Raw genomic sequence first — 144,179 nt, forward strand, 5'->3', positions numbered from 1 at the left:
GCTAATAGCTAGGTAGCTTTCTCATCCTCTTTCAGGCAAATATGGAAGGCTGGGCACCCAAAGGACTCTTACTATTTTGCACTTTTTGCTTGAATCCAAGCTGAAGTGTTTTGCTAGCTAGCACAATTATTTTAAAACCTTATGGGTTTTCTATGAATCTTATTGTGGCCCAGAAGCCACATCCAAGATCCTCTCTGACACAGCTTCTCCCTACTTTGGGCTTGTTGAGCTGATATGGGCCAGCAAGATTCTTGGATGCCCTTATTGTCTAGCTGTGAATATCTATCAGCACTACCTTAAATTTTTTCAGAGGTCTTAGAGTTCTTACAGCCCTGATTCAAGGGGAGAACATGCTCTCACTTTTACTGGGAGCAGTGCTAGCTGCACATGGATTGGGGGTATTTTGGATGGCTATCTTTGGGAATAATACACCACAGAGCTGAAAGGGGTCTTAGAGATCATCTGATCCTACCCATTTGGGATCAAAATCAACCCACATTGAGATTAAGAAACTAAGGCCAAAAGAGAAGGACTTGGTCACAATCATAAACTAAATGGTTAACAAAGCAAGAAAGAGAAATTTCATCTCTCATATTAAAGTTCAGAGTGCTTTCTGCTACATTTCTCCCCTAAGTGGAGTCGGAAAGAAACACAGCTTTAAAATGCAGTATTAGGAATATCAAAGATAAATGATCTTTGAAGTATCTTTTTTATTATTATTCATACCATTGTTAGCTTCCTTTAGTATACACAGCAGAGTGGACTGTATTAGAAAGATCTAAAGTCGGAGAAAAACAGCCAGTGCAAAGTTGGAAACCAAGCTCCAGTTCCTGTGTTTCTGGAACATCTAGAGGAAAAGGAAAATGCCATTTGTTTTGGTGTTTTAAGGATCTTTTGCTTTCCATTAATTTTTCACCAAGTCATACAACAAATGCCTTTTAAACACCTTCTACATGTCAGATTCTAGTCTCCGCATCCAAGGTTGGCCTTGGAGATGCTCACTAGGTAGGAGTGTGGACAGCTGATGGTGGGAAATGTAAGCATGTAATAGAGAAGAGAAGACAGCTCTACTTGGAGCCGCTGAACAGCACCTTGAAAAAGAAGGAGCAGAAATTCACTAGGAACTGGTAACTGGAAGGAGACCTGAAAGAACAGAGAAGGTCTACAGTTGGATGGGGTAAGGATTCAGCGTGCGTGATGGGCAGTGGTGGGAAGGGAGGCTCTGGGGAGATTGGAGACTCATGCAACACTTTGAGTTAGACAAGGAAGCTGCAGAAAGAATTGCAGTGGTGTTCTGGGCCAAGCTCAAATCAGAGGCCATTCACCCTGGATTAGAATTAGGGTTTCCAGGGGCACCTGGGTGGTTTAGTTGGTGAAGCATCCGACTCTTGATCTCAGCTCAGGTCTCAATCTCAAGGTTGTGAGTTCAAGCCCTGTACTGGACTCCACGCTGGGCATGGAGCCTACTTAAAAACAAATAAATAAAATAAAACAAAAAGAATTAGAATTTCCAATCTATCGGTCAAGATAATGTTGACTCAACCAAATTTCCTTTTGCCTTTCTGTTGTCACTGTTGTTGCTCTATATGGTAGCAAAATCCGGTGGTGAGAGCATGGCTCCCTCAGGGAGGCAACGCATGGAAAAGACATGTGGTCATAAAATCAGGAAATGTTCCCAAAGACACAGGAGTGCTGAGGAAGTGACTATACCGAATGCACCTACATTTTCTGTTTCGGGTCATGCCTTGTACTCTGAAAGGCATTGCAAATTTGCTTGCAAATCATGTACCCGTGCTTCAGGACCATCGCCATGAGGCAGTCAGAACAGAAGTTACAGAACAGGCTTTGGGCAAAGTGAGTATACATTATTTGAAAACAACATTCATTTTTAGAGCCCGCAGCATTTCACCAAAATGAGCATTAAAGATCATATAGCCGAAAATCTGCTACTAGTTAAAAAAGAGAGAGGGGGAGAGAGAGCCTAATTCTTCTGTGCCCAGATACATCTGGGAAGGGTGGCTATTCAGATTTGTGTCCAACCTCCGAAGGCTGGCTACCTGTTTAACCTCAACTGTGGCTCAAACACAAGGCTAAGGACCAGACCAGTCATCCCTCAAAGAAGCAGTCAAATTGCCTAGCAAAGAAAACAGAGTCAGCAAGAAGGCGTGATGCCACGAAATAAAATAGAACGAACATCCCATTTTTATCTCCATGGCAGGCAGCCCATTCCATTCTTTGCATGCTATTTTCATATGTTCCCAGCAGTTTGAGAGCTGAATAGGAAGAAAGGAGGAATGGTTTAGAGGAATGAGAGGGGAAAGCGAGAGAGAAAAATACTCGCCATTAATCCTGACCCAGTAAAACCCAGTCTCGTCCACTATAACCAAACAGAACCGAAGTCCATTCAAGGGCTTGGCATTGATTTCAGTGGGTGAAGGCACTGCCCTCACCCAGCCTGGACCTCTCTGCCTCTCTCCCTAACCTTGTTTCCACTGCCTTTGCAAGCCTTGATTGAAGACAGTGACATTTCCCTGATTCTTCCCCAGTGGCCTATCCAGCTGGGTCTATGGAACCTGAACTGGGGCTTGGAACACTCCCTGATGGAGAGAGGAGTAGTCTCTCCAAGCTCAGCAGTGCTCCTGCGCACACATCCAGCCCGTTTCACGAGCTGGCCCAGCACCGTGGAAGGCATGATGCTGCATGATGGGCTGGGTGCCAAGCACTGAGATCGTGCTAGAAAATGGCCAGTTTCAATGGCAGATTTTATCCATTAAAACCTATTACTAGTTCCCTCCCAGAGCCCAGCTGGTTCCATTATAGAAAATTGGAGTGAAATGATGTCAGGTTTGTGCCATAAAAATGAATAGGAATCTTGCTTTCCATTATTTTAAATTGCAGATTGTTGCACTGATATGTATTTATTTTTGTCATTTCTCTCTGGCCCTGGTTGAGGGTCTGACCCTTGAATAATGAATAAACAGAAAGACACATGTTGGCACTTGAGCCTTGCCTGTGTCACCCTGGTTTTTCCTTCCATTTGTGACAAATTCAAAAAATGCAATGCTCTTAAATGGGTTTATAATCTGTACTCTTTTAAGCTGTCACTCAATCTCTGTCTCAGAAAATAGGCTATTGAAACTAAGGAGGAAATATTTCATAGAGACCTCAACATTGCAAACTTATTTCCAGTTTTAGAGGCAGCCCTTTGGTAGCTTTAGAATTAAAATAAGAACTTGGAGTAATTGTTGCTTATTGAGATAAAGGAGGTTCATTTGGAAATGCCAAGTACACTTTAGCAGCCTTAAAAATGATGGCTTCTTTTGTTTGGGCATAATCGAGTTTTCTAGATGTTTCTTTCAGACCCAGAATTTTTATAGGATGGATCTCAAGAGTGGGCAAAAAAGGGCAAAGCAACAGTGAGTACAATGGTAATGACCATGGGTTCATTTTAAAGTGTTTTATTGTTAAAGAAGGTTTTATATCTTGTTGCTCTAGTGCTTAAGTGGCTACTGGGGTATAAAGACCAAAGATATAACAAGTCCTAGAGTTACTAGAGATATGAGAAGCAGTTGAAGTACTGTAGAGATAAGAGAATTTATACTTCAGGGTATCCTTGAGTTTCGGGAAAATGTATAACTCACAATGGCCTTTAGGATCACAGGACCATACAAATAAAAAAGCCAGCAAACAAATAATAATTGCTTGAATTTTTAAAAATGTAAATGCTATTGTTTTCAGAGATGCATAAAATATCCCGGCACATATTTCCTTGCCAGTTCATTAATTACAAAGTGTGACAAGTGGATTTCAGAGAAGATGGTGGTATGAGAGTCAACCACACAAATGGTCTCCACTAAGTTCCATTCTTCTAGCAGAGTCCAAGTCCATGCCTGCCTTCAGAGACACAGGCCACAATAAACACAGGGTCTGGCCTGCCTGAAATGTGATCATCTTGACTTTCAGCCCTATGGCCAGCTCTTAAGAGCCTGGGCTTCAAGGTGAGAGAGAACAACATGAGGACCACAATTTTCCCACTGCCACATTGGAATGTGAGAAATGGAGAAATGTCAGTGCCTTTTTTCCCCCAAAATCAATCTTACCCTGAGCTCTTGGCAGGCAAGATGTTGAGAAATTCGATCTCAGTCATTGTCAGAACTCTCTACCTCTAAATTCATGACTGCATAAGAGAAATTTGGGGTTTCACAAAGTCTAGAACATTTGGAAAAGTTTCTAGAATGTAGGTCTGTGTCGGTCGTCCATGATGTGGAACTTTTTAAGCAGAGAGACCCTGCCCGAGTGCATGTCCACCACTGTGTGTTATACCTGCAGCAGGCTCCTTGATGAGTCTAGGAGCCCCCATGCCTGGGTCTCATGACCTACACGTGATTCTGTGTCGTTCATCTCTGACATACTCCAACTAGCCAGGCAGGAGCATAGCAGTTCTCCTCCCAATCTTGGAGAAGTTACTCTTGACTCAGTTTGGCCAATTGTGTCTTCCTTTTCATGCTCTTCCCTCCAGCCTTGTTTTCCCTTCTGGGAAGGTCTCCTGCCACTGGTCTTTAGAAATACAGCGTTGACTCCCCACCCCCACCCCCCGCTCCTTATTGGAAGGAGAAGCTGAAACCTGACAGCTCTTTTAACTTACTAAAGCATGACTTAAATCTAGATTCAAGTTCTGACTCTATCACTTTAGAAAAGCTAATTAAGCTCTCTGTGCCTTGGTTTTTATAAAAGTGGCATAATAACAGTGCCAATTTCATAAAGTTATTGTGAAGATTACACACACACACACAAAAGCATGTATATTCCCTAGCTCAATGCACATGAGAAACACTGATAAAGTAATATTCATAAAGATTGTGGCTTATCCATTCATTAGATCCTGTGCTTTGGTTCTTGATAGGAATAGTTTGCTTGGACCAGCGCCATTTCTTTCTTTCTTTTTTTTTTTTTTTAAGATTTTATTTATTTATTTGACAGAGAGAGAGACAGAGACAGAGAGAGAGGGAACACAAGCAGGGGGAGTGTGAGAGGGAGAAGCAGGCTTCCCACTGAGCAGAGAGCCTGATGTGAAGCTCGATTCCAGGACCCTGGGATCATGACCTGAGCTGAAGGCAGACACTTAATGAGCCACCCAGGCGCCCCAAATCAATGCCATTTCTGAAACCAGTTGATCTCCATTAGAAGGTGCCAAGGCCAAGATGCAGGCTCCTGAGAAAGAAACAAGGGAGGGCTCCTCTCTGTGCCTTTTTCTCCCACCAGAACTCAAGCAGGACAAGTAACAGGGTTGATTCATGGTCCCTTAGAAGCTCCAGACACAAGTATTTCTCTTTAGGTTCAGCTATACCATGCTTATGGGCTCAGCAACCTTCACCTACCCCCAGACTGCCTTCTGGCCTCAGCTCAACTAAAATTCCCCAACACAACTCAAGAAGTATTGCTCTTCAAACAAAGCTAGCATGACAAAGGATCCAGATATTTCAGGGATGAAATAGTCAGCCAGAACTGGGTATAGGTCTTGGCAGAGTGGTTCTTCATAGGTATGTCACACAGAACAATCATCAACCATGGATATCAGCTATTGGGTCCCAATCCCTAGAACCTGCAAATGTTGCCTGGTTTGGAAAAAGGGTTGTTTGTTTTTTCCCCTTTGTGACTAAGTTAAAATTGTGAGATGAAGCCTGGATTACCCCATGGGTTCTAAAGGCCAACACAAGCATCCTTATAAGAAAGAGGCAGAGGGAGATTTAACACACAAACGGAGGAGAAGACCATGTGAAGACAGAGCAGAGAGGTTTGAAGATGTTAGCCTTGAAGGCTGGAGAGATGTGACCACAGGCCAAGGAAGGCTGAGCCACCAAAACCTGGAAGAGGACAGGAACAGGTTCCCCCCACCTCCCCCTAAGTCTCCACAAGGAGAGTGACCTGGCCAACACCATGATTTCGGCCCAGTGATATTACTTTTGGATTTTTGGCCTCCAGACCTGCAAGAGAATCGATTTCCATTGTTTTAAGCCACCAGGTTTTGAATTTGTTATGGTAGCCCCAGGAAATTGATACAGCAGGGGGAAAAAAAACAAAAAACAAACCAGAAAAATGTGAATAGCAATGCTCCATCCCTTGTAACATTCATGCTTCACCCCCTTATGAAATGAAACAGGGTTTTGCAGCCGAATCTGTGGGATTTTCAGAATAAACAGGCATGTTATTGAAACTACCACGAAATAGGTAGAGACAGGGAGTAAATCACTCCATAAGCATAAGAAAGTCTGGCATAGCTGTTTATAAGCCAAAATAAAAGGACATCCATCACAGTGAACTATCTTCAGTGTGGCATCAATGAGCAAAGCCAAGGACATAGTGACATGGAGAGTAGAATAGGTTCTTTCAGCTCCCTGTACAGCCACTGAAATAATGTCAAGTTTTGTGTTTTGCCAAGGCAACAATAGGACTATAGAGTAGCTCCTGCAAGATCTGTTCATGGTATATGACTGCCACTTGCTTTATTGTAATAGGAAAACACAGACCAAACAAAGTTGAATATTCATAAAGTTTTTCAATTGGGTCCTTTGGGTCAACAATGGAAGGTGGGCAGATGATACATCAGTGAACTAGGATTATTATAAAAGTCTGCACACACACGAAAAGAAGACCATAGATGTCACATTTTCTCCCCCAAATTAGAACTTAATTCACCTATGAGAACAAAATTTGAAATTAGAGATTTTCTATGCCATTAGAGAAAAAAGGAGGCACTATCTTCTTAAGCAGAGCCTAGGTATTTTGAAAATAAATGAAGCAGATAAAAACCAAGTAAACAGTTTGCAGAATCAGCTGTCAGGCAGATTCTCAGATTTATATTTGAGAGTTACCTCCAGAATATAGAAGACAACTTTAAAAATAATCAAAAAGAATGTGCAGAAAGAGATATCAAAGTATTGTAAGAATTCGATACTTTCCCCAAAAGTAATCACCATTCCTCTAAAAATAAAGCAATCAATTCAAAATTTTATCTTTAAAACTAACATGGAAGAGAAAAATCCCAAACTTACAAAAGATCCAAAGATTAGAAATCAAGAGGACAAAGTAAGTTCAAATAAACAAGACAAATCCCTTGCAAAGATTTTAAATTCGAGGGATAAAAAGACAATCCCGTGAGCTTCAGAAGGCAACAATTTGCTTTCAGAAGAGTTAAAGCCAAGTTAGTTTCAGATTTTCTTTCTGGCACAATCAATACCTAAATATCAAGTTGTTGAGCATATGTCAAATCTCAGGCCTAGGAAGGCATTCTGAGGTCTTCAGAGTGACAGATACATGTTGCCCAAAATGCCTTTTGGAAATAAATAATAAATAAATAAAACTGGAAAATATTTTGAAAGATGCAGAGATTATAATTTTTGAAGAATAGGAGATGGTCATTGAAATATAGTTCTTATACGGAATGGGGAGTTAAGAAAATAACCCCATTTATGGTAGCATCAAAAAAAGGATTTAGGAATACACTTAACAAAGGAGGCAAAAGGCTTTTACAATGACAACTACAAACATTGCTGAAAGAATTAAACAAAACGCAAATGAATGGAAAGTTGTCCTGTGTTCATGGATTGGAAAACTTAATAGTCTTAAATGTCTGGACTACCCAAAGAAATCTACAGATTCAGTGCAATCCCTATCAAAATCCAATGACATTTTCTCAGAAATTGAAAATAAATATGCTAAAATGCGTATGGAGTCTCAAAGGACCCTTGAATGGCCAAAATAATCTTGAATCAAAGGCCTAAATGTCAAACCTGAAACTATAAAATCCTTAGAAGAAAACATAGGGTAAAAGCTTCAGGACATGAGATTTGGCAATGATCTCTTGTATGTGACACCAAAGTCACACGCACCAAAAGAAAAAACAGACATATGGAACTACATCAAATTTTAAAACTTTTGTGCAGCAGAGCAATCCATCAATCCAGTGAAATTGCAACTCAAGCAATGGGAAAAATATCGGCAAGCCACACATTTGATAAGGAGTTAATATCCAGAATACAACTCATCAACAAAAAACAACGAACCCAATGAAAAAACAGACAAATGACTTGAGTAGATATTTCTCCAAAGAAGATACACAAATGGACAACAAGTATATGAAAAGATGATCAGGTGTTACTGATCATCAAGGAAATGCAAGTCAAAATCAGAATGGGCTATCACCTCATGCTTGCTAGGAAGGCCACTACCAAAGAAAATGAAATCATAAATGTTTGCACGGATGTGGAGAAATTGGAACACTTGTGCATTGTTGGTAGGAATGTAAATGGTAAAACTGCAATGAAAAACAGAGAACAGAGGTACCTCAAAAGACTAACAATAGAATTACAGTATGATCCAGCAATCCCACTTTTGGGTATAAATCCAAAATGATCGATAACAGGATCTTGAAGAGATTTGCACACCCATGTTCATTGCAGCATTACTCAGAGTAACCAAGAAGTGGAAGCAACTTAAATCTCTATCAATGGATGGATACAGAAAATGTGGTATATGCATGTAATGGAATAGGATTCAGCTTTAATAAGGAAGGAAATCCTATAAAATGTGACAACATGGGTGAACCTTGAGGACAGACAATATCCTAAATGAAATAAGCCAGTCACAAAAGGACAGATACTGCATATTCCATTAATGAAATATGTAAAGTAGTTAAACTCTTAGAAAATACAAGAGTCTTTGCCAGGGGCTGGTGGGGAGGAAGGAAAGGGGGAGTTGTTCACTTGTCACAGAATTTCAGTTTTGCAAGAGGAAAAAATTCTAGGGATCTGTTACACAACAATGTGTATATAATTAACACTACTTATACTATACACTTAAAAATGGTTAAGAGAAAATTTTATGTTTTTTACCATAATAAAAAATTGGTTTTGATTTGTCTGATATGATTGTGATTATGTAAATACCAATTGTGAGAACATGACGTGTTGAGAGATTATTGCTGGTAGAATTGTAAATAATTTATTTTTCACATCTTCATAACGTTTTATGGCAAGTAGTCATGTATACAGCAAGGGCTCAGTAAATGCCTCTTGAATAAATGAATAACATGGTTCATTCATCAGAAGACAAAATAGATATAATAAAGGAACATAAAATATGATTAAAGATTTCATAGCAAGAACAAAAGTTATAATCAAGAAGTGAAAAGTACAGAACAGGGAATGTAGTCAATAATATTGTAATAATATTGTATGGTGACAGGTGGTGACTATACTTATCATGGTAAGCACTGAGTAATGTATGGAATTGTTGAATCACTAAGTAGTACACCTGAAATAACATAATATCATGTGTAAACTATACTTCAATAAAAGACAAAAATTAAAAAATGTAAACAACATAAATTCTCATTTTAAAAGGGCAATAAATCTCAGATTGAGGTTTTTTTTTTTTCTTTTCCTTCATGTATTTGCTACTTTTGAGAGAAATACTAAAACAAAACGGGATGAGAAAACTGAAATTGCAATGTTTGGTCTAGTACATAAGTGAAAATGAGAAGATCAAGGCTAGCAGTATTAAAATCAAACCAGAGATTAAATTTAATATGTTCTATCAAATTTAAACAGAGTATTCAAGATAAAGTGTAGCAAAGGATTTAATAAAGTGAAAAATGTTGGAAATAAAAAAAAGTGCAAGAAGCACAACGTGGTACCTGCTCTCAGCTTGTTCTTACCAGCTTGTGACTAAAAGTGAGAAGCGGTGGGTGAAAGTTAATGAATGACATCATGGAAAAGAGCCTGTAAGTATAGTCATCACTTAAGCCCCCTACAAACTAAGCATTTCTTTTTTTAAAATATTTATTTATTTATTTTTGAGAGAGTGTGAGCAGGGGGAGGAGTAGAGGGAGAGGGAGAAGCAGATTCCACGCTGCGCACGGAGCCCATCATGGGGCTTGATCTCACCATCCTGAGATCATGACCTGAGCCGAAATCACCAGTTGGTCACTCACCCAACTAAGCCACCCAGGCACCCCACAAACTAAACATTTCTGATGAATTTTGTTCACGGTTGTATATTTGTTTTTCCTCATGACAAAAGGTAATAAATGCTTAAAATTTTTTCAGAAAATGTGGAATAAAAGGATCAGGTATTTATTGACAGGGAGGAAATCCAAAACATAATTAATGAAAAGTAAGTTGCAGAGGAATTGTTACAGTATACCGCCATTTATATGAAGAAATGTGAGACAATGATATATGGAATATATAATTATTATATATACTATATATTTAATATACATTATTGTATTATTATATACCAATTATAATATATAATAACTAATACTTATATTATCAATTACTATATTATGATGTTATAATATATTTTATTATTGTTATATATTATATCATTCCTCTATATAATTATATATAAATTATACTATATTATATATGTATAAATCAATCAATAAATATGCACGTGCACGCACACACACATGCACGTGCACACACACACACTATAAGGAAAAGCACAGGCATGAGGAATACCCCATTCAGGACATCATTAAGTGTAATAGTGGAACAGGGTCATGATCAGAAAGAGAAGAGACAGAGCTTCCACTGTTTTCCACATGGCAGCCAATTTCCCTTATAGGATATAGAGCCATAGAACTCACTTCCTTTGCCTCCCTTGCTGGTCTCACTTCCTGTCACCTGCTCCCTTGTACTGCACGCTCAGCTAGAGTTGACTTCAGTTACTGGATGGTGCCATGATTTCTCCTGCTTCTGAGGCTCTGGACATGCCCCGTGCCCTTCCCTGATCCAGATCTCATTTGGCAGGTGTCAGTTTAAATGTCAGGTCCCCAGTCCTCCCTCCTGAAGATGGTATAGACACCCTTACTCTCTTTACCCATGGCTCCCTGTTCTTTCCATCTCTCATTTTATTGTAACTGTTTATATAGTTGTCTATTCCCCCGTTAACACTCTACATTTTGGAAGGTCTTGTCTCTCTAATCTGCAGCTGTATCCTGGGGAATAGTGAGCAGGGAGACAGTAAGTGTTTATAGAATGAATGGACAGTGAATGAAGCAACAGAAAAATGGATGAATGCACGTGAAAAGCTCCATGTCTCACCCTTAGGATAGCAATCTCTCATCTCCACTGACGATTGGGACCTCCACATTACTGTTTGATCTTCCTGCAGGAATACTCATTTCACTGCAATTAGGGTTTCGCCCTGGTACTTCCTACAGCCCATTGCATCCACTGAGGTACTAGAGGTGGATCAATATTCTACTGAACTGAACAGCAGCCCAAGCCAACCAGCCCATAATCCTGCTAAAGGCCAAGGCCAGGTCTAAAATATAAGCCCTGTGAAAGGAAGTACATTGGGGAAATATTGAGTTGCTCGTGTGACTGCTGAGCAGAAGGGGCTTAAAGATGCATTGAGTTTCCAAGGAGACACTGGGTTTTTAACACAAGAGTTCTGACTCCCACGTGTATCCCATGAGGCCCCGGGAGAAAGAAAACAGTACTTTATTTCCTATCTCTATGTCTGTGTCTATCTCTATCATCTCTGTCTCAAGATTCCATTAAATTCAAGCTTTCTAGTAAAGAGAAGAACCACAAGCTCAGACGATTAAACAGGATCAGCAGATCCCAAGGGACAGATAAGAAGGATGATATGCTCTCATAAGTCAAGGTCAACACATACAGTTTAATGGGTCAATTTGATGACATTTTGATGGAGTAATGGGTCAGTTTAATGACATTATCTTCTTTTGACCTGTAAGAAGGTGATGAGATATACCAGAGAAAGCTGTGGACCAGGGGGCAAGAGAACCTGGTTCTGTTTCCCACTTGCCCTTTTTATCAGCCGATTTACTTTAGACAAGTCAACCTACCCCTCCAGGCCACAGTTTCAATGATCTGTGAATACCCTAGATGGTTATTACCCAAATATTGTTTCATATAGCAGTGGATGCACCACGATCCATCCCCCATAGATTCTGTTTGACCCCTTCTGTAGTCTTATGTGAAGATACCACAACTGATTCATCTTCTCTGTTATTGATGGAGTTTGTTTCCCAATATTTGCTATTATGAGCACTGCTACTGTGAGCATTCCTTCCTGTGCACACGTGCACCTGTGCAAGAGACTCTGTAGGGTAAATCCCTAACAGAGAAATCACTGGATTATAGTGTGCATCTTCACATTTTCTATTACGAAATTGTTCCCCCAAAGTGGTCGCACCAACCTACGTTCCCACTAGCAGTTTTTCTCGCTCCGTATCCATGCTTACACTCGATGTTGTCTGACTTTTTGTTCTAAAAATTTTCAGAAAGGCTTTGAATAAAATTCTTCAAGGATGAACATCCCCCAAGGATGTCCTTAATGTCTGGTATTCCTCTGCCAATGCCCTTCCTATGTGGTTTGTCTGCCTATTGGGTAAGTTTGTAGAGAAAGATCTGCCTTACTATTCCGTGTGCCCTCTACATATAAGATTTAAGCTGTGGGGCACCTGGGTGGCTCAGTTGGTTAAGTGTCCAACTCTTTATTTTAGCTCAGGTCATGGTCTCAGGGTGGTGGTATTGAGCCCCACATTGGGCTCTGCACTTAGTGCGAGTCTGCTTGAGATTCTCTCTCTCTCTCCCTCTACCCCTCTCTGCTGCTCGTGTGCACATGCTCTCTCTCTCTCTCAAATAAATAAATAAATAAAAATTTTTTTTAAAAGATTGAAGCTGAATTTGAGAAGGAGGACTCCTATTCTGGTATCTCTTGCTCAGATTCCAGTTTATGGAAAGGTGTCAGATCTGCAGTGGTCCGTGTTGATGTGTATTACAGCTTACTATGAAATTAATTGAAATTGATAACAGTTACATTAGTGAGGTTTAGATCAATTTTAATTGCATAGGTAAGTGTAATAGTGATTTAGAAATTGACTTTATGTTACTATATCAATGAAAAGGGGAACTCCTCTAAATGGGTGAATGGAATGTGCATGGAGAAGTTACCAGAGAACATGGATGGCCAAAGAATTCTTGTACCTGGACATATGTCTCTGTAATCCCCTAATGAATTCCTTCAATGAAAAAATTCCTTGAAAATTGTTTCCTTCACTTTTGGAGACCTTGAGATGTCTTAGGCAAAATTAGGCGAGAAATAGATAATGAACAGGCAGTGATACTTGGCTATGCGGAGTTAGACCTACTGAGAGCTTCTAGAATGAGAAATTGCCCTGAAACTAATAGGTTAAAGGTCATTAAAATGGGAAAATGTGCATCTCGTGGAGCTATAAGATTCTTCCTGTCCCCTTCAATCATGGACTATTGAAGGAATTACAGTGGAGACAGCCGGATGTTGAGAATGTGTCACTACACCACCCCCATGACAAATCAAAAGGGCCCTGGTTCTTAGTGTGGGACACCAGTCTGCCTCTGTATTAGGAGCAGAGTTATCCGGCAGTTTGCCCCTCAGGGAGCAATGAGAGATGACAGGTGAGTTCCGAGGAGAGTGTTCTGACGGTCTAGGAGCTAGGTTGTGTTGCCTTTTCCTTTTCACTGCAGCTTGCCAACCTAGGAGCAGTGGCGGTAATGGAGGAGGGTGACTCCCTCTGGGGCTTCAGAGTCCGTGCCACACTGCAGTGAAGGCACATTCAGGGGGAAGGTCAAGTGGCAAAGTGGTTGGAGATACAGAAAAGAACTTTAGTTTGACTGAATGTTCTGAGAGAGACTCTGATTTTTATAGCCATATTGGATTGCAGAAATCGTTGGACTGGACTCAAATATAAGTAGGAAAGAGATGGAAAATGTGATGTTTGTTCTAGTGGTTCAGGTTTCAGAACAAACTAGTTCTGGGTCTAGCTATGGCTGAGATGAGATTCTTTGCACAGGCTGATGATTATTATGGTTTTCTAATCATAAAAGTATCACATATTTCCTGCAGGAAATACACTTCGTCATTACACTTGATTTTTCTCTATTTTCAGTTGTTAGCTTCAGTTTATCTGGGGATTTATCTAGAGAAGTTGGGGTCTAGGTCACCTAGGGTAAGACTTTCGCTGCCAGATTGAACCATTGTGCACAATTAATGTTCCTTGACTTTTGGTGATGAAGAGAATCAAGAGGTTGTTTTGGGGGGTATTTTTTTGTTTTTTGTTTTTGTTTTGTTTTTAGGAGATTCATTAGGGCAAAATATCCATGTGGAAAAGTAGAGAAGGAACAGGAAATCACAGTCTACCATTGGAAGGCAGAGCTACATTCCTTTAGAATTTCCTTTAGAATTGCCCCACGGAGCCCTTCTGAACTCCCTGTTGGGAGAAGACACAGCAGCTTTTCTTGTCTGAATTCACATATTTTGAGCTTTATAACTAGTGATGATGAAGACTGTTTAGGAATATTTGAACTAATTCGTCTAACTCAACTGAGTCACATCAGTGGATCATGTCATCTAAGAAATGATAGTTCAGAAGCCCCACAAAGTCACTGAAAGATTGTTGGTAATATCCTGGAGCCCAAAGGTATTGAATTGCCTGATAGGCATAGCTGTGCATTCTGTGATGTTTCAAGCCCATACTGTATTCAAGGAAAACACATTGACCTAAAATATCTCATTTAATTCTCGCCATGACCCTAGTGGTCTCATTTTATAGATGAGTTTATCAAGGCTTCAAGATATTTAATATCTTCCTTAAGGTCTCCAAACAAGTGAGTTAGCAAATCAAGCCCAAAGCCTTGCTTTTAAGGAGTTTTTCAGTATTTGGTTGTGGTATATATAGGCTAGAATTTTTTTTTTTTAAAGATAATTTATTTATTTATTTGACAGAGAGAGAGACAGCGAGAGAGGGAATACAAGCAGGGGGAGTGGGAGAGGGAGAAGCAGGCTTCCCGCTGAGCAGGGGGCCTGATGCGGGGCTCGATCCCAGGACCCTGGGACCATGACCTGAGCCAAAGGCAGACGCTTAATGACTGAGCCACCCAGGTGCCCCTAGAATATGGTTTTGCTGCCAGACTGTATCTTAATCTAGAAGCACAGTTATACTCCCCAGAGATCCAGAACATTATACATGAAGACTTAATAAATCCAGTCTCAAGAGGGGAGGTTCCTATCGCAAACTTTGGTGTAAAGCACAGAAAAGATAGAGTTTCCTTTTTTCCACATATCTACCTATTGATGATGAGGACCAGCTGGAATGTTAATGTGCTGGCTTAAGATATTCCACTAAAGTATCTAGCCTTCTATGTCTAGCTTCTTCAATTTAGCACAAAGCTTTTGAGATCTATCCATGTGACTGTGGTTTCAGTTAGTCTGTTTCTATTTGTCACATGTCTCAGATGGATAGACCACAATTTGTTTCTCCATTTACCAGGTCATGGACATGTGGGTTGACTCTAATTTTCTGCTATTATAAATAACTCATCTATGAACACTCATGTACCAGTCTTTATGTGAAACTATGTTTTCACTTCTCTTAGATAATATCTAAGAGTGGAATTTCTGGGTCATATGAGGTGTAAATTTAACTTTGTAAGAAACTCTTAAATTGCTTTTCAAAGTGGCTGTAGCATTTCGAGTTTCCTACAGCAATGTGTGAGAGCTACAGTTGTTCTACAATCTCACCAGCATTTGGTACTGTCAGCCTTTTTGAATTTAAGCCATTGTAATAGGTATATGGTGGTATCTCATTGTGACTTTAACTCAGATTTCTCAAATGACTAATGATGCTGGGCATTATTCATTTCCCTATTGTCTATTTGTATATCTTCTTTGGTGAGGTGGCTGTTCAACTATTTTGTACATTTTTTTTTGAAAAAAGGATATCCTTTGGGGCACCTGGGTGGCACAGTCAGTTAAGTGTCTGACTCTTGGTTTCGGCTTAGGTAGTGATCTCAGGGTTGTGGGATTGAGCCCCGTGTCGGGGTTCCACGCTCAGTACAGAGTCTGCTTGAGTTTCTCTTTCCCTCTCTCTCTGCCCCTTCCAGCCCCCTCTTTCTCTTTCAAATTAATAAATAACTTAAAAAAAAGATTGTCTTTTTACTATTGAATTGTGGGTGTTCTTTATATATTTTGGATACAAGTCTTCCGTAAGATACGTATTTTTAAAAAATATTTGTTCTAGTTTATGGCTCACCTTTAATTTTTGCTATTTTTATCTTAACTTTCTGTTTTAAAACCATTCGACTTACACAAAAATTACAAAAATTGTACTGAGAGTTTGGTATGCCCTTCACCACGCTTCTTCTGGGGTTAAACGCTTAAATACCTATAGAAGAGTATCTTGAAAAGCAAGCACTTAATCTTGATGAAATCTAATTTATCATGTTTTCTCTTTAATAGTTCATGCATTTTGTCTCCTATAAAGAAGTCTTCAACTAATTTAAGGTCATTAAGATTTTCTACATGTTTTCTTTTAGCTTTTCTTTTAGGTCTATAATTGATTTTGAGTTCATTTCTCTATGTGGTGTGAGGTAGTGGTTGAGATTCAATTTTTGTGTGTGTGCATGTCTATGTAATGGTTTCAGAAACATGAGTCAAATTGTCTTGACACCTTTGTCGGAAATAAATTAGTCATATATGTGAGCACTGTACTCTGGCCCATTAATCCTTATGTCTCTCTATATGCTAATAACAGTCTTAATTACTCTGCCTTCATGACAAGTGTCAAAATCAAGTATGAGATTCTTCAATGTTGTTCTTCTATTGCAAAAGTTTTTGGGCCAGGCTAGGTCCTTTGCCCTTACATATACATTTTAGAATCAGTTTCTAACATCCTGCTGGGAATTTGATTGACATTAAATCCCTAGATCCATTTGGGGAGCACTGACATTTTTTTTAAATTTTTTATTGTTATGTTCATCACCATACATCATTAGTTTTTGATGTAGTGTTCCATGATTCATTGTGCACAACACCCAGTGCTCCATGCAGAATGGAGCACTGACATCTTAACGATGTTGGGCCATCCAATCCCTGAATAAGATCTATCTCTACATTTATTTAGGTTTTCTTTGATTTATTTCATTAGTGTTTCATAGTTTTCAGAAACCATGCACATTTGGTTAGAGGTTAACCCGAACATCTCTTTTTTTGCTGCTATTTTAAATTGTACTCCTTTAAAAAGGCATTTCCAATTGTTTGTTGCTAGTTACAGAAGTGTAATTGATTTTTGAGCATTGTACTTACTTCCTACAAATTTGCTAAACTCAGTTCTAGAACTTTTTTTTTTCGTATTCCCTGGGATTTTGTACTTAGATAATCAAGTAATTTGTAAATAGAGATGGTTTTGCTGCTTCCTTTCCAATTTATCTGTCTTTTTTGCACTGTCTTCCCTTGCTGGGGTAGGACTTATAGTTCAATGTTGTATGAGCAGTGAGAGTAGGATTCCCAGCTGTGTTGCCAGCCTCGGGATGAAAGCATTTAGTTTTTCCAGAAGCCCTTTATCAGGTTGAGAATGTTCTCTGCTAAGACTACTCAGCTGAAAGTTTTTATGAACATTAATGAATGCTGAATGATCAAATGATTTTTATAATTTAAAATAATCATATAGTTTTTCATTTTTCTGTTGTTATGTTGGGATACATTTATTGGCAGTTGAATATTGAATGGGACATCTCTTTAAATATTTTGTGCCTTGTTCTGGGACAAAATTAATACTTGGACTCATTTACAACTTTTGAGGAATACACCTTCTAAGACAAGTCTAGAATGACCTTTAGTCTAGGATACTTTGGCCCCATGTCTTAGTCTATTTGGGCTGCTATAACAAATGCCATACACTGGGAGGCTTAAATAACATATATTTATTTCCCACCATTATAGAGGCTGGGAAGTCTGAGATCAAGGTGCTGGCAGATTCAGGTCTGGTTCACAGAAGGCCATGTTTTCATTGTGTCTTCATGTTGTGGAAGGAGTAAGGAACTCTCTGGGGTTTCTTTTAAAGAGGCACTAATTCTATTCATTAGGTCACCCTCATGACCTAACCACCTCCCAAAGGCTCCACCTCCAAATACCATCGCACTGGGGATCAGATTTCCACTTAAGAATTCTGGAGAGACACATATATTTAGTCTAGCACAGTGTTCATGAGTTAACATCATCCTGAGGACTACACTCTATGTTTGCTGTGTTAGGAGATCTTTTCACTATGCATGATGGGGCTATGAATTACATCCAGCCCTGGTGATTTGGGGGAGTTTTTCTGCTTACTTTCCAGGGGTTCTTCCCTAGCTGGACTGGCTTCCTCACACACATGCACAGATCAGTAGTCAGCCAAAGACACAAGAACAGCCCTCTGTTGATCACTGAATCTCCCTGTCTTTGCTTTCTCCTCTCCCCTACCCTTCCATGCTAATCTTGGTCTCTGGTTCCAGCCCCGACTCCATGCACCATGTCCTCAGCTCCGTGAGGACACCTGGTTTTGTGCCGTTATCCCCCTGCACATGCTTACTTAGACAGTACGCCCCTCTGTAGGCAGCACTTTGGGGTACCTCTAAGGCTCACCTCATTTATTTTCCTTCTTGCAGAGGTCACTGTCCTGTGCTGTCTACTGTTCAATTTCTGAAAACTCCTGGGTCACTTTATCTGATTTGCTAGGCTGTTTCAGAACTGTCATCCTTGTTACTCCCTCACGGCTGGAAGTAGGAGTCTCTTTCTGGTTACTTTTAATACTTGATTCAGAGTTGCCTTTTTTTCCAGAAAAACTTCCCTAGCAGCTCCAGTTCTTGTTCTCGGACTCCTGACAGATGGACTATCAGCCCCTCACCCGTGAGCCTGTGGGCAATTGAAACAGCCTGGTTCCATGTGCACAAACTCACTTCAGATTCACAACCCAACTGTAAGATAAGTGTGATCATTTCGCTTTCCATGGACCAGTTAACCAAGACTCAAATTATTTTTTTTTAAGATGTATTTATTTATTTTGGATGCAGGGCTCAATCCCAGGACCCTGAGATCATGACGTGAGCTAAAATCAAGAGTCAGATGCTTAACTGACTGAGCCACCCAGGAGTCCTGAGAGAGATTAAATTATTTACCCAAAGTATCACATTTGGTGTTACGTAAAGACAGGATGTAGGTCCATATTCTCCGACTCCTCACATCCCATATTGCAATACATCCCATATAGAATAAAGGTTTAAATGGAAGAAATGGGAATACAAAAAAACTGGAAGAAAATTTACATGGCTCTTTATCTCTAGATGTAAAAAAAAAGTAATGGGCGGGAGACACAGGATATTTTGGTGTAAGATTACACTGGGACACTTGCAGATTTAAGAAGCTTTTAATTTGCTCACAATTTTACCTTCTCAAAGACAATACTGTGACGAACATCTTTTTGTATAAACTTTCCCGTCCTCTCCCATCTTGAATTATATCAAGATAGAGTTTTCAGAACTAGAATTAAGGAATAATATGTGTGTATTTTTAATATTTTTAATAGATATTTCTGAAAAGATGGAACCAATAGATATCCTCACTGGCAGAGGATACATGAGGATGTGCATTGCATTATACATTTAATAAAATTCGGATCATTGTTTTTACACCTTTGCTAATTTTCCTAATTTGCACCCAACAATGGCCTCTGACTTTGTTGTCATTTTTTTTCGATTTCTGGTGTGGCTTTACATTGTTGTAAAAATTTATTAGGAATTTCTTTATATTGTTTATTTTATGGGAAGAGGTAAGTGGTTTTTTTTTAATTATTGATCTGTTAATGAAGGTAATGAAATATTAAGGACATTAATCATTTGTCATATTTGTTATAAAAATTTTAATAACCATTTTATTTAACTGAAATTCTCATGCAAGAAATGGAGCTTGCCTTAGCAAAGCCCTGATACTTAAACAAGCAGATTAGAAGAAATCAAGTCGGGTACATTCACGAAATTAACATCTCTGCGGTCAGTTTACTACATCTGTTAATTCTCCAGATTTTATCTTGTGTGTAACTGGCTTCTTCCCCACCTGGTTCCCACCCTTCTTTTTGCGCCCTGACTCTTCTTTAAGTAGGATGTGAAGCATAAACAAATGGTAATTGTCTTTGATCTCATCTTCATTTCTCCTTCCTCCCCCACTAGACTCTTCTTACGCATTAAGTATCATAACATTCACAGGATGGGCCTGTGAACCATCTGCCATTAGACAGAGAGAGCATTTGAGAAGAAATCATGTATGAATTAGAGGCTGCCTCCTTCTGCCTCTTAAACAAGCACATCTTGGATTTTTACTGTAGCATAAATGAGAGAGGCAAGCTAAATGGCCGGGATATTTAAGTTACATGAAATTAGTACTGTGTGGTTGGACAAGTCCCCTGAAGGGATCAGGAGGAGCGTCTTTCCTTGGATAGCTCGGTGGAATCTGCTCTACAGAACGAGAGGAAGTGCAGATAATAGTAGTTAAGCCAGGCAGAAAGCTAGAGACAGGGACATAAAATATTTGTACAAAATCTATTTTATTTTTAAATTTTTTTAAAGATTGATTTATTTATTTGAGAGAGTGCACACATGTGTTCATGGGTGGGGGGAGGGGCAGAGAGAGGGAGAGAAGTGGATTCTGTGCCGAGCAGGGAGCCCAACTTGGGGCTCGATCTCACCACCCTGAGATCATGACCCGAACTGAAATCAAGAGTAGGATGCTTAACCGAATGAGCCACTCAGGCGCCCCCAAAATCTATTTTAGACGGCCACATGGCTGCCACGTGAAAAAGCCATTCATTCATTCACTCACTCACTCTCATTGAACACACACACATGCATGGAACGTTCTGCACATGGTGACGGGTGTGTGTGTGTGTGTGTGTGTGTGTGTGTGTGTATGCAAGTCATGGTTTCTACAGAATCCCGCAGTCTAGTGAAGGAACAGACAAGTAAATAAAGAGCAGAGCAGGATGACTGTTACCATGACCTTTGTAACTGACACATCTCAATTAGAATCAGCCTAGCAAACAAACTAACTGTGTGAACGTGGGCTTATATTTTCTGAGGCTTAAAGCCATCATTTGTAATACATGGATAACAACATCCATCACTAAGGAGTTTCTCGGGGTTAAACACATAATAGAAACCTCAGGCCTGTATTTAATAGGCATTTAATAGGTAGTTTAAAATAAATCTATGTCCGAAATACAATGGTAATTTGGAAGAAGAGATTTAACAAGAAGAGTCATCCCAGAGGGCAAAGGGAATATCTGAACTGCATTTTGAAGGAAATGTCAGAGGTCACCAGGTGGCTAAGGCAGACGAATTTCAGGCATACAGATAAGCATGCACAAAGTCTGAACAGAATGAAACTATCACCAATTTGGGGTGATGTTTGAAAGAAGGCATGTGATAAAGGTGGAAGGTCATCAAAGAAGTGTGACAGGTTAGGTGTGATGAGACTTCACATGGATTCATGGTCTATAAAAGGACCCTTTAGGCTGAGAAATTCAAGACACTCGATTTTTGTCAGTGTACTGTGAGGGGATTCAATCTTCAGAGAGACTCACATTAGCTCAACTCTTGATAGACTGATATATAACCAGAACCAGCTGAGGTTACCTCACCCTTGGCCTCTTTCTTCCATGCACCTCCTATGACATGGCAGATCTAGAATTTAGAAAGGATGGGTGGGGAAGGGGGGGATGCTGATGGGAGCCTTGGCGGTAGAAAGTTAGGGTATGCAGTTGGATCCAAAGAAAATCCAAAATAACTCAGAAACCTCAGGCCTATATTTAATAGGCATTTAATAGGTAATTTAAAATAAATCTATATCCGAAATACAATGGTAATTTGGAAGAAGATATTTAACAAGTTGGATCCAAAGAAAATCCAAAATAGCTCAGAAACCTCAGGCCTTGTATTTTAAGCCAAGGAAGAAAAATTGGAGGCTTGAACTTACTGTAGGTTCCTCTTCTTTCCGGAAGCAGTTACCTTTTAGTCTGTTAGGTGATTCCAGCTTCTGTCACAGATAAACCCTGACTTTCAGAGGTTGCACACTATGAAGTTAGTTTCTCATTCATGGTCCAGGGTGGGCGCTTGGTGGGTGTCTTCCAAGCAGTGATTTGGGGATCTGCACCCTGTCCATCGAGCACTCCGCTGCCCCCAACAGCAGCGGTTCTTGATGTGTGGTCCCTGGCCCAATAGCAGTCGCAGCATCTCCCTGGAACCTGTAAGAAATGCAGGTTTCCGGGCCCTACCCAGACCTAGAGACTCAGCAACTCCAGGGGTGGGCTTAACAAACCCTCCAGGTGGTTCTGATAAACACGAGCGATTTGGAACCACATTTCTAAGAGGGAGATGTAATTTTGGCGACTTCAGTCGGAATTCATTCCAAAAAAATAATATTGTGAGTGATTAGATGCAGTAGGAATGGTGATTGTACTGTTATTCAACACGTATTTGTTGAAATCCTTCTGTGTGCCAGACCCCAGGATAGCTAGACCCTGTGTACACTGATGACAAAGGGGGTGGTCCGTAACTACTCTATTGCAGGTAGTTTAGATTACATGGCTCTTGTCGGCTTAGCTGGGTACTTAGACTGATACCCAAGTAATAGCTATTTAGGCAATAAATAGATGTTTATTAAAAGAAAATGTGGGGGGCACCTGGGTGGCTCAGTTGGTTAAGCATCCAACACTTAATTTCGGCTCAGGTCATGATCTCAAGGTCCTGAGATGGAGCCCCACGTCAGGCTCTGCACTGGGCATGGAGTCTGCTTGGGATTCTCTCTCTCCCTCTCTCTCTCTGAGCCTAACCCCCATCGCATGCTCTCTCCCTCTCTCTCAAATAAATAAAAAGAAAAAGAAAACACAGGATGGACGACTCATTGTATTTTCCTAGGATTCAGATTGCTAACCTTGGAAAAGACAGAACTGGATTTCCAAAGTGAGCCACTTCCAGATACAGTCAAGCAAAATACACCTGTGATATCGAGGGAGGGGAGTCCCCTTGGCGGGTAACCATGCAAAGCCCCATCCACAGAAGGAGAGGTTCCTCATCATTAGATGAGGCTGATAAAGATAATGCCTTGCAAAGTTAACAATCCCTGAGAAGCAAACGTTTTCCACGTGTTATTTTGCAGAACCCTCACAACCTCTGACATAGCTACTGTTGTGTATTCCCATTTTAGAGATGAAGGTGGGAAAGACTGAGGAGTTCTTGCACACTTGGTGGCCAGACCAGGATTCAACTCACACTTCGTGTGGTTCTAAACCTCTGGGTTAACTTCTGGTTTAAACTGTGGAACCAACTTCAAGCTTATGAAAATAGAAGCAAACCCTTAATTTGATAGGAAGGAACTGGATCAGAAGGGGAAGAAGGGGCACCTGGGCGGCTCAGTTGTTAAGCATCTGCCTTCGGCTCGGGTCATGATCCCAGGGTCCTGGGATCGAGCCCCGCATAGGGCTCCCTGCTCCGCAGGAAGCCGGCTTCTCCCTCTCCCACTCCCCCTGCTTGTGTTCCCTTTCTCGCTGTGTCTCTCTCTAATAAAATCTAAATAAAATCTTTAAACTAATAACTAAATAAACTAAATAACTAAATAAAATCTTAAAAAAAAAAAAAGAAGGGGAAGAAGAGCCTTTAGGAAAGCTTCTGCAGCGTATTGATAGCAGGTGCATGGGGCTGGTGAAAGAGAGGCCCTTTGGAAAGATTTGCAAGACGAAGGAAACTTCTATATCAGATAGAGCAAGGCCCAGGGGTTTGTGTCCCTGGGTCCCGGTAGAGGCCCTGCCTTCAGCCTGCAAGGCTTTGGACAAATCAATTAACCTTTATGAGCCTTACAAGCATATGGCCTATAAAATGAGGGTGATACCTTTAATGACTGCCTCGCACGGCCATTATGAAGGTCCAATGAAAAAAATTATAGTCCACATAAAAATGGTACCCACGGAAGCCATCCTTAGAAAGTAGAGCAGTGTTGTAAGCCTTAAGACAAAGGTGGATAGGGAAAGGAGATCCTTGAGCTGGGCTTGAAAATGTGTACAAATTTCCCACAGACAGATGACAGAAGGACACTCACTGCAGAGACAGACCAGCCTGTGCAGAGACAGGGAGACAGGTGTGTCTGGAAAACAGTACTTGACATTTCTGAGTGTGAATTTGAGATGTGGCTAAGGGACGAGTAGCAGATGAGGACAGAGAGAGACAAAGTCTGGTGACCCTTCCCATATCTTCCATGATAATGAAGAATCGGCATATCAGTCCTGAAATGAAAACAAAAATATTGCTAGAGCAGAAATGAGAGGGACGCCTGGGTGGCTCAGTCAGTTAAGTGTCCAACTCTTGGTTTCAGCTCAGGTCATGATCTCAAGGTCCTGAGATCAAGCCCCACATTGGGCTCCGCACTCAGCGGGGAGTCTGCTTAAGATTCTTTCTCTCCTTCTCCCTCTGCCCCTCCCCGTTCATGCTCTCTCTCTCTCTAAAAATAAATAAATAAATAAGTACAAAAAAATTTAAAAAATAGAGCAGAAATTGAGAAGGTGCTTTGTGCAAACCCTCTGCAAGCTTACAAGATAGCACGTAATTGTAAATAGTCACAGGAAATGCTAAACAAACAAACAAACAAAACCCCAAGAAACAACACACACACACACACACACACACACACACACACACACACACACACACTGCTACCAACGGGTAGAGGGAAGTCAATCCAAATTGCGCCTGATTTATTACCACGCGTAATCAATAGTAGTAGGTCCACATCAATTTTATATCTAATTTAAAAATTTGAGGTCTCAATGTGCTCATTAAAGAATATAATGGATTTACATATTTTAATTATGTTTTATGGATTATGAACATAATGTAATTAAGAGACTTTTCAGGAGGCATGATGAATGAACAGGGGGGCCCAACATATGGCAGGAGACAGCACACGGCGTGGACGCGGCCGGAGCAGCCCAGCCCCACGGCTGACGGCCCAGGCCAGAGTGTCGGGATGAGGTTCATGGTGACGGCAGCCTACTGGCACCACCAGACAGGAATGACGAGGCTGAACGGCCGAGCAGGTGGTGGAGCGCTGGATCTGCGGGAGAGTGCGTGGCTGCCACGGCCGGCTGGCCAGTCCTTCTCTTCCGCCCCTCTTCACCTTCCTCTCCATTGCAGCCTTGGTTGAAAAGCAACCCCATCCGCTTTTCTATTTTATTTTTCACTATGGTAAAAAACAACACACACACACACACACACACACAATAGAAATACGCACCTATAATAGAAACACACGCACGCACAAGAGAATTGATCATCTTAACCATTTTTAAATGCATGGTCAGTCGTGTTAAGGAGATTCACATTGTTGTGCAACTGATCTCCAGAACTTTCTTCGTCTTGCAAAACTGAACTGCTAGGTCCAGTGAACAACAACTTTCTGCTCCCCCGCCCCCAGCCTCTGGCCGTCATGATTCTACTTTCTGGGTCTCTGGGTTTGGCTCTCATGTAAGTGGAATCACACAGTATTTGTCCTTTTGTGTCCGGCTTATTTCACCGAACATAATGTCCTCCAGCTTCAGCCATGTTGTAGCAGGGGACAGGATTTCCTTCCCTTTGAGACCGAAGCACATTCTGAACATACATGTGACATTTGCTTTACCCATTCATCCTTCGATGGCCATTTGACGGCACTCTGCACGGTTGTGATGGTCTGAATTCAGGATTCCTTAGACTCACCCCTGCCAACAGAAGGCTCTTTCTAAGAGGACCGGGGTCACTCCCCTGTTTTAAAATCTGTTGATCTTTGGCCCTTTGTCACTCCTTAGAGTACCCTCACCATCTGGCTGCTTTGCTTGCAGTTCTGTCCCTTCTTCCGCCATGGGGGTCACTTGTCCCAGGCAGGGCTACCGTAACCGACATTCGCCACTCCCAAACACATTTGTACACCGTGTTTTGGCACATCCGGTGGCTGTGCCCACCATTTGTGAGGCCCTATCCCCTAGGACATCTCGTAACCAAAGAGTCTAGGACAGAGATTGGCAAACTACAGACCAGGGGCCAAATTCAGCCTGTTTTTATAAATAAAGTTTTATCGGAACACGAGCGTGCCCATGGTTGATGTATTGTCTGTCACTATTTTCCCACTATAATTCAAAGCTCGTTAAAGGAGATAATTTGTTGACCCCTGCTCTAGGTAATTGCTTGTGTTCAAATCTCTCTCTGCTGTTTCCTAGCTATGACCTTGGGTAATTCAACATTCCAGAAAGGGGATAATAAGTAATACCCACTTCACAGCTTTATTGTGAAGGCTGAGATAATACATACAAATCCCCTGGCACATGGATGCCAAGTTGGCAGGTAAAGCAATAAGAGTGTCTATGTTGGATCATCAAACGGACACCACACAATGCTAAGCAGTGGCCGCATCCCAGACTTCTCTTCCTTCGAAGGCAGCATAACGAGTACACAGAGCATGGGCTTTTGGAGTTTAAAAATTTAAGGTCCAAATTCAAGATCAACCCTATTGTTGATATCAGCTTGGGACCTTGATTTTCTCCTCTGTGATGTGAAGAGAGTAACGAACACCTGGCCTTGAGGCTTATTGTGGGGGTTAAAAGCAGCCAGTGTTTAAATTAGGACTTAGGGGTCAAAAATGTACTTTACATAAGGGCCAGAAGCAGACACTCAGAAGAAGGTAGTTTCTTTTCTCCTTTCCACCGGTGTGTCCGAGGATGAAATCCACAATTCCCAGCTCTAGAGGCTTGCTTTGTTAGATATCTCTACGACAGAGTGAATTGTGAATGGGCCTCCAGGGCTGATGCCCCTGGGAGCCCTCCCATCACTTCTCAGGTGTCCTTGTACATCTCATCTCTCCTCCTCTCAGGGAATGATGTAAGAACTGTCCATATTGGCCTCTACAGTCTCACCGCTTTCCCTCCCTTGCTACTACTACTGGCCTCTAGGGGGAGCTCAAGACTTCATCATCTTTGGCCGGGGTCAAAGGGAGAGAGTATTGTCCCAGATTACTCAGTAACTATTTGCTGAATGAAGGGACACATGCAAGGAGGGATGGATGTCAGGGATAAGGTAAAGATTGACTTTAGAGGGCTTTTTCTCAATGACAGTTTTACATCTGGATTTTTTTTTCTTAGCTCCTTGTTGGGCTCTAGGGACCTCAAGACACCTTCAGTGGGGGGGAGGCAAATCTACCCTTCAACCCACCACCATTCCTCTTTAGAAAGCTAGGTGCAAAGAACAAAGGCAAAGCACAGCCTGATGTGGGTGCCTAGGCCAGCCACTCCAGACCCTGTGCAGAACCAGTCCCAACGTGGAAGCATTTCCTTTATTTGTCTTTTGCCTCAGCTCATGCTCAGCATGTGAGGCTTTGAAAGCCAGAATTGGGAGTTCTAGAAGCAGGCGACCATATAGGTCATTGAGCCTTGGGTCTTTGTTGGCTTTCGGCAAAAACATCCTGTGACACAGAACTTGTCTGATCTAGTTTATCTGGTGGCTTTGCTGGTGTTTGAAGCTTAAGCCATGCTTCATGGTTGGCCAAGTGTTTCAATTACTGATTCTCGGTTTACTAATTTTCTTTTTCTCTGTCTTTATCCTGGAAGTGAACAGAAGGATGGCTCCATGGAGGAAAGATTAACTCATGGTCACAAGGGCACCAACGAAACTTTCTTGTAGGTGGTAAAGTCAGAATTGAGTTTTGAGCATGAGTGAAGGGAGGAGTATGCCAAGTGGATTGTATGGGAAATACATCCCACCACGTGAGAATATCATGTATAAAAGTAGAGAGTTGTGTGGGGCTGGGTGGCTCAGTCGTTAAGCGTCTGCCTTCGGCTCAGGTCATGATCTCGGGGTCCTGGGATCGAGACCGGCATCGGGCTCCCTGCTCCGCGGGAAGTTTGCTTCTCCCTCTCCCACTCGCCCTGCTTGTGTTCCTTCTCTTGCTGTGTCTTTCTCTCTGGCAAATAAATAAATAAAATCTTAAAAAAAAAAAGTAGAGAGTTGTGACAAGGAACAGGACATGTTGCGTTGATGTTAGAGATGGTTGAAACTTGGGGTCTAAGGAAGGAGTGGTGGGAGATGAAGCAAGAATTAGATGGGGTTTCACAAAATGGCAGCAGACTTATTCCTTGCCTTCAGGGAATGTGAATTCTACTACACAATCCAGGGGGTGACTGCATCCATCCAAGGGTACTAGGGAGTCATCAGAGAAAATGATAAGCAAAATGGCCCACGTGATCAGAGCTGTGTTTCAGAAACATTATTGATGTCGGCATGGAGGGTGAACCGAGGATTGGAGACAGCAGAGGTGGGAGACCCTGCAGGAACAGAGGGAAGAGATTACCGAGGGCAGACTGGGAGGGATAAAACCAAGGGAAAGATTGGGAAGTTATTTCCGAGGTAGATTTCAGAAGTATATTTGGAAGAATTTGATACTATTTTATAATCCATTGAATGTTGGGCATGAGGGTTAAAGGAATAGTCAAGGAGACAGAAGTCCTGAGTTGTGAGGAATAGATATAGGGTATAGTACACTTGGCACAAAATACCAAGGTATATGGTATAATACACCAAAATAGGCAAGATAGCTGGTAAATAGGTTTTCTGGGAGAAGGAGGGTTTTGGACACAGTGGGTTTGCTGGGCATGAGTCCTTATAGAGATGTATCTGGTAGACAGCTAGATGTTGCCAAATGCTCAAGGACCCTCCAGGTGGGGAGTTAGAGACTCAGATTTGGGAGTCATGAGGGAATTGTTCCAAGTAGTTGTGAGGAAGAGGAGTAAGAAAAGGCAGTGTGGGAAATGACATGGAGAGAGGAAGGAAAGGACAGAGGGTCTATGGTGGGGGAAATGGGTGACTAAAGGTCACATATTCCATGGAAAGATTGTATCCAAAGGTAGGAAGGACACTGGTGGCTGAGGATGGACCCGCCATTGTTCTGGAGGGGGTAAACACCATATTAGCACAGCCTGAGGGAACAAGGAAGAGGAGAGGAAAACAGGAACTTGGGCGAACCGTATCTTCAAACAGTTGGGTGTTGAGGGACAGAAATTTGGGTTAGTGACTTGAATGACAGGAAGGGTTAGGGTAGGGAATTTTTTTTTTTTTCCAGTGGATAATAGCTTGTCTTCCTGAAGCCTTTCCGGTGCCACCAGGTGAGAATGTCGTCCCAAACATTTGTTTTCTTGAGTAGGTCTGCTCCAAGGTTGGCAGCAACAGGTGGAGTAAGATTCTCAATGGGCATCTTTCACTTCTGTCTGTCTCAAGTGTTATGTTACATGGCAGGAATATCTGTGAGCACTGACGTATCTGCAGTGTTGAGAACCTTCTGGAAAAAAATTAATTTTGCCGAGGGATGGCCTTTCTCACATGTGGAAATCAGCACAGATGGAAAGCCTGCTTCTTGACTTTTGTGGGCATCTGAGTGCTACTTACTAGCTAAGTGACAGGGGGCGAGCCACTTACTCCCTCTGCGTCTCAGTTTCCTTATTTATAAAACGGTGACAATATGTCATTACAAGAATGTTTTTGGAGACTTACATTCTGCACCATTAATTTCTTGGAGCCTAGCGTTGTTAGACTCTCAGTAAATGTTGGCCCTCTCTTCCCCACATCTTACCAGCATTTGATTACCATACATTTGATTACTTTGGCCTGAGCCAACTCCCTTAACAAATGTTTCCACCTTAGATTAAAATTAATTCAAAGACAGGGACCAGCAACACATCCTGTAAGAGACTAAGAAAATGGCATTAATTTTGTAAATTAATAAATATGCAAATGGACGCTTTGTATGGAATAGGCTCTATAAGCAGGAAGTAAATTGTGTTGTAAATTATGCATTGCCATATGGAGCAGATACCCTTGATTTAGCATGCAAGGCAGAGAAAGCCGGAGCAGACTTTGCCGTAATGGCTTCTGAGAATGAGTGGCATGCTCGTCCAAGGGCAACCCTGGGTGCTGAGTCATGCAGCTGGTCCCGGGGTGGCAGTGGGAGCCCCATGGTGAGTGGGCTGTTACCCAGCCACTGATGGGAATCATCTGGGGAAGACCATCCCACGGCTGCCAAGAGCATGGGCAAGCATGAGCTCATATGGGACAGCTTGTTTGCACTGAGCACGGTGCCGGGGATCGGGGGGGGGTTGGGGGGGGGGGGGGGGGTGTTTCACAGGATGGGAGAGCTGTCCTGGGCTTCCAGAGCCTTGCCAGGCAGTACCACAATCCCAACTTCAAGGCAGGTGTGACTGGCCTGGGGAAAGGTACATTAGTGCTGGATTGATCCATCAATCATTAGAAAACAAACAGTCTAAGAACAGTCCAGGTGTCCCTCATTGTGCTAAATAGATGCTGGAGGGCAGGGGTTCCCCCTGATGACTATTCAGCAGAATCACCCAGGGAGCTTTTTTTTTTTTTTTTTTTTTTTTTAGTTTTATTTATTTATTTGACAGAGACACAGCGAGAGAGGGAACACAAGCACGGGGAGTGGGAGAGGGAGAAGCAGGCTTTCCGCGGAGTGGGGAGCCCAATGCGGGGCTTGATCCCAGGACCCTGGGATCATGACCTGAGCTGAAGGCAGACGCTTAACGACTGAGCCACCCAGGCGCCCCCACCCAGGGAGCTTTTTTAAAAAAAAAATAGATTCCTGGCTCCTACCTCTGGGATTCTGATGTAGCAGGTCTGGGCTGGGAATGAGAATCTGTTTCCAAACTCCCGGCTAATTCCTCTGATCAGCTAGATTTAGGGGTCACGGCGGCAGAAAACGTTTCTCCTTGGTCCTGGGCTTTAAGGGTCTCAAAACATAATTGGGAAGACAAGCTTAGGCTTCTAGACCCAATCTGGGCTTGTGTTCTTACTGCCTACGAGCTTAGTGGTGGGGCAGGCAGTGAGCCCAAGGGAGAAAGTTCTCATAGTGGGGCAGATCAGGGAAGGCTTTTGGGGGGGCCATGAGCCATGGCTGGCTCTGAGTAGCAAGGACAAGAGAAGGCAGGGAGGCATTTGGAGATGAAGCCAGCCACCACAGGAGACGGGGGAATTTCCCTCTGGCGTGGGGATAGGGAACTTAGAGCTGGACCCTGGCTGGTCAGGAATGCCAATTGAGGGGCGCCTGGGTGGCTCAGTCGTTAAGCGTCTGCCTTCGGCTCAGGTCATGATCCCAGGGTCCTGGGATCGAGCCCCGCATTGGCTCCCTGCTCTGCGGGAAGCCTGCTTCTCCCTCTCCCACTCCCCCTGCTTGTGTTCCTTCTCTCGCTGTCTCTCTCTGTCAAATAAATAAATAAAATCTTAAAAAGAAAAAAAAAAAAAAGGAATGTCAGTTGAAGACGAGCTTCATGCCTTTTGGGGTTCTTTTAGGTGCTTTGTTTCTGGGTATGCTGAGCAGTGGTACCTGTCCAGGTGTGGCTCAAGGCCTGAGCACCCGGGACGCGAGGTACAAAGCCATGTCAGGGTGCTAAAGTGATCATCCACATCATTCGGACCCAGACAGCTCACACAACCAAGAATAATGTAGAAGAAACTCATGTCTCTTCCAAGACGATGAAGGACTGGAAAGACCTATGGTTCTAGCACGTTGCTTTTCTCTCTCTCTCTCTCTCCTCAGCCTTCTCGAAACTACACCTCAGTCACTCTTGCTCTCCCTCACGTCTTACTGCCTGACATTCTCCTGCTTTCCTCAGGACAAGAGTCAAAGGCTGGTCTGACAGGGGCAAGGAAGACGTGAGACTGGCCAAGCCACTGTCCTCTTTAAAGAGCAGGGGACCCTCAGAACTCAGTTACGGCTAGCCTGTCCCCCAAGATGGAAACGATCACCAGCATTGCACATTCAACCTTGGGTGGGCTCTAGGCATTGCCTTGCTGCTGTGGTCTCAGTGAGGTGCTGGTCAGTTTCAGAAATGCACACCCTCAGCTTCTCCCTGGATTGTGACTTTGGACAGAAGCCCCTAGGACTCAGTTTCCTCGTCTGTGAAAATGGGTATGATAAGAAAACTGATCTTGCAGGATGGTGGCAAAGGCTGAAAGTGCCAATACGTTCAAAGGCAGAGGGGTTTACAGAGTTATTAGGTGTCAGTAAGTGTTAACCCTGAGGCAATTCTGCCTCTGTAAGACTTGCACCAGCCCCAGGTACCCATTCTGTCCTCTGAGCCAACCCTGTTCCACTTGCAGGTCTTCAGATCCTCTCTGGAGCCTGCGACCCTGCCCCTCCACATCCTCTCTCCAAGCTAAATGTCCCTGAGGACCCGTGAGAGCCGGCTGTGTTTGCCATCCCTGGAGGTATCTCATTTTACAGCTGGGCAAACCCCAGCATGCCAAGTTCATGTCCTTGCAAAGTCATACAGTTACAGAAATGTCTGGGCAGCAGGTGGCAAAATGGTGTTGTTATCAGAACCACACAGATAATCACGCTTTGCTTCTAATCATTCTCCATCTAGCCCGTGTTTTATAATTTACAAGGGGCTGGCACATCCCTTACCTCATTCAGCCCTCCAACGCCCCTGTGTGTCTGGGGGATTTAGTATGGTAATCCTGATGCCCTGCCCTCGGGTAGCACACTGCCCTTTCTGAAAACATTTCTATGTCTCTTATTGCACTGGGTCTTTTCACAGCCTCAGGAAATAAAAAGGGCAGGAATTCTCAGATGAAGAAACCACGAAACAGACAGGACAAGGGCTGGTCCAGATCCCACAGAGCTATTGACACATTCAGGCATCGGACTGGGATTCAGGGTCCCTTCAAACACGTGTGCTGGTCCTTGGCCTTTCTTCTCCTTTTCTAAACAGGTGAGCTTCTCCCCTGCCTTCTGGGATGTTAGGATAAAACTAGCAAATAACGCCTGAAAATTGTGCTCTAGTCAATAAGAATTATACAGCTTCCAGAGCTCCTGCTTTTTTTTTTTTTTTTTTTTTACTGAGCTGAGTCATTACATCCTTCCCTCAAGGGCAAGGTCTAGTCACTAGCACCACACCTACGTGCACCTGCCAGCCAGCAGAAAGCCCTGGAACAAGCATTTCCAGGGCTTTCAGGGCCAACAGGATGGCGACCATGGCCAGGCAAGTCCAGGCTGAGTACTCCTCCACCAAGTGAGGGTCAAGAGACTTGACCCTCTGTGGGCTTTCTTCCTTTTGCCTTCTGCTCACTGGCAGACCCTGGGGTTGGAGCTGGTGGCTGTGAGTCTGTCAGCCTGCCCAATGGCTCCTGCTCAAGACTTGGCTGGCCAGCCGTTGCCTGAGGGAAAGAAGAGACACAAAATCTGCTCAGCCTCATGTGCCTCCCACATCACGGAGGGGATTGCTCAGGTTGGGGACAAGGCCAGCCATGTTGGGTATGGTCTGCTGGCTCAGGGGGTGAGACAGAGGGATGGGAAGCCAGGCTACATGGGGGGGTCAGCAGGGGGACATCCTCCCCCCCCCCACTCATGGTGGGAAGAAGGGGAGGTGAAAGCTTTTGAAAGCTATGTGAGAGCTAGCAGATTGGCTTCCTGAGATTGGAAGTGCTTTAGAAAATGTTCAGTCTCAGGCAATGTTGCAGGAGGGAAAATATCTGGATTTAGCAGAGCTGGATTCAAGTCTGGGTCCTACTTCTTTTTAAAAATTAATACACTTTATTTTTTATAGCAGTTTAGGTTCACAGCAAAATTGGACAGAAGGGACAGAGATCACCCATGTTCTCTCTGTGCATGAGTAACTTTCTCTGCTGTGGACATCCCCCATCAGGGTGGTACATTTGTTGGAACTGGTGCACCTACATTGACACATCATTATCACCCCAAGTCCATAATTGACCGGAGGGTTCACTCTTGGCGTTGGACATCGTATGGGTTTGGACAAATGGATAATGTCGTGTATCCATCGTTCGAAGACCATACAGGGTAGTTTCACTGCCCTAAAAATCCTCTACGTTCTACCTGTTCATCTGTAACTCCTCCCTACCCCTGGCAACCACTGATCTTATTATTGCCTTCCTAGTTTTGCCTTTTCCAGAATGTCGTATGTTTTGAATGGCCTTACTTCTTTATCATTAGGCTGAACCACGTGCAGTTGACATTTTCTATAGGTCAATATTGGCAATTTCGGACGCTGGCTGTGTCACTGGGCATCTCCAGTGCCCTCCTGCCTGTGTCCGTGAGTCCCCCTGTGGAGTCAAGCCCCTTCTGCCATCCCAGCACTCCTACTCTGTCCCTAAGTCCTGTAGTGTCTACTTCTGAAATCTCTAGAATCGTGTTTGTTTTCTCCATCTTCCTCAGATGGTCTCTGTCCAGACCTTCATCCTGTTAGGGCTGGGCTCTTGCAATAACCCCTGAGCGATTTCCATTCCTCCTACCATAAACAGAGGTAATGTTTAAAATCTAGCTCTAGATCAAGAGAGATGCCTGATGGATTATTCTGCGCTCGACAGCTTCCATTGCCTTGCCCCTGCCTAGGAGTCAAGGCCTGGATGTCACACACGGCCAACGGCAGCCCCTCCCGATCTGGACCCTCCTTCCACCTCCCGCTCTGCTCCCTGATGCCCCTCTGCGGACCTGGGCACTCAGACCTCACACCCTCCCTCTGTCCCCCAGGCTCAGTGCCTTTGTGTACATTCTGCTTTCCCCGTCTTACTGCCCTGCCCTCTCCCCTCAGCCTGAAACAATCCTATTCATCACCCAGGACCCAGCTCAACCCTCCTTGCCCTCAGCGTCCAGGTCTCTCAGCACTTTCTATCGTCTGTTTGTGTGACTCTATCCTGTGCTTGACTGTAAGCCAGGAGCGGGGCCTCTGCCTTATTCATCTCTGCACCCCCAGTGCCAGCATTCAGTAAATACTGGCTGAACGGATGAGCAAGTCAACAGGTGGATACGTGGAGCTCATGGGTATCTGAGGATAGGGGCCCACAAGCATTCCGTTCTGAAGCAGAATTACGATACTTTGATATCTTCTCTTCTTAAAGCCCCAAACGCTAAAGTTTCAGACAAAAGTCTTGAGGTTTGATTCCAGGCGTGATTCTGAATGACAGCCACAAAACACTCGCAAGGACAATGGGGGGTATCACGTTAGATCAGTTCTGGTCAGTGACCTGACTGCCTCAGCTTCCGGCGCGCCATTGCTCCCAGGAGCGGAAGTGCGTGTGTGCGCCCGCGCGTATGTGCGTGCGCGTGCATGTATGTGCGTGCGCGTGCGTGCGCGTACTGGGGGGCGTGGTTGCAGACAGGTAACCAGAGCGACTAGTGGGTCCTTAAGAAGCACTGTGTTTATACCCTGATCAATGTTCCATACAAACAGGTTAGTGCTGCCGTCAATCCACGGGGGACTCTAGTCAATCAGACCCAAAGCTGGCAGAGGAGTGAAGATGAGAAAGACATCAGCTGGTTTGATTCGTCTGGTGACAGCGGAGATTTTGAATGTCCTACCCTCTGTCTCCCTGACTACAATTTTTTCTATTCTTCCAAAACATTTGGGAACTGTCTCTAGAAACTCTTGATCTTGATGCCTACGTCCTCTTTTCCCTAGTCACTGGAACGTGAAGGACTACAGGTCACCCAATAGGCCAAAAGAGCCTCTCCGTACTTTTCCTCGGAGGTGAACACTGTAGACAAATGCTCTGAATTAACTAGCTTGTTCATGGCCTGGCATCTCCAGCCGCTACTGAGGACAGCACCCGTCTGCTGGTGCTCAGAGGGACTACAAGTTCTGCTGGGGTTGTAGCTTTCTTGCCCCTGCTGCTTGATCTGATGTAGGCCGGGGTGGGCTCTGACCGGGAAGGTTTCCCAGACGGCACAGAGTGGAGGGGATATCTGATGAAGATGGAATCTAGAATCTACCAGCTCACTGGGCTGTTTGCAGCGTGCCAGGCACAGAAGATGTGGGCAACTACCAGTTCCATGATCAGAACACATGGACCCTGTGATGTAATTCCAATTAGTCATTAACTCGGGGAACACAGAGATTGTTACTTTTCAGAATCTTCATCTTCAGATCTTTGTAGGCTGTGCACGAGCTTATTTTTGGAAGGCTTCACCCTATAATATATAAAAACGTACCCATCTCCTGCAGTAAACACACACACGTGCACACATCCTTACTCTTTCCTTCCCAACATGCACACTCAAAGTTTTGTTTTATAAAATGACGTATCTGATCTTGGATTTCATGTACATTTTTGTTAAAGCAACCTAAGCTGGTTCAAAGCAACATAGCCGACTTAGATTGATTCCTGCAAGGCATATGTACGTTTCCGTGTTGAAGCTCTAGCCCCCAGTGTGACTGTATTTGGAGATGGGGCCTTTAAGGAGGTTAATAGGGTTAAATGAGGTCATGAGGGTGAGGCCCTAATCCAACAGGACTATTGTCCTTACAAGAAGAGGAAGAGACACCGGTGTGCTTTCTCTCTGTGCACACACAAAGGAAAGGCCATGTGAGAAGGTGGCCACCTGCACGCCAAGGAGAGAGGCCTCAGGAGAAACCAAACCTGCCAGCACCTAGATCTTGGACTTCCAGCGTCCAGAACGGTGAGCCACAATGCCTATTGTGTAAACCCTGAGTCTACCAGTGTTTTGTTACGATAGCCCTGGCAGCCTGATACAATGAGTATTTAAGATCTTCTCTCTCTCTCTGTTGGTGGAATGTGCTCAATGAACATTTTCTTATGTGATCCTGGGAGAGGTGAATTGAAATGGCAAAACTTTTTCAAGGGACCCAATGAGAGACCTATTTCCCAAGGATGCTCAGGACTTGCTGACTCGGCTCAGCCTAGCAGACAGAACAGCTTGGAAGCAGCCTCCTCTGAGCTCTTGCCTCCCGGGGAGCAGCAGCCTGGAGTTTCGCAATCCGGAGGGCTCCCACATGTGCCTGATATACTCCTAAGTGTACTGTGTGCTGGGGGATCTGCCACCTTTGTATCTTTTGCTCTGATGGAGGGATTTCGGAGCTTCCCCAGCTACTTAATTCCCGCGTGTCATTGGTTTGTCATTTGAAAGTGAAATCACAGACCTGGATGGGGGCCAGGTCTTGTTCTCCCCCCACTTCTCCCTTTCAGTGTATGTACCTGTTTGCTGACTGATAAGGTGAAGCGCACCCTGCTGCATTTCGTAAATAATCCGGCAAGTCCTTGAGATTTATTTAAGTGATTGATTAGAAAAGTCAATGTTGTACACGAAGGATTAAAACAAGAAATATTTGGAATCTACTTAAGTATTTGTTATCTCAAGGCCAGGTCTTGATTCCTCCAAATGTATACTGCCAGAGGCAAAAAGGGGTGGAAAAGTCCTATGTGTATATTATATAGTCTATAACATGGGAAGAACGCTGGGCTGGCTCTCAAAAGACATGGATCCTGATCTGAATCTGTCTGCTCACTGATGGTGTTACCTCGAGTTATAGAACCTTCTCAGGACCCGTTTTGCTTTTTTTTTTTTTTTTTTAAATAACTTTTGGTGAAAAACACATAAAATAAATGTACCATCGTAACCATTTTAAAGTGTCTAGGGTGGTAGTGTTATCTATATGTATATTGTCGAGCAACAGATCTCTAGAACTTTTCCACTTTTCCATCTTGCAAAACTGAAGCTCTGTTCCTGTTGAACACAAATCCCTACCCCCATTCACCACCAGCCTCTGGTGCTACTGTTCTGCGGGTTTTTTGTTTTGTTTTGTTTTGTTTTTAAGAGAGAGAGAGAGGGAGAGAGAGAGAATCTCAAGCAGGCTCCACGCCCAGTGCAGAGCCTGACGCGGAGCTTTATCTCATGACCCTGAGACCATGACCTGAGCCCAAACCAGCCAAAACCAAGAGGTGGATGCTTAACAGACTGAGCCACCCAGGTGCCCCCTACTTTCTGTTTCTAAGATTTTGATGGTTTCTTTTTTCACTATTAACAATACCCACCCACAAAAAGGGAAACCTCATCCTTTTTCTTAAATTGGTGGATTTTTTTAAAAGATTTTATTTATTTATTTGAGAGGGAGAGCACAAGCAGGAGGAGGGGCAGGGGGAGAGGGAGAAGCAGACTCCCCACTGAGCAGGGAGCCCGATGTGGGGCTCGATCCCAGGACCCCGAGATCATGACCTGAGCCGAAGGCAGATGCTTAACCAAATGAGCCACCCAGGTGCCCCGGGAAACCTCATCCTAACCTTTTCCACCTCTAATCTCTGAGGCTGTGTTGTGTCAAGCCCTAAGAAACTGCTTTGGAAACTGGATCACCCTTTGAATGCCGGGTATTATTACAAACCAATAATCTTGATATAAATCTGGCATTTGGCTTAAAAAGTCAAACAGTCTGGTTATTTTCAGATGTCCAGAATTTTGATTGTATGCATCCCCTAACAATTTTGAGGAGAATTACAAAAACTCATTGAAAAGCTATATCGTCCAGAAACCTTTTGGTTTTAAATACAGATAAGTTAATGCTGAATGGATAGTTATTAACTGGTCTAGTCCCTTGTCTCAAAATATGCGAGCTCTGTCCTCAGGACAGTGTGGTTGAATCCTGCCATCCCTTCCCACGTCCAGCTGGTTCCCAGGGACAAATGAGATGTGCCTGTGTGGATGCAGGAAGAAAATGGGACAACTTTGATTTCCAGGCCTTTTTATAGTTCGTTCTTCAAAAGTCTTCTATTTTTGTGTTTTGTAAAATACGTAGTATATTGATACTTGGGTCCATGCAAGTAATTTATAAATAAATAAATATGCATGTATTGAAGTGGGTGTTCTTTTTGTTTGTTTGCTTGGTTAGTTTGGTTTAAACTAAGGGCAGGCAGATACAAAATGTTTCAATCAGTAACTTACCTCTAGTACCAATCATTCAGGGTTCTCCAGAACAATAGAAACAATAGGAGATATATTCATTTATATAGTTATAATAAATATGTAATTTATTGCATTTGTATATTGCAATATGTATTGCAAAAATATAATATATTGCAAATATAATGCAATTGTGAGGGCTGGCAAGTTTGCAATCTGTAGGACAGGTTGAGAACTCAGGCAGGATTTCTTTCTTTCTTTCTTTCTTTCTTTCTTTCTTTCTTTCTTTCTTTCTTTCTTTCTTTTTAGAGAGAGAGAGAGAGAGAGGGCGCAAGCCCAAGTGGGGGGGAGGGGCAGAAGGAGAGGGAGAGAGAAAGAATCTTAAGCAGGCTCCATACCCAGCATGGAGCCTGACGTGGGGTTCCATCTCACGACCCTGAGCCAAAATCAAGAGTTGACACTTACCCGACTGAGCCATCCAGGCGCCCCAACAGGTAGGATTTCTATGTTAACAGTCTTGAAGCAGAACTTTTTCTTCTCCGGGAAACCTCAGTTTTGCTCTAAGGCCTTCAACTGATTAGATGAGGCCCACCCATGATATCTAAGGTAATCCCCTTTACTTAAAGTCACCTTATTGTAGATGCTAACCACGTGGACCAGATACCCTTACAGCAACACCTAGACGAGTGTGTGATTACAGAACTGGATACTGCAGCCTAGTTGGCACATCACACTATCACACTATCCTATTGCCAAGTTTCCTTTTGATCTCCTGGCTCCAGCCCATCCCTGCTCTAAACCCCTCCATGCCATTTCCAGACTCAGCTCACTACAGGGCATCTCTCCTCTGCTTGATGTCCGTCACTGCCAGATGAAGGCCAAGGACTGGCAACGTTTGCTGTTCCGTGAGCTGTGGTGTGACCCATCCCTGCCCCCACTCCCAGCTTTCTGTTACCATGAACACCTCATTCACGTAACTCCTGCTCCCGAATACCTCTCATCCCACCCACCACCACACTTGGGTTTTGCTGACAATGTGCCCTCTCGAGCATGCCTAGGGGCATGTCTCCCCCTTCCAGATCAGCCTATCAAGATCCTCCCCCTCCTCAGTCAACGTGTCCATTAACCAACTCGTTATCTTACTTCGAATTATGTGTCTTCTATGCTATTTCTGGGGCTCAGTTAATGTATTCCTTCCCCTTGCATGGGCTAGGAATTTCAAATAAAAACTTAATAGATGGCAGACTGGGGGAAGATATTTCCAAAGCCTAAAACAGTCAAGGGAATAATTTCTAGAATATACAAAGAAATCCATCAAACCAACAAACAAAGATAAGGAAAGCCAATAGAAACATGGGCCAAAGCCATCCCAAGGCAATTCACAGAAGAGGAAGCCCTTGTAGGCAGCAAGTCTATGAAAAAATGCTCACCCAGCTCACCAGGAATCAAATAAACGAAAATTAGAACAACATTGTGATACCACTTTATAATCATCCAGACAGCAAAAGTCAGAAAGGTAGGTAATGCCTAATATTAGATAGAATATGGGCAATTTCGTGTCTTTCCTTGTCTCCTTCCATCCCTCTGTGGGTTTGGGACTCATTAGACAACTTAGCTGAGGCTTGTCTCTGAGCATATACCTGCAAATCCAACTCATTTCTAGACATTGCTTCTTCGTGTCCAAAGCAGGACTGGAGCTGTGCTTCTCCAAACATGATTCTCCTCCTCTATTTGCGAAGGGCCACCTGTCACCCGCTACTTTGCCTAAGTCATTCCAATTCCTAATCCCTTCGTCTCCGCATCTCGCCCCTCTTCTGTCGCAAAGTCCTTTATAGTTGACCACTTCAGTGTATTTGGCATCTGTCTCCCACGTCCCATCCTTTCCCAATGCCACCCTAGCCCAGACCGTTGTCACTTCTTGCCTGGATTACTGAAATTGTTTCTTGTTTATTCCCCTGCCTACAATCTTGCTAACTAATGTCATAATGAGTGCTTTCTAGTTGACAACTGCTTGGACAGAGGACTGAGTAAGATTGACTCTATGACCTCAAGGAACTCACCCTTCCCTGGTAGGAGGGAAGGACAAATATGCAAATCATTACAATCCCCTTCCCACCCCCTAAGAAGCTTGTGGAGACAGAAGGGGCGATATGTAGTTGCTATGGGAGCAAAGAGGAAGTGGGCCCAACACTGTGGAGACAGCCCATCCTTTACAAGCCAGGCACGTGATCTTCCTAAAAGGCAGGTCTGACCACACGCCCCTGGCATTAACACTCTCCCAGGGACAGAGGGAGAGGAAAAGAGAATCTTTTTATTTATTTTTTATTTTTATTTATTTTTTATTTATTTATTTGACAGAGAGAGACACAGCGAGAGAGGGAACACAAGCAGGGGGAGTGGGAGAGGGAGAAGCAGGCTTCCCGCGGAGCAGGGAGCCTGATGCGGGGCTTGATCCCAGGACCCTGGGATCATGACCTGAGCCGAAGGCAGACGCTTAACGACTGAGCCACCCAGGCGTCCCTCAAGATTTTTTGTTTATTTATTTTTGAGAGAGAGAGAAAAAACATGAGTGGGGGGAGGGGCAGAGGGAGAAGCAGACTACCTGCTGAGCAGGGAGCCCGACGTGGGGCTCGATCCCAGGACCCTGGGATCACGACCCGAGCCGAAGGCAGACGCTTAACGACTGAGCCACCCAGGCGCCCCCTGGAAAGAGAATCTTAAGCAGGCCCCACACCCAGCACAGAGCCCCCCCAACATGGAGCTCGATCTCATGACCCTGAGATAATGACCTGAGCCAAAATCAAGAGTCTAGTGCTTCACCGACTGAGCCACCCAGGTGCCCCTGATTATTTCTGATTTTTAAGCATTCCTGCAAGGTAATATAATTATGCCCATTTTTACAGATGAGGGAAATTAGGACACAGAAAGGAAAACTAGTGTGGCTAAGTGCTAACTCTTGGAGGACGGTCACACGTGTAGGCAAGTGATTTGGACACAGCCTGAGACCTGTCACAGTAGAGGGGTCTGTGCAGTGGCTGTTCCCTGATTTGAGCTAACAGCAGACGCACCTGGAGGGCTCATTCAACCACAGGATACTGGGCCCCCCCCCCAGGAGTTTCTGATTCAGTAGCCTAGGAATTTGCATTTCTAGCAAGTTCTCTGCCGTTGCAGGTGCTCTAGGGACCACACTTTGAGAACCACTGCTGTGAGACATGATGTGAGCCCAGAGGAGAGAGAAACTGCCACTGCTTTGGGGCAGTTCAGGGGAGGCCTCATAGGGAGCGTAGCACTTGGCTGGGCTGTGAAGGGCAGACCGGAGCCCTCCAACCCACCCGCACATCACCAAGCCCTACGGATGCAAGGCAAGTGCAGGTGCACTGAGTAGCCCAGCGGGCATGCGTAAGTGGGGCGGCTTTCCAGAGCTTGCCGTGGCACAGGCCAGCTTGGGGCCAGACAGGGAGCCACGCTAAGTTTGGACTTCCTCCTTTGGGTACCGGTTTTTATTTTTATTTTTTTATTTTTTTATTTTTTTAAAGATTTTATTTATTTATTTGAGAGAGAGAGAGTGAGAGACAGAGAGCATGAGAGGGAGGAGGGTCAGAGGGAGAAGCAGACTCCCTGCCAAGCAGGGAGCCCGATGTGGGACTCGATCCCAGGACTCCAGGATCATGACCTGAGCCGAAGGCAGTCGCTTAACCAACTGAGCCACCCAGGCGTCCCTGGGTACCGGTTTTTAATCAGAAGAGTAATGCAATTCTCTTTGCCTAATTGTGTTCTAATTGCTCATTCATTAAAGATAAAAAGGCATTAATCACTAAGTGTGCCAAGTAATGCTGAGGGCATAAAAATCTCACAGTCTGTGAAAGTCATAACCACACGTGGTACCTTCCCGGCCCTTTGCAACAGCGAGGCACGCGGGATCTCGCATGCACGATCTCACTTCCAACCAACAGTTCTTGCAACGGACGCTCCTGCTATCCCATTTTAGAGATGGGGAGATCGAGGTTGACCGAGGCAGAGGCACACTTCTTGAAGGTAGCTGAGTAGGGATGTAGGTTTAAGTTTAGAGGATCGTTTTTGCCGTTCCAAACCCAGTTTTCCGTATGGCATCCTTGAGTCCAAGGACTGTATCTCTATATTCCCTTTCACCCCCCAAAAACTTGTTGCATCTGATCTGGAGCTGCCCCCGCAACACTCAGGGAAAAGTAGCTCGAGTTGGCTGGGCAATTCCTCCCCCCGCCACCCCCCGCGGGTGCCCTGACCTCCTCACACAAAGGCACGAGGCAAGCAGGAGATGCAGATTGTTATCGGGAGGATCTGTGGTCTTCAGAGTGCGGGAATGTCATCCCGAAGGGACGGGCAGGATCTATCACTGTCAAACCCGAAGGCCTTTTTTTATTCTTGCAAACTCAGGGCTTTTCAGATCTCTGAGGCTGATCAGAGATAGAGCACTACAATAGCGGACTTAAATCTCAGCAAGCGGGGAGGCGAGGCAAAGAGAGGTACCACGCTTAAAATAAAGTACGCGGACTCTTTTTGGGAAGATAAAACATAACTCTTGGTGCACGCCGCACAATAAAAGCCCTTGGAGAACAGAGAAGATCTTTGTCAGGGATTGTATCTCATTTAGCACCATTGTTTCACTGTGTTACTTTCAGAGTGGAAGTGATTCATCTTGCTTTTGTTTCACGCTGCCTTTTATTTTTGCCTTTCACAGAAATTTCTCTTCCATTAGCCGGCGAGCACTTTCCCCGGCTCTCCACAAACAGGACTTTCATCCTCACCGTGTTTATGCTCTGCTCTCGCAGGCCGATGCAATGATTTTCCTCCCCCATTTTGTCAAGGAAAGACTCAGACAATACGGACAATTCCCGCTGTGAAGTGGGTTTGCAAAAATATTGCAATAATCCCGTTCTTTGGGGGGGGTGTGTGTGCGTGTGCGTGTGTGTGTGAGAGAGAGAGAGAGAGAGGCTATGGATGCCACCATCATTTACTTGCTCAGGAAACATTTGTAAGCATCCGCTTTGCATGCACGAGGACATCAAGTAGCTGCTACACAACATAGCGACCTCAGCAGGTATGCTGCAAGAGAAGAGGCAGTTAATTGGGGTGCAGGAGTTGAGGAGCAAAACAGCCAGATGAGAGGTGTCTCAGGGGCAAATGTCGATGCTCTGTTCTCTGCATGTGGAGACGGAAGGATAAAATTTGTAACAAACATTTATACTTCATTGTGCATTTTAGCAGAGGGCTTTGGGATACAAACAGACGGAAGTAACACGCACCTTGTCCCATTATCTCCTTTGTCTTCAAGTAGACTTTAGTCGGGTATGAGGCACCAAGGTTCACGGCCATTGAGGGATTTTCAAAAAGATGGACAGCTCAGAAGTGCCAGAGCTTGGTTTCAATCTCGGATCTCTTGACAACAAAGGAGAAGAGCTGGGATGTGGACCTAGGCTGGCAGGTCAGTCCCAGAGTATTTCAGCAATAAGTAACCGATGTTTCCCGTATTTGAACTCTTCTAGAAGTTTCTTCCTGGTCCTTGAACCCTTCCCAGCCAACTGCAGGGAATGCCTGGGCATCTGAGGGCTGCCTGGCCCAGACACTGTGTTAACATAATATAATATACATATATATTATATGTATATTACAATGTTATATACACACATTAGAAACACACATAAAATTATATTATACACACACATACACACATACACTATTCAAAGCCATGCATGTATATAGAAATATACATACATTATTTAAATCCATGCTTGACTACATACACATATATATATATAGAGAGAGAAAGAAGCATATATTATTCAAAGTCATGTAAGTATAAATGTATACTCAGCCCCACCCCACACACATCTTGCATTTTTTATTTGTACTCTGGACCTCTTCCTTGGATTCTTGGCTCATAAATCCAACTGCCTTCTCAAATTCTCCATAAGGAGATTTAATAAAGATCTCAATCTTAACTTGGCCCAAGGAGAACTGTTGCCTGTCCCCTCAAAAATACCAGTCCCCACCCCAAACTTTTTATTCCCCTACATGGCACCACCATCATCTACCTTGTTGCTCAGGCTACAGATCTTGGGATTCAATTTTTTTTTTTTTTGAGAGAGAGAATACCTGTGAGCAGGGGCGAGGGGAGGAGGGGCAGAGGGAGAGGGAGAGCGAGAACCCTAAGCAGGCTCCACAACCAGCGCGGAGTCCAACGCGGGGCTTAAACTCACAACCCTGAGATCATGACCTGAGCTGAAATCAAGAGTCGGACAATTAACCAACTGAGCCACCCAGGCCACCCCTAGGGATTCAATTTTTATTTCTTCCTTTCCCCCACACCATCTATCCAGCCCACGAGGCAGCCCCCAAACATACCCGGGATGCAGCCATGCTCACTGTCCAGGCAGACTGCTGGCTGGGCTCCCAGCTGCCATCCTCCTCCTGTGCACGCTACACACAGCAGGGTAAAAAGCTTTCTAGCATCATGAGTGACATCACAGCCTTCATTCCCCTGGTTAAGCCCTCCACTGGTTTCCCATGTTTGACAGTGAAATGCAGACTCCTCCCTCTGGCCCCTAAGACCCCCATCATCCGGTCCCCACTTCTGTCTCTAGCTTATTTCCCTCTTTCCCTATGTCCAGGTGCACCGACCATCTTTCCATTCCTCTAAATGTCAAGCCCCATTCTTTCTTAGAGCCTCCATGGCTTCTCTCTCTCCTGCCTAGAGCACCTGCCCCGATCGAGGTGGGCCTGGCTCATTTTGACCTTTCCCAGCGCACCTCTGTCATCCCCTGTCATCCCCCCAGCTCTGTCGCCCGAGGCAGCTTGCTGGCCCCAGCGCCGACCAGCCCGTCCAGCTCTGTCACGCGTCTCTATCCAATCTTCTCTGCCGCACCAGTGTGTACCCAACGCGCTCTCTCACTTCTGTACCCGGAAGATCTCATTCCCCTGTGTTTTTGTCTAAGAGCTTTATAGCTTTAGCTCTTACATTTAAGCCTTCGATCCAGTTTGAATGAAGTTTTATATATGATGTTAGGCGAGGGTTCAACATCCTTCTTTGGCTTGTGGACACTCAGTTTTCCCAGCACCATGAGTTATACACACGTTGTTTCCCCGTTGAATAGTCTTGGCACCCATGCTGAAAACCATTTGACCACCATGAGGGTTGATTTCTGGGCTTTCTGTTCTTTTCCATTGGTCTGTATGTCTGTCTTTATCACCCTTAGGTGTGTTTCACCACTAGAAGGCAAATCCCTTGAGGGCAGGTGTTGGGCCAGGCTCCCTGCAGCCCAGCCCCTGGCTTGGCGGGGCTCAGCGATTTTCCGATGATTGGCTGGCTGGGTCTGTGCTCCTTCTCCCACAGCCCACGTGCATTTCCTGCGTGGTTCCTACTCGGCCTGTACCAAGTCCGCCACCCTCCTGGGGCAGCCTCCTCTTCCTTCAACTTTGGGGTCGAGGGGCTCCCTCTTTCTGGTCTCTTCCAAAGCGACTCCCACATCTGCTGGGTTAATTTGACCTTGTCTTGTCCCATTCTGATTCTACTTATAATTGGTGGTTGTGCCTCCAGCATTTTCTTGGTCTGCTGCTTTCTTCCTCCGGGTGTCATCCCCAGCCAGTGTCCGTGGTGACCGACATACCACTGCGTGTGTGTTCCTGTCCTCCACAGAGCCACGTCCAGCAGACCCTCCTGGACCCTCATGGGGGCGGGGGGCACACTCACCTGCCTCCCGGGGCCGCCCTTCTTGACGTGAACCCCTGCATCTCGGATGCACGTGAAGACAAAGGACAGCTCAGCCGGGCTCCGCCCCGGCCTTGTCCTGTTTTCTGTTTTTGTTTTTGTTTCCAGTCTCATAAATAAGGCCTCGGTAATGGCAGGAAGGGAATCCAGAGGACAGGAACACAGCGTTACATCATCACATTACCTCCACTGATACATTTTCAAGGCCAACAAACTCAATTAGCTCGTCGGGACTCCCGCAGCAGTTTCTTGGGTTCTGAGGAAGGGCATGGAACACAAGTGGCAGTGCAGCTCACCCTTCAGAGCCCCCAGCATGCTGACCCAAAGCTCCGCCTCAATACCCAGTGCAGTTCGCTTTCAATCATTCCGCACCGCTACCTGCAGCTCAGTCTTCGGATACACTTATATCTCAAGAAATAGAAGGCAGGATGCCTGGGTGGCTCAGTCAGTTGAGCGTCTGCCTTCGGCTCGGGTCGTGATCCCGGGGTCCTGGGATCGAGTCCCGCATCGGGCTCCTTGCTCAGCGGGGAGCCTGCTTCTCCCCTGCCTGCCGTTCCCCCCCACTTGTGTTCTCTCTCTCTCTGTGTCAAATAAATAAAAAAATCTTTAAAAAAAAAAAGAAAGAAATAGAAGGTGGTTTGGTAACTGTGTCCTAATGATCTGTTACAGCCCCTATTCTTGTGCAGCTTTGCTTTTTTCCCGTAAATGACCAGCCCCGAGACCTGGAGAGATCCTGCAAGTCACTGTGGAAATTGATCAAGTGGCCTTACATGGATTCATCATCCTCGGACACATCGAAAACTTGGCCAAGCTAACGTCTTGGGCAAGTTAGAGAAGGCGGAGGCTTCTCGCTCAGGGTGAACAGGCAGGAGGGGCAGTCGGGATTACTGAGAAGTCAAAATAATGTACTATTTCCACCACAGCGTCCTGAGGATGAGAATGTTTCAGTGGAACAGTCCTGAGGACGTAACGTGTCCGGCCCTGTAAATTTACAGACGGGAAACCCAGGAGAAGAGGCTAAGGGACATCCCTTCGGCCACGTGGCTGGTTAGCAGCCACACAGAATTACTATAAAAAAAGCCACCAGCCATGTACTCCCAGAAGGGACCATCTTGCAGCTCTGTCGCCCCCAGATGAGCTGGATTTCAAAGCAGCACACAGTGGGTCTGCAGGAGCTCTCGACATAATGCTCATAGGGTGTTGGCTTTGGTCCACAAACTCAAAAAGCCCTTCAGTTGGTGAACCTTACACTTTTAACACTGAGCCTCTATGCAGGCTGCTAAGTTTCAGCGTGGCCATCCCACACCAAACTGGAGGCGTCAAACTCTGCTACCGGAAGGTGAAACCATACTTCTCTCAAAGCAGTCTGTATTCTCCAGGCCATCTTTTGTCCTAAGATTGGTTTTCCATCCCTCTTTTAGAAACAAGAAGAGCTGATTCGAGGCCCCACGTCTCGGCTTCCGACCACAGCCACTTTCGTGGAGAACTCATTTAGAACACACGGGGGCTCAGCGCTGTGTTCTAAATGCCTCATAAATCATGCATTTCCTTAAGAAGGATTTTAAAGGGGGGCGATCTGCTGGGTAGAGCTTTCTCCTTCTCCCCTCGGGCGGACTAGCAATTGCCGTGTGTCTTGCACATCTTTTATCTATTTACGGCTCCAAGAAGCCACCAGAATGGGGATGCTGATGATGTGTTGACTCCCAGGGAGAAATCAATCCAATCCATGAAGATTCCCCTCCTGCCCCCACGATGTAGGCGCATTGTAGGATGCACTTTGTAGGAGCTGTACAAAGATGTCGGTCAAGTCAGTGGACAAACAGAACAACAAAGGCAGTCACAATGTTTGTGTAGCCCCAGAACCCAGAATATTCCACTTGGATACAGCAGAGTTCACGTGTGCATTGTCATGTCCTCCCTCTGGCCTCCCTCCCTTCTTCCCTCTCTCTTCAACTTCATAACAAGGCCCCATGTGGTCCCCAGGGATACAGTAAATCAAGAGGCAGGTATGGGATGTCCACTTCTCTCTGGGATGTCCATCACTCACAAGTTGAGTGACCTCACATACATTAGAGGACTACTCCGCCTCTCTCAAGTGAAGGCTAACAATGGGGTGGAGAAAAAAATGGCATCAAATAATAGAGACAGAGTTCCCGGGGCAGTGCATAACAGACTGTAGATTTTCTTTCAGGCTTTACTCAATAACAGTCCTCTGGGCACCTCCTTGGACAGCCCCACTTCTAGATGGCGGGGACACAGTGCCAAATAAAACAGACATAACCCTGCTATCATAGGACTGATGTTCTAGCAGAACAACTAGTTGGTATGATCTGTAGAATATGCCACAGTGACAGTTGCCATGGAGAGCGGTACAGTGGGGAACGGGTCAGGGTGCAGGGTGGGGGTGGGGGGAGAGGTGTTTGACATTTGAAATGTGCCATCAGGGAAGGCCTCACGGAGAGGATGGTGTGGCAGATACTGGGGAAAGAGTGTCCCCAGCAGGGCGTGTGGTGCAATAGACGGTGATAATTTGTGCACAAAGAAAGAAGAGCTGTGCCCACCTCAGTGTCACACTCGGAATCACAAGGAACCCGAAACCACACAGATGCAGGTCGGGAGAACACGTAGGCGGGATGGATTTTGCCAGTTGGCACTAAGGGACTAGGAAGGCAGGCTGATGAGTCTCCGTCGATGAGTATATGGTACTAGGAGGTCGTACCTGTGTTCCTAGTACTTGGCACATTGTAAATGCTCATTAAATGCCTCCATGGATGGATGGGGGGTTGGACACAGCTTCTAAGACAGCCGCGATCAGCAAAGTCGAGGCAGGAAACTGAGTATCAATCTCAAAACCCTTCTGTGTAGGATTCGGGCAGGGAGACAGAATCTAGCAGAGTTGGGGGGTCAGGCAAGGCCTGATTTGGGACTTCTGGGGAAATGGATAAGGGAGCAAGAAGCAACGTCAGGTACAGGGAAAGACCTGCTATTGGAGCTGAGGTTCAAAGACAATCTGATACCAGTAGAAGGTGGATCGGATGCTTCATAGGAAATGCATCGAGCAGTCCTTCCCAGAGGAAGCCCTGTCCCCCAGGCTTTGAAGTGGACATCTGTCATTGTCTCAATCATATGGGAAGACTCTGTAAACTGAGCATCAACCACCTCATGCGGTACTCAGGCCTGATGCCCTCCTGTGTAGAAATTCTGGAACTTCTAACTCCAGTGAGACATGAGCTCTGTGCCTCCACGAGTTCTTCTCTTTCTCCAGCCAAGGAAGGGCTTCTGTGCTAAGATTGTGGCTGCCCTCACGGGCTGGATGCCTTTGGCATGTTGCTTCACTGCTACTTCTTCTGTGAACCGACTCTCAGGCCAGCCACACTCTTCCGCTCTGAGCTTCCCAGATTAAGAGCAAGGAAAATGTAACCAGGAGAAATGTGATGGGACAATTAAGCAAAATGGGAGACAAGTTTGGAAGGACCTGGAGATTGCCTCGTTTCGCCCATACCTGACTGCAGGCAGGCCCTCAGGTCCTCCTGGCCATCTTGAGCCCACACAGAACTTGGTACCCATTGGTCCTGAGATGCATCCACGGCCACTGATGCCAGGCCAATGTTCCATGACAAAGGAGACCAAGTTCCACCCAACTTCATCCCACCCCAGAGAGTCTCCCCAAGATGTGCACACAGGAGATACTGGGAATATTCTTCACAAGCCAAAGTATGGCTGAAGAAGGTTCTGGAAAGGAAACCAGTAAATGTCCAGATAGAGCAGTGGGCTGTAGAAGGAAAGACCAGCTAAATGGGGACTCTTCGGGGGAGAGAATAGACAACAGATGTAGATACGTTAAAAGGAACCAACTTCTCATGTGAGGATGGGATAAAAGATCTAGGGGTTTGTGTCATTTAGGTCAGCCCCTCTCTCCAGGATCCTGGAGAATGAAGAGGACAGATAAGCAGGTCTGGGTTGGAGATAAAGGAAATGAGGCATCGACGCTGCATGTCATGGCAGGAGATAGTCATGGATATCACCTTAGCAGGGGAAAGAAGAGGGAGAAGCGGGTTTCCACATGACTCTAGAGCAGGTGCCCCAGTCAGAGTACCCTTGTGGGAGGAGACCAAAGTGCTGGGGGAACCAAGGGCCTTTAGAGGCTGAGCCTCAGCTGAGCTCTGCAGAAGATAACCAGGAACTGGCGGCTCATCACAGACTCTTGATGGAGGGGAGGGCAGAAGCTTCTGGCTTATTCTTGTCCTTGTTGTTGAGACCCAGTGGACATATACTCTATCTCTTAAGGAGGACTTTGGGCCCATTGAAGCAGTGGTCTTGCTTCGCTTATAAGTCCAAGGTTTTCCCAGAGGAGATGGTCCTGCCTTGGTCCCCAAAGCTGAGGCATTGCCACTTCTGGAATCTACTGGCTGTAGCCAGAACTACCTAATGCTGATTGTCTGCCTTCTTGGACATCTTTCTGCATACTGCCTGCCCCTGGGGGGCCCATCACTCCACCTGCCTCTAGGTAACATTGTCTTCTCAGAGACCCCGAGGAAAGGGAAGGATCCTGCTCTGCCAATTACCACCAGTCAGATACAATTTCACTGGAGTGATTGCTTGGTAGGCAAGTTCAATGTAGACTCCAAGGTGTCACACTGGAATCAGGCATTCCAACAAATTTATATTTTATGTCTGCTAAGTATGGGCCCCGGTCTAGGCACTTGGCATATGTCAGTGAACAAAACTCAGCAAGAGCCCGCCCCTATCTTGCAAAGCTTACATTCTAATGTAACAATAAACAGTAAAGATATTATGTGATGTAGATAGTAAGCTGGGAGGGAATAAATGCTAGGAGGCAGGTAGACTAGAGGTAAGAGAGTTCTGGGGGGATTGCAATTTTAAATCAGGATAGCCCTAATGAGAAGGTGAAATCTGAGCGAAGACTTAAAGGCAGACAGGAAGTTAGCTATGCAAGTACCAGGGAAAGCCCTCTAGGCAGAGGGAATAGCCAGTGCCAAGGCCCTGTGGCTGGTGCATGTCTGGCATGTTGAGGGACAACAGGAAGGCAGTGCAGCTGGAGGAAGCATGGGGAGGGATGAAGAGATGAGGCAGAGAAGTTATAGGGCCCAGGGTCCGGCACACTCTGTAGGGTCTTGTAGACCACTGTACAAGTTTGCTTTTGCTGTAAGCAAAATGAGGGGTCATTACGGGATTGTGAGCAGAGTGATCTTTTATTTATTTTTTATTTTTATTTTTATTTTTTTATTTTTTACTATTTTATTTTATTTATTTATTTGACAGAGAGAAAGACAGCGAGAGAGGGAACACAAGCAGGGGGAGTGGGAAAGGGAGAAGCAGGCTTCCCGCTGAGCAGGGAGCCCGCTGCGGGGCTCGATCCCAGGACCCTGAGATCATGACCTGAGCCAAAGGCAGTCGCTTAACTGACTGAGCCACGCAGGCGCCCCCAGAGTGATCTTTTAAAGAGTCACTCTGGCTAATGTGAGGAGCAGAGCATTGCATTTATAGGGGTGAGCCAAAGACCGACACAGAGAAACAATCAGAGAGACTCCCAGGGGAGATGACCACAGAAGGATTGCAGAAAATCTTGCTGTAGTGCTTGCTTGCTCGTTTCTTGAGTGACTAGAAGTACAGATGGTCCACGGGCCAAGGCAATCAGAGCTGAGGGGCATGGTCCATCAGCGAGATCAGTGGTCCTGGTCACAGCTTGTCCCAGCCGAGAGATGCCATGTGAAGCCAGGAGCAGGGACATCAGAAGTGAATCAGGATGTGGAGTCCAAGGTGGGGCGGGTGCTCAGGATTCAAGACAGGTCTTGAGCAATGTCGGGGTGCCTGCGGGGCAGTCCCAGGTATGATGAAGTGGAGTCCATCTGTCTTAAAGGAGCAGGGCCAGGCCTTCTGCATGACCTTGGGGGAGTCATTTCGAAAGAGTGGAAATGGACAAGTCGTAGGTATTACATGTGATCGCACCTGCAGATAGGCTTCATAACATATAAGGTATAAAGCTGTGATCACGGGGAGCCACTTAAAGTACTGGTGCTGAGGCTCCCTCCCCAGAAGTTTTGGTTTAATTGGCCTGGGTGGGGCCTGGGCACATTCTGTAAAACTCCCCAGGGGTTCATCCACATTCTGCATCATCTCCACCCTTTAAACAATCCTTGTACCCCTTCCTAGACCCCTTGCCAGCAGGGCCCCTGTTCCCTTCTGAAGATGAGACGGGCACTCATCTTCAGCTGGGAAGGCAGGAGAGAAGGGAAGGGCTTACTCTAAGCAGCAGTTGCGGGCAGGTGCATGGGCATTAGAAAACAGCAGACCCAGGTTTTGCTAAGAATGTGTCTTCCCAAGAATCACCTAGTGTGGTTTTGCCAGCCGCCAAGATCATTGGCGACTGCTCGCCTGCTTGCAAATTTCCTGAAGCGGTCTTCTTCATCATACATGGATCCTGCAGCCCTTCCAGCGGTTAAGCCCCTAACTTCATTTTAGCAGGGACTTTACATAGAAACATAGGCAGTGGTTTCTCCTTTCCTAGCAGAACACTGGATGATGCCCCAAAGGATTCTGTCTTGCAGTCAGGCCTGAGCATCATTATTGCAAACCTTTGTAAACCTTTATGCCCAGGAGCTTTATTCTCCTGAGCCTAACCTGCCCCATCGCCTGTCACCTGTCGGAAGCCACCTGTGGTGGATTGTTTGGGGGCCACAGAGTCTTCCCCTTCACAAGGCGAGCTGCTGATGCTTCCACCCAAAGGGAAGGCACTTTCTCTGTCTCCTTGAATATGGCCTGGCGACTAGCATCGGCCCGTAAAACACGGTGGATGTGACTTTGTGTGAGCCCCAGAGCCTGAGGCTGCAGAGAGCTTGAAGCTCCAGCCTTTGCCTCTTGGGACGTCGAGTAGGAGACCCCCAGGTAGGAAGTCTAGCTTTCTGGCAAGAAACCTTATGGCCATGTATGAGCTTCCTATTGGTGCTGTCACAAACTACCACGAACTCTGTGGCTTAAAACAGCACAGATTAATTAATTTATAGTTATGGAAGCCAGAATCCCAAAATCAGTCTCTTTAGGCTAAAATCAAAGTGTTGACAGACCTGCAATCCTTCTGGAAGCTCTAGGGGAGAGCACTATCCTTGATTTTTCCAGGGTCTGGAGGCTGCCTCGTTCCTTGGCTCATGGCCCCACATCACTCCATCCTATGTGTCTATCATCATATGGCCTCTTCTGACCCTGACCTTCTTACCTCCCCCTTATAAGAACACTTATGATAAACCTGGGACTCTGGGCGCACCTGGATAACCCAGGATAATCTCCCTATCTCTTAATTACATCTGCAAGATCCTTTTTTTGCCATTTAAGATAACATATTCCCAGGTTCTAGGGATGAGGACATGGATGTCTTTAGGGGGTCATTGTTCTGTCAACCATGGATGGACATGAAAATTTGCATTTGGACTATAGGGAGCAAATGGACCACTGGCCCTATGTGTCATGCTCTGGAATCTACCGCCATGTTAGTACAGAGGTCACGCCCCCAGACAGTGATTGAGTGCAACAGGATGCTAAGGCAGGCCCATTCCTGGGACACGTGAGACTCCTCTGATGGGATTCCCCATGAGCTTCATGGAAGCTTCCCTAGACCCTTGCTCTAAGTCCTGGCCTGCCCTACCTGCCCTTTCTCCTTTCTCTCCCATAGGCATTGACCAGCATCATGGTCTGATGGTTCTCCAGGCTCTTGGCTTCCCTTCCCATTTTCCCCTCACAGAAGTTTTCTCTAATAAACCTCTTGTATGTCAAATCCTGACTTGGCATCTGCTTGGAGGACCTGGACAAGAGCAAGTCTCACGGAGGGGTTCAAAATGCCCAGCCATTAGCCAGCGCTATTGTCCGGCCTGTGAGTGAGGCCGGCATGGACCTTCTAGTCTTGCTGACCCTTCCATAAATCACAGCCCTGCTGACCTTCTAGTCTTGCTGACCCTTCCATAAATCACAGCCCCGCCAAGGCTTGAGGAGCCAGCGAATTAACCTCCCATCCAATGCATGGGGAGTGTAATTGTTCTAAGTCACTACCTTTTGGGGGTGTAGAAAGGCTATCACACCACAGAAGAAGATTTAGAGAAAATAAGAACAAAAAATTAAACTGTCGGAAAGCAGGATTTTGTGTGATCAAGAGTAGTGTGACGAGGCCAGCTCATGCCAAGGAATCCTGCCTGGGCTCTCAGCCAATGTTCCCGGGCCAAGCTGTCTTTCTGTGACCTGCTTCTGTCTCCTTGACCTTGCACTACAGATCCATCATATGGCCATGTTCACACTTTGATTCTGGCCTCCCTAAGTCCCACCTTTGGATTCTGGCCCTGCCTCTCACTGGGGTCTTTGGTGCCCATCCATTCCCGCCTAATCAATTACTCTCAGACTTGGGCGTTATAATGAAATTCTCACGTTCTTGTTCTATCCTTTGTGCTGCCTGCCTATCTCTTCAATCTCTCTGGTCTGGTGCTGGGCTTCATCCTCTGATTCCATCCCCCATCAGATGCCCAGGAAAATCTTTGCATCAAGGAGTTGGCATCATGGCTGAGCTTTGGGGCTGGAACCCGGCCCCCCAGACTGTGGTCCTTTCCTTGTCAACATCGTACTGTCTTCTGCAACCCGAAGCCCAGCTTCTGATGCCCTCCTGGGTACCACTCATCTTCCATGTGTTCTCTCCTGCTAACCTGTTTTCCAGCACATCAGGACAGCACTGACTGAGATTTTCAACTTCTGCCAGCCAGTAGCATGCCGCTGGACTCAGACGCCTCTCTCTGCCTGACCCCACAGCATCGCAGCCCTTCCCAAGTCAGCAGTTACTTCTTCCAAAGGATTACCATGGCCTTTCTCCGCCAGGGGGGGATTATACCCGCAGCAGAAGTTATTAACTCGAGAATCCTTTGAGTAGGGGGGTTGTGCCTGAAACGGTTTTCAGGTGGCAAGAATGCACTTGATGCGTGGGGAGGCATTTTCTATTTGAGAAGACAAATTTAAATCCTTTTTCTGCACTGCAGTAAATAAAAAAGCTGTAGTATTAAAAAGCACTAGGGAAAACTAGCTCTTAGGGGGAGAAATGAATACTTTTCAATCATGGGGAAACAAAGGCACAGAGAAGGCAATGTCACGAATATAAGATGCTCCTTTTTTGTTTGTTTGCTTTTGGGAAATAAGATGTCCTAGAGATGCCACGTGATGGGATATCTATTAGTACTTGTCTTGACACAAAGCATTTTTTTATCTTAAACTCCCTTTATACCTCTTTAGGGTATTTAAAGAGATGGTGTTAAACAGGTCAGGTACTAAAATGTCTACAGGACTCCTCTGTAAACTTTCTCAGTGCTCTTTAAGGAAGGTCTGTTATTGGCCAAGAGCCTCGTGCTGGGAGTGCTGCTTCCATGGTGAGGTTGGGGGGCGGGAAGCATTTGGACTCTTCATGAACAGCCACTGACATGGGATCTTTATTTCTTAATTTCTTAATCACAGTTTTTCTCCAGCGTCTTCCATATTGCCTGGCAGGATAGGATTAATTTAAATAAATGTTGAGGAAATTGAATGAAAGACCATTTTTCTCATAGTGACTTAACATGTGTTTCGAGTCTCCTGACATGACTGGCCAGTTATATTTAAATGACCCAAGGTGCCTTCAGAACAATAAGCAATACTATTGAGTCTATGGATTGACCACGTATTTATTGTGTGTCTATTATGTGCAAAAAGTCATCTAATACACAGCAGAGAGTGGTTTGAATGTGAATTTACTGCTTTGAACTCAGGCACTGTTTAACACTCTTAATTATGGGAATACATTCAAACACTTTTTCTATTTAAAGTTGAATTTAGGGATTAATGGGGTATTGAAGAGATTTCTACCAAGTAGTGAGCTTCCGAGAACTAGACACATCTGAGTAGATGGCCTATGACCACCTGGACAGACTACTATACGAGGGAGGTGAAAGCCAATTGGAGGAAAAATCTATTCCAAAACAAAGTTTCTGAGATTATAAGGAGTAAGGAGTGATCTTTTAGCTACCTTCTATAAGGCTTAAAGTTATCCTATCTTGTTTGATCTTTGGTAAAGACTTTGACCATCATCCTTGACTTGAAATATCAGGAGATGTTGATGGTATTAATGTGGAATCATGATGTGCCAGCTTCCTAGTCACTCATCATGATGACTTTATGAAGGAGATATACTCTCTGGGGACAAAGCAAAGGAAAGTGGTGGATATGATCTGGGCTTGGACACCGGACCCTGATACGGAGCTCTGGTGAGTTCCCCTGGATCACATGAAAAAGCATTTATCCTAAGTTCTTAGGCACAAACGTCTACAAATTAGAGCCCAGTGCCCTACACTGGTCAGTCCAAATGGAGAATCAATCCCAAGACATGGTCACTAAATGTACCAATGCCTTCCCTACCTGGCTGACACCTAGGGGAATAACAGGGCACAGAGGACTACCTGGGCTTGCTCTCAATTGGACCCTCTGGCATGGAAGAAGAACAGAGGCAGGCCTTTCTTTCTAGGCTTAAGATTTGCAGAGCAGAGATAGAAGAGAGTTGATAAAGGAGAAGGCCAGAGAGAGAAAGTCATAGCCATGTGAATAAATTTGCAAGGATCATCATGCAATGTGCCCAGTCAATGCCCTGGTTTACGATTCATCTAGATTCCCTCCTCCACCCTGGTTGGGGGACTGGAGGGGGCGGGGACGAGGCATGATTTAGGTTCAAATTACTGGCCACAACTAATGAGGTGGAATGAAGTAAGAATAAATGTAAACTTCTCCACTTAAGCTCTGAATACAGTTGCATACATATCAAATTGGGACCTTTGCCAAATTCAGAGTTTTTGACGGGCTCACAGGGCTATCGTTCTGATGCCTCCCTGGTGTATAGGCCATCTTCACTTGCCCTGGCGAGATGACATTAGTTTTGAATGATGTGTTGTACAAGGAACCCAGACAACCTATAGATTGTTTAGAGGCAATTAATAAACGGTATAGGAATCGAATTAGAAAGTGGCTATTTTTTTTTAATAGCTCACATTCTAGGATTTCAAGGTTCTGAAAATTTTATCTAAAGGGCATTGGGTTTGTTGAATTCCTATCATGTGCTCTGTGGTAGACAGACGCTGTGTATGCATTATTCATTTTGACCCTTGGGGCCATTGTCCCTATTTTACAGATGAGGACATCAGGCTTCGAGACACTAGTTCTAGGTGATTTCTTTGCAGTCCCACAGTGAATGCGCAGCAAAGCAGGATTTGCTTCTCCATTCTATCCAACTCAGAAGTGTATGCTGCTCTACTACATCAAGCATTTAACATTCTGTGATTTTAAGATTCTGTGCTTCGGTGATCCTAAAGAATGATTCTAAAGGTGCAGAGTTCCAAGATTCTGCAGACCGGCTGGAAAAGAGTGGCATGGGTGGGAGGACGGAGGGAACATGAGGTGGTAGGAAGAGCAGAGAAATTACAAAAGTGATCATTCACCGAACAAAGCATTCCTGTTTATTTCTCTGCATTTCTACCAGGCAGGCATGTGACCTGAGAACAACTCCCTTGTGAGCCAGGGTTTTTCTCATTTCCTGGCTCCTAATCTAATAGAAATGTCTAAACTAGTTGGCCGGCTCTGCCAGGGAGAGGGAAACAACAATCTAGGATCAATCATTGTATTTGAAACTGCATCTGCAGAAAAGATGTCAGGAAGGGGCAGGGCGGGGACGAAGCTCTGTTTATCCCAGTGCTTCTCCGGGCTACCACTGGCCCATCTCTTGGTCTCTTCGCTGCACCCGGAAGAAGGGGTCAGGCAAGAGCTTCCAGAGGGGAGTCTGGCTGGGGTGCTAAGCTTCTGCCAGTTGCCAGTTGAGTCTCTGCCTTTCTTAAATGAATATTTTTAAAGACTTATTTATTTATTAGAGAGAGGGGGGAGGGACAGAGAGAGAGGGAGAGAGAATCTTAAGCAGACTCTGTGCTGAGCATGGAGCCCGACATAGGGTTCGATCTCAAGACCCTGAGATCATGACCCTGAGATCATGACCTGAGCTGAAACCAAGAGTTGGATGCTTCACCGACTGCACCACCCAGGCGCCCCACCTTTCTTTAGAACTGGATTCAGTGCCTGTTTGTTTGTTGCCAACCCTAGGGCTAGACCTTCAGTGTCCAGGATGCAGTCTAAAAGACTCTTTAAGGCATTAAACAAAATAATATCTGAGTCAGAGCTCCCAGGAGTTTTCTGAAGCTCCAGTTATCCTTATTGGACAATCAGGGCAAGTCCTTCCCCAGTTGGAATCCATGTGGCAGAGTCCTTAAAACACCCATGCAAAATAGTTTTTTTCTATTTGTAATTTTTTTTATTAAGTTCAATTAGCCAACATATAGTACATCATTTATTTTTGATGTAGTGTTCAATGATTCATTATTTGTTATAGCACCCAGTGCTCATCATGTCCTGTGCCCTCCTTAATGTCCATCACCTGGTTCCATTTGTAATTTAAAGGATGGCTACTGGGAATCAACCAGCATGTGGGTGGAGCCTTACCCTGTCCCAGCTACAAATGAAAGCCACAGAATCTATCAGTGGCCAGTCACCTAAAGTGCTGACCCCCAGGAGGCAGATATGTCATATGTCCAATGAAAAGCCTGCCTTGTCCTTAGATGTTTAAGACTATCACATGCAATTCTTAACCAAACTATAAACTCTACTCAGATTTCACCAGATTTCTCACTAATGTCCTTTTTCTCAACTCAAGATTGCATTTAGCTAGTTTTATTAATTTAATTCTTCCTGCAGCTTTATTGAAGTATAATTGGTTATATAAGATGGTAACATTAGGGGAAGCTGGATGAAGGGTCTACAGAAACTCTCACCTAGGGCTGGGATTGGGGTGGGGATGGGAATGTTGACTGTAGAGGAGCATGAGGGAACATTCTGGGTCAATAGGAATGTTATACATTTTTATTATGGTGGTGGTTACTTAGATGTATACATTTGTCAAAACTCATCAAACGGCATATTTAAAATAAGCATATTTAATTGTATGCAAATTATACCTCAAGAAAGCTGATATTCAAAAATCTGATATTTTTTAAATCTTACATTTTTAAATGTAAGTTTACATCACCCCCATACATAAAATCCTCCAGTGACTTCCCATTACACATTAAATAAAATCCAAACTCGGAAAACAAACAAACTTAAAATAACATAAATCAAATGGCTCTGATAAAATGTTGGTTAAGATCCTTAAGATACAAAGGGCTCTTACTAACCAATAAAAAAATGGGCCTGGGTCATGAATGGGCAATTTAAAAGGAAATAAAAATGGTTTAATAACATTTGAAAAGAAGCTTAACCCTATTAATAATAAAATAAATTAATTGGTAACAAACAAAAGATTATCATGAAATGGTTTGTTGGATGCTTGAAGCAAATAGTAAGGCTTCCTCAACAACCCTGCATTTTAGGAGCTCGCCAAGTCCCTTTCTATTAGGATTTTCTTTTTCTTGCTTCCTAGTCAATATCTCCAGTGAAATGAAGTGTCAAAGAAAAATTATGTTTAACTAGATGTTACCGTGTTGCTCAGACTTTTTGGCAGAGACCACAAAGGCTGAGAACAGCATGAGAGGTGCCAAGTACATAAGGATCCTTAATTAAGGTCCCAGACCACGTGCAGGACATACTGAGAGATCATGAAACTGCTTCAGCTCACGGTGGTCCCACAACACAGACTATGTAGGAATCGATTCAAGACGATGTGAATGATTTCTTTGGAGAGAGTCATCATTGTGTCCTGCCTCTCCTCCCCATGGGGTCCTCAGGTCAGGAGAGAGGGGCTGGAAGAGAACCACCTGCAGCCATTCTTTATGGCTCTGGAGTTGGAGACACAGGAAACTAGATGCTTGATCCACTTGGGCTTGAGGGGCTATGGGGATGGGCTTAAACTCACACCGCCTTCCCCAAGGCAAAGATGGGACTGGACTGGAATGGTCTGTGTGTCCAGAGTGTGCAAGGCAAAGCCTGGGAAGGTCTCTGTGTGCCAGATGGAGATGTGCTAAGAGGACAGTAGAGACAAGTAACTCCAACAGAAGGTAGACTGCAAGAGTAGACAAGAGAGCTGTGAGTAGCCAGAGGGAGGAGGCATTGCCATTAAGGGACGTGCAGACAAGAGGGATTCCTGGTGATGGGGGAGGTCTCCAAAGAACTCTCAAGGGCCCCCCATGAATTAGAGGATTGCCACACCCAGAAGGCTCAATGACAATCACAATAGTATCCTTCAAACAAGAACTTCCCTGTCCCTTGTCTCACCTCCTTAATCCTTTGTAAACCTGGAGGGACCCAAAGTACAGTCAGAAAGTGGTGGGTTGAATAAGAGGGACAGAGGCGACCATCCACTGCACTCCTGTCAGGTAAGGGCTGATCTGGGGGAAGGAAGATGATAGGATTCTAGACTGAGTTTTTAAAAATACCTAGAAAATGACATTCTTTGTTATCATGGCTTTTTTGTTGTTGTTGTTTTTGTTTGTGTGTTTGTTTGGTCTGAAAATGATTCGGGGGGCGGGGCATCTGATTACCCTAGACTGACCTGAAAAACTGAAGGACCTAACTAAAATTCCATGTAGTGTGAATGGAGATGGAAAACAAGGGTCAGAGTTGAAACTTAAAGTTCATTGGCAGACAGAATAATGTTGCTTTCTGTCTACACAGAAGTCTAGTCTAATGATGAAACCTAATATGTAGGCGGCTTTAAAATGACAAATAAATAAGAAAATAAATAAGTGCACCATAAATCAAGAAGCTACATTAATCATATAATTGGGGCATAAGACATGCAGCTTTTATATACGAGAAGAACTATTAGCACAAGCTCATGCCCCCCTCCTGCTTCCTGAGTCGTTGTGTGGATGAAATATTCTAAATGAACATTTAGGCCACCTTAGGCAGAATCTCAAAATGTCCCTATTATACTCTCATAATGCCAAACACCACTGGAAATGTTCTGTTCATGGTGTTACATTCAATACCCTATCATTGATTTCTGTAAGGAGTATAATAAGGTTTTTCACAGAACACAGCTTATCAAAGCTTTGGTGTGTGCAAAAACACACCACAGCCATATTTTTTCTCCTTGTTGCCTAGAATTTCTAGAGAACCTTAGTCTTCCTATTTAATGAGAAATTCAGAATTCACCCCATTGGTCGAAAGAAGCCATTGTTTTCGTGTCAAGAGATTTTGTGTTTCCTGGGTGTCATTATACAAATGGCAGAGAGTTACTCCCATAGCTCACCTGCCAAACCCTGCCCTGCAGATGAGATCCATCTCACCTTTTCCTCTCTTGCATACAAAGTTGGCCAGTGACAGCTTATAATACCTGTATCTGGCATGTGTCTCCCCTACCTGGTCAGCCCCTCCCTCCTCTTTCCCTTGCTATATGTGGTACCTTTCAAAACTGTTTTTCACATGAGTTGACACTCTACCCATCAAGTTTAATGGCCTTCCCCTTGAATATGAGCTGGTCTTAGCGAGTCACTTTTCACAACAGAATATGACAGAAGTGATGCTATGTGATATCTAGGGCTAGGTCATAAAAGGCGATACAGCATCAGTCTAGACTGTCTCTTGGGACACTCGCTCTTGGAATCCAGCTACCATGCTGGATCTTAGCCCATACAGGAAAATCATATGGAGGTGTTCTGGCCAATAGCAGGGCGGAGGTCCCAGCTCAAAATCAGCATTGAGCACCAGGCATGTGAATGAAGAAGGCTTCCACGTGAGTTCAGCCCAGCCATGGTCTAACTGCAACCACATGAGAAACCTTGAGTGGGAACCACCCAGCTAAGCGCAGTTCCATGAGATATACCAATATGTGACTGCGGTTGTTTCATGCCACGAAACGTAGGGTGGTTTGCAACACAACTGTAGATAATCAGAACATGATCAAAGCACTAGTAGGGAACATTAAAAATGTGTGTTCTCTGTGAAACACTATTTCCATTCTGAGTTATGTATTTTTCCATCTCTTTATTTGTTTGTTTGTTTGTTTTGAGTTTTTATTTTAATTCCAGTTAGTTAACATATAGTGTTATATTAGTTTCAGATTATGCCCTGTGATTTAGAATCCAAATGGAAATAACTTTATGCAAAGAGTGATTTTTTTAATAGTAAAATATTGAGAAGAACCATTTCTCTATTACTGAGCACTTGGGCTACATTACTATCCCAAAGTCATACAATGAAATACTATGAAATGCAATGGAATACTAGGAAGCCATTAAAATGTCTAGGATTTCCAGTCTAGACAAATACCAAGCTTGTAGCTCCCTATGCTTCCCCACCAAATACAACAATAAGTTCTGGAGAAAATACAAGAGGCAACCAACCACAGGAAAACTCTGAAAGTTGGTAAGAGGAAGGCGTACTGGTTTGGGACCCCAGCACTGAAGGAAAAACACAGTAGCGGGGTGTCTTATGTGCCCCCCCCCACACCCAACAGAAGGTAACCTAGACCCACATTTCCCAATCCCCAGCCTAGCATCATCTTCCTTTGGATTGAATGGGAAGCCTACCTATCACATCAGGACACAGGGCGTAACTACAGTAGAATGAATAAGTGGCCAAGGAAAGCCCCCTCCCTTGCCTTTGGGCCAGAGACTCCCCTCCCTTGGGGCAGGGAGAAAGACCTGGCAAGAGGAATCCACTAGAACACACAGCCTAGTTCAGGAAGCTCCTTTGTCCCATAGACCTGAGACTCTGTTTCACCACCCAGAGAAAACAAGGCACCAGGAAGGGATTCTACCACAAATGCCTCTGGTCCAGGAAGCTCTCTTGGAACCCCCCAAGAAGGAGGGGATCCTGCCACAAATGCTGGGCCAGGGAAGCCTCTGCAGTAGATAATCTCAACAGCTTTATAATCATTAAAGAAATTGAACTGTTAATTTAAAAGCTCCCCCAAATTAAGCCACAACGAGATATTACTACCCATCTATCAGAATGACCAAAATAAAAACAATGACAGTGTTAAATGCTGGTAAGAATATGGAGAAACTGGGTCAGCCAGTCATTGTTGGTGGGAATGTAAAATGGTACAGCCACCTTTAGAAAACAATTTTTTGCTTTTTTTCTTTCTTTTTTTTTTTTTTTTTCAATTTTGTGCTTTCTTATAAAGTTAAATGCACAAGTATTGCATGATCCCACAATTGTGCTCTTGGGCATTTACTGCAGAGAAATGAAAACCTCAGTCCACAAAAAATCCTGTACATAGCAGGTTTATTAGTAATAGCCCCAAACAGGAAACAGCTCAGATGTTCTTCAATAGGTGCATAATTAAACAAACTGTGGTATATATATACCATGGGATACTGCTCAGCAACAAAAAAGAGCACATTTTTCCTTTATTCATTAGAGCTGAAAATTTTTACCCTTTTCACCAACCTCTTCCTATTTCCAACATGCACCCCAGCCCCTAGCAACCACTTTTCTACTCTCTGTTTCTATGAGTTTGATTTTTTTTTTTTTTAAGATTTCACATATAAGTGAGATCATGCAGTATTGTCTCTCTTTGTCTGGTTTATTTAACTTAGAATAATGCCCTCAAGGTCCATCCATGTTATTGCAAATGGCAGGATTGCCTTCTTTCTCAAGGCTGGATGATATTCCATATATATGTATTATATTATCCATTCATCCATTGATAGACACTTAGATCGTTTCCATACCTTGGTTGTGAATAATGCTCCTATGAACACGGGAATGCAGACATACTCTTCAATATACTATTCAATATACTTCAATATACTGGTTTCATTTCCTTTCAATAGATATCCAGCAGTAAAATTGCTGGGTCATATGGTAGTGCCATTTTTAATCTCTTGAGGAAACTCCATACTGTTTTCCATAGGAACAAATTACTGATACAGGCAAAAACTTAGATGAATCTCCAGGAATTATGCTGAATGAAAGTCAACGTCAAACATCAAAATGTTACGTATTATATGATTCCATTTGTATAGTGAACTTTGAAATGACAACAATGAGAACTGGAGAACCGATTAGAGGATCTCAGGAGTTAGGGATGGGGTGGGAGAAGGAGAGAGGTCAGGGTGGTTATCATAGGGCAACAAGGGATCCTTGTGGTGATGGAAATATTCAGTTATCAATTGTGATGGATACAGGAATCTACACACCCGATAAAATTGTATAAGACTAAATACGTGCACACACACGCACACACACACACACAGATGAGATATAATAAAACTGGGGAAATCTGAGTAAGATCAGTGCATTACGTCAAGGTCAGTATCCTGGTTGTAACATTGTACTATGGTTTTGCCAGCTCTAACCACTGGGGGAAACTGGGCTGAGTACTCCGTACTTTTTCTTACATCTGTATGTGAATCCATAATGATCTCAGTAACACTTTTAATTAAAAATTATGGTTATGAAGAGGCTGTGATAGTATGTAATAAATTGTTCATAACATAAACTACAGGCTAGACAAAATTAAAATATTCATAAAATTTATATACAGTATAGTTCTGGCAAGTGGATTCAAATAAAGCAAAATCAAAAGTGTAAAATTTGAAATTAAAGGAGAAATGGGAAATCCAAAGGAAAACAAAAAATACTGTATTAAAATTTTATTTTCCAAATTTTCTATAATGAGCACATGATACTTGTATAAAGAAGAAATAAACTTTCTTTTTTTTTTTTTTTTTAAAGATTTTATTTATTTTTTTGACAGAGAGAGACACAGCGAGAGCAGGAACACAAGCAGGGGGAGTGGGAGAGGGAGAAGCAGGCTTCCCGCCGAGCAGGGAGCCCGATGTGGGACTCGATCCCAGGACCCTGGGATCATGACCTGAGCCGAAGGCAGACGCTTAACGACTGAGCCACCCAGGCGCCCAGAAATAAACTTTCTTAAAAATAGACATTTTTATCCACTCTTAAATTTTTAGTATTTATCAATGCCATTAAAGACCTACATTTCTCAATAAATGCTGCTGGAAACCCAATCTGAATGGTACAGCTGTATTTTTTTGAGATTTTATTTATTTATTTGAGAGAGAGAGAGAGCGAGCAAAAGTTGGAGGCAGGGGCAGAGGCAGAGGGAGAGGGAGAAGCAGGCTCCCCACTGAGCAGGGAGCCCAATGCAGGGCTCAATCCCAGGACCCTGAGATCATGACCTGAGCCGAAAGGCAGATGCTTAACCGACCGAGCCACCCAGGTGCCCCAGTATATCTGTATTTTGACACAAGCAGCAGAAGTCTTTAAAAGCTGAGTTTTAATGAAAAAAAAAATTAGACATCAGTGAGTTCAGGAGAGGAACAAATGGAGATGGTGGGCATATTCCTACCCCTTTCTGGGTCCTTGGAACCCATATTGGGATCACCCACTCTGCTCTTGCTTAAGGCTGCTCACATACCTCCATGGTGGATTCCTCTCCTCTTGCATCGCTAATGGACTTCAGGCTTGGCTTGAAGTTATTCAACTGTGAAGACACAATTTCAAATTGGCCTGCCTGTTTCAGTATGCACAAATTCCTCCACAACAGGGAGATTTCTCTGGGGAAATTTTGAAAGCAAGGAGAGATGCTGAAAGAGTTTGGAGAAGATTGTTTTCTGCATGGGCAGTTCTGAGTGCAATTAAGTTGTACCCCAAATTTGCTAGGCTAGAAAATATTTGGGAAGAAATAGGATCTCCTCTGCAACACGAAGAATAGTGTTTCATTTCTAAATGAAGGAAAGCTATCACTGAATTACAAGAGCAGAAGGTACCTGAGAGACCCACCACCATGTTGAACAATATCAGGTGGCCCCATCTTCATTTAGCATTGTGGCCCCAAGTTGTGCAGTGTACAACTTGCATGACTGTATTTGTTAATTCTACTAAATTCAGTCATTACCACCACTGCCCCTCCACCCCCTCTCACTGAGATACAATCCCTTAGAGAGGAGGAAAGGAAGGCCCAGAGAAGGGAAGGAAGTTGTCCAAAGTCACACAACTCACCATGGAATCTGGATTCTTGAATTTTAGACCAATACTCTCTCCTCTCTACATTGCTTCCTGGAAGAAATGTTTTTACTCAAAAGAAGTTTTTTTTCTTAAAAGTATTTGTTTCAAATCTTCATGGCTGGAACCTAAACTGGGTTTTCATAATGTTAAAACAAGAGTCAAATTGAGTGCAGATTTTAAGTATAGTTTTCTCATATGAAATGGGGATACTAATAGTATCTGCCTTTTAGGGTTGTTTGGGTGATAAATGAGTTAATATATGTAGAACACTTAGAACACTGCCTGTCATATAGAAGGTACTATATAAGTATTAGATATTATTATTATTAGCAGCATGTACTTCTATATGCTAATAATAAATAAAATGTAGACCCTTCAGGGAACATGTACTTTTCATTTTTGCTTCTACAGGACCTGGCATGGCTTTGAGGAAGTGCTCTATTAATATTGTTTGATGATGGCTGGATGGGTGGATGGATGAATGGATGGAAGGATGGATGAATGGATGAATGGATGGAAGAATGGATGGATGGATGGAAAGATGGATGGATGGATGGAAAGATGGATGGATGGATGGAATAAATGAATAAAGAGATGAATAAATTCAAGTTCATATGATTAAGCAACCTGTTAACTCCATAGAATGAGTCTTTCTCACCAGATACTTTTTGCACGGATAATAAAGACATGAGATTGGTCACAGGTGATATGTTAAGAGTTTTGTTGTCATTGAATTCTAGAACTGTTAGGTCTTAGACAACTCTTTTTGCACTTTTTTGACCCAGTACAGGAAATCACATGAGCAGGCCCTGAACAGGCAGCTGTAGTTTGAAAGCTGTGGGGGAGAAAGAGCTCATTCCCTGGCAGGCTAACGGTCCTCTGACTATATCGTTATAATTGTCACCAAGTTCTTCCTAAGTCCACCTTGTTCCTTCTGTGCATCTGAACCTCATGGTGACACCAAGAACGAGGCTAATCTCCCCACCACAATTTTCTTTTCTTCACTTATATGACAAATATCGAGAGAGCATACAATGATTAAAAAGTAGATATAGTTGCTACTGTCTTGGAGATCACTTCATCACTGAAGACACAGAAGAGGAAATAATGAACTGAACATAGGACACACTATGGAAAGTGCTCTAGAGGAAGGGCACAGGGTGGCGCCCCTGAGTTTGCCCTGAGTTGCTTGAGAAGGAAACTTCTGGAAGGGACTGCTGCTCTTCAGTGCTTCAGAGTTGGCTAATAGTGTAGAAAGAACTGTCAGGGCCACACATAAATTCAATGATAGCTGAATTCTCACCTCAGGGAGATGAGAAAGACAGTATCAGCCAGCTTCTGCCTCCAGATGCTGAGATATTCTATAAAGAAGTATATCAAAATGAAGCAGGCTGATGGACCATGTCACAGATCATCCAAGTTGGAACAGAATTTTTTTTTTTTTTAATATATATATATTTTTTTAAGATTTTATTTATTTATTTGAGAGAGAGAGAATGAGAGACAGAGAGCATGAGAGGGAAGAGGATCAGAGGGAGAAGCAGACCCCCCGCTGAGCAGGGAGCCCGATGCGGGACTCGATCCTGGGACTCCAGGATCATGACCTGAGCCGAAGGCAGTCGCTTAACCAACTGAGCCACCCAGGCGCCCTGGAACAGAATTTATGGATCACCTAGACCATACTCCTTCCCCCTTAGCACACACTCACATCCACACCCCCAAACCAAGCCTCAACAAGAGAAAGGGTGTAAACGTTAGATGTCCTGACTCTCAGCTCTTGGATTCCAGGACATAACTCTCTCTCTCTTGGTTATCCTCCTACCAACCTGCCTCAGAGGCTGCTCCTTCTTTAGCCACTTTTGCTAGATCCTTCTCATTTTCCTGACTTCAGAACACTCCAGTACTTGGGGTTCAGTCCTCCCCTCCCTTCTCTTCTATCTTCATTCCCTAATATATATCATATATTATACCCTAAAGCTTTCAATGCCATATATGCATTGGTGGATTCTAAATTCATGACTTTAACCCAACCCCTCACCTAAACTCCATGTGCACACTCAACAGTACGACATACGTTAATAGGGGTCTTATGCCAAGAATCAGGTCTTGATTTTTGTTCCCGAACTTAGCTCCTGCCTCAGTCTACCCAATCTCAGGCAATGGCCCTCCAGCCCTACAGTTGTCCAGGTCAACAACCTTGGGATTGTCCTTGGTTCCTTTGTTTCACTCTGTATAACTAGTATATTAGCAAATCCTGCCTCTTCTGTGTGCAAAATATATTTAGAATTGCGATCTCCACCATCCTAGACCAAGCCATCAGCACCTCTCTTAACAGACTTCCCTGCTTTGACTCTTGTCTTCCTGTAGTCTATGCCTTTATAGAATGATCTAGCTACTGTTACTCTCCAACCTCATCTCTCACCACTCTCTGGCTTTCTAACTCTGATCACCCATACCAACCTCTTAACTCTTCCTGGGACCCATGGGTCATGGCTCCCATCCCGGGGCCTTGGCACTGACTCCTCTCTCTGTCTCTGGAATGCTGTCCCCACTTTCAGTAGATCTCTTTTGCTTTTCTGGATTCCATCTTGCACCTTTCCCTGCCTTCCTTCTTCTTGCGTGGTTGAGATAAAGAAACCAGTGGGTTAGGTAATGCCGGGACTCTCTCCCCTCTGGACATCAGGAGGTTGACCACGAAAGGGCAACCTGGTGGGAAATCTTCCATCATGAGAAAGATCTCTGCATTACTCTCAGTTCGTGTCCAGGGCCCGGAATATTCCATAAGACTGTTTTGTCACCAAGAGCTCTGAGATGCAGTCCCTAGGGGGTACATAAACTTTACTAGAAATTGTTATCTCCTGTGTTTTCATTATTCCTATCTTTTGAGCTCTGAAACCCAAGCTGGGGAGTCATTTCTAGTTTTTATGCTTCCTTATGGTTATTTGTGAACAAACTTCATTTCACATTTTGGACTCTGAGCATCTCAAAGCTGGGGCTTCACAGCTTTATAATCTCTCTGATTTCTATCACCGAACATGACACAGAAGAGGTTCAGGCTAAGAGTTAACATTTACAGGGCACTGATGATGGTGCTAATTGTACAGGTTGTTGGCCAAAATGGCTGGGATAATTTCCTTCCTGGATGCATTCCGCTTTGCAGTGTGAATCTGTAGCTCTTCCCTCAAGTGATAGAGCCACTTTCCCCACCCGTTGAATCTGAGCTGGCCTTGTGGCTTACTCTGACACACAGAAAGTGCCAGAAGTCCCGACATCGTGCCCATGGCATGCATGGGCCTCCAGAGGCCTTGCACATATCTACCGGGGCCCTTGGAGCTCTGCCCAATCTCCACTGGCACAAGCCCAGGCTGGCCGGCTGGAGGGGGAGAGACCTCATAGAGCAGCTGAGGCCATTCCAGACCAGCCAGCCCCAGCCGGCCTGGCAGCTGGCTGCAGATACATGAGGAAGCCTAGCCAAGGCCAGGAAAATGACACAGTAGATCCTCATCCAAATTGTCAACCCACAGAACTGTGAAGCAAATCATCTGCTGTTGTTTGAAGTCAGGGGTTGGCAAACTGGCCCGTCGGCCAAATCTGGCATCCTCCTGGTTTTGTAAATACAGTTTTATTGGAGCACAGCCTCACTCAACTGTTTATGTATTGTCTATAGCTATTGTCCCATTATGAAAGCAGAGGTGGGTAGGTACAACAGCGCTTGAAATATTTGCTATCTGTCCCTTTACAGAAAGTTTGCAAGCCCTAAGTCACTAAGTCTGGGGGTAGTTTGTTATATCCAGGAACTAAGCCATGCATTTCAAATGATTGTATGTTTTCATTGCAACCCAGGGAGGGTTTATCATGCCCATTTTACAGATGAGGAAATAGAGGCACAGTGAGAGAGTGTAATTTGTACATGGTGGAGTCAGGGAAAAAACACAGTCTGGCCTCACACACGTGTGACCTTGGCCTATGACCGAATAAGTATCGTTAAGTAGATGGATGAGTGTCTGAGGAAATATATAGCTGAGTAAACAGGTCAGGTCAGTTTCTTTGAGGAGGAAATGGAGATGATAATGACCTTGGTGTCAATGGTGTGCTATTTGTAGGCTAAACTGAACTCCTCACAGAAAGGGTTAGGGAAGTCCACATCAAGATCTTAAGAGTTCCTGACAAGTCTTGCACGTGTGCCCATAATGGATGTCACTGAAATACATACCAGGGGGTGGGGGAAAGAAAAGGGTGGAAGGATGGAAAGCTTAGGAAAGGAAGGGAAAGCCATCCAAATTCTATGGAGGAGAGAGTCTCTCATTATGTTTCTGGTATCCATCTGATGTCTGTTTTTGATATCTGATATCCATAAGCCAACCACTAATATCCCCGTTGAAGGTAGAATCAGTCTAGAATTAACCTATCAAGGAGATTTGGAGGTTCATCCGGGGTCATTTTGCAATAGGGCAAGGAGACCCCCAACCTGTCTTAGATCGAAGCTGTGGTCTTTCCTGGCCCAGCATCCCCTGGAGCAGGTGAGGAAGGTCATTGATTGGCACCTTCCCAGGACAGTGGAGCAGCCTTCCCAGCTCATGTATTTCTCAAGAGCAGAAGCATGTGTGCCACACAGCTCCCCATCCCAGACAGAACAGAGATCTCCCTTGACTTTCTCAGCATCCTCCCCCACCCCCAACCGTGCTGATACTATTCAATAACCCACATTGACTTTGGGAGGAGAAAAAAAAATGTAATTGCTAAAGCATAGACCCCTTTAAATGCTAAGATCAAAAGGAAGGTTTCCATCCAATGACACATAATTAAACATGCAGACGTGCCCAACTTTGATTCATGAATGCTTATGCACTTCTAAATTGTTGCCAGGGAGATCAGAGCCTGAGAAAATTAAAACCATTACGCCTCAAAAGGATACATGATTTTCACAGCTTTCTAACGTGATTTCCTGTTGTGCAGAACTTTGTGTTTTCCCATTTTCTCCTCCCTGCCTCTGTAGCGATGTTCAGGGCTGAACACAAGCAGCTTTGCAAACATCCTTTGCTTGAGAATTCCCGCAGACCCAGCATGATATGAGCACAGAGCCAGGCTACAAGGCCCGCCATTTTCCTATCACTTTATGTTTGACCAGAGGGCAAATTCCTGTCTTATAGTCCCTGAGGATGGTCTCAGATACTTGGATGATGGGGATAGCAACATGGTTACTTAAATTCCTCAGACATATGAGGTGTATTGGTCAGGGTTCTCTAGAGGAACAGAACCAACAGGATCCATATCTGTATCTGTATCATCTATCTATATAAAGAGAACTGTGGTAAGAATTGGCTCATGCCATCATGGAGAATGAGACATCCCAAGATCTGCCATCTGCAGGCTGGATACCCAGGACAGCCAATGGTGTAGTTCAGTCTGAGTCCAAAGGCCCCAGATCCGAGGAAGCAGATCATATAGATTCCAGTCTGGGTCGGAAAGCCTAAGAACCAGGAAAACTAAAGGCAGAGAATTTAATACCCAGCTTGACAACCAGGCAGGAAGAGCCAAATTCTTCCTTTCTCCACCTCTTTGTTCTATCCAAGACCTCAAAGGATGGGATGATGCCCATCCACACTGGGGTGGGCAAGCCACTTCCCTGAGTCTACCAATCCAATAGGCCAATTATATCCAGAAGCACCCTCACAGACACTCCCCAAAATAATGTTTACTCAACTATCTGGGCACCCAGTGATCCAGTCAAGTTGACACATAAAATTAACCACCACATGGAGTGTCTCAATTTACATCAGGGTGGTCTGGATAATGACATTCTCTCTGCTTCGATGCCTTCTTTGGGTTCCCCCAGAAGTAGACACTGAGACAAGTATTTGAGTGCAGAAAAGTACAGGAAACACCATGGGGGTCTGAGGAATTAAAACAGGGAAGGGCAAACAGCTGTAATGAAGGTGCATCGTCAAGCCCGAGAATGCCTCCTGGATGCTGCCATTATGTGTCTGTTTCAAGGAACAAGTAAAATGGTGGGAAGTTGCCAAGATTGAAAGAGCCCCAGGGGAGAAAGAACCAGGCAGCCTCAAAGCATTTTTTGCTTATTCAGTGACTTTCAAATGTCCTTCAAGCAGACAGCCACACACACTATTCAAGCCAAGCAAGGTGGGGAAGCAGAGAGAACCCACTGGCTCTTACAGGAGGCATGCTGGGACCCTGGTGGCTCAGGCTGGTGTAGTGGAAGGAAGGCAGGTCTAAGTGACCCCTTTATTGCTTGGCCCTTACACAGTCAGCAGGTAGCTGGTCCATGATCAATAAGGTCAACAGGGTGCAGCTCAGGGAAGCATCCATGAGCAGGAGGTAGATGATACTCAGAATCAGAAGGCAGCAGGATCATGATTGTCACAGGTGGGCTGGGAGCAGAAGAGGTCGGACTGTGTATTGAAAACCTCTCAGAGAAGGCTGTCATGCAGGCCGAGCGTACATTCCTGGTAGGTACCTGTGGGGCTGGGCAGGGAAGCTGAGCCGGAAGCTGAGGTGCATGCCTGGTCTGGTGAGAACCAGTGAGCATAGGATACCAGGGGCTCACTCCTGCCCCAAGCACCTGGCCACAGCAGCTTGGTGAACCCCCTCCTCCAGCTGCAGGGCTGAAGCAGTGGGTATTTTGCCTGCCTCACTCAGGATCATCATAGGGACCAATCAAGGCTGAGGCTCTAGGGAAAGAACCAGAGGCTCCAGGTGGGAGGTTGAGGACTATGAGTTTATACCATCCTTTTTATGGAATTGTAGAAAAAATTAGGTCATCCTCTGGCAGGGCACATCTCTGCCAAACACGGGCAACAAAGCCGGCGACACCAACCCAAAATGCTTTCTTAGAAAGGATGACTGTGGCTACTTTCCATCCTGGGCCTGCGGGATGAGATATTAAATAAACACGTTGCCAAATAATGATTTTGTTGTAGCATTTTATTGATAACTAGAAAAGACTAGCGCACGTACTCTCTGTTCGATCCAGCAGACCGCCCAACTCCCCACTTCCCACAGGTAATTACCCGCTCCTAATTGGGTCTGAAAGCAGCGGGTTTGTATTTAAAGGTAAGAGTACAGCACACTTTGTATTTTTCCAGCAACCACATGGATGAGATTTTAGTGCTCCGTGGAGCCATGGCTTAAAGACCCAGCTGACGACGTCTCCATGAGACCCAGGACCTTCGCTTAAGCTGCGTCCTTGGACAAAATACATCACTTCTCAGAGTCTGTGTCTCTTCATTTACAAACAGAAAGGAATGGCTTGATGTTTAAATGAGGATGGGGACACAAAAACAGCTATCCCAGTTCCTGACACACATGCTCAGGGGTTGCTCACTGAATTAGAATCTTTCAATGTGGAATGGCATGGTTCTAAATCTCTACCTCTCATAGCTTTGGCATGTGTTGCAAATAGTCTCATCATGATTACTACATCTGTGCATAACACTTAATAGTTTAGTTATTTCTATTTCTTGCATTTGATTTTGTATTTAAGTATAATTAACATACAGTATTATTTAGTTTCAGGTGTACAATACAGTGATTCAATGATTTTCTACATTATTCAGTGCACATCATAATAAGTGAACTCCCCTTTATCTATTTCACCCATCCCTCCCACCAGCTTGCTCTCCATATTTGAGTCTTTTTATTTGTTTGTTGGTCTCTTTCTTTCCTTGTTTGTTCGTGTATTTTGTTTCTCAAATTCTACTGTTGGTTGGGATTGCAAACTGGTGCCACCATTGTGGAAAACAGTATGGAGTTTACACAAAAAAATAAAAATAAAAATAGGGTTGCCTGGTTGGCTCAGTTGTTAAGCATCTGCCTTTGGCTCAGGTCATGATCCCAAGGTCCTAGGATTGAGCCCCGCGTCAGGCTCCCTGCTTAGCAGGGAGCCTGCTTCTCCCTCTCCCACTCCCCCAGCTGTGTTCCCTCTCTGTCTCTCTCTCTGTGTCAAATAAATAAATAAAATCTTAAAAAAAAAAAAAAATTACCATATGGTCTAGTGATTCTAGTACTGGGTATTTATCCAAAGAAAATGAAAACTCTAATTTGAAAAGATACATGCACCCCTACTTATTGCAGCATTCTTTATGATAGCCAAATTATGGAAGCAGCCCAAGCGTCCATCAGTGGATGAATGGATAAAGAAGATGTGGTATATAGACAATGGAATATTACTCAGCCATAAAAAAAGAATGAGATCATGCCATTTGCAGTAACATGGATGGGCCTAGAGGGTATAAGGCTAAGTAAAATTACACATTTGATTTTCAGTACAACTCTGGCTGGTCATCAGGACAAGTAAAATTATTCTGTTTACAGATGGGGAAATTGAGGTCAACAGAGGGGACGTGGCCTGTCAAAGGTCAGGTCCTTTAACTAAATAGCAGTGTTGGGGTTTGTTGCAACTGAGATCAAAAGGATATTGAGGCTGGGGGAAGGGAAAGTCAGGGAGAGTTGGCAAGGATGCAGAGGTGGACCGACGGAGATAGCTCTCAGCCATTCCTTGAACAGGTAAGGGGGAGCATGAGCAAATTCTGGCTCCCAGGAAGTGAGGTGAAAGGTACGGAGGTTGGCTGGGGTGCCACAGGGGGCTCCCCTTCCCAAGGGACTGGGATTCTGGGGAAACCCAGCAAAATGATAGCCCAGCTCCAAGGGGGGTGGGTACAGAGACCGGCCACCATCTAACTTCAGCGTGAGCACCCTGGACGTAGTAATTCCAAGAAGAGGCAGAATCGGTCAGCTGATTGCTGCAAGCTCATTGAGACAGCAGAGTTGGGACTAAAATGGAGCAAGGACTAACATGACCTCACACTGAGGTCGGCTCTGTTTGAGGATGTCTCATTCACCTGACACATCCATGAAAATTTGCTCAAGGACAGTGTAAGAAAGAGGCTTCTGCGGGTGCCTGCCTGGACTCAGGGCATTCTGCTGGGCTGTCTCCCTTCTTCCTGGCTTCCCTGCCCTCCTGGCCCACTTTGGTGCTGGATCTTAAATCCTGATCTCTTGGTGTGTTCTTACGTAATGCGGGGGAAAGATTTAGAATAAGCCTGGCTTTGGTCCCAACCACAAAATGGGTGTGTTTATTGACAATGCCGTACTTTCCTGCTGACATTTCAGCCTCCAGGACACTTTCTCATCTTTGGAACCCTGGTACCTGCCATTGCACCCTGAACATGGTAGCTTCTTGTTTGAATAAATGAATGAATGAATGAATGAGCAAGTGAATGGATGAATCTGGCATCTCACAAATCACTAGACTTTATTTATTTATTTTTATTTATTTATTTATTTTTTATTTATTTATTTATTTTTTTATTTTTAAAGATTTTATTTATTTATTTGAGAGAAAGAGAATGAGAGAGAGCACATGAGAGTGGGGAGGGTCAGAGGGAGAAGCAGACTCCCTGCCGAGCAGGGAGCCCGATGCGGGACTCGATCCAGGGACTCCAGGATCATGACCTGAGCCGAAGGCAGTCGCTTAACCAACTGAGCCACCCAGGCGCCCCTATTTATTTATTTTTTTTAAAGATTTTATTTATTTGACAGAGAGAGACACAGCGAGAGAGGGAACACAAGCAGGGGGAGCGGGAGAGGGAGAAGCGGGCTTCCCGCTGAGCAGGGAGCCCGATGCGGGGCTCGATCCCGGGACCCTGGGACCATGACCTGAGCTGAAGGCAGATGCTTAACGACTGAGCCACCCAGGCGCCCCACAAATCACTAGATTTTAAGCTTCACAAGGACCACAAGGAATGTGGTCCGTGTTCCTTATTGCTGAATTCCATGCCTGGTACCTGATGGGCATTCGATACATTTTCTGAGTGAATGAAAGATTCATCTCTGTCTTAGCAACATTGACCTTCTCCCTTTCTACCGATTCCCACAGTGTTTGACCTGGGAGAGACTTCAGAGATGAAGTGGCCCCAGGTCATTGTTTTAGGGACAGGAAAATGTGATCTGGTGAAGGCAATGACCACGCTCGTGCCCACACTGCTGAGTCGGGACCAGAACGCAGGGATTCTGGCTCCCAGTTCAGGCCTCTTGACTCACCACCTGCCCCGTCTTCTTGAAGCTGAACCTAGCAAGTGGATCAGACATCCGGAGTCACATGGGCTCAGAGCCCTGTCCGTGCCAGAGCAGAGAAACTCCCAGAGCACTAGACTCAGGCTAATCTGTTCCTGTTTCTCAGCCAATGGGACGCTCAGGCAGCAGGTGCAGAGCGAGGCCATGGCAGGAGCAGGGATTTGAACTTGGACAGCCTTTCTCTCTGAGCAGTCCTATCTGATGGCTGACTGCTCACACTCCGAGGGGAGCCCCAGGAACCTTCGGTTCACGCGTTCTGCCCGTCGGGGTCTTTTCCTCATGTTGAGCTCCCGGGGCACACCTCCTTCATCCTTCACACAGGTGGCTGCCTCAGAAGGAAATTCACACAACCCTTGGCTGCCTCCCTGAGGGGGAGAGTCTAGCCCCGCAGTGTTGGCTTCAGAATACCTGGGTTTGAAATTGGCTCTGCCACCTCTAGGCAACAAAACCTGGGGCCAGTTATCGACCTTCTCCAGGCCTCAGTTTCTCATCTATAATAAGGGTTAGGGGAGTAAAGAACAGAAAACATGGGAACGGATGGAGCACAGTGCCCGGCATGTTGTAAGCACCCGGCAGAGGAACGTCGGGGACTACAGGTGACTCAGTGCAAAGCTTGGAGCCCCCTGCAATCAGATTTCCTGGCTTCAAATCCCAGCCTGGCTCCAGGTCCACTGTGTGCCCTGGAGCCCGTTCTTCAATCCCTCTGTGCCTCAATATCCTTATCAATAAGACAAGGGTGATACGTGATAACGGGATTATTTCACTGGGTTTCTGTCAGATTCAAATGCGTTAATTCACAGAAAGCACTTAGAACCCTTTTGGGCACAAGGGAAGTGCTAAACAAACATCCCACTCTTTCTATTGTCTAGTTTTAAAAGTGAATTTAGGAGAGCCAGATTCTTTCTACGGAAAGCCTTGAGCTGCAGAGATTCGTGCAGGCACCGAGACACCGGTGCTAACATGGAGCTTAGTGGCTGGTAATCTCATTTGTTTGTCCTTGCTGTTCCCAAGCACAGCCCACAGCCAGCAGAGCATGGGGCTTGTATGATGCTCACGAGCCAGGCTTGCTGGGCGGTGACTTCTCCACTGTACGCTCTAAATGGCTGCCAGCAGTGAAATTACATTTGTATTGATCTAAAGAACATTTTATTGATCAAAAGCAGAGAAAGAAACCTCTGAAACATAAACCCATTATTTTAACAATTTGTTGCCAGGACTAGGCAAAGGCTGCTTTTATTTCTCTTTTTTGTGAGCTGGCCTTTCCAGGTCATACATGGTCTAGAGACCTACCCTCCGCGAGCATCTCATCAATGACCACCTCTCTGATCTCCAGCTTCTGATCCCCATCTTCCTCCTCCATGTCTGCGTCTCCTCCCTCCTTGATCTCATTGGCTGAACCAAAACACAGCTATCCTCCTTGGTGCTCCTGGATCATTCTGAGCAGTTTGGAGTGATGGTGAGGGGTCCCGATCGCCAGGATGTCCATAGGAAGCACTCATAGGCTGTCCTGTCAGGTGTGGAGCACAAATTCGTCTGAGGTTACTGTCCCCCCATTCTCTCTGGTACGGAAACCCAAGTTCAGTGGCTGGGAGCTTGAAAATCCAATACTCAAGACATGAGTTTTGATAGGAAAGGCATATGAGTTTTATTCAGGAAGCTGGCCACCTGGTGAGAAAACAGACTTGTCCAAAGGCCAACTCCATAGCTGCTGCCTGGTCAAGGGGTTTTTAAAGGAGCATAGGGCCTTTAAAGGAGCATAGTTAATCAATAAAGGAAGTAGAGAGGTCCCTAATGTTTCTTGATTATGTGCATACTCAATGGTACCAGCTACAGACCTAATCTCAGTGCTTGAAGGTTGTGCAAGAGAGTCTGGTGATGTGCAGGAAGGCTCTGTTCTTTTCTTAGGAAAGAATGCATGATCTATAGATATACAAAGAAAGGCTTAGTTAATCAACCACATGGGCTAAGGGTGGCTGCTTGAGCTTGAAGACTACTAGGTTGGCCAGAGGGGCCGAGGCGGCTTCGTCCCCATGCCTGTTCCTGGATCTGACTTCATTAACCTTCACTAAATTAAATTAACATTGGAGTGAACTATACAGGAAACTCTGGGCCACTAGGTGGAAAATACTCAGAAGGGAGTAGTCACTACAGCAATTTCCAGACTGATTTAATAAGGTCGGAGGGTTTGAACCCTGTGCCCAACCTCACAGGGTACCCAAAGATTTATTCCCACTTCTTGCCTTCAGTGGGCTGACCATGTAGCCTGAGAAAGGAGAAACCCACACTGAGGGGTGATTCACAGGAGGCAGGATTTACTAGGAATTATAAGACTGGCACAGGAATTCAATGGGGGAAAAAAAAGTCTCTTCAACAAATGGTGCTGGGACAACTGGATATTCACATGCGAAAGAATGAAGTTGGACTCCCTACCTCACACCATATACAAAAATTACCTCCCAATGGATCAAAGAACTAAGTGCAAGAGCTAAATTATAAAACTCTTAGAAGAAAATACAGGTGTAAATTTTCATGGCCTTGGATTAGCAATGGTTTCTTAGATATGACACCCAAAGCACAAGCAACCAAAGGAAAAAAATTGGATGTCATCAAAATTAAAGTCATTTGTACTTTAGAGGATACCTACAGAATGGAAGAAAATACACTCAAATCATATATCTGATGAGAGTCTAGTACACAGAATATATAAAGAACTCTTACAATTCAAAAATAAAAAGACAAATAACCCAATTTACAAATGGGTAAAGGATGTGAGTAGACATTTCTCCAAAGCAAAGCATTTCTCCAAATGGCCAATAAACACATGAAAGGGTGCCCAATGTCATTAGTCACTGGGGAAGTGCAAACCCAAACCACATTGAGATACCACTTCACATCCACTAGGTTGGTTATAATCAAAAAGTTAGAAACTACAAATGTTGGTGAGGATATGGAAAAACTGGAATTCTCATCCATTGCTGATGGGAATGTAAAATGGTGCAGCAACTCTTGGAAAAAAAGTCTGGCAGTTTCTCAAAAAGTTAAACACAATTTTAACCATATAGCAAAGCAATTCCACTCTTAGATATGCACCCTAGAGAACTGAAATACGTTCACACAAAAACTTGTCACACAGATGGTCATATCAGCATTACTCATAATACGCAAAAGGTGAAAACAACCCAAATGTCCATCAGCTGAAGAATGGATAAATGGAATATGATATTCATACAACACAGTATTATTTAATAATACTTATCATTTATTAAATATTTATTTAATAAAAAAGAAATACTGATAGCATAACATAGACAAACATTTAAAACATTATGCTAAGCGAAAGAAGCCGGCCATAATAGGTACATATTCTATGATTTCATTTGTGTGAAATGTACAGAATATGGGAATTCTCAGAGACAGAAAGTAGGTCAGTGATTGCAAGGAGCTAGGGAGCAACAGCTCAATAAGGACAGTGTTTCCTTTTGGGGTGATGAATTAATAAGGGTGAATTTTACAGCATGTGGATTATATCTGAGTTTTAAAAAATGAGCGGCACAGACCCAGGATTCTTTGGGTGATCGGTTGAAGGAGAAAGCAGTCTGGCCAGGACACAGCTGACAGAGGGGTCCGTCCCCATTCCCTGTGATTTCACCCTAAGGGCAGCAGACCCCAAGATGACTCTTATGACCCAGAGCACAGGGAGGCCGTCACTCATGGCAAATAGGGGTCTCACAGCCCACTGCTGCTGAGTCCTCCGTGCACTTTTTACCTTCTGTTCTTGAGTTTCCATTCCTCTTGGAGAAGAGAAGCAGAAACTGTTGACAAGTCTGGAAATTGGAAATGTAAATGAAAAAGGGATCCTCCCGGGAGAGTCTGGATATGCCACCTCCCCAGCTCAATCATAGTGTGCCGCAGAGGCTTCCAGCTCAGGGACCCAGCAGCAAAAGCAGCTGAAATGGTTCACCATCCATCTCTCAGACAAGGCGAGTGGCCCTGGGTGTTCTGACAGAAGGAAGGAAGAGTGGCTGGCTTTTAATGTCCAATGCCAAGAATATTAACTGAAGGGTCCCTGCCTCTATTACCTCTGCGTGGAACAGAGACCAACAGTTTGGGCGATGTTTTTAAACCTGATTGGCAGGTTGTTGGGGTTTAGGGCGGACACCCGCTCAAGAATCAATGGAATGTGCTGGATCTATTTAGGGAGGCATAGGGCGAGTCCTGCAGGTAACCTCTGGGCAGCGGCAGACAGGTTGGACATGTTCCTGGAGACCAGGTGGGCAGGCACCTTCATTTTACAGATGCTCAGAGAGGCTGTGTGACTTGGCTAAGGGGACAGAGCTTATTGCGAGCAGATCACGGGCTGGAAGTCAGATCGCCTGTTCCCACATTTATTGTCTAACAACTTGGTCCACTCTTCCTCTCAAATGACAGATTTAATGACACTTGGTCTTTGGGTTATGTCACTCTGGAACTCCAGAGAATCTCTCTCCTCCTCTCCCTCCTTTCCCTCCGTTCCCTTCCTCCCTCATTCTTCACCCTCCTTCTCCCCCTCCCTCTACTCCTTTTTCTCCTTCTCTTCCTCCTTTCTTCCCCTCCCTCACTTCTTTTCATTTCTGACAGAATTGAGTAAAATCTATGTAGAGTCACTGCATAAAGTTTCAGAAATAGAGATTCTCCATCATTCTATACAGCTGAACATCTCACTTGTTTTCATAAATCTCTAGAAAATTTAATAGACAAATCTATATAGAATTTCTCCATGAAATTCCATAGACAAATCAATATTATTACAATCACCATCTGGAATTTATAGAACACCTACTGAATGTCAGGAGGGCAAAAAATTCCATAGCTGGGGTCTTTGGTAATCCCAAGTCACTACATGCAAGTTAAGTTCAAGGATGATTAAGGAAAAAACTCCCACTGTTTCTCCCAGTTAGAGAAGGTCTCAGGTAGGACAGAGGCTGGAACTTTTGAGGGAGGAATATGACATCATTGTCACCTGCGGACCTCCTCAGCCCCAGGTAGTTCTGGGAAGATGCTGTTAAAGATTTTTCTTTACTTGTTTCCATAGCATCCATGGAAACCCAGAGTCTTGGGCTTGCACGTCTGGATAAGATTCTAGATAACCTCAAGTGTTCTCCCCTTATTCCCTAACCTCTTCCTTTTCCCTTGATTTCCCACTTCAAGCCTAGCCTTCCTTAGCCCCTGTCCAAAATGCCTCGTAAAGCCTTCCTGATTCTCTAAGGGAGATGGGGTCGTTCCCTCTTCTGCATCCTCCTTGCATTGCCCCTTCCTCTTTGGGGCATCTACAGAGAAAAAAGCAGGTAAATCCCAGGGCTTGAAGGATTCTTATGGACTTAGCACAACCTGCTTATTTGCCAGGGTAGGAAACTGAGGCACAGGAAGGCTCCGAGTGCAGAGAATTTGGTTTCTAGTGAAATGAAGCCTCAGTGGAAACCCACTGAGCAGGGAGAGGACCCCCTCCGCTCCCTGTGGAAGGGAGCACAGAGAGGAGGGGCTTGTAGGTGGCCACACGGGGTCTGGAAAGCACTGGGGGAGTGGAGAGATGCCGGCTGCGACTCCGCCCACCCCATCAGTGTTTCCCAACGGTGACATGGAGTTGTTTCAGGACCCAGGCTAGCTGTGAGTCCCAGGTAGAGTGAGGTGAATATGACCTGTTGTTAGGTCAGGTCCTGGGGTTCCAGAGAGTACCCTGCACCGCACCTGCTCCTTCCTCCTGGCACTTCTTAGGCTGGAAACCCTTGTGTAGGGGCTCTGAATCCCATCAGACCTGCATGGACTGAGTCTTGGTCTGTGCTGGGCCCAGAATTTGTGCTAGCTCTTTTTCCAAACCCTTTTCCAGAAATTCAGGGTTCCTAGACTCCTCCCCTTCTTCTGTCTTATACCCAGTCAACCAGGACAATAGAATAGGAACCATTCAGATTACATAACAATGTACAGAAGAACCCTATGGTCTCACCCCTGTCTACCCATTCATCCTTACAGTCCCCTCTTCTCCCTCTGGCAATTTAGGCTTCAGATATTTTTCGGTTCTTTTGCTCTCAACATACCATGCTCTCCAAGTCCCCGTGCCTTTGTCCGCCTGACAATGGCTTGCCCCTTTCTGGCCACCATAGTAGATGTTGCTGGTGCCACATCTATAACCCACAGGCCTTAAACGTGTTAGTGTGACTGCAGCCTTGCAGGCCGGGATCTGCATCTGTGCCTGAGGACTTTCACCGGGCCAGGGATGGCCCCTCTGTCTGTGCATAGCAGGCTGAAATGCTGAGCACTCAACATTCCCCAGCCGGAGGAGAACTCTATGTTGACTGACATGTACATACCCCAGCTCCCTTGGCTTTCAGGTGAGATAATTCTGAGACAGGTGTTTGCTATCTGTTCCCAGAGTTTCTGACTTAATAATACATCCTTATGGGTTGCCTGTTCTTTCTTTTATCTGTCCCCTATTCTCTTTCTGGTGTTCATGCATCTCCCAAATAAACTCACCCTTGGGGCTCCTGGATGGCTCCATCGGTTAAGCGTCTGCCTTTGGCTCAGGTCATGATCTCAGGGTCCTGGGATCGAGCCCCACATGGGGTTCCCTGCTCAGTGTGGAGTCTGCTTCTCCCTCTGCCCCCACCCATGCTTGTGCTCTTTCTCTCAAATAAATAAAGTTTTTAAACAAACAAACAAACAAATTTCTCACCCTCAAATCCTTGTTTCAGATTCTCTTTGTAGGGTGAATCCAATCTCAGACACAAACTAACGATCTCATACTTAACGTGTCTACTGAAATATCATCTCCTTGAAAGATTTTTCCGGGCACTAAAGCATTCTGTCCTCTGTATGCCGAGGCCCCTGTCTGCATAGTTCCATCGGGGCACATATTACATTATTTTCTATGCCTGTTTGCCTGACAGGGTCATACTTTACCCCTGGAAGGCAGGGACTGTGTGTGACCTTTCTTTCGGTCTATAGCACCTTTCCACCACCTCCCACAGAGTGGGTATTAGTGATGAGTTTGTGATTTTCGCCAGTCGGCAGGCATCGTGGGTCAGAGAAAAGAGCATTGAACATGGAGTCAAGAGACTGGGTTGGGGTACCCCTCTGTCCAGACATTACTTGTGTGACCAGAGGCAAGCTCCCTAAACTTCCAAGGTCTCTGGTTCCTTTGTGTGGGAGATGCAGGTTGGAAGTGAGATTTCCATGATGGCCTCCTCCATACTTAATAGAAGGTATAAAAAGCCTTCTATTTGGCACACCACCAAAGACAGCACTAACTGAGGGCTAGGTGTCCGCCCTGAGGACCGACTGGCCACACACTACCACCCATATTTGCTCTTCTTCCCCTAAGATGTTGAAAGGAAGTCCCTAAAATCCGCAGAGCCGGGTCGGCAAGTCTGGTGTCTCCCAACAGTGATGGCTTCATGCTACAATGAAGTCACAAAATTCACTGTAACTTCCCCTCCGTGTAACTCCCAGCAGCAATGGAAGGAGAACTACTCTCTCCCACCCTCCTCCCCCTTCCTTCGTTAGTCATGACTCATTAACTGCCACTAGTGAATGAGTTTTATTCTAATTTTCATGATCTAATTCAGAGACGTTTTCAGCTAAAGATCAGGATATAGGTTTTTGGCTTAGCTAATGAAATATCTAATGAATTTGCATTAATGACAATTACAGACAGGACACCTAGGAGGGAAGGGCCAATCACAGCCCTCAGCTGGTGCCACTTGCTAACGGCTCCTTTAAGGGAAAAAGCACGGTCGGTTTTAGTGCTCACATCCCTAATGGAGGATGCTGTTCTGGAGACTTGCGCCAGAAGAAGGGGCTTGGACAAGATGCATTTTGCCTTTCTCTTCCTCTCTTTCCTGCTGTGGTTCTGCCTTCAAGACAAGCCATGAGGTGAAAGTGTGCTTTTCAAATGTGAAAGCTGCCTCCTCAAAATAGGATGGATTTATAAACTTGCATGACAGTGAGATGATCTTAATAGCCAAAAAACCCCCAAAAAACAAAACCAAAAAACCCCCAAACCATTCCGGATCTAGAATGATGACCCAGCAAAGAGGGCAGATTCCTTCCCTATTCCTTCCCTAATCAGATGGGAATCTAAGGCAAACAACGACCCCAGAAAGTCCATGAACATTTGAAATACAGTCTCAGAATTCTTGCTTCACCTCCCTATAGAGGGGTCTGTGACTCGGTGGGGCTCTTCTTTAGCCCCCACGTTGTCCTATCCTTACCTCATACGGCGAAAACATCAATTGAAGCTGGCAAAACCTGGAAGAGAAAAGTTTTTTTGTTTCTTGTTTTGTTTTGTTTTTAAATCAGTAAGCTTAATCATTTGGTGTTGACAGTTTCTAGTGCAATGCAAGCTAGCGGGTCCTAGCAGAGTCTAAAGCAGCAGGTCTAAGCAAGTTAAGGCATAGGCTTCGGGGGCAGGAATGGCAGCCCCCAACTCAGTTGAATGCACGCCAACACCCCTGCTCCCCGGTGGTTCTCATCTCTTCGTCATTACCCCAAACATACGGGGTAGAAGAAGGGGCATCCTCTGCAGTCCCCAAGGGAAATGTAGTCACCACTTTTGGGTATGTGAGTTGTGTTTTAGACCGATTTTCCCTCCTTCCTTCTTCCTCCCCCTCCATAATTTACTTTGACTTTGTGTCAGGTCATCTCAATTGACCTCCTTGGGTCTTTTTCTGGCTTTGTGACTAGGCAATCTTCCACACTGGAAGGTGAAAAATGCTTCCTTTAATCTCCTGTGGGTTCCTCAGTCTTTGTCTTTTGGAGTGTCTGGTTTGGGTCAGTTCTTTCCAGGAGTTTGACAGCTTTATGTACCAGCTAATGCTTCTCGTGTAACCTCGGGTGCTTTTTCATGGTCAGAGGGAAGATCTCTTGAATTTAAGGGGTCGAGATGGTAGATCGAGGGATCTGGTACAAGGGGGAAAGTAAAATACTACTCCCTTCAGGAAGCTGTCGTATATTTTTCAGCCCCTGGTGACCATGGCAGTGAGGAGGACTGAGTCTTACACTCTATACTGCACCAGCACTTAGCATAGCACTTGGGGCACATGGTTGGGGCCAGAAATGTGTGTGAAATGAATTAATGGATGAATGAATGAATTTCAGGCTGTCTTCTCCATGGCAAGAAAGCTGGAGCAAGACCACCCTCAAAACTGAGGTCCTGGGGTGCCTGGGTGGCTCTGTCAGTTAAGTGTCCAACTCTTGATTTCGGCTCAGGTCTTGATCTCAGGGTCGTGGGATCGGCACAGAGTCTGCTGATCCCTCTCCATCTACTCCTCCCCACTTGTGTGCTCTCTCTCTCCCAAATTAAAAAATAAAATCTTTAAAAAAAACTGAGGTCACATCCCTAGAAGAACACAAAATTAGAGTCTGGGATATGAAGACCAAATCTGGGATTGATATTGTGACCTTAAGCCATTCTGTTCAAGAAGGACATTGACTGCCAATGCAAACGCCATCTTGATTACCCTAAAAACATATCAAAGCTTTGCCTCCAGAATGTCCTTTGCTTTTTCAAATGTACACTTCATTTCAAAGGAGTAGAATGAACATTAGAAAACTGGAGTCATTATGGAATGTCCCACTGGAAGGGGACACACTGGTCCAGGCACTGGGAAGTAGGAGGTACCATGCCAGGCATCCTGACTCCAGCAGGAAGTCTGTCCAAACTGGGGAGTGGTCTGAGGCAGCTGTGAATGTGTGCAACCAGGCTGAGCTTTAGAAGAGAAAGAGAAAACCTGAGGGATGGGGCAGAGAAATAAAAGTACTTCCTGTTGCTCAAGAACGGGCAGGGGAGAGGGGTGAGATATCATGCGCCTTTGGACCAGGCGGGAATGCCATCTCAGATGTGTAAGGCACGGACTAGTGCAGTAGTCAGAATGCTGGCTGTAAAATCAAAAGGCCTGTTTCTCAGCTGACCAGCTGTGCAGTCTACTCAAAGAACCTCCTGGAGCCTTCCTTGCTTCGTCTGTAAAATGGGCTAATAATCATATTTAGCTCAGGGGATTGGAGGGAGGAATACATTAGATACTTGACAAATTCATTGAATCTGGAAGGATTGTCAGGAAGTAGTCTGAGCTCAGGAGATCAAGAACAAGACAGACAAGCCCCTGCTGTCTGGCAACATTCCCCTTCCAATGGGAGGCAGCACTGCAGCACTCACACAAAGAGACAAGCTGACTTCAAGTTCAGACGAATGCTGTGATAAAATTTGAAAGGGCTAATGTGGTAATGACTCCTGACCCAAGGGTGGAAGGAAGAGGCTGTGTCAGACAGGAGAAGGTCTCTCTGGGAATGTGACAGATGAGCTGTCACCTACATGAGAAAGAGGAATCCGCCAGGTGAAACTCTGAGTTCCAGGCCAAGGGAACAGCACGTGCAACCCACTGGGGTCGACCAGAGCTCCCTGTGTTTCTTCCTGGATACAGAGAATGCCTAAGACGCAGCCCCGGCACAGACTTATTGAGTGTTGGCTTAGCACTTGACCTCTCCCACTGCTGCCCGTGATGGAGGATGTTATCACCACTCCATCCTTGCAACCCAACTGACTTAATTTAAAAGTGTTTATTGTTTAGTCCATCCTAGCCAACACTCAATAAATGCCTAGTATTGGCGTAATTACCATCAAAGTCAGGGCCGCAGACTATCCAGGGAAATCTCCCCAAGGAGGTAAGGAAGATGGGAAAATACTCTTGTCCTTGGGGGGTCTGGGGTTGAAGAAAGAGGGGCAGTTAGGGGGTGGACCTGGGCATTACTCCAGGTGGAAGGAGGGAGAGTCAACACTTTATAGACCACACAGTGTGCCCCGTAAACCCTTACTGACTCTGATTCCTGCATACTTTGTCAGTCTCCACTCATCACGAGCAGTAAGACTCGCTGAACAACACCCACGTTCAAAGCAACAGGCGGAGACTTCGGAGTTCTCAGGAAACATCCACCACCAATGTCCTTTTATGGTGCCAATAGGTCGCTGGTGATGGCCCCAGTCCATCTTCATCTCCTCCTGAGCGTATGCTGCCTCATCCCGGCCTCCAGAAAGGATTGTGACCTTTCTGGTCACAGATGACCAGGTGGGGACCACGTGATCTCTGAAGGGTCCCACCACAACCTTTGTTCTTCAGCAAGTTTGCCACAAACAGATTTGAACCAGTAAACGATGACCAGTGGACCATTTGGCAGCTCCCAGCCCTGCTGGCTATCGGCCACCTGTTCCAGCTGAGTTCAGCTGTCTTCGGGGACTATCTCTCACACATGTATCTGAGAAGTGTCCTCCTCACCTGATCCTCTCCATCCCACACAAACTAGACACCCAAGCTGAAGCAATCCAGATGGAGAGGTGGCTCTCCCCACACCCTGGCTGTGCGTGGGAAGGGTGGGGGACTATCTCAGGAAGACAGCGACACATCACTGATGCTGTCTCTGAGTCCTTTGACCTTCTTTGGATTATCAGACAGCTGAAAAGCCCCATTTTGCTCGCTTTGAAATCTAGTTTTCTCCTTGACTAGCTCTCCATTAGCTCAGGGCCTGGGAGGAGCAGCCTGAGGTCTGGACGGTCTCTGCAGGTGTTGGGGAGATGATCCTGACCACACTCCTCACCTCCCACCCCAACCATGGCCCTGGGCTCTTCCTCACTCTGCGGACAGCATCTCGCAGGGATGCTCAACAACCCGCCTGGACATTTCCCCAGGGATAGCAAACTGAAGCTGGCACTCTCCCATTTCACCTTTATTTTTTTCCCTTTGTTTTCAAAAGGAATGACTTTATAACAATTAAAAAAAGAGGGGAAAGACCTGATCTCAGAATAAAGAAGAGTAATTGCAACAGAAAATATCAAGCGATGCTTTACCCACAGGTATATCATAATGGTCACATTTTTCCATTTTCCTCGTAACCAGTAAAGACATCACAGATGATGGGTGTTCACAGTACTGTTCACTCCATCACTGAAAGCCCCCAGCACCCCGTGGAAGGCGGTCAGGACTGGGTGAGTGGCTCAGGGCAGCAGGTGTGGACCAGAGAATCACAAAAAAGTTTCAGATTCCCCAACGTTACATCGAACGTTTACACGTTCGTTACAACATTACAACCACAGTACGATTATCAAAATTCAGGATGTTCACATTAATACAAAGCCATTTATAGACCTTCTTCCCATTTATAGACTTTTTCCCACGTGTTCCTCTTCTGGTCCAGGATTTTGTCTAAAGCCACACATTCTCTTTAGTTGTCTGTCTCCTTATTCTCATTTCATCCTTTAGGCTCTTTTATTATTCTGTTACTATTGTTATTACTATTCTTACTCTCCTGAAATCTTCGGTCTTCTCTATTATCAAATAAACTAGATTGTTTTACAGAATGTTTCTTCTAGCCTTTATATGCCGTGAATTGAATCTTTGTTGCTGTTTGCGTGGGCGGTACTTATGCAGCACACATTTGTGTGGGGTACCCTGAGCTTCTGGAAGGCAAGCTCCTGATAAAGTCTCCCCTGCCTTGTGGAGCCTTTGAATCCAATTGCAGTAACATATTGCATTGTGTGCCTGCACCCTGAGTTATGGAAAAGTGATACTATGGGAACAAACATCTCCCCTTAGCTGGCTGAACTCCAACTGAGCTGACGATTCCCAAAGATCACTAGTTTTTACCCAGATAAATAAGTGCTGGGGAGGAGCTGCACCCTGTAGGGGTATCATTGGGGGAGCAACCAGGAAGCGGAGAGGGTGCGGAATTCCAGCCGGGGGCTGCTCCCCACGCTTCACCTCCTGGCTCCCGGCTGTATCTGCCCACCAAGGGTGTCTTTTCCTAATTGGCACAAAGGTGCCTGTGGCAGTTCCACTCAGCCAGGGACACTCATCCCAGACCAACGCGTCTGCAAGGCAAACACGTTCATACAGGAGTCATAGAGATGGTGTGAACGATTCCGAGGAAATGTGCCTACCACTGCTAAGAAGGCATCTCTAAGCGTGGAGGCAGGAGGGACCACCTGTAATGCTGTCATCACACGGGAAGGCGGCGAGCACGGAATTGGTCCCACCTGCATTTTCTCAGCCAGGAGGGGTAATAGACAGACCCAGCGCCCTGCTGACCCTTCTCACTATAGCGAACACTTTATTTGGCACCTTTACTTGGTTAATTTAGTTTCTTTTTCACCATAAAGGCAGTAAGTCCTCATTAAAGAACATTTTGAAGATAAGAAAAATAAAGGTCAGAACCAAAATAAATAATTATTGCTGCCCACACCACAGGTTAAGCACCACTAATATCTGTTTGCGTTTCGTGCTCAGCTTTTGAATGCAACGTTTTGGTATTACGGACCATTTTTTTAACATTGTTATGATTATATACTATCCTGATTTTATTTATTTATTTATTTTTTAGGATTTTATTTATTTATTTGACAGAGAGAGAGACACAGCGAGAGAGGGAACATAAGCAGGGGGAGTGGGAGAGGGAGAAGCAAGCTCCCCGCTGAGCAAGGAGCCCGATGTGGGGCTCAATCCCAGGACCCTGGGGTCATGACCTGAGCCAAAGGCAGATGCTTAACGACTGAGCCACCCAGGCGCCCCTACTATCGTGATTTTAAACATTCTATTAAATCATAGATGTTTGATGTTATTACATCAATCAATGTATTACATCAATTATGTATTATTTCCTCGATTTTAACATCTGTATGGTGTTTCACTGAATGATTATACTATGGGTTCTGTAACCTTTGCATTTTAGCTGGGCATTCATGGGATCTTTAACTTTTATCATTAAAAATTATACTTTCCCCCAATTTAGGATTATTCTCTTAGAATTCTAGAAATGCTACTACTTTGTTAAAGGCCACTAATATTTTGAGAACTATTCCATTTACTTCATTCATTCATTCATAAATTCATTCTTTTTTTTAAAGATTTTATTTATTTGACAGAGAGACAGAGAGAGCATAAGTAGGCAGAGAGGCAGGCAGAGGGAGAGGGAGAAGCAGGTTCTTACTGAGCAGGGAGCCTGACACGGGGCTCAATCCCAGGACCCTGAGATTATGACCTGAGCCAAAGGCAGCTGCTTAACAGATTGAACCACACAGGTACCCCTATAAATTCATTCTTTTGTGTGTGTGTGAAGTTTTACTGGGTGCTAACCATGTTCCAGAAGCTGTGCTTGGAACTGGATATTAACTAGGGAAAGAAAAAAATCACAATCCCATTCTTTTTTATGACTGACTAATATTCCACTGTGAATATGTGTGTGCATGTGTGTGCGTGTGTGTGTGTGTGTGTGAACAGATCTGGCCATTTGCAACATGGATGGACAAAGAGGGTATGATGCTAAGTGAAATAATTCAGTCAGAGAAAGACAAATACCATATGATTTCACTCATATGTGGGATTTAAGAAACCAAAGAACAAACAAACAAACAAAAAGAAACCAACAAAAAAACAGACTCTTAACTACAGAGAACAAACAGATGGTTACCAGAGGGGAGGTGGGTGGGGGGATGGGTGAAATAGATAAAGGGGATTAAGAGGACACTGATCTCGATGAGCACTGAGTAATGTATACAATTGTCAAGTCACTATATTGTACATCTGAAACTAATGTAACACCACATGATAATTATACTTCAATTAAAAAGGTCACAATCCCTCTGTCTACGAACATTGTAAATCTAGTAACAGAAAGACTTTGGTCAAGTAATCAAACAAACACATGATAGCTTAAAATGGTGATAAACATTATTAATTTAAAAAAAGCAAGATGGTCTGAGAAAGTACAGTAGAGGAATCCAAATGGGATGGGAAGTAGGTCAGGGAGAGCTTCTCTACGGACTTCAGCTAAAACCCAGGGGTGAAGTAGGAGTTAGATACACTAAGAGTGCTGCAAGATGTTGTCCATATAGAGGACACAGCACGTGCAAAGGCCCAGAGCACAGAGGATGGTATGTCGGGAAGTGAAAGGAGACCATTGCTCCCAGAGATCAATGAACAAGAAGAGTGAGCACAAGATGAGGATGGGCAGGTAAATTTGGAATAAATAACTTAAGGATGTGTAGTTTTATCATAAATGCAGTGGGATGCTGGGAAATCATAGGAAGGCTTAAGCAGGAAAATAACATAATAGGATGTTGTTTTGTTTTTTTTCAAAGGCTGGGGCGGGGCGAGGGGGTTGGAGATGATCACTGAATGGTGTGGGGTTTCCTCTTGGTGGAGTGAAAAAATGTCCTAAACTGGATTGTAGCGATGGATGCACAACTCTGTGAAGTTACTAAAAACCTTTGGATCATACACTTTAAATGGGTGAATTGTATAGTATGTGAACTCCATCTCAATAAAGCTGTTTATGAAACATGAAGATGGTCTCCGTGTGGAGAACGCATTGTGGACAAGAGTGGGGCAAGTAAGCAGTTTGTATGAGGTCAGGACATGTTCGATGGATTCTTCCAGGGTCATGGCCACTCAAAAGGCAGCTGTGGACAGATTCCAGACATACATTGTGCTCACATTTATTTCTTAGACTGCAAGCTTCTCAAGGCTGGAGATTTCCATTCTTTTGCTAAACACACTTTTTTCCCCAGCTTTATTGAAGTGTGATTGACAAATAAAATTGTAACATATTTAAAGTGTACAACCTGATGATCAGATACACATATACACGGTGGAAGGATTCCTGTGATCATGTTAATTAACACAACCATCAACTCACATAATTATCCCCCCCCCTTTTCTGGTGAGAATACTTAAGATCTACTCTCTTAACAGATTTCAATTTTACAATACAATATTATTAACTATAGTCATCATGTTGTGCATTAGATCCTCAGAACTCATTCATCTTATAACTGAAAGTTTGCATCCATTTACCAACCTCTTCCCACCTCTCCCATCCTGCCAGCCCCCCACAACCACTGTTCTGTTTCTATGAGTTCACCTTTTAGGGGGGAGATGGCGATTCCACATATAAGTGATACCACGCACTATTGGTCTTTCTTCGTCTGGCTTATTTCACTTAGCATAACGCCCTCTAGCTTCATCCACGTTGTCATAAATGGCAGGATTTTATTCTTTTTTTTAGGGCTGAATAATATTCCATTGTATATAGATATGCCACATTTTCTTCATCCATTCATCTGCTGATGGACCCTTAGGTTGTTTCCATATCTTGGCTGTTGTGAATTGTGCTGTAGTGAATAGGAGAGTACAGATACCTCTTCCATATTGTGAATTCATTTCCTTTGGATATATACCCAGTAGTGGAATTGCTTGGATCATAGGGTGGTTCTATTTTTAATTTTTGAGGACCCTCCATACTCTTTTCCACAGTGACTCCACTAGTTTGCATTCCCTCCAACGGTGCACGAGGGCTCCCTTTCTCCACTTCCTCGCCAACATTTATCATCTCTTACCGTTTTTTGATAATAGCCATCCTTAAGTGTGAGGTGATATCTCCCTGTGGTTTTGATTTGCATTTCCCTGATGATGAGTGATGAGTATCTTTTCACCTGCCTATTGGCCATCTGTATATGTTCTTTGGAAAAAATATCTACTCAGGCCCTCCATCCATTTTGTAATTGGGATATTTTATTTTTTTATTATTGTTTTTTAAAGACTTTATTTATTTATTTGTCACAGAGAGAGAGAGAACACGCACAAGCCAGGGGAGCGGCAGGTAGAAGGAAAAGCAAGGAGCCTGAATGCGGGACTCGATCCCAGGATCCTGGGATCACGACCTGAGCCAAGGGCAGATGCCTAACTGACTGAGCCACCCAGGCATCCCAGCAACATAAATTATTATCTTGCAGTTCTGGAGGCCAGAACCTGGGCTAAGATCAAATTGTTGGCAGAGCTGTTTTCCTTTCTGGAGCTCTAGGGGATAATCCATTTCCTTAACTTTTCCACTTCCTAGACATTTGTCTGGATCCCTTGGCTCATGTCCCCTTCCATCTACAAAGCCATCGATGACTGGTCAGCTCTTTCTCGTGACGTCATTTCTCCATTTCTCACTGTTCTGGCTCTCTCTTTCCTATTTAAAGACCCACGTGATTACACAGAGCCCACCTGGATACTCCATGATAATCCCGTTATATTAAGACCAGCTGATTAACACCCCTAATTCCCCCTTGCCATGTAATGTACCATTTTAACACATTTCAGAAAGTAAGATGTAGACAACTTTAGGCGGCCTTTTTCTACCTACCTCCAGCCTCCAAAGATGCAAACCCCACATATAAAATACATTTGCCCTTCCCCAAAACTCTCAACCCATCACAGTTGCTTTGGCCAACGTGCCAGGAGCAAACGTAACTCAGCAGAGATACTGAAAAGCATCTGCATACTGTTGACTTGCACTCTTGCTATTCTGAGAAGTCTGAGCTGCCACAGAACAAGCCTGGTAGATGATGAGAGATTCAGGGCCAAGCCCTCCTTGTTGGTCCAGTCAACCACAAGCAGCAGAATCTGACCAAAAGATTTATGAGTCAGCCCAGCGAAGTCCAGAGTAAACTGCCAACTCACACCACTGTGAGCTAAGCTTTGGGGTGATTTGCTATGTAGCAACACATAACTGACCTATTCCCTCACGCCTAGGTAGGGACATGTGATTGGTTCTGACCAAGGGACAAAAGTGACATGCATCAGTTCTGGCCCCTAAAATCTTCTGCAAGAGCGTCCTCTTGCTCCCTTGTGGCCATGAGCCCAGACAGCAGAAGGCTGTAAGGAGGCTCTAGGAGAAGGTGGGCAATCCATATGGATGGAGCATGATCAGAGTCACTACTTAGAGGGTAGCTGTCCAGAGAGCCACCAACTAGGAATGTCCTCACTGGGCTTTAAGGGAGTGAATGGATTCGTGCTCAGGTAAATTTTTACATTGAGTCACTGAGATATTGGTGGGGTTGTTTGTTTTTTATTTGTTTTTGTTTTTGTCATAACAACCAGCATTAATGAACCTACTGTTTTGTATTGCTACTTAATATTTGGTACTAGATAAATAGATACTTAACACGCGTGTCCTGATAAATCAAACCCATCGACTAGATAGTGGGGAAAGATATATGTTGAGAAACTGGTGAACTGGGTACAGAATATGAACACATTTTAATGCCTGCTAAGGCATTTAGTCATTGTGTTTTAAGCAATAAAATGTTAATAGCCATTTTTTCCCCCAGGAGGACAGTGACAAGATGAACAAGGACTGCCAAATACTTTTCTCTCTCTCTGCCCGCACTTTGCTACCTGACATCATGCTGTGATCACTGTTGGTGTTTCATAAAGGCTGCTTACAGCAAGGCAGGATGGAGCTGTGTGGAATGGTGTTGTCAGGACCTTCATCATTCTGCTGTTCTTAGCAGCTGTGTGATTTTCAATCTTTATTAATTACACGCATTGCTTTGAGTTACGGTGTCGGAAATTCTTACCTGAATTTAGTTTACTGTCTGTAGATTTGCTCTGCCCCCTTTTAACCCTCTTCAGGGGATGCACCTGTTCTCTGTTTGTCTTTGGAAGGACTCCCTGAAATAGCTCCAGACTGTGAAATGCATCTCTATTGATTTCTGGAGAATTCAATCAGCGGAAAGCCTGCCTAGACCCCATGTGAAGTTTGCATGTTCTCATCTCCCTTCCATAATCAGGGACACATCATCTTTTAAGGATAATTTATTGAAATGTAAGGTTCAGGGGTGCCTGGGTGGTTCAGTGGGTGGCTCTTGGTTTCGGCTCAGGTCATGATCTTGGGGCCCTGAGATCAAGCCCCATATCGGGCTCCATGCTCAGCGCAGAGTCTGCTTGTCCCTCTTCCTCTCCTCCTCCTCCACCGCCCCTGGAATAAATAAATAAAATAAAATAAAATAAAATAAAATGTAAGGTTCAGAGAAGGTCTGTGAAGTGCCAGAAATTTTGCATTCTCTTTCTTCTTTTTCTTACTATAAATTTCTGTGCCTACTTCATCCCATTCAATGAGGAATCAGTTAGGCTACCCCCCCCAATCTGTTCTCCTTCTTCATGGTCCCCCACTTCCTTTGCCCTGCCTTCTTCATGATTATTTAGTCTTGCTGAAATCGTAAGCTCCAGGCTGTTTAAAATGTATTTATTACATCATTTAGTTAAAGAGAAGGTACTCAAAGTAAGCATTTTTATTTTATAGGGTCTGCTCATGTTGTCTGTGACCAGGAAATTAGTAGATTGACCCTCTGTTAAGACTAGCTCTCACATTAATCATTTGTCCACTTAACTCACCAATGGTCACCAGCTTTACTTAAGGATGCTAATGAATTAAAAATATTATCAGAAAACAATAATTAACCTTGTGTATAAAAGTATTAACCAGGGACAATCAATCACTTTCCCAGACTTAGTAAACACTTAAAATGTATTAACTGTCCCTAAAGGAGTAATTAAAGAACTTAGCTCTTTTGTTGCAAACACAAGTCATAAAGGGTCAAACACCACGTGAACATCTGGTAGTTGCGGATGAACATTAGCCAAATGGTTGACGTTGGATGTTGCGCTCACAGAGCCCAATGCTCCCTGATAGGTGACTCTATGGCATCTCCAAGCATGCAGTTCTCTAAAAGCCAAATCGGGGAATAACACCACCTGCCACAAACTGCCTCTTCATTGCCTCTTTGGGCTGATTCTTTTACATTGCATCTGTATTGTAATAACAATAATAGTAACAATTTATGACGCATCTTGCAAAATTGCTTTCCATACAGGTGATAAATATGTGTGCTGCTATCGGAAAGGTATGATTACGCAGATTTTATTCCACAGTGGTCAGTACGGTGAAGTATCATGTTTTTAACGGCTACACTGAGGAATCATTGACGTGTCATGAACTGCATACATTTAAGGATACAATTTGATAATTCATGACACGTGTATACACCCGTGAAACCATCACCGCAATCAAGATAGGGAACATCTCCATCACCCCTCAGTCTTCCTGAGCCTCTCTGTAATTCCTCAGTCCCGAGCTCCTGACCCTTGCGGGGCAACCACTGATGTTTCTGTCACTGTGGATTAGTTTGAATTGTTTTGAATTTTAAACAAACAAAAACATACTGTACCATCCTCTCAACATACTTATTTTGAGATTCTTGCATTTGACAAACTATCAATAGTTTATTCTCTTTTATTGCAAAGTAGTATTCCATTGTAAGGATAAATCACAGCTCATTTTATCCATTCACCTGTTGTTGGATGTTTGGATTGATTCAAGTTATTGGCTATTATAAATAAAGCTGTTATGAACATTTGCATACAAATCTTCATATGGTCATATGGTTCTACTTCCCTTGGATCAATATCTATCTATCACATGGCAGGTGTATTTTCACTTTTTAAAGAAACTGCCCAACTGCCTTCCAAAGTGGTTCTACTATTTTTACATCCCAAGCAGTTTATGAGAGTCTCAGAGTCTTCTGAAATTGAATTTAAAATATTATGATTATTTATAAGTACACATTTCTCTTGGGAAAGGTTCATTGCCTAAATATTTGCAGCTAATATATTTCCAATATGATGTTCTCATTTTAGTTATTTTCTGTGTGTGTGTGTGTGTTTTTTTACCATTGCTTAATAAGTATCCATTTGATCATAATTTAAGAAAAATAACAGTTATTTATTTCTAGTTTTTCCCCTTGACGAAATTAATCTATTAAATAAATAAATCCATGTGGAAGGTTTTCCTCCTCTCCTTGTATCTTTTAACCTCAATTGTCATGATGCAGATGTCTTCCAAAGCTTCACTTACATTTTCTGTCTGTGTGTTTATTATGGAGCTTAACTTTTATTTCTGCTGTCCTAATGCTTTTTGAGGCTGCCTGGAAAACCTACCTCCGCTATCCTGCATTGACCTGAGACCTAGCCATGCTTGTCTCAGACCAAGAGCAAGTCTGTGGAGAGAGAATTCGAAACCCCTGTGTGTTCGGTCTGGGTGGCCGAGCACATCCCTACCTGCCGTACAGGCAAAGCCAGCTAGTAACTTGACTGAACCTAAAGAAGCCTCCTCTGGGTTTGGGGTAGGGAACAACCTTGGTTTGCTACACTTTTTGTGGTTTCTTGACCAATGTCCCTGGTTAGGGACGGGGATTGGGGGAGGGGTAGTATTCCATGGGACTTCATCTGCATTTTCTCATAATAGTAAAGTGAGAAAAACCTAGCCTGACAATAACATATATATATATACTTGTGCACACACACACACACACATATGGCCAGTGATTGTATTATTTGGTATATATATTTGGTATAATAATATATACTATATAATATGGATGTAATAGATATTATTATTTGGTATAATAATAGTATTATTTGGCAAATAGTATTATTTGCTATAGTATTTGCTATATTTGCTTATATTATTTGGTACATATATATTGGTGTACATGGAACACAAGTTTGCATCCAACACTTTGTTAGGGCCACTAAAATAAATAGCATGGGATGCATCAGGTCAGGAAAGTGTTTCTCCAGAAGGTTTGAAGGAGCCTTGTGACATTTTTTGAAGAACAGTCTGGAAGAACCGTTGAGACCAGTTATTCCATGCTCCTACCTTTCTACCACTTTGGAAAAGAGTTGGGCATTATCTACTGATCATGAGTATATTCACACCCTATGAACTAGCAGCTCCACTCCTGGGTAACAAATACACACACACACACACACACACACACACACACACACGCACACACACACATATGCTCAACAGAAATGTGTTTGTGTGCACCAACAGATGAATATAAGAATGTTCATAGCTGCACTTGGGGTTCCAAACCCAAACTCTAAACAATCCAAATGTCTGTCAACATTAGAATGAATAAATCCATCACAGAATATTCATACAGTGGAATTCCACATACTGATGAAATAAATGATGTGTTGCTACATGAATGAATCTTATATACATCCTGTTGGGCAAAATAAACAAGATACCAAAAATACATGCAGGACTCTATTTATACTAAGTTCAAGAAATGGGCAAAGTAATCCATTATGTTTGCGTATCCATGCTTAAGTATTTAAGACTATAAAGAAAAGCAAGAAAGTTATTAGGATATTGGATATTCTAGTTAGGATATTGGTTACTCTTCTGGAGAAAGGAGGGGGTAATTGTTACACAAAGGAGCAAGGGAAGTTTCTGGAGTGTTGGCTGTTAGATCATGCTTTTGAGGGTTTTGCATTTTGACAAATCATTCCTATATACTTTTGCTTTGCATAGTTTCCCATATTAAACATACATTTAGGGACACCTGGGTGGCTCAGTGGGTTAAGCGTCTGCCTTCAGCTCAGGTCATGATCCCAGGGTCCTGGGTTCGAGTACCACGTTGGGGGGGGGCCTGCTCAATGGGGAGTCTGCTTCTCCCTCTCCCTCTGTCGGCTGTTCCACCTGCTTTTGCTCTTGCTCTCCATCAAATAAATAAAATCTTAAAAAGAATAAAATGTACATTTAATACATTTATTAAAAGAAAGGTTAAAAAAAAGAAGCCCTTCAGCCATGGTCTAGGGTAGTTGGTGTGGACAGCACTGGCACTGACAAGCGATGCCATTTCTCTCTCCTGCCAGCTGCTGTTTGTGCTGACACCTGCTGGCCCAGTCCCCTCTGACTCCTCTACAAGCTCCCCTCAGTACTGAGTACCCCCAGATCTCTACCTCAGACTTCCTTCTAAGGGAAGGATATGTTCCGACATCTCACCCATACTCACCGGTCCATCCAGGTGCTTCATCCTTGGTTGACTTCCTCTCGTACAGGAGCCGATGACTTCCAGCAGCCGTGGCTCCTACAGCTGGAGGTAAGGCTGCTTGGCTGGGGTGGGGGTCATCTCCAGAAATCCCTGGAGCCGTGGTCTTACCCTCCCCATGCTCTTTATTCCCAGAGAGTGGACACTCAGCTGTCATCCACTGGCCTGATGTCCCCCTGGGAGCCAGGCTGAGAGGCAGCGTGCACCCTGTTATCCCAAACCATCCTTTCCTTGATGCCAGGCTTCCAATATCTCTTCTTGAGGTGCCTCGGGGCAAGAGACTTTGGAGAGGCATCACACAGAGGGAAGAAGACCAGATGACACTGATTAATTGGCTTTAAATTAAAAATAACAAGCCACCATCCTCAAAGGGAACTCCCCTAGATATGTCCTGGTTTCTAAATAAATGATTATTGATTTCCTACTCTGTGTCAGCTACGGCGTTCAGCTCTCATGCAATCCCACCCTACGGGGGACATGTCATTACCTCCAGTTTATAGGTGAGAAAACTGAGACCCAAAGAAGGTCACTGGCTTGTCCTTGTTCGAACACTCAGAGATCGAGAGACTAGGGATTGAAACTCTCCTGGGCTTGGCTTCAAAACAAAGGCTCTTTCCCTGCCATGATGCTTAGAGCTTCTGGACAGGATGATATATAGGGCAGACCTGGCAAAATGAATATGTTACATTGTAAACATCAGACAAGTCAGATATTTGTCAAAGCAAATGAATTCTAATGTGAGGTGAGAGAGGAGAGCTCTTCCTGCCTGTTACCTTCATACTACCCTTGAGTGAACAAAGTAATTATTGGTTGAGGCAAAATCATGGCGCCTGGATAACTCATTAGCTCTTATTTGTTTAAAGTCTGATGGTGTATGACAAAAGGATTTGTTCCAGATGTCAAAGCAGCACAATAGGGTTTAACAGCCTGTGCATTAGGAAGGGGAGGAAATCGCGGGAGGTCACTGAGGCAGAGAGAGGCTGGTGGGAGCTGGGTCAACATGGCAGAAAGCCCCTACCTGTCCTCTGGGGAAGTCACCACTCTCTGTCTCACCTCATCCATAAATTCTTTGCCTACAATTCTGAACGTTAATGACTTTTCCAGTCTCTGAACTTAAGCTATTTGAAAGGATTATTGAGATAAACTCCTTTTGGGGTTTGGTGCTGGAAAAACATTGGATCTGAAAGAAAAAAAAAAATCACATAATATACTTAATTTGACACATTTTGCTTTCTCCTTTGGTTGTCAGGAAGCTCGTTCTTTAATTTCCTACTCAAGTGCAGAGCTCTATGGAGCCTAACTTCCTCATAAGATTAATTGCTCACTCTGTTCCGTGCCTTGTTTTATCACTATTTAAATGATCCTCTATTAGTTGCATGAATCTTTAGCCACATTACCCTGGTTTCTTTTATTTCCTTTATGCTAAAGAACAAAAATTTGAGGCGCCTGGGTGGCTCAGTCGTTAAGTGTCTGCCTTTGGCTCAGGTCATGATCCCAAGGTCCTGGGATGGAGCCCCGCGTCAGGCTCCCTGCTCAGTGGGAAGCCTGCTTCTCCCTCTCCCACTCCCCCTGCTTGTGTTCCCTCTTTGGCTGTCTCTCTCCCTCTGTCAAATAAATAAAATAAAATTTTCAAAAAAAAAAAAGAACAAAAATTCAACTGAGTAAATTTGAAGGTCTAACAACTGGCTTTATTACAAGATTCATGAACCAGGAATCCTCTTGCAAATGGAAGGGAGCTCCAAGGACACGAATAAAATGGAAGGTTTTTATAGGAAGAAGTGTGGGGCAAGAAGTAATTAGCAAAAGAAAAGAAAGGGTTGTTTCAGGCAAGATCACCATCCCTAGGGGAAGGGCAGGGGGGCTTATTATGTTAGGTGAATTACTTCATCTTCCTTTGGGGATGGAGAGGTCCCACCTGACAGACTGATTTTCTGATGCCCACCAGAAAATTCCTGACTGACCAGTTCAGACAACATTTCTGGGGGAGGTTGCCACTGCAATCAGGTTAGGCGTTCAGCCCCAGTTTGGTGACTTGTCCTCGCCTAAGTGACTCCATTTCAGGCCTGTGGTTTTCTTTTAACCACTTCACAATGAATACCGCCTGGCATATCATTTATTTTTAAATTAGTGTATTGTCTGTCTACCAACAGGAGGAATATAAACTCCACAACACACAGACATCATCTGTTTTGTTCACCGCTCTATCCTTGGGGTCTGGAAAAGCCTTGCAAGCTATAGGTGCTCAGGAAATATTTGGGGAGTGGAATCATAAGGATTCCCATTAGAAGTATGTGAGGTGGACATGATTATCACCCTCACTTTTACATGCTTTAGAGGGAAAGAAACAAAGTCAAGACTTGCATAATACTTGAGCAATCGTGATCCTTGCTTTTCCAATCACCTTCCTTGGGAGCTTAGAAAATATCTCCATCCATCATTAACTCCTTTCAACTTGCCTGCATTCTCTGTCTGTGGTCATGGAGCGAAGGCCTAGCTCTTCTAAGGTTGCCACTGCTCGGGGCCCTGGTGTCCTTGTCCACCTCACCGCAACCCCATCCCAACTGGTTCCCCACTTCCTTAAAAATGGACCTATTCTTTATATACCCCTGGCTGTCCTTTGGACTTTGCATCTTTTCTGCTTGTTGATTTGGTTTCCTTGCTTGGCCTTCTGGTCTCTGTGAAGACTTTGGGAATGGATTGCCTATTTTACCCTGCCTACTCTTGAACACTACTTGTAAACCCCAGGACTTCCAGCCTCCTACAAGGGAAGGTAACTGTATATATAACAATCATAAGCCCTTGGACATGGAGCCCCACCCACCAAGTCCCTGGGAGCCTAAACCCCCACGTTCCCTCCCTTTCTCTATCTGGGTCCAGGGTGGCTGGGGACAACCTTTTGGCAGCTGTTAAAATCTTCCTGACATTGAGATGCCGGGGTGGCTCAGTCGTTAAGCGTCTGCCTTCGGCTCAGGTCATGATCCCAGGGTCCTGGGATCGAGCCCCGCATCGGGCTCCCTGCTCTGCGGGAAGCCTGCTTCTCCCTCTTCCACTCCCCCTGCTTGTGTTCCCTCTCTTGCTGTGTCTCTCTCTGTCAAATAAATAAATAAAATCTTAAAAAAAAAAAAAATCTTCCTGACATTGCTCTTGACGGTATCACTTGTCCTCACCAGCTTTATGACTTTATGACAACTTCTGACTTTTAATCATCTCTCCATCATTTCTCTAATTTTGCCAAGATGGGGAGGGATATTCTGTTAACTATGTCCTCAGCTGATTAATAACTCCCAAGGGAAGCCTGACTTTGTCCATAAATAGTTACCTGTACCAAAGAAATTGGGACAAGTTCCCAAAAGCCTGGACTGAGCAACCATCCCATGACCTATCCTTATTTACTGTTTTCTGCTGCTGATATGGATCAGAACCTCACCAGTCCTTTCCTCAGGGGTAGGCATGTGCACCAAGCATCATTCCCAAACCCTTCCCAAACTACTTATCTTGGACGATTTAGCAGGTGCTCTTCAAAATATGAGTGAAAACAGCCTGTTCTAACCTCCCATAGTTTTGCGGCGGGCATCACCAGTAGGGTCCCTCGCTAATAATAAATACCAAATATCGCCCTTTCTGTGTGACACACGCAAGCATCACCAAAAATATTTCTTACACTTTTTCTGTTTCCTCAAAGAACCCGGAACAGTGACTCTCACACAGAAAGTGGTCGATAAATATTTCTGAGCATAGATATTCATCATCATTTTGGAACTGGCACTAACATAGAGATGGGCAAACAATTTTAGGATAGGAAGAAATCCCTATGAGCAGTCATGCCAACATACAGAAGGATTCCATGGCTTTCAGATTTAACTTGATGAAGCAGCCTGGGTGATGTGTCTTCCCAGCCTAGGCATTTACGGGTAGAGCACACGCCACTCTCTAGGTAGGGTTGCTCCATATTGTCTAAAACGGAAGTGGTTTGTGTAAGTGACCTCCATCAGCTGGAGGCTTACAGATGTTTCTCACTCTACAGCCTTTCTATTTTCCCTTTAACATACTTCCCTCCTTCTCAGCTCTAATTTCCCAAACCCAGCTGTCCGAACTAGACTATTATAAAGGTTTGATTCTGGGTTCTTGGGATCTCTGGTCTGTTTCAATCAGTCTGAACTTCCTTTGTCCAAGACTGACCCTCCTGACTCTCCATCCCTTTCCCTCACCTGCCTTTCTTCAACTCCTTCCTTTGTCCAATGACGCATTGCTCAGCTAGGTCAGCTAAGTGTGATAGCAGACAAGTTTTCAAACTTACTGGCTTAAGCCCATAAAAGATTATTCCTTTCTCAGATTGCAGCCCAGTATGGTAGGTGGGGTTATTCTGAAACCCAGACTCTATCATCCCCTTGGGTCCCAGAGTTTTCCACTGGATATTCTGCAGTTGGCCAGACATGAGGGGAAGAAAGAGGCATGGAGCTTCACGCAGTGTGCATCGTCTTGTCCACATCCCACTCTCCAGAACACAGCCACATACAAGCTCCTCCCTCTGTGCTCAGGAGGAAAAGGAAAAGAAAAACGGACATACAGCAGTCTCTACAGGACCGATGTCACAGGACACATTGAACAGCAGCTTATATTTCCTTTGTAAATCCTGGGATTCTTGCCTGGCTAGGGGCAAGAATGAGGTCTGTTTAATATTTGCAAGTCACTGATCCCATCTTGGTCTGATCAGCAGAAATTAACCAAAAGATCCACATCTTTTGACAATAATCATAGCTAATGCTTATTCTGTACCAAGGACTGTTCTAGGCACTTTACATTTTACCTACTCTTCACGCTGTATGAGATAGGTTCTACCATTGTCCCCATTTCACAGATGGACAAGCCAAGGAAGAGAGAGGTTAGGTAATTTTTCCAGCATCGCACAGCTAACAAATGGCCGAGCTGAGATTTAAACGAGGCTGTCTGATTCTAGGATCTATGTATTTCACAACTATGATACTCTGCCCTAGAATGGGGCAGGGTCCGCCAAGACATTCTCTTTGATACTAGAGGATACTTTGCCTCTTTGTGGGGCAAAGGGAGTGCCCCGTCTTTTTAGAAATCCTGGAGATGCACTCAACCTTTTCAGCCTACATGTACATGGAGCCTGGTCTCCTCCTACTTCTTCGTCCTTCTCACACAAATGGCTACGAATGACACGGACTATTTAGTAGTGTGCTCTCTACATGTTATCTGTGGGCCCTGCTGGCTACAAAGCAGAAGTCAAAACAATTCATCTTCGACTTTCTCTCCTCCCTCCCAGCTCAGCTTTTCATCAATAAAGGGTATTTAATGAGCACCTACTATATGCCTTTTACTTATTAGTTTGATTTTACTATAAGGTAGAACTTCGCCTTCTCCATCTGTGTATGTATATAGGTATAGACCCAGACATTTTTTTTTTTTTTTTTATTTTACTTTTCTAAGTGCCAGAATTGGAAGGAGATGTAGGAGTCACAACAACCAGATGCAAGGCATGTCCCTAACAGCATCTGGATCATAAATGAAGAAGCAGAGCACAGCAGTAAGCCCAGCAGATTAAGCACTTGGTACCTCAGTATGAGTATGGTGCCAGCGGATGTTGAATGCCTCAAAGGAAGCAGGGGTGACAGTGGCCAGAGTGGTCCTCTCCCTAGGACGTTTGGGCAGAGACATGAATGAACCCAGAGAACCCAGTATTTTAAGATGTAGAGCAAGAGCATTCCCGGAAGAGGGAAGAGCATGTTCAAAGACTCAGAGCAATCTTCTGTCTTTTGATAATGACAAGGTTTTTCCATTTTGAGGGTTTGTTTCATTTATATTCCGCTTTTTAAAAATAATTTATTTTGAGGGGCGCCTGGATGGCACATTCGGTTAAGCGGGGGACTCTTTGTTTCGGCTCAGGTGGTGATCTCATGGGTTGTGGGATCAAGCCCCGCATTGGGCTCCGTGCTTAGTTGGAGTCTGTTTGAGATTCCCTCCCTCTCCTTCACGCACCCTCTCTTTCTCAAATAAATAAATAAATCTTTAAAAAAATAAAAATAGGGGTGCCTGGGTGGCTCAGTCGTTAAGCGTCTGCCTTCGGCTCAGGTCATGATCCCGGGGTCCTGGGATTGAGCCCCACATCGGGCTCCCTGCTCCGCAGAGAGCCTGCTTCTCCCTCTCCCCCTCCCCCTACTTGTGTTCCCTCTCTCGCTGTCTCTCTCTCTGTCAAATAAATGAACAAAATCTTTAAAAAAAAAATAAAAATAAAAAAAATAAAAATAAAAATAACTTATTTTGAAATAATCACAAACATACAGGAGTTAGAAGTACAGTCGAAAGGATGACATAGTTGAAAATGAATGGAAGCTAAAATCTCCCCTTCACCTATATGTCCCAGCTGCTAATATTTCATTTTATTACTCCATATCTTCTCTCTCTCTCTCATACACACACACACATACACATGTGTGCACACACACATGGACACAGGTCTTTTTCCTTCACCATTTGAGAGCAAGCTATAGATGTGATTATCACTTCATTTATAAATAACTCTACTATGCATTCCCTAAAACAAAGATAACTACTCTACAAGCCTACAAGTCAGGAAGACAACATTTTTTACACCACCATCCAATCCATAGATGCCATTCACATTTCGCCAAATGTCCCATCTGTGTCATTCTGTTTGTTTTGGTCCAGGATGCCACCCAGGAACCTGCACTGGATTTCGATGTCAAATGTGCTATTCCCTCCAATCTGGAAGAGCTCCTTCTCTCTCCTGCCTCTCCTGTCCTCTACAATCTTAGAGTACCAGCCTCACGTGCTGTCAGATGACCCTCAATGCGGTCTCCCCAGGACCAGATCCAGATCATGTGTTCCTGATGGGGATGTCACAGGAGTGATGTGTCCTTTGCCACACATCTACCTCTAAAGATACACAATGTCAGCCCATACTACCCATCCCTGCTATTATTAACCTTGATCACTTGCTCATGCTGGTGCTTGCCAGGTTTCTCCACCATAATGACATCATTTTCCTCTTTGTAACTAATTATCATTCCATAGGGGGTATATTCTGAGATTGTGCCAATATCATGTACATCCTCAAACTGCCACCCACCCACTTTGCATGCCTGAATCAACATGTGCCTGAATCAATGGCCACAGGTCCACTCTACCCAATGACTACTATGATGGTTGCCAAATGGCGACCTTCCATTTCCATTCATTCCCATTAGTTTTATTTTACTATAAGATAGAACTTTGCCTTCTCCATTTGTGTATGTATATAGTTATGGACCTAGACATTCTTTTTTTACTCACTATATTATAATCTGTAATACACACTGGTTTGAAATCATAATTTTTTTTAGCTTAGTCCTATAGTTAGATTGACACCATGTTTACTGCCAGTCTGTTTTACTGTAGTGTTACTGTGAATTTCTGGGTTGGCTGAAGTTTATCATCTAGAATTTCTTTAACAAGACCCTATGGGATTTCTATCCTCTAAATTCTTACACACTTTAAAATGGTTTCTCCCCCCCCATAACAGCTTTATTAAATTACAATTCACAGACCATACAATTCACTCAATTTGTATAATTTACTGTTGTTGTTGTTGTTGTTGTTTTTTTTTTTTTTTTTTTGCATATCCACAGAGTTGTGTAACTATTACCACAATCAAATTTTGAACATTTTTATGGCTCCAGAAAGGAAGCTGGTACCCATCAGTAACCACCCTCCATTCTCCCCCACCTGCCTCCCGGGCCCTAGACAAAAATGAATGTCTTTTCTGTACATATAGATTTACCTATGGTGGACATTTAACATAAATGAAATAATACTATATGTAGTCCTTTGTGACTGGCTTATTTCACTCAGCATACTGTTTTCGAGATTCATGCATGTTGCAGTATTTCATTCCTTTTAAGCTGAATAAATATTCCATTGTATGGATATACCATATTTTGTTTATCCATTCATCCATTGGTGGGTATAAACAATCATTCCACTTTGGGTTTTTCTGAAAAATGTTGCTAGGAACTTTCATGTACAGTCTTTGTGTGGGCATACACTTTTCATTTATCTTTGGTATATACCTTGGAGTGGAATTGCTGTGTCATATGGTAACTCTGTGTTTAACATTATAAGGGGCCTCCAAACTGTTTTCCACAGCAGCTACACCAGGTTACATGCCCACCATCAACGCCCAAGAGTTCCAATCCCTCCACATCCTCACCAACACTTACTATGTAATGTCTTTATTATTGACATTCTAGTGGCTATGAAGTGGTAGGTCATAGTGGTTGTGATTTGTATTCCCCTGGTGGCTGATGATGTTGAGTACCTTTCCATGGGCTTATTGGCCATTCATATCTCTTCTTTGGAGAAATGTCTATTCATATCCTTTGCCTATTTTTTAAACTGGGAGTCATCATTTTATTACTGTGTTTTTAGTGTTCTTTATATATTCTAGTGATAATTCCCTTGTGAGATATATGATTTGCAAATGTTTTCTCCCATTTGTGAGTTGCCTTTTCACTTTCTTTTAAAGCACAAAATTTGGATAAAGTCCGATTTATCTATTTTTCTTTGTATTGAGTATGCTTTTGATGTCATATCTAAGAAATTCTTACCTAATTCAAGATCATGAAGACTTACTTCTATGTTTTCTTATGAGTTTTATAATTTATAAAGCTATTATTTTTAAGTTTGTGATCCATTTTGAGTTAATTGTTGTATATGCCATGAGGTAGGGGCCCAACTTCATTTTTTGCATGTGAATATCCTATTTGCCCAACACCATTTGTTCAAAAGACTACTCTTTCTGCCATTGAGTTGTTTTGGTACTTTTGTCAAAAGCCAATTGCATGTAACTGTGAGGGCATATTTTTAGACCCTCAATTCTATTTCATTGATCTACATGCCCATCCTACGCCAGTACTAAAATGCCTTTCTTTTGGTTTTATATGTGAACCAAGGTTCTTCTGGGGGTATCATTTCTTACCTTGAAAATTTGGGGGATGTAGTTCAACTATTCCTAGCACTGACTATGGAGAAAGCTGAGGCCTGTCCAGTGATCTTTATCTTCAGAGCCAATGCCCAAAGGATTGTTTGTCTAAATGTTCAATATTTTTTAGAATACATCTTGGTGCTGATAGTCTCATGTCAGGTTTTCCTGAGAGCACGTTGTGTTTTCATTATGTGGATTTGATATTTATTTCATGGAGAGTTTTCTTAGATGCTAAATCTTAAAATGCATTTTTTTGGTTTAAGTTTTTCAATCTCTTGGGGGTGACAGTTATGGCAGGTTGGAACTCTTTTGACTATTCTCTACATAGATATGTATAGATAGATAGATGATAGATAGATAGGTAGATAGATGGAAGAGAGATGGATGGATAAATAGATTGATGGATGCATAGATATATGGATAGATAGACAAACAGATGATAGAGAGAGAGATAGAAGAGAGATGGATGGATGGATAGATAGATAGGCATATAGATAGTAAATAGGCAAGATGTAGATAATGCTATAGATAGATGGTATAGACATAAATACTATATACATGCACTTAAAGAATATATATATATATATATACTTTAGTTCTGGGTTTATGTTAATTTCTGTTTCATTTTGCTTGCTTCTCTCAACCCTTTCCTCCATAATAATGCCTGTGCTTTTAACCACACTAATTCCTCTTTGTCCGATCTCTAATGTAGCTTGTAAATTTCGGTTTTTATTTCTCTCTTCTACCTTCTCCCCGTTCACTTCTTTCTGCCAGCTTATGTTTCATCTCATTCTGTTGTCTTGCCATATATTCTCTGTGCTTTTGTGTTTCTGCCTTGAGCTTTATTTCTTTTTTTTTTATTGTTATGTTAATCCCCATACATTACATCATTAGTTTTAGATATAGTGTTCCATGATTCATTGTTTGTGCATAACATCCAGTGCTCCATGCAGAACGTGCCCTCCTCAATACCCATCACCAGTTGAGCTTTATTTCTTAAAAATATTTCCTCAAAATCTTCTTTCATGAATGAGACTACAGTGATACCCTTCCTCTGTTCAAAGACCATGTTTTTCCTCTAAGCATTTCTCATGTGCCATTTTCTCTCGCTGCTTACCTCCTGTCTTCTTGTTCAGTTTTCATACAGTTCCAGTCTAGGTCCTTTTTCTAGTATACTTTGACTGAAGTGAGTTTTTTTCTGGACATACCATTTGTATAAGGATTCTGTGTTGGGAAGCGGGGCAGGGGGGCATTATTCAGGCCTGAAGGAATTCTCTCTGCTGTCCCACGAAGTTGTCAGGGCTCTTGGGTGCCACGTGGGCAGACCCCGACTCCCTTTGGCTGGCAGAAGCATAATCCCAGTGCATTCCTACTGCCTATTACCTGTTTCCTGCAGTTGGGGTGCACCTGCCCCACACTGATAATTTCTAAGTGCTCATGATCACATCCAAGAAGGGAGTCTGACAAATTAGCACCTGTGGTTCTCTCTGACATGTTGTGCTGTGTGGGGCTTTTATTCTCTTCTTTCTACTTTCCTGTAGTCTCGATTTTAACAAAAATGTATATTATCTCTAGAATCAGGAAATACATTGTAGTAAAAGCGGAAGGTTCATAGGGCTGTGGTGGGATGAAAGGACATGGGTGAGTAAGGAGCTGGGTCTACCAGCTGGTCCCTCTGAAGTGTGCCACACTAAAGGCTAATGACAGGCCAGCTGAGGGGGCCATAGGGCACGGACCTGGCAAGGCAAAACGGGCCACTACAGTTAAAGAAATCACCAGGTAAAGCAGGAAAACTCCGTGAAGCAAGGCTGGGTAGAGGGGAAATCCAATACATCCAGATTATTATTACAACCACGTAACTCCCACATAGGAGGAAAACGAACGCTCAGAGAGGTTAGGTCAATTGCCCAAAGTCCCTCCATCTTGAAAATGCCGATTAAATCATGTTCTTCTTTTCCTCTCCTTCCTGCCTACTTATTAGCTCTCCGGGCGGGGTGACTCAGTGTAGGGTGATGCTATTAACTGAGAGAGAGAGCGCAGGGAGGGAAGGAGGCAGCTTGCAGGGAGAGATAATGAGCTCTGTTTTGGACATGATGAGTTATTGTGAGCTCAGCACTCACAGCTCCACTGTTGGAATAACATGGAGGCAGAGGTATCATTTCATGTGAAAGCCCACTGTTCCTGTCACCTTGCTCCTGTCAGTCAAGCGAGGGAAAAAAAAGAATGTTTCTAGAAACGTGCTGGTGGCTGTCTTTCTCCCAGAATGAAACCACCTAGTACAGATGACACTGGATCTCAAGGAGATGAGGCTCTGACAGTGTCTGCTCTGAGTCATCCTCAGCCCAAATAGCATCCGGATCATCTCTTGACATCCCTCGGCTCAGGGCTCTTGAATGGGGCCTTCCAGACACCTTGGAGGGGGGGGGGGGGGGGCGGTGATCAGTGACAGCCTTATTGAACTATCCCGGAGCTTCAAAGATTCACCTTCCCCATTGTGGTCTAGGCAACCAGCCTCAGGGGAATTTTACCAGGGCCAAATTTTTCCCTTAGGACTGACAAGCACGGCATCCAGAACCTTTCTCTGCCTTTGTGCATAGACCAGTTTGCCAAGACTGACAAGGCAGGGGAGGAAGGTTCCAACAACAGTAACAAAACAAACACCGAAATGCACCCAGTCAAATTAATGGCAACCTGTGTGAGATAAGATTTTTGTACAAAAGGTAATGGCTGCAGCTCCAGCCTATTTTGCAAGTGTGTCTGTGTGGGAAGACAATGCTACTCTCCCCCGTTTTATCACATAGGCCTGTGACTTGCATGTGTCAGGTTTAGCTTCAAATCCAGACTTCTCCCCTTCTCAGTTCTGTACCCTTAGGTAAGTAATTTGGTTTCTAAACCTCAACCTTCTCATAATAAAATGGGCACAATAGGGGCGCCTGGGTGGCTCAGTCGGTTAAGCGGCTGCCTTCGGCTCAGGTCATGATCCTGGGGTCTTGGGATCGAGCCCCACATCCGGCTCCCTGCTCAGCAGAGAGCCTGTTTCTCCCTCTCCATCTGCCTACCACTCCGCCTGCTTGTGCGCTCTCTCTCTCTGTCAAATAAATAAATGAAATCTTGAAAAAAAAAATGGGCACAATAGCAATCTCATGGCATTCTTGGGAGGATTCTATTAAATGAGATGTGTGCAAAGCATCAAGCACAGAAGCTGGAACATGGCCAAGCATAAAATACATGGCAGCTGTCATCAATATTCCTTCGCGGAACACAATACACAATTCCCCACAAAAATAGTCTACCATGTACGCAACGCCAGTTTGATGGTGGCTCGTCTTGATGTTTTCTTTGCTCCTCCTTTACAATCGTGCAGATGAACTCCCCGCTCCAGTGTTCATGCAGATGGAACCTTTATCGATACACAATGACAATGTGTACCAGCTACGGGTCACCTGCAGAGAGTCAGCAGAAGAGAACAGATGCCCCATTTGGATAGGTCCCCAGCATTGAGTACATAGTAGGGTCTTAATATACATTTTTAGATGGAATAAATAAATCACCTGCTGTATGTCCAACACCATATGAGCAGCCTTGCAGACTTTGCTTCCTTTAATTCTGTCTGCCCGTGAACACGAACAGAGCCTGTATCTGTCAGGATTGGCTAGGTTATGCTACGGTAACAAACATCCCTCCTGTCTTAGCAGCTTATAATGGTTTCTGACTCCTTCGTTCTATGTGTCTCATTCTTCACCTGGCAGATTTGCTCCCAAATTTCCTCGGCCCCGGATCCAGATACCAGAGCAGAGCCCTTTGCCAATCTCAGGGCACCAAGAAAGAGCAGGGTGAATCACAACCTGGCGGGTGGCTCCCTTCCAGAAGTGACACAGGTCTCTTATGCTCACATGTCCCTGGCCAAGCATGCCACCTGTCCTGCCTAACATCAAAGGAGATGGGATAGAGGTAATGTCACCTTTGTCAATGGCCTCAGGGACGCCTGCAATTTTTGTGAACGGTTTTCTCACAAGGGAAACTAGACTCTTGGTTAAGGAACTTAGCCAGGTGTAAGGAAGTGAATCATGGTCTGTCTGACTCCAAAGCACATTGCATCTCACTTGTCTTTTTGGTCTGCTTGCTTCTCATGTCTTCACGGAGCCAAATATTTGGTCTCTCCAGGAAATCTGCTTTTCCCTAGATTTGAATAGACTGAGCAAATAGAGCCAGGCTGCTAATTCGTACAGCTATCAAATTCCAGTGAATTGACTCCTAGGCAGAAAGACTCTCTCCAGAGCCACAGGGATAGCTCGTTGGCAAGGCCCCATGTGACACCAAGAAGCTGGCCTTTGTCATTCTGATGTGGCACCGATTTCCAGGCCAAGTGCCAAAAGCTGTCAGGATTTGTTGTGGGGATGTTCTTGCAATCCAGGCAGATATTCTACTGCTAACCCAAATCCTGGCCTGCTTTTCCAAAATGGCTTGCTGGCCCAGCTTCTTGAGCAATCACTGCCTTACAAAAACAAAATGCAAATCCTGTTCCTGATGCTCCAATTCCAGAAAACTCAGACTAGCTCTACTTACATAAATGTGAGTGCATACCTCCTTTTTCTTTCTAAAACACCGAGTAACTCATTATTCATCAAAAGACATTTCCAAAAAGCACAGTTGTTTTAATTCAACCCCTTTTTAAGTGTTTCAGTCATGGAGTCCAAGATTTGGTTCGATTGGGTAAAGGCCCTATGGAAATGTACTTGCAACACCCAGGTCTGGAATCACTGGCCTCTGTGCACTCAGCCCCTGAAACCTCATCTGAACCACTTACAAGAATCTAAGGCTTAGCGGCTGCTTTTAGCTTGTTCTGTTCCCTGGCCTTCTCTTATTGATGTGTTACAAGAAAATCAAATGGTCACAAGTGAGCCAGAAGCAGATGGAAAAGGTGAAAAAGAAATGTGAACCCGTTCAAGACTTAATTCAGTGGCTCTCAACCGCAGGTGCGGACCCATGTCATTTGCACACATCTGTCTGCCCAGGACTCACCCCAAACCAGTGAATCAGAGCTCCAGGTAGGGGACCCAGGACACATTTCTATTTTCAAAGTCCCAGGGTGTCACTTTTGGGTTGAGAACCACTGAATGAGATCATCAACCTTTGAGTGGCTGAGCCAGCCCATCCATTCTTGACCTCCCTGCCTCCCCTTTATTACTTTACATAGTAATAGTCCTCATCAAATGAATGAGGCATTTGTAGATGTTACGTTGTATTGAGGTGAGGATATATTTATTCTGCTAGGCCCTAGAAGCTTCTGGATGCTAATCAAGGTCATTTTCAATGTGTGCCCCTAAGTCTGCTAGAATCATAACCCTCACTTGTCAAGCAGTGTGACCTTATCACATCCCTGTGATAGGTGTGACAGGGGACAGTTGTCTCACACGTGACTCCTACCACATCCTATACCTCTGCCTGGTTCGGCACCCTTATTCGGGCCATCTACAAGGGGGTAGGCACCTGCCCCTCAGCTCTGGATCTTCTGGTGTGGCAAGACTGCCTGTCCTACCTCCACCCACCTCCAGATCCCTGGCACTGACCTTCCTTGTTGGCTTGCAGGGAAATGATTCCCTCTTTCTTATTGTTCATTCATTTTGGTGCTGGGGGTGCAGAGAGGGGGTACATAGGGCCTCATGGCTGAGTTGCACTGAGTGTTAGAGACCCAGCATTTCATTACCCTGCAACAATTCTTTCCCTGGTAGCTTAGACGCTGATAATCCCAGTTGGATGATCATGTCAGACTCCTTCACTTGTGGCATTTTATCTGTCCATCTTCCTGCAAGTCAGCTTCTGTTGCTTTCCCATGTATAGACTATTTCAAGACCTCTCCTAAATCTACATTTTTGCATTCCATTCCCATTATACGGTTTGCCTCCATCGGAGGTTAGGGGGCAAAATCTCCACAGAAGACAGGGACTTCCACGGTATCAACCCCCCAGATCCGCAGGGGAAAATCTTGCAGCACAGACCAGAAAGTAGATTGATGGGGAGGGGTCTGGCTAGAAGTTAGACAAGAATTTCCCTTTCAGACTCATCCCCAAAGGACTCGGTGTCTGGAGAACGTCTCATCACAGAAGGCAAAGGGCAACTTTCCCAGGAAAAGGGAGCAGCAGAGCAGGAAAGCACAGTGGTGCCTCCTGCCTCAGTTTCCACTTTGTAACAATTGGTAGCTTCCCATTCTAAACTGAGCTATGGAGATAAATCTGCATATGTAGCTATTTAAAAGGAAGCCAGGAGAAGCTGTTCTATGGCTTTGTAGATTCAGGGTACCCAAAGAGACAGAGTGAGGTGTGATGGGGAATACTCTGGAGATGTAGCCTCGCAAAGGGCTGTGGAGCGGAGTCTCCTCCCCAGAGGAGATGAGGGAAAGGGGGCTTTAAAACACCATTCAGGGCTTACAAATGTGTTCCTGCTTTCAGGAGACACAGGAGACTGATGCCTGAGAACAGGAACACGGATCATAGACTGTCTCAGATTTCCAACCTGAAAGATCTCAGGTGGAGATGTGAGGGAATGGCTGGCCCCTTGTCCTGGTGGTGGTGCTTGGGGTGGATGGCGTTGGGATTGGCCAGCAAAGGGTCTGCAGGGGCATGGGGGGGCTGTGAGCGTTCCCGTGGAGCAGACACAAGCAACACTGGGGAGAAAGCAACCACGGGGCCATCTTGGTTCCTTTTCCATCAGGCTTCTCAGCGGGGCAAGGAATCCCAGCAGAAAGGCCAGAGGACCCCAGCGGGATGCCCCGGGGTGAAGATAGATGATAAGCCACGACCTGGACTAGAAACATCTACCCTAGTCCCCAGATCAAGAGAGTCACACACTCTTCTAAAGCACCCAAAGGGAAGAAGCAACAACTTTAAAATGTGACCAGATGCAGAGAACAAAAAGCAGATGATGTCAGAACTAGTTGAAGGAACAACTTTCCTGCCCCGTCCTCCTCCTCTGTGCAGCCCCCAGAGGCTGGAGATGTGGGGGTGGAGGGATCAGGGAAAGGGAAATTTGAGATTACTTGTTCCTCTGTCCCCCTCCTCCTGTAGGCTTCCAGCCAAGTCCAGAGTCTCTGTTTAAATTACAGTGTGAGCATTCATTCATGTTTCTGAGTCAATCTGTATTTGTGATTCCAAATAACACTGAGATGTTCTAATACCAGAGAGTGAGTAGAGAAAGCAAAGACTTGCCCACCAAGAGAGTCGTCACACAGGGTAAGATGACCCCGTGAACTAAAGTTTAAAGGGACAGTGACAGACAGAATAAAGTTGCGGCGCGACCCCCAATCTACATGTCTCCGTACAAGTTACGATGGGAGACCAGAGCCAGGTGTCAATGGAAACCCATACATTAGGAGCTGTGCTTCTTGAATTGCCTTTTGTGAATTTCATGGTGTTCTCCATATTATTTTGAAAAATGAAATCAAGGGGAGGGGCTCGCTTAGACTAGAACTTGGAAGAGTCGATTGGAGGGTCGTGGTGCCCCCAGAGGGACAGGCTCATGAGTCCCAAGAAGGAGGTGAAATTCAAGGCTTTGGGCGGGGCGGGTGGAGGGGGATCCGTAGGGATATGCTTCTCCTTCAGGTGGTAAAAATCTGGACTTTCACGTGTGGCCTCTGTTGGTCACAGAGCTCCCCTCCAGGAGCTTCCTGAATGTGATCTGAAACCAGCCCCTGTTCTTAGAGGGCAGGGAGAAACCAAGAAAGAGGCAGGCCACTCCAGATGGGTAGGTGGCAGGTTTCATAAGCAAGGGAACTTAACTACATACAGGGTTTGTCTTGGGCTCTGCATCAGCCTATGTATCGTAGGGAATGTCTAAGTCAGTAATATTGAGGTAACTTTGTATGGTGACCGGTGGTAACTACACTTACCATGGTGAGTAGTCCCTAATATATGTAATTGTTGAATCACTATGTTGGACATCAGAAGCTAATACAATATGACATGTTGGCTATACTTCAATTAAACATAAAAATTTTAAAAATTTTAAAAGTTTATATAGAAACCTTAACTGGGTTCAGTAGCAGGTGTTTTCAACACCACATCACTATCTCAAAGCTATGTCCCCGGAGGAGCCTCTGGGAGTGAGAAAGGCAGGCAGAATGCACATGCCCAGGACAGGGCAGGGAGTGAGGAGCCTCTCATTGCTTGGGTCCTGCTCATGGGTCAGCTGGTGGTCATGTCTTCTGGATGACCTTCCCCAACAAACTCAAGTAGAGAATCAAATTGCCACTTTTATCAAACTTTCCTAGGAGGCCCTAGGAGTCATACAGAAGGCACAGACTTGCGTGGGGGGAAAGGTAATGTTCACTTGGAGTTCCACTTTGGAGGACCAGCAAGGGATGTACGGACCATTTTCAATGTGGCTACATAGCATCATTTTCAATGTGGCTACATAACATCATCCGGATATTTACTACACATTGTAAGTTTCCCCGGGCAAGCAGGTTGGAAATACATAAACACTATTAAATCTAGTGGAGTAGAAAACATCGTTAAAGGGCAGATTGACTTCAAGAGCTTCCGCTAAGTATACAAAATTGCAATGTGCTTTCGGTTTGGTTTTCCTAAAAGGTTTGCTCCCCCACTCCTGGCCCAGAGCAGACCCATGAAACAATGTCAACCTACGGTGTCATTTGGGAGATGTTGTGACTTAAGTTGGAAAACAGGTCAATGGTATTGATTGGAAACTTAGTGACAATGCCTGTTTTTACCGATGAGCAGTGTGTGGTCAGACTCCTTCCTGGGGGCTGTCCTTTGAGAACTGTGGGGTGGGCAGGCAAGTCTGGCGTGCCACAGGGCCCCAGAATCATGTGCTGCTTCTTGGAAGCCTCTACTCCATTAAGAGAGGCTCTTGCTCTTGATACTTTCTGGACAACTCTGCAGATGCTATCTTTCAGCAAGTGCCCTCATGAACTTGGAAAGACATTGACATCAGAATCCAATAGACTTGGTTTCAATTTTGACTGTCACTGGCCATATCACCTACTGGTGCTGATTCTCTGCATGGCTATGTCTAAAGCTTGAAGGCTCGTTCTGAGGATTAAATGAATCTTTGTATGTGAAAACCTTTTGCACAATGCTTGGCACATAGGCCTTCAACAGACGAGAGGTGATCTTTATATGTCTATTTCTAAAATAAAACAGTAACTCTGGAAGTTCACTACTAAGATGCCCTATCTCATAAAGAAAGAATTCTTGAATAGGAGTCAGTACTTGTGAGTTGATGGACAATCAATCCCCAAATTACTTGAAGTCCAGAAAGTAAAAAATTGGTAATGTTGTACAACTGAAGTAAGACAACTCAACATCAAGCCCATTTCAAAATGTTCACATGATCATATTTCCATAAACACTGAAATTGGAGAAAGATTCTTAAAAGATCTGTCTACTGTTCCACTCCCTTTTGCCTGGCAGCCAGCCTACTTAAATATTCCTCTACTTCTCATTTTCTCTTTCCTTTTAAAAGGGTTGTTGAGTGAGCCACTGAAATTTTTAAGGCAGCACTGGAAACACCTGAGTGGGCAAAACACAGTATTACTAACAGAGGGTGTTAAACAGATAAATTGTTGTGGACAGAGAGAGATAAAATTGTATGTGAGTGTAAAGGGAGAGTGGCCGTGAGAGGTGTTTGAAGCATTTCTGTAGAGGCAGCAGCTTTTCAGGTGTCTAGCAAGAAGAGGCTGTAAAGCAACCAAAATGTTTATTTGGGGTCCTAGGGATTGCAATCCGGGAGACAAAGAGTCACTGGAAATTGTAAGTGTGCTCAAAATTGCAGGCAGGGAGTACAGACTGATAAAGGCAAAACCCACAAGGTTACATAACTTGTTTTGAAAGAATTGTGTTCAGTGCTGACAGAGTTAAACTATCTAATATCCATTGCTACCTAGCTAACAGATGTTACATTATTGCTCTTTCAGTCCAGAGTAGAAGGATGTGTTCTAGGAGGTAGTTGAGTTGCAATTGACAAGTTGCAATTGACAAAAGTCAAAAGTCCACGGTGTTCCAAAGATTGAAACAGGAGATGTGCATCCATCTAGCTTCCTCAGTATCCCCTGGAGCCTATTTTGAGTGACTTTTAGCAATACTTACTTCACTTTGGAATCTCCTTTCAACTGGGAGAGCACTTTTTTTCCCCCCTGCAGTTCCCTAAAAATGTTCCTTATGTAACGAGTTAACTCCTCTGCCAAGAGCTCTCACGCAGGAGCAAATACTCACTGAAACACCCGCCAACTTCCATCTCCGACTCAGTGTTTTGCTTTTGAGCCCTTCTTGCCTTCGGTCACTCTCTCCTGGAGCCTCGTGAGCTTTACCGTGTCCCCCCTTCTCTGCCTTCTATGCGGACGCCAGCTTGTGTCAACATGGCTGGGGTTTCCATGGACTCCTGTTGACTCTTATTGAGCCTGTGGTCCATACCCCAAGCCCGACTTATGTCAACAACCCTTCTCTTCAAAAACTTGGAGACAGCTATTTCTATTTATCCTTGTTATACCAACATTTCATGACTGTAGCCATGTCCCAGACTCTGATTTAGAGGTTTTACATTGAGCCACCTGGGTGGCTCAATAGGTTAAGCATCTGGCTCTTGATCTCAGTTTGAGTCATGAGTTCAAGCCCCTTGTTGGGCTTGGAGCCTACCTTAACAAAAAGAAAAAGAAAATGGTTTTACATTTGTTAACCTCATTTAATCCTTAAACCAGGAGTTAGCAAACTTTCTGTAAAGGACCAGATATTAACTCTTTTTAGTTTTAGGAGCTCTGCAGCAGCTCCTTAACTCTGCCACTGTAGCCCAAAAATAACCATAGATGGTATGTAAACAAATGAGACTGGCTTTGTTCCAATAAAACTTCATTTAGACAAACATTCAGCAGGATAGTCTTGGCCCTACCCAGGCTGTAGTTTACCCACCCCTGCTCTAAACAACCCTTTGAAGTAAGTATGTTGTTAACGCTCGTCTACAATGGAGAAAATGAAGCATAGAGAGAAGATGAAGCGAATTTCCAAAGATCATACAAGTTGTAGGTGGCAACCCAGGGTGTTTTGATTCCAGCACCCAGGTAAACACCGTGTGGAAATCTCTGCAAATAATGAAGACATGCACCTTAGGAAGAGGGAGATGGAAGACAGGTGCTTTTCCCAACAGCCTGCCCCTTCTTCATTATTACACGCTTCTCCCTAGGATCTCTTCAGCTCCACACTGACCACTATCTTTTCCTTGTGGGCGGAATCCCACTCAGGGCAGCTAATTGCTCTCGGGGCTCTGACATGGCTGTCAGACTGTTGCTAACTATTCTGCCCTGGAATGCAACTTCTAGAAAGTTTATGAATACAGACAACAGCTTTTTCTTACTTTGCCTGGAATGTGAGTAATTTTTTTTTAAGATTTTAAGTATTTATTAGAGAGAGTGCGCACAGAAGAGAGAGAGCACAAGCAGGGTGCAGAGGGAGAGGGAGAAGCAGACTCCCCACTGAGCAGGGAGCCCGACCAGGGGCTCGATCCCAGGATCCTGGGATCATTATCTGAGCTGAAGGCAGATGCTTAACCGACTGAGCCACCCAGGCACCCCAGTAATATTTTTTAGTACATGTGTTCATGGCATTTATGAATTTAAGAAATTACTGAGTGTGTGTGTGTGTGTGTGTGCGCACGCACGCACAGGCATGCGTGTGCATGTATATACCAGACATTGAGTAAGTCCCAGAAATGCACTATAACACGTTGAAAAGGACGGCCCATTCCTGTCTCGGTGAAATGACCATCTAGATCTATGTGTGATTGACTCCGTGTGGCTCAGGTCCTATGCAGTTTAGTCCTTGTCTGCATTATTCAGATGGACCCTCGTGACCTGAGCTAGGCATCAGTAACCCCACTTTAAGGGTGAATAAGCTCAGGCTGGGCGATTGCAGAGACCTGGCACATGATGACAATGTTGGTGGAGTGGAGGCTTTGGTTTGGGGTTTCTGACCTCTGGCAGAGTGCCCCTTCCAGCACACCTCGCGGCTCTCCATCTTCCAGAGCTACACTCTGCACCATTCAACTTTACTCCTGCACCCCAGGCTGGCAGTGTCTTTGTCTGAACTTTATGTTAACCTGGCTCCCTTCCAGGCCCTCTGGCAGCTGTCCCAGTTCTCGGTTTCTATCTGCCCAGCATCTCCCAGGTTCCCTTCTGAAGCTCTTATCCTTCTCTGGCAGCCAAATGCCCTCTATTTTATTTTCTCCCCAGGGCACACTCATAGGATGGAGAAAAGCTGAGAGATTGTTCACTTTCTTAACAGGAGCTGCTTTCAATTCAGCCACAGCTGCTACACGTTTCAGAAGTAAGATGGATCCCAAGACAGATGGTTCAGCAGCGACTATTTTAAGCCCCAGAGTCACAAGAACAGATCCAAAATAACTCAGTCCAGCAGGGGTCAAACACAGAGCAGAGCTGCTGGCTTTGGAGAAAGCATGAGCCCGGGTCTTTGGAGTCGCCAAGTGAGTCAGCTCTGGTGTCTCCTAGTTAATAAGACTTCTTCGGCACAGTTCTTAGGCTGATGTTTCGGGACTGAGCTGGCTCCATGTTCAGCGGCTGCTCTCAAAAAATCTGTCTCCAATGGCCTCGGAGCTCTTATTTGAATATTTGCTCCTGCTACTGAGATTCATACCAGGGGGAACTCTGTTCCCCGGTGTATCAGTCAGCTAATTGTGACAATGATGCTGTGTAAGAAACCACCTCAAAAGTCAGTGGCTTCCAGCAATGATTATTTATTCTCTTTCATGTGCCTGGACTCGGCTGGGGTTCAGCTGATTTGGACTCAGCCTGGTTGATCTTGGATCCAGGTTGCAAACTTGCTTCTGCAACAACACCTACCTCTCATCCTCACTGGGCCAGCAGGTAGAAATGCAAGAGGGAAAGTCTCACTACACATGCATGTTTCAAGGCTTTGTTTGCATATGTCTGCTAAAATCACAGTGACCAGAGCACTTTATGTGGACATGCCCCATATCAATGAAGCAGGGAATAGACCCCACTGCTGTTGGAGCAGGGAGGGACTGCAAACTCACAGGTTGTGGATAGGAGAGTGAAGAATTAGGAGCAACGTTGCCATCCAGTATCCCTGGGCTGCAGGGCACCTGGAAAAGGAGGCTGTAGAGAGGGGCAGCAGAGAAGCCTGGTGGTCTTTCCCTATTGAGAAGCTGTGGCTGCTCATTTTCCTTATCACTCCAGGGTGGAGTCAGAGCCATGACAGGTGACCTGATATCTCCCTTTGGGATGGCCTTGAACTATCTCTGCCCTCTTTTGTAAAGACTGGCCTTCTGTCCCATGAGTGGGCTGCCTGATGCCATTGAAGTCTTCAAATTGGCTCCTCTGAGCATTTTAATAGATTTGGTAAGTCCAGAGATACAAATGGGATGGGTGAGTAGTTGGGGCACCTGGATGGTGCAGTCGGTTAAGCATCTGACTCTTACTTTCAGCTCAGGTCATGATCTTGGGGTCATGAGATTGAGCCCTGCATGGGGCTCCATGCTCAGTGCAGAGTCTGCTTGAGATTCTCCCTCCCTTCCCACTCATGCTCTCTCTCTCAAATGAATAAATAAATCCTTAAAAAAAATGGATGGGCGAGTAGAGAGTGATTTAAAGTCTTGAGCCCATTTATTTGCATACCTCTGTCCCTGCATGCAAGAGCATCTCCAGGTTCAATGACAATACCAGAGAAGTGGGCTTCCAGGAGCTCACTGGAGATGGCAGCACATTCAAGTTGAAGCTGTCCTGCATGTGAGGCCATCCTAACATGTGTGCGGGCTGGCAATGAGGGCAGACGTTCTATGTATAGTATTTTCACATATAAAGAGCACGTAACACTAGACAATGGCATTGCTAGAATACACAGCACTGCTCACTGCACATGCCCCTGTCCAGCACACTGAGCCTTGGTGAAAGGGGCATTTGCCTTCAGAGTCATGGGGGCAATAATGTGATGCCACGTGCCTTCCATCATTGGCCATGCCACTGCCCTCCTCAATATGTTTACTGCATTTGTCACCGTATGACATTTTTTGTTTCTGTATTCACTTATTGACAGCCTGGCTCTTCCACTATTCCTCATGGGCAAGGACTCTCATCACCTCGTTTAGGGTTATATCCCCAGAACCTAGGCTCTGGTCTGTGGTATTTGTCAAGAAGGAGTTCAATTAAACATTTGTTAAATAAATGAATATATAGTCTTATCTCACTGTGTGGAGCAGAGTTTGAATTTCCTCCCTTCCTTCTTTTCCTCCTTACATTCTTCCTTCTATCTGTCCTTCCTCTTTTCCTTCCTCTGTATGTATATTGATGGCCCCACCTAAGACCCAACTTTATCTTGCATGATTCTCTAATTTTCCCAATGTGCACTGTAAACTTCCCTTTAGCTATCTTAACATTTAGGGCCAACTAGTGATTTCAGAGGCAACAAATCAGTCTTGGCTCGGGGAGGCGCAGACCTTTGGAAATTCAGGTGCGAGGATGCTTTGGCCTCAGGAAGAAGATTGCCATTAGATACTATTTATTTATTTGAGAGAGAAAGAATGAGAGAGAGCACAAGCAGGGGAAGGGGCAGAAGGAGAAGCAGACTCCCCGTGGAGCAAGGAGGCCACCACGGGGTTCCATCCCGGGATCCCGGGATCATGACCTGAGCCGAAGGCAGACGCTTAACCGACTGAGCCACCCAGGCGCCCCTAGATATTTAGAAATTCTCTTGCTTTTCCTTCATAGAAAAACATTGGAAGTGGGTGAAGAACATAGGCTTAGCTATCCTCTATGCCGTCATGGTACACAGCAGAATGGCCCCTCCGTGATGCCCACATTCTAATCACATTTGGATCCTCTAAATATGCTACATCACACGGCAAGGAGGAAATTAAGGTTTCTAATCAGTTGACCTCGAGATAAGGAGATTATCCTGGATTAGCTGAGTGGGCCCAAAGTTAAAAATTGGATGGGTCCAATTGTTAAAAAATGAAGGTTTTTTAATGGGAAAGAAGGAGGCAGAAGATGAGCGTCAGAATGATGTTATGTGAGGGTGATCCAACTAGCCATTGCTGGCTTTGCTGATGGAAGGGAGCCATCAGCCACAGAATGTGGAAGCTGGAAAAGGCAAGGAGATGGATCCTCCTCTAAAACCCCCAGAAAGGGGAGCACCTGGGTGGCTCAGTTGTTAAGTGTCTGCGTTTGGCTCAGGTCATGATCCCAGGGTCCTGGGATCGAGCCCCGCATCGGGCTCCCTGCTCAGTGGGAAGCCTGCTTCTCCCTCTCCCACTCCCCCTGCTTGTGTTCCCTCTCTCGCTGTCTCTCTGTCAAATAAATAAAATCTTTTAAAAAAATTAATAAATAAAATAAAACCTCCAGAAATGAACACATCCCTACAGGCACCCTGATTTGGACCTAATGGCCTCTAGAGCTGCAAGATAATGATTTTGCACTGTTTTCAGCCACTCAGTTTTTATGGCTTTAATTTTTTTACAACAGCAGTAGGAAACTAATATGCCCTTTTACTGATCAGGATGATATTTTAATCTTTAAAACCAAGGGGAATGAACTAGACAGCGCCAACTATTTTTCCAGTTCTAATTTCCTCTCATTAGAAAAATCTTCATTTTTGCAAACTGTCAAGGAGGCATAATGGGGTAATGACTGGACGGTGGAGTCAGGCTGACCAAGGGTGCCTCATGTCCCTTAGCTCACTCTGAGCCTGTTTACTCACTGGGAGGATCGTCATTCCATTCCCAGGAGTGCTGTGAGGAGTCCATCAGTCGTGGCTTAGTCCATTTTACCTGTTTGCCTTGCGTCTTTCTGCCAGTCTTTCTTTCTGTAATAAAAGTAGAGGAAGCATGGCGCACATGTATGGGACAGTGAAGACACTGGCTTAAGTTTAACTGAAGGAACTTCTGTGGGTTTGGTTGTTGGCTTTATGGGCTTAGTACTGTCTTCGTCACATCTACTTCCTGTTGTCCTCTCTGCATCAGAACGAGGGAGGTCACGGAACGTCCCTCTGGGACAGGCTATAAAGACTCTAGCTTCCTCCAGTAGTTTCTACTTCAGAAAGTGCTCCAAATACAGCCAGGGGAGATGGCTGGGATCCTTGGGGACACCCTGATTCAGGCTCTCACCTTGGAACCACGGGCAACTATACCCAATGGGGGTGTATTGCGAGACTCCTGGCCAGGATCTGGACAGAAGAATACAAGGGGAGGAGGTAATTCGGGCTGAACAAGGAGGCAGTGTGGAAGGTTACAAACCTTCAGGTTGACCTCAGTCAGAGGCAAATGACCAATTGACCACAGGGTTCAATTTGAGGATTCCAAGTGGTCCCCTAACTCTCTGTGCTCACACTTTTTAAAAAAAATTTATTTATTTGAGTGAGAGAGAGATCACAAGCAAGGGGCAAGGGGTACAGGGAGAAGCAGACCCCCCCTCACACACACTGAGCAGGGAGCCAGATGCGGGACTCGATCCCAGGACCCCGGGATCATCACCTGAACCGAAGGCAGCTGCTTAACCACTGAGCCACCCATGCACCCCACACTTTTTTTTTTAAGTGCTGTTCATTTTCCATCCAAAGCTGATTTATATCTTCTGTAGGTACTTCACACTATCTAAAGTGATTCTGTACTTTTATTTAACAGACAATAAAGGCTGATGTTTTATATTAGAGATCAGATTTAACATGAGAATATTGCATATACCTCTGAAAAGTGGCACAGCTACCTAACCCCATAAATCATTGGGATATTGTACTTGCTGAGAGCTAAAAACTTGGGAGGGCCGAGGCACACAGATTCTCCAAAAAATGAGGAAGTTTTACATAAAGAATGGATGAAAAATGGGGTGCAGAGCTGGGGGGACAGAAGGAGGACCCTCATTGGGGCCAGTGGCTCTCTCAGCCTGCTGAAGCGAGATGATCCTGATCCATGGCACCTGTGTTCATTTTCCCAGCACGGAGATAAATACATTTTAAAACTGGCCACTTGCTTTCATTCAAAATCATTCTATTGTCCCATCCTTTTTCTCTGCCAGTTTAGGTAAGCACCAGAAATGGAAGCTCAAGTTCAATGTAGTCCCTGCTCCCGGGCCCCTCTCAGCTCCAGTGCACAGTCTTAAAAACCTTCACCCCATCGAGCCTGGGGTGGTAGATTGCAAAGCCGGCCATGGCATTTTACAGCTACTGAGCAGAGTCCACTTCTCCATCCTTTGGATCCAGGCTGGCCTTTGGACTTGCTTGAACGTGGCGGAGACGACCCCGCTCACATTCCCATCCAGGCCTCAGGAGACTTACAACCTCATCTCCTGCTGTTCTCGGGGACCTTGCAACCTCCCCCGTGGGAATCAGCCAGGGTTAACCTGCTGGCTGACAGGAGGTGTGGCCCAGTGACTCTGACCCCTAGCCAATCGCCAGCCAAGCTCCAGGCACGTGACTGAAGCCTTCGCTCGTCAGCTCACTGAACGTGTAGCGAGCCCAACCCACAACCACAGAGGAAGTGCCCGCCGAGTACGCTCAGCCCAAATTGCCAGGTCATGTGAGCTACAAATGATGGAGTTTTAAGCCACCAATTTGGAAGCTTGTTTTTGTGTGTGTGTGTGTTTGTTTTTTATGCAGCAAAAGCTGATTGATACCGGGCGCCTGGGTGGCTCAGCTGGTTAAGCAACTGCCTTCGGCTCAGGTCATGATCCTGGAGTCCCGGGATCGAGTCCCGCATCGGGCTCCCTGCTCGGCAAGGAGTCTGCTTCTCCCTCTGGCCCTCCCCCCTCTCATGCTCTCTCTCTCATTCTCTCTCTCTCAAATAAATAAATAAAATCTTTAAAAAAAAAAAAAAAGCTGATTGATACAACGTGCCACAGCAGAAGGAAACCTGGACTTATTGGGGTTTTACTTAGGATGACACTGGCAAGGATAATCAATGGTTAACTGAAGTTCTCCCAGGGGCCTCGTTTAGGGTGGGGAGAGAAGAGTTGTGTTGGCTGAGCGTCTGGCCCAGGGTGGAAGGGAAGATATTTGAAATCCCAGTTCATTATCTCCTACTGGTGGACAACAATGACCGTGCTTTTAGGAAACTGTGCTTTTTTTCCCATTAGAGTCGTTGCTAAAAGTGTAGAAAAATCAACACGGCCTCGAGTGATGGCTTTGCTCATTGTTCACGGCTGAAAGAGGTTTTGCCTTTAAATATTCAGGCTGAATATCCCAATCTTGATTCCCTCATGAGAAGAGAATGTCGCCCCACCAACGGGATCGGCACCACTCGGGGCACAGTCGGTGTTACCGGCTGGCGAACCTGGGAAGAGATTTTCTGAAACAGAGACCCTGGCTCTCCATTTCTAGACGCAGGTTCTTGTGCCTTTGCTGCTTTTTTGGAAATAGAGCTCCCACTGACATCAAAAAGAATCTTTCTCAAAGTGCGGAGAAACCGCAGGGCGGGCAGCGTGCTTCTCCCAGCGGCGGGGAATCGGCTCCTGATGCATTGACTGGAGATCAAATTGGGTTAAATGCCCCCTTCCAAGCAAGCCTGGAAAATTCCCCAACACGAGGTCTTTCATGCGTTAGACCTCGAATGAAGGGCAAGCCTCAAAGCCTGGCCTAGTTCTAAAATTAGATCAGTAATTTTATCCAAGAATGCAACCGCGCAGTGCATACTTCTGGGTTTCCTTCTCGTCTAATGCCCGAGTGGGGAGGATTAGGGCTACGGTTGTGCCTTGACAATTTTGAGAAGGTGTCATGTGGATATTTCTCGGTGAAAAGAGCAAAAGTAATAGGAGACCAGCTTAAAATGTCAAGTCACATTATTGGCAGACACCTAAGGTGATCTTTGCTGCTTTTCCCCGCTCTTAATTCAAGCAACATTACATGTGCTATGACAACAGGGAGCAGTTTGGAACAGACTGCTTGCTCTCTGGGAGCGGGCTGCCGCAAGGACAGTCTGAATGGTCCTTCATGCATTTTATCATCCTTAAAGGGGTGCTTATTCTCTGGGGGTCAGCTGATATGCTCTGAGAGCCATAGTAACAGAACGAGTGAGAGGCTGTTGGTGTGCTTAGGGTTGATTTTAAATATTTTAAAAATTAAATGAATATATGCATATATACGTACACACACACACACAAAAGTTCCACAGTCTAAAATATCAGCTGCTTCTGTTTGGGGACCAAATCGTTTCAACCCATCCTATTAAATGTTAGCAAGAAGGTCTAATTTGGGGGGCGCCCGGGTGGCCCGTCGGTTGAGTGTCCGACTCTTGGTTTCGGCTCAGGTCATGATCTCAGGATCCTGAGATCGAGCTCTGTGTTGGGCTCCACGCTCAGCATGGGGTCTGCTTGAGATTCTTTCTCCCTCTCCCTCTGCCCCTCCCCCCAACTCTCTCTCTCTCAGATAAATAAATAAATCTTTGGGGCGCCTGGGTGGCTCAGATGGTTAAGCATCTGCCTTCGGCTCGGGTCATGATCCCAGGGTCCTAGGATTGAGCCCCACGTCCGGCTCCCGGCTCAGCGGGGAGCTTGCTTCTCTCTCTGCCTCTCCCCCTGCTTGTGCTCTCTCTCTCTCTCTCTGTCTTGAATGAATAAATAAAATCTTTAAGAAAATAAAAATAAATAAATCTTTAAAAAAAACAAAAGGAGGTCTAATTGGCAAGCACGTATATATATTCATTTAATTAAAAAGTCAGAGCAAAGTAATTCATGATTAGGTTATAAACGCAGTGTGTTAAGGACTCAGGGGGGGAACAAGAGGGCCCCGTTCACCCAGCCCTAGAATTAAAAGGCTCCCCTAAATGGGCACGGGACTGACCAAGCCAACAGATCAAATGGCCACATTGGGAGAGGCCAGCATCTCTGTAGTGATTTTCAGTATAACCGCTGGAGATGCAGATGTTTCGATGAAGATTTTCAGAACAATCCTCGTGCTCTTGAGGCAAATCTTGGACTTACCTACCTGTCTCCCTTATAACCTGAAAAGCAAGGCGCGGGGGTTTGATTGAATTGCCTAGTAATTCTGTCATGAACTGCACTGCTTTTTTCTCCCTTGAACACATTACTGATGGTAACAAGGGAGTTATTTTCAATCAAAGCATGCTCCAACGAAAAAGATTTCTCCTAACATTGTGATCCCTTCCTCTGAAATCCATTTCAGATTGGCGGATAAAATGTGATTATATTTACACTTCCCTGACACAATTCAGGCAGCAAAATAACAGCCTGCCGGAGACATTTTTCTTCTTCATATTTAGATCTGTCAGTGCTGTAGGGCTGGGGGAACGAGGAGGGGTGACAGAGGCAGCTGGGGTTGGCAATATGGTTTAGTTAGCTCACAAATAGAGACGTTCTGTGCACTGTGTGTCTATCTATCTCTCTCTCATCTCAGAGTTCCTTGAACACCATCCTGAATGGCATTCAGAGTGATGATATGGCATGCTAATCAATAGTGCTCTATGCAAATCGAATTTCTCATTTTTGCCTTGACACAGCCCATAAATTATTTCAACATAATACTTTAATTGGTTCACACTCATTAGGGGATGTACGATGTATGACTCACCAGTTTCTGTGTAAGTCAGTTGCATTTTGTATTAAAAATCTAGGATTCCAGATTGCAAGGTTAAAATGGTGGATGGGACAGTGTAGAGGTGACCTGGTGTTGCAGAGAGCAGGAGAGCCCTGGGGTGAGTGAGGGATTTTGATTCTAGTTCTCGAACTACAGGGATTAGCCGTATGTGATATTAGGCAACTCATTCAACTTCTTTGAGCCCAAGTGCCCCCATCTGTACAATGAGTGGGTTGGTTTAGGGGGTCATCAGGATTCTATAATTATGTGAACCCCTGCCTATTGTCCCCAGAGTGGCAATGTCAGATTTGTGTCCCAGTCTCCACTCTTGGGAGAGGATTGACATCCCATTTCACCAAGATTATAAAGATCATCAGGGATCCCATAGACATCACCCTGGACCCTTCTTAAGGAACCAGTGTTTCCAACTAAATATAACACTGTCCCTCTTGAATCCAGAGAGAAAAGGAACCCTCCTCTTTCTCAGGTCTCCTCTGAGCTCTGGATCTGTAGTGGATACTGTGATCTACTAATAAAGGACTTCTTGCCCCCATAGCTGGGAGCGCTGCCAGCCGATAGTCAGCAGCAATCAGCTACCTTTGGGGATTCCCTTAGAAGTGGAGAGTCCCCAGCCCCTTTTTGGAACAGGCTGCATCCAGTGACAGATGAATGTGGAGGAGTGAAAGCTGGGTCTTCTCACCCCATCTTGGGGTACAACTCTGAAGGGTCATTCCATCTTGAGAAATCCCCAGAGGGTTGGCAGAAACTTCTGCCAAGACTACATTGAAGTTCAATGTCTCCCTCTGCCGAGTGTTGCTTCTCTCCCTCCTTTCCAAGAGCACTCATTAATAAACTTCTTACATGCTGAGCTCCACCTCAGAGGCTGCATCCCAGGGAGGCCTCTGCACCATGATAAAATGTGTTTCCTCTAGGACAGAGAATTTAGATATCTTTCATCAACCATACAGTGTGGACCTCAGACTCAAGTTCAATAGCCAACCTTCGAAAGTTAGGAGATATTACACCAACCTACAGATTTATGGATTCTTTTTTTTTTTTTTTTAAGATTTTATTTATTTATTTATCAGGGAGAGAGAGGGAGGGAGGGAGCACAAGCAGAGGGAGTAGCAGGCAAAGGGAGAAGCAGACTCCCTGCTGAGCAGGGAGCCCAATGTGAGACTTGATCCCAGGACCCTGAGATCATGACCTGAGCCAAAGGCAGATGCTTAACTGACTAAGCCACCCAGGCACCCCCAGATTTATGGATTCTTTGTAAAATCTGGGAGGTCTCTGAATATTGAGACAAACAACAGCCATCAGCTGAGACTGAACAGCCTCTGTCGCCCTGAGAGGGGACCTATCTCTCTGCCATTATTTGCCACATCCCCTTCAATGCCCTATTGCTCCCCAGTGTGAAGCTGAGGGCAATGATATTTTTGGTGCCAAGTTAATGACTCCTTTTCTCACCTTCTGCCAGGTTGGTAACTCCTCTTCTTATCTGCTGATGCCTGGACACAAGGAGTCCAAAGTACCTCGAGAGCACTTATAGATTGTAGTTTGGTGGACCCTTGCTGTGACCTGTAGTAAGTATATCCCCTTTGGGGACCAGCCTACAGAACCCAGAATTGAAGGAATAGAAAATACAGAGTCTCCCAGGGGCTCATTGGTTGTGATGATAATTAGGAGAAAGCCTGCCTCCACCCCACTGTTCCCAGACCAGTCTTCTTATATGGAGTACCGTATCAAATAAAGGTCTCTGATTTAATGCACATGTATATATTTTGAAGGATGCCATTCTGTGCTTTCAAAGTATTGCCTTCCATATGGTAGTTCAGCTGTGCATTTAGAAGGCTATTAAGTATTCTTTGAGGCCATTTCTTTCTTGTTGGCATAGTAAATCATATGACCATGGTAGACAATATGCCCATGCTCAACACTGCACTATCAAGTGGGCCCCTGGCTGAGTGCTGGTATGAGATTATATACCTATGGATCAGGCATTTGTAAGCTCTGTGGAGAAGAGACAAACAAACCAACTCATTGCTGGTCTAGACACATAGTCCTATAAGGAGGAACTCCTGGCCCTTTATGCATGGAGGGGGCCTGATGTAGTTGGTTTGCCACCAGTGGTCTGCTGGTCTCATTGAAGAAGAATGCCCTGTTGGCAGTGGTATGCTAGAGTCAGCTTGCACCAGTCACCAGCAGTCATCGTGTGCATCTTTTCCAACTCTGTGTAAAGGGACATCACATTGGTAGCTTGAAATTGGCCATAGTAGAGTATTTATATCATTGAAATGGGAAAACACCACAAACGAGAGCCTCTTGTTAAACACTTGCCAGCATACCACTGCTCATCACTGAAGCTACTATGCACCCTGCAGAATTAATTCTAACCCTCACTCCAACTAAGCACTTTTGATTGCTTAAATCGAAATCATTGAGGGCTTCTGCTTCTAGTTGTAATGGGCATCTTCTCTTAGAATGATCCTCTCACTGAAAGCAACTATGAATTCTTGATGAAATCCAGAAGCAAGCACGTTTAAAAAAATTTTTGATGGCATCCGTGCACAACCAAGGCAACCAAGTCTTGAGAAACCACGTGAGCAGAGCTTTCCCTTCTTTAGGGAATTTGCCAAGTCCCAGCCTGGAGCCCAGACGGCCATCAGAAAATGTCAGACTAGAGCTTTCGGCACGATCATGGGGATGGGATAGAAATGAGAGTTCAGCGCTTCAAAGGCTTCCAGGACTTGAGAAGTCAAGATCCTAGAGAAAAGAGCCTGCAAAGGCATTCTGTGCCACTTTTTACCTCGTGGCATTTGCTGAACCCAGAGCTGAGCTGGGCAAAAAGCTGATAAGCAAAGCAGAAAATGGAAACTTACGGGGGAAAAAAATCTATCATCAGAGCTTCCAGCATCTTGTGGTACTAGGAAAACAAAACTGAACTTCAGAGAGAGACAAGAAGTTGGCTAAGCACTCATGGGTGAGTTTAATTGAGACCCATAAAAGGCTATGCTCCAAGAGTCAGCATGCACCAAAAATAGACAAGCCCATATGGAACCTTAAATCTAGTCCTGAATCATCTCAGCCCCTGGTTAGATGAAGATTGTACCCAAGAGCCAGAAGAACTTTAAGTCCTCTCTGGAAGATTATAAAATTATCCTTTGCCCTACAATTTTTCATTCAAAATGTCTGGCATTCAATAAAAAATTACCATGCATGCCAGGAGATAGGGGCAAGTGTGCAAAAGCCAAGAGAAAAAATAAAACAGAAGAAAGAAATAGACTTACAGGTGATATACATATTAAGGGGAGGATGTTAACTATAATTAATAGGTTTAAGAAAACAGATAAGGTGGAAAATTTCAACAGAGAATTAGAGTGCATAAAAATAACCAAATAGAAATTCTAGAACAAGGGGCGCCTGGTTGGCTCAGTCGTTAAGCGTCTGCCTTCGGCTCAGGTCATGATCCCAGGGTCCTGGGATCGAGCCCCGCATCAGGCTCCCTGCTCAGCGGGAAGCCTGCTTCTCCCTCTCCTACTCCCCCTGCTTGTGTTCCCTCTATCGCTGTGTCTCTCTCTGTCAAAAAAAAAAAAAAAAAAAAAAAATTCTAGAACAAAAAATAATAGTAATGGCCAAAATAAAAAATTAATGGTTTAATAGTAGATTAGATATAGCAGAGGAAGGGATTCATAGATTGGAAAGTAGAATATACAAAAAAGACAAAGTGGGCACAGGGAGAAATAACACTTGACAATTACAGAAAAGAACACATAGGACATATAAGGCATGGTCAGTAGGCTAACATGCTTAGAATTAGATTCCTGTAAGGAGGAAAAGCTAGAATGGGACAGAAACACTATTTTCAGCACACTGGCTGGAAAATTCCCCAAACTGACAAAGGGCACTAAACTGCACATTCAAAAAGCCTAACAGCTCCTTACATGTATAATACAAAGAATGTCTTACCTAGGCACATCATAATAAAAGTCCTGAAAGCCATATGGAAACTCTTGAAAGAAGTCATCAAGAAAAAGATGTATTGCCTTCAAAAGCACAATAATAATTTTTTAAAAGCTTAAGAACTATTTTTTTCCTACAGAAATTATGTAAATCAGAATACAAGAAAATGTGCCTATCAAAGTGCCCCCCAAAATTATTTCTAACATAAAATTATATACCTAGTGAGAATATCCTTTAATAGCAAAAGTGATATAAAGACATTTTCAGACAAATATTGACAACATCTGCACCCAGGGAAAGTTCACTAAAGAAAATTCTAGAAAGAGTCTTTAGGCAGATATTATGTGATCCATATAGAAGCACAATTATGTAGCAAATTAAAAAAAAAAAAAAACAATACTGGAAAGAGTGTGGTATGTCAGAAAACTGAATGTGTTGTATATCTCTTATATGTAGACTCTTCAAAAGCCAAATCTTGTAGAAACAGAGAATAGAATGGTGGTTACCAGAGGTTAGGGCAACTGGAGATATGTCATTAAAGGGAACAAAATTGCACCTGGAAGATGAATAAGTTCTGGAGATCTAATGCACAGCATAGTGATGATAGTCAACAATACTATACTACATAACTCAAAATTGCTAAGGAGACACTAGATCCCAAGTGTTCTCACCACAAAAGGGAAATGATAATTACATGATGTGTTAGAGGTGCTAGCTAAAGCCACAATGGTAATCATGTCACAACATACAAACATACCAAATCAATACTTTGTATACCTTAAAGTTATATAGTGTATGTCAATTGTAGTTCACTTAGAAAACTACAATTGGTGTGGGCACAAGTTTAGATCAAAACCAGGCCAGTGGAATACCACACACATTAGTCACCTGATCTAGAACAAATATGCTACTACAAAATTCTTTGTTTTATATAAATGTTAATTTTTTAATGTAATCTATATGCCTAAAGTGGGGCTCGAACTTATGACCCCAAGATCAAGAGATGCATGCTCTACCAACTGAGCCAGTCAGGAGCCCTGATATTGCAAAATTCATGATATGGTACTTTATAAAAGAGGATGCCCAAATGGCCAGTAAACAAATGAAAAGTTGCTCAACATCACTGGTTGACAGGGAGAATCATATTAGAATTATAAGATACCATTACAAACAAACAGACACACAAAAGTAGCATGGTTAAAGTTAAGGGGAAAAAATTGGCAATGCTACACATTGGTGAGACTATGGAACAATTAGAATTTTCATAGTCTGCTGGTGAGAGCAGGGTTTGGTACAACCACTTTGGAAAACATCCCACCACGTATGGTGAAGAAGGGAGGGCCAAGGTGAGGGTGGAAGTGGCAGGGGGGTTAGTTGTGGCCCTTATCATCTATTTAGCACTAGAGGCCAGGAGGTGGCCACTTTACATGCCCAACTGTTGGGACTAGGGAACCAGCCCTCAAAGTCTTTCTCCCCAACTCAAATGTGGGGCTTGGTAAACTCCAGTAATTAATCTTACAAAGGGCGCCTGGGTGGCTCAGTTGGTTAAGCGACTGCCTTCGGCTCAGGTCATGATCCTGGAGTCCTGGGATCGAGTCCCGCATCGGGCTCCCTGCTCGGCAGGGAGTCTGCTTCTCCCTCTCACCCTCCTCCCTCTCATGCTCTCTGGTCTCTCATTCTCTCTCTCTCAAATAAATAAATAAAATCTTTAAAAAAAAAAAAATCTTACAAAGAAGGCTTTGATTTTCTGGGAATAACAGTTCTCAGTTTGAATCTTCTGATGTTGACTATGGACATATGATTTTCCAAGAGTTCTTTGTAAGATACTTTTCTTTCCACAAAAACAGATGGAATCTACTTGATACCAAAACAGGGGCTACCTTTATTTTTATGTATTTATTTATTTGTTTGTTTTAAAATTTCTTTATTTTTAAATGTATGTCTGTATTTATTTATTTTATTATTTTTTTAAGCAATGGCTTACTTTAGCCTGTTCTGGCTGTTCCTCTAAATGCTGAAGTCCTGCCCTTCCCTTTTAGCTGCAGGCTCAGTGCTGTAACAATGAATGGAGACACTGGCTTCTGGAATTAGACCTGCAGTTCCTAACCTGGTATTGGTTGTAGACAAGGATAAATAAGATGGTGGCCTCCTTACCTAAACCCACCATGGATGTCTTTGGCTGTGGTTCCTAGTTTTTCCTTTTTGCCTGCTAGGATAGAGGTTCACCTCTGAATGTCAGCAGGATCCCTAACAACCTGGTTAGTTCCACATTCCAGCGGCCCACAACTGGCCAATGCTTCCGCTATAACCACCAGCTATTGTTGGTTGTTTCCTACATAGGCCCCAAAAGATGTTTTGGTACAGTAGGTAGGCACTTTCCGAGCAGAAGATTGCGATAACCTCACCCAACTTCCTATAAGTACACTCCTAATGGACTCTCCCACCCCCCAAACTTCGCCATCCCACATCAAGCTGAACCATGCCACATCCCCAGATTTTGTGATTCGTGCTATCTGGCTTAGCAAGCTCACCACATTGGTGGCCTTTTCCTTACAGGGTATTTCTGGCATGTGATATGATTCATGGAAAAACTGAAAAAAATCCATCAAGCCAGTTGTTGGAATTCATGTGTGCTTGTCTGACAGAAATTTAACATTTCAAAGGCTTTAGGGAAAATGGTGTCAGGACAGAGGATACTTAGAATAATAGATGTACAACATCTCTGCTCAGCGCAGCCTTCCTTGATTATTCCATCTGTAAGTTGTTACTTTAAGATGCATTTTTCAGTTTGATTTGGATTAAACATTGCCTCTGAAAATTACTCACATTCCCAGAGGCCACAGGACAGTCCATATAACTTAAATAAATCGGACATGTTTGAATCGATAAATAAATGCATATGTGTCCACCCACTCCAGTGCCCTGTACATGGAATATTCTTGGGGAAAGTTCTACAAAAACCTTGAAAATTACCAAAAAGCAGCAGGAAAAATCCTTCCGGGGCAAGGTGAAGGGGGACACCCACCTCCCTGTGAGATGAAGCAAACACATCTCCAAGATACAGGGCAGGTCATATTGTGGGGGAGATTTTGAAATACATTGGATAGATTAGTTATTTTTATTTTTATTTATTTTAAAGATTTTATTTATTTATGTGACAGAAAGAGACACAGCAAGAGAGGAAACACAAGCAAGGGGAGAGGGAGAAGCAGGCCTCCCGCGAAGCAGGGAGCCCCAATGCGGGGCTCGATCCCAGGACCCTGGGACCATGACCTGAGCCAAAGGCAGAGGCTTAATGACTGAGTCACCCAGGTGCCCCAGATTAGTTATTTTTAAAAGACTAATTTTTTTAGAGGTCTTTTAGGTTTACAGCAACATTAAGAGGAAGGCACAAAGACTTCCCATTTACCCCCTGCCCCCACCCATGCACAGCATCCCCCCATTTGTCAATATCCACCTCTGGAGTGTTATGTTTGTTGTAACTAATGAGCCTACGTGGATACATCACAATCACCCAAAGTCCATAGTTTACTTTAGCGTTCAGTGCTGGTGTTTTGGTTTTTTTTTTTAAAGATTGTATTTATTTATTTGACAGAGAGAGACACAGCGAGAGAGGGAACACAAGCAGGGGGAGTGGGAGAGGGAGAAGCAGGCTTCCCGCTGAGCAGGGAGCCCGATGCGGGGCTCGATCCCAGGACCCTGGGATCATGACCCGAGCCGAAGGGAGACGCTTAACGACTGAGCCACCCAGGTGCCCCTCTATGGGTTTTGACAAAAGAATAAATGGCACATTGGGATGCCTGGGTGGCGCAGTTGGTTGAGCAATGGACTCTTGGTTTCAGCTCAGGTCCTGATCTCGTGGTCTGGTGATCAAGCCCTGTGTCAGGGTCTGAGCTCAGCGTGGAGTCTGCTTCAGATTATCTCTCCCTCCCCCTCCCACTCACACACTCTCTCTCAAATAAATAAATAAAATCTTTAAAAAAAAATGACACGTATCTGCCATTATACTATCATACAGAATAATTTCACTGCCCTAAAAATCCTCTGTGCTCTGCCTATTCATCCCTTCCTCCCCTCCCACCCGCCCTGACATCCACTGGTCATTTTACTGTCTCTGTGGTTTTGCCTTTTCCAGATTGTGATATGGTTGGAATCATAGAGCATGTAGCCTTTTCAGACTGGCTTTTTTCACTTAGTAATATGCATTTAAGTTTCCTCCATGACTTTTCATGGCTTGATAGCTCATTTCTTTTTAGTGCGGAATAACATTCCATCGTCTGGATGTGCCACAGTTTATTTATCCACTCACCTGCCGAAGGACATCTTAGTTGCTTCCAAGTGTTGACAATTACGGGTAAAGCTGCTACAAACATCTGTGTTCAGGCTTTTGTGGACAGTTTTCAGGCTCCTTTGGGTACATACCACAGAGCGTGATAGTTAGATCATAAGGTAAGAGTATGTTTCACTTTTAAGAAACTGCCAAACTGTCTTCTAAAGTGGCTGTTCTGTGTTGCATCCCCACCAGCGCTGAATGAGAGTTCCTGTTGTTCTCCATCCTCATCAACATTTGGTGTTGTATTGTTTTGGATTTTGGCTACTCTAATAAGAGATGCGTAAGACTTTCTCATTGTTTTAATTTGTATCTTCCTGGCAGCATATGATGTGGAGCATATTTTCATATGCTTATTTGCCAGATGCATATCTGTTACCGTCTTTGGCCTATCTTTTAATTGAGTTGTTTCTTTATTGTTGAATTTTAAGCATTCTTTGTATATTTTGGTACCAGGCTTTTAGCAGATTGGTCGTTTGCAAGTATTTTCTCCCAGCCTGTGGCTTGTCTCCTCGTTCTCTCGAGCATGTTGTTTTCTTGAGTTAATGGGTGCCAGTCTCAATGGGGTTTGTGCATGACTGATTCCATGAAGAATTATAAATTTAAAAAGCATCAAGTCTTTGAGCGCTTGTTTACTAGAGAGACTGGAGGCCATAGTGGTTAAGGTAGTTTGCGTTTATGCAGCTCGGGATGGAAGTGGGAGCCAGCAACTGATCTGTGTCCGGCTGCTTGAGCTCCAATCCAGGTTATATCACTTAATGGCTGAGCAATCTGGGGCAAACAATGTAACCTTCTCTGCCTTAGGCTCCTAACCTGTTAAATAGAAACAATTATATGCTAAGCATATTGAGAGGATATGAAGACGGATTTGGCTAGATGCAAAGCACTGGGAACAGTGCCAACACTTAGTAAGTGCTCAGTCAACGCTACTCATTATTATAATGCACCCATTCCCATTGGGGTACTTTTGAGGATGCAGGAGAAAAAGACATCTCTACCCACGGACATCATATTATTTCCTTGCAAAAGAAGATTAAAATGCAAGATAATAGAAGGGAAGAGTAAAAGCGAGCACAGGTCATTTTCGAAGACATTCTACGTCACCTAAAGCCAAGCAAAAAGTCAGGGATATAGTGGATTCTGAAGACATGTTTAATTCTCCCATTTATTATTCAACATAAGGGCTAACCTGAGTGGTAGGTATAGAGACATCGAGAATAAAACCGTCTGAGATGATTTAATGAAAGAAAGTGGGATGGGGCCAAATCCCAAAGGATTCAGTAAGATTTGGATTAGTAAGGGAAAGAGGAGAAAAGCATAGCAGGTTAATGAATAGTAGAAAGAGAGGACTGTATTCACAAGACATGGATAAGCCCAGCCGCAGAGGAAATTAGACAGGAAGCGAAGAGCCGTATTATTTGAATATGAATGATGTCAGCTGCCAATTTCCAAACCACGTTGTGTATGTAGGAACAACTGCTTTTAAGAATCAATTACTAGATTTCACCTCCCCTCAAATCTGCCTGCTGCGCCGCTGCTTTCAAAATAACCAGGTGATCGTTGAATTAAACTGTTGTGTTCACCTGGGCATTCAAGACCAAGTTCGCCCACGTACCGTGTGTGACTTAGTTCTCCTTCATGGGACAACTGTTAGATTTAGTATTTCACTCTTGGGGGAAATGCAGTGAAAAGGGATTCTCTTCACTTACCCAGCGTCAGAGGCCCTCCGAGCAGTTTCAGGGGAAATGTTTAAATGTTGACAAGCCCCCCCACTAAATGTTTATTGGTTAAATTTAAATTCAATATACAAGTAATTTGAAAACTTATGTGCACACAAAACCCAGCATGCAAACGCTCATAGCAGCTAAAAACTGGAGGCAACCATGATGTTCTTCCACAGGAGGAGCGATAAGCAAACTGTGGTACATCTATACAATAAAATACTATTCAGCAATGAACAGGAACAAGCTAGCAAGCCATAAAAAGACATGGAGGCATCTTAGATGAACATTGCTAGGTCAAAGAAACCATCTGAAAAGACTACATAGAATGACTTCATCTATATGATGTTCCAGAAAAGACAAAACTACCGAGATTGCAAACAGATCAGGGGTTGCTAGGGGATTCAGAGAAGGAAGGGCGGCTGAACAGATGAGACACATGGGATTTTTGAAGGTGATGAAAGTAATCTGTGTGATACTATAATGGTGGATACATGACGCTCACTAGATAGTTATTAAAACCCATAGAACTTTACAACATCAAGAGTGAACCTTAATGTATGCAAATAGAAGGAGTCGTGTAGGAATTCAGGAGATCCCAGGATGGCATATAAAATGCAGCCGAAAAACCTCTAAGTAAATTACAAATGTTGCGGGGCGGGGAGGGAACCCTGATAAAGAGGATGGGGAGGAAAGGTGCTGACCTAAGTACATTTTAAAAAGAGTAGACCCAATGCCCAGCCTTTAGCGATTCCAGGGATGGCCCAGATGCTGTGCAGAAGGTAGGTCACACCCACCCTCAGTGCCTTTAGGAAGTCTTTCCAGCTCCCTGGAAAGGAGCCTTAGCCTTATAAGTTAACCAGTTACCCTTGGGGTCCCCCGAGTCCTTTGCCCAGATGGTAGGCACATCTTAAGTGTCGGTGCAAACTAGGGAGAGTCGTCCAGACAGAGCTATCCTAAGCTATGCAGGAGTCCTGGGATTTCTCCCTCAGGTCCCACAACAACTTAGGGTGGCTATTCAGCAGACAGCCCTGGCAGCCAAGTGTAAGCGTGTCAACAGCCCATGATGCCTTTCGAGGCCGTGCACGCCATTCTCTGAATTTAATTAGTATGCCAAGGGCAGTGGAGAGGCCCATCATCACTGCCTGTCACTGAGCCACCCTGCTTGTCACACCATCTATTTTGAAACGTACCTGGGATTTGTTCTAATCAAGTATGGTAAGATGACAGACATGCAAACAACTGCCTCGAGAGAACGGTTGATTACTTATGAGTTCCAAGGGGGTGGGGGGCACGTCATATCATGCGGGGGGCATGCCATATCATGCAGGGGCCAGAAGGGGAAGCACCAGGGTCAGTGGGGAGCAGAAGGAGTGAGAGGAAATTGTAGACAAGAGTCTTCATTCTGGAAGTTGTTAGTGGTGGACATCCTCTGTCGGGCAGGAAGCAAAATGCAGATGTTGGGATTTGCTGTTGGGAGGGTTGCAATGTGATTTCTGTGGCCTGAAACACCACAGAGACGGTGGGGACATAACCAATTTTGACTCCTGACTTCAAGATGCCAAATGATCAATTACAGGCAATCAAGGCTGATTATCACAATGGGATCCTGAAGCAAAAAAAAGGGGGGGGGCATTAGATTAAAAAGTAAGGAAATCTAAATAAAGCATGGAATTTAGGTAATTACAATGTAGCAATTCATTCACGAGTTGTGATAAACGTACCACTCTGAAGTAGGGTGTTAATTCTGGGGGAAATTGGGTTATGAAGTATATGGGAACTCTCTGCACTATATAACTTTTCTGCAAATCTGCAACTTTTCCAAAGTGAAAGTTTATTTCATAAAACTAGCTTGGAGAACAATCTGTACATTGAGCATTTGATTGTTTCTGGCCCAGTGCTGAGGGCAGATCAAAAGAAGGAAAAATGCTAGCCCTGCTCTTAAGAAAATCCCGGTTTAATGGAGGTTGTAGATGCAAAACAACCAAAGGGTCTTACACGGTGACAAGCCCTATGCCACGAGATACTTGAGACATGTTTGGGGGTCCTGGGGAGGACTTCTCAGCAGAGCCAACATTTAAAGAGCGTCTTGAAGGGTGAGGAGCAATCTGAGAAGATGCAGAGGAGAATGGGCATGAGAATACATCTCAAGGCATATGTACAAAGGCAGAAAGCCATGGTGTTTGGGCAGGGCATGGAGCCCATAGTTGGGAGTGGTAGGAGGTGTGTCCAAAAAGGAGCATTAGGACTCTAGTCCTTAAGAAACACTTAATAAACATTTGCTGATTAACTGAATGGATGAGTGACCAGAAGCTGAAAGGTCCTGTGTGATCTCTAGGATCTAGATTTTACTGTCTAGGCAACAGGGATCCACCTCAGGTTTCAACAGGGGGCATAACCCGACATGTTGGTAATTAGACTCTTGCCAGTCCAAGTTTGGTTCAGGGACCACGTGGTTCATGCTGCATCAGCATTACGTGAGTGTTTGCAAGAGCCAGAGAATCTGAGGTGAGACCTCAGACATCCTGAATCAGAATCCGCATTTCATCAAGATCCCCAGGTGATTTGTTTGCATGTTTAAATTCCAGAAAGGTTGCTTTAGAAAAATCACTTTTTGGTAGCGTAAAAATAGTCTGTTTTTTTTGTGTGTGTTATTTTGTGTTCCGTTGTGTTTTGCTCCACACTAAAAAAGAAAGAAAGGGAGGGAGGGAGAGAGGAAAAGTGAGGGAAGGGGAGGAAGGATGGAGGGAAGGAAAGAAGGAAGAAACAGTAACTCACATAAAAGATGGGACACCTGGGTGTCTCAGTCGTTAAGCGTCTGCCTTGGGCTCAGGTCATGATCCAGGGTCCTGGGATCGAGTCCTGCATCAGGCTCCCTGCTCAGTGGGAAGTCTGCTTCTCCCTCTGCCTGCTGTTCCCTCCCCGACCCCGACTCATGTGTTCTCTCTCTCTCTGACAAATAAATAAATAAAATTTCTGACAAATAAATAAATAAAATCATTAAAAACAAAAAAGATGCGGACCAGCGCCCTTCTCCCTAACTGCTTTCTTCCACCTAAGTCCTGAGTCAAGAAGCAGCGTCTCTAACTGGAAGACTTCCCAGCCAGCTTCCAGAGGAGGGACTTGGACAGCCTACTCAGGAACTGGGGATGGAAGAGGACAGGATGGACCACTGGTGGCAGATCGACGGGCAACCATGGAACCTTATCTGCTCTGCAAGCAGGAAACACGTATTGCATTTCCAGGAAAGTGGCTGCTGGGATCACAGCTAAGGGCAACCCAAGGCTCAGCGGGCTTCCAGGATTCACACTCGCTTCGTGTGGCCAGAGCAGATGATGGGATGGCCAGGTAAAAATGTCCCCGGCTCTTGCTAGCACACTGCTGTGTGAGGCCCCATCCCACCCCTCTGTCCCTCGCTACGTGCTTGCCCAGGGCAGCCCAAGTCTGGATTCCAGCAGAGAAAGAAAGTGGGAATGTCTCACTCTGCACACAGACTGGTGCATCGAGTGACATACTTCCACTACCTCATCTGCATCGCCCATGATGCTGGGGCCACCCTTCTCCAAGGGACACTCATGGTGACCTATTGTATTTACCCACAAATGCTGAATTTCCTTCTGATGAGTTACACATGGTAATGGTATCCTTATGTCTCGGACTTTTATTTGAGATGAAAGACCCAACAGAGCCTTGCTGGTCTGATGAGTGCCCTAAGTTCAGTGATTATTCGGGGGAATACAGGCAGGGCTGGATTTGGGGTTTTGTTCTCTCCCTCGCCTTCCTCATCGGGCTGCTGAGAACAGAGTCCATTCTCCAATAAAGCCTGGTGATTGCTCCATGGCTCTGTGCTGGACGTGTTCACACAGCGTTTTTACTTGAAGCCCCTCATAAGCACACTGTAAGCTGATGCACTTGTTCCTAGTTTATAGACGGGGACATCAATGCTAGCAGCATAGTTGGGATTCTGTCCAAGCCCGTGCTCTTCTCTCTGCATTGCTAGTGACAATATTAATTTGAGGTCAAAATCCTTTCAGAGCCACCAGCATGGACCAGGATGGGGAGGGGAAAGGGCAGGATGGCGGCGTCCAGCTGTGACACCAGAGCTGAGTCCCGCGGAGCAGAACAGCTGTAGCTGGAGATCTTCAGTGACCACCCCCAGGATGGAGTCGGGGGAGGAAGGGGTCTTCTGAGATGATCCCCGAGGGACCCCACCCACAGGAGACCCCAGTTCCCCTCTCTACTTGATTATATCTTACTCAACCTTTAAAACCCAGCTCCAAGGACTCTCCCGGAAGCATTCTTTTCTAGAAATGGGTCATCCTCCTCCGAACTCCTGGCGCTCCCAGAGCTCTTAACCTTTATTACACACATTATTTTCCATCTTGTACTTTGGCTGGCTGTGGTCCATTTGCCCCAATTAATTTTTCTAGACCACAGCCACCTGCCTTGTGTTCCTTCGTCCTCTTTACCTCCAACATCTCCTTTTAGATCAAGAGAACTCCTCTCCCGAGTCCTCCCTGCAACCCAGCCTTCACACACTACTGACAGGGTCATCTGGGTTTGAGAGAGTAGGACTGCATGCCTAATGAAGACGGCAAGAGGGAGCGGCGATCAGGGAGGGAGATGGGGTGCTTTGGAGTCCTCTGGGAAAAGAATCTCTGTGGCTTTGGCCTCCCCGCAGCCTCATTTTCCCAGGAGGGGTTGAGTCTTGCTCACAGTGGGTGAGCCAAGAGAAGGAGAGAGGGAGACAGCCAGTGCAGGAACATCAGTCCATCAGTTCCACAGGGAAAAAATGCCCTTGACAGGGGCAGAGTGTGCTGGGGGCCCCCCCGCCCAGGGTATGTGTTGTTCCAGCTGCGTTCCCAGGAATTAGAAGCAGAGAAGGCAGGGGAAGAGACTCGTTGCAGAGGCTGGTGGGTGAAGGGACAGGAAGGGGGGCGGGGGCAGAGACAAAACCTCCGCTGGCTGACTAATGAAAGACTTTGGTAGCCGGCCCCCACCAGCTCAAGCAGATTATCACTGCTGACTCAGCTCCCTGCCAAGGCCAGACACACACTCCCTTTTTTCCTGCTTGATTTGCCTAATGGAAGCTGACAGTGAAGTTCAACCCTGATTGTCAGATTTCAGTAGGAACCTCAAGGGGGGTGAGGAAGGCAGACATTTGAGGAATAAAAATAGCTCACATAATGAGATCCTTTATTTAGCTGAACCACTTTTTAATGACTCACCTCTCCCTCCCTCTTCTCTCTTTTTCTCTCTCTCTTTCTCTCTCACATACACACACACAGTTGTGTGCACAAATGTCTGATTTTCACTTAGAGCTTGCCTAGAGCCCATAGGAAAGAGGCCATCCGTCCTGGACCGTAGGGGTCTGCGAAGGGGGAT

This window comes from Phoca vitulina, unplaced genomic scaffold (assembly GCF_004348235.1).
Source record: "Phoca vitulina isolate PV1807 unplaced genomic scaffold, GSC_HSeal_1.0 scaffold45, whole genome shotgun sequence".
Taxonomy (NCBI): Eukaryota; Metazoa; Chordata; class Mammalia; order Carnivora; family Phocidae; genus Phoca; species Phoca vitulina.